The sequence below is a fragment of the Chenopodium quinoa genome, unplaced genomic scaffold (assembly GCF_001683475.1).
Source record: "Chenopodium quinoa cultivar QQ74 unplaced genomic scaffold, ASM168347v1, whole genome shotgun sequence".
NCBI classification, from domain to species: domain Eukaryota; kingdom Viridiplantae; phylum Streptophyta; class Magnoliopsida; order Caryophyllales; family Amaranthaceae; genus Chenopodium; species Chenopodium quinoa.
In genome coordinates this window covers 7,497,602-7,641,780 of record NW_018745684.1, presented here as the reverse complement: position 1 = coordinate 7,641,780, position 144,179 = coordinate 7,497,602, and the positions used below count along the sequence as shown (strand labels likewise).

At 34.3% G+C, this 144,179-nt stretch overlaps 11 protein-coding genes and 3 long non-coding RNA genes across 17 annotated transcripts; 7 read left to right on the top strand and 7 right to left on the bottom strand.

Annotated features, from left to right (window-relative positions):
* Positions 1–154: 154 nt before the first annotated feature.
* Positions 155–9,288, top strand: LOC110718164 (ankyrin repeat protein SKIP35-like). Its single transcript, XM_021896966.1, has 5 exons — positions 155–336; positions 590–666; positions 915–1,795; positions 2,220–2,652; positions 7,927–9,288. The coding sequence occupies exons 3-5, from the start codon at positions 1,167–1,169 to the stop codon at positions 8,731–8,733; spliced, it is 1,869 nt and encodes a 622-aa protein (XP_021752658.1). The 5' UTR covers positions 155–336; positions 590–666; positions 915–1,166; the 3' UTR covers positions 8,734–9,288.
* An 8,923-nt stretch (positions 9,289–18,211) lies between these two features.
* On the bottom strand, positions 18,212–20,010 carry LOC110717908. Its single transcript, XR_002510820.1, has 2 exons — positions 19,454–20,010; positions 18,212–19,132 (listed from the first exon to the last, which is right to left on the bottom strand). It is a non-coding gene; the product is annotated as an uncharacterized LOC110717908 (long non-coding RNA).
* Positions 20,011–29,453: 9,443 nt separating this feature from the next.
* On the bottom strand, positions 29,454–33,684 carry LOC110717847. Its single transcript, XM_021896631.1, has 3 exons — positions 33,533–33,684; positions 30,105–31,093; positions 29,454–29,719 (listed from the first exon to the last, which is right to left on the bottom strand). Exons 2-3 carry the CDS (start codon positions 31,068–31,070, stop codon positions 29,714–29,716), a joined length of 972 nt encoding a protein of 323 aa, XP_021752323.1. The 5' UTR covers positions 31,071–31,093; positions 33,533–33,684; the 3' UTR covers positions 29,454–29,713.
* Positions 33,685–34,290: 606 nt separating this feature from the next.
* Positions 34,291–38,161, bottom strand: LOC110717846 (RAP domain-containing protein, chloroplastic-like). Its single transcript, XM_021896630.1, has 3 exons — positions 36,022–38,161; positions 35,824–35,906; positions 34,291–34,621 (listed from the first exon to the last, which is right to left on the bottom strand). The coding sequence occupies exons 1-3, from the start codon at positions 37,793–37,795 to the stop codon at positions 34,550–34,552; spliced, it is 1,929 nt and encodes a 642-aa protein (XP_021752322.1). The 5' UTR covers positions 37,796–38,161; the 3' UTR covers positions 34,291–34,549.
* An 8,096-nt stretch (positions 38,162–46,257) lies between these two features.
* LOC110717905 lies at positions 46,258–46,556 on the top strand. Its single transcript, XR_002510819.1, has 3 exons — positions 46,258–46,285; positions 46,383–46,421; positions 46,516–46,556. It is a non-coding gene; the product is annotated as an uncharacterized LOC110717905 (long non-coding RNA).
* A 126-nt stretch (positions 46,557–46,682) lies between these two features.
* Positions 46,683–47,742, top strand: LOC110718205. Its single transcript, XR_002510859.1, has 2 exons — positions 46,683–46,770; positions 47,533–47,742. It is a non-coding gene; the product is annotated as an uncharacterized LOC110718205 (long non-coding RNA).
* A 29,990-nt stretch (positions 47,743–77,732) lies between these two features.
* LOC110718016 lies at positions 77,733–78,326 on the bottom strand. Its single transcript, XM_021896818.1, has 3 exons — positions 78,104–78,326; positions 77,869–78,006; positions 77,733–77,792 (listed from the first exon to the last, which is right to left on the bottom strand). The coding sequence occupies exons 1-3, from the start codon at positions 78,320–78,322 to the stop codon at positions 77,733–77,735; spliced, it is 417 nt and encodes a 138-aa protein (XP_021752510.1). The 5' UTR covers positions 78,323–78,326.
* A 6,856-nt stretch (positions 78,327–85,182) lies between these two features.
* Positions 85,183–90,155, top strand: LOC110717956 (cytochrome P450 84A1-like). Its single transcript, XM_021896756.1, has 2 exons — positions 85,183–87,171; positions 89,202–90,155. The coding sequence occupies exons 1-2, from the start codon at positions 86,242–86,244 to the stop codon at positions 89,823–89,825; spliced, it is 1,554 nt and encodes a 517-aa protein (XP_021752448.1). The 5' UTR covers positions 85,183–86,241; the 3' UTR covers positions 89,826–90,155.
* A 76-nt stretch (positions 90,156–90,231) lies between these two features.
* LOC110717957 (inactive glucose-1-phosphate adenylyltransferase small subunit 2, chloroplastic-like) lies at positions 90,232–94,413 on the bottom strand. The gene is made up of 9 exons (XM_021896757.1): positions 94,109–94,413; positions 93,704–93,994; positions 93,153–93,410; positions 92,904–93,071; positions 92,122–92,225; positions 91,718–91,829; positions 91,368–91,466; positions 90,723–90,845; positions 90,232–90,561 (listed from the first exon to the last, which is right to left on the bottom strand). Exons 1-9 carry the CDS (start codon positions 94,286–94,288, stop codon positions 90,445–90,447), a joined length of 1,452 nt encoding a protein of 483 aa, XP_021752449.1. The 5' UTR covers positions 94,289–94,413; the 3' UTR covers positions 90,232–90,444.
* Positions 94,414–95,476: 1,063 nt separating this feature from the next.
* Positions 95,477–100,811, bottom strand: LOC110717752 (6,7-dimethyl-8-ribityllumazine synthase, chloroplastic). The gene is made up of 8 exons (XM_021896516.1): positions 100,470–100,811; positions 100,266–100,384; positions 98,143–98,235; positions 97,639–97,734; positions 97,087–97,165; positions 96,837–96,883; positions 96,355–96,414; positions 95,477–96,032 (listed from the first exon to the last, which is right to left on the bottom strand). The coding sequence occupies exons 1-8, from the start codon at positions 100,606–100,608 to the stop codon at positions 95,991–95,993; spliced, it is 675 nt and encodes a 224-aa protein (XP_021752208.1). The 5' UTR covers positions 100,609–100,811; the 3' UTR covers positions 95,477–95,990.
* Positions 100,812–102,749: 1,938 nt separating this feature from the next.
* On the top strand, positions 102,750–120,536 carry LOC110717507 (poly(ADP-ribose) glycohydrolase 1-like). 3 transcript variants are annotated; one of them, XM_021896224.1, is made up of 11 exons: positions 102,750–103,138; positions 103,567–103,752; positions 104,720–104,823; positions 109,658–109,862; positions 109,971–110,075; positions 117,008–117,126; positions 117,429–117,572; positions 118,379–118,520; positions 118,722–118,901; positions 119,837–119,899; positions 120,113–120,536. In XM_021896224.1, the coding sequence occupies exons 1-11, from the start codon at positions 102,890–102,892 to the stop codon at positions 120,242–120,244; spliced, it is 1,629 nt and encodes a 542-aa protein (XP_021751916.1). In that variant the 5' UTR covers positions 102,750–102,889; the 3' UTR covers positions 120,245–120,536. The 3 variants fall into 3 exon arrangements, with proteins under 3 accessions (XP_021751916.1, XP_021751915.1, XP_021751917.1); XM_021896223.1 differs by having other exon boundaries at positions 118,722–118,973; XM_021896225.1 differs by lacking the exon at positions 103,567–103,752 and having other exon boundaries at positions 118,722–118,973.
* Positions 120,537–129,028: 8,492 nt separating this feature from the next.
* On the top strand, positions 129,029–133,286 carry LOC110717825 (wall-associated receptor kinase 2-like). Its single transcript, XM_021896609.1, has 3 exons — positions 129,029–130,246; positions 130,513–130,707; positions 131,877–133,286. The coding sequence occupies exons 1-3, from the start codon at positions 129,328–129,330 to the stop codon at positions 133,088–133,090; spliced, it is 2,328 nt and encodes a 775-aa protein (XP_021752301.1). The 5' UTR covers positions 129,029–129,327; the 3' UTR covers positions 133,091–133,286.
* A 492-nt stretch (positions 133,287–133,778) lies between these two features.
* LOC110717826 (thioredoxin-like fold domain-containing protein MRL7L, chloroplastic) lies at positions 133,779–136,905 on the top strand. Of its 2 annotated transcripts, XM_021896610.1 has the most exons (6): positions 133,779–134,061; positions 134,375–134,559; positions 134,646–135,130; positions 136,073–136,154; positions 136,241–136,352; positions 136,466–136,905. In XM_021896610.1, exons 2-6 carry the CDS (start codon positions 134,380–134,382, stop codon positions 136,597–136,599), a joined length of 993 nt encoding a protein of 330 aa, XP_021752302.1. In that variant the 5' UTR covers positions 133,779–134,061; positions 134,375–134,379; the 3' UTR covers positions 136,600–136,905. The 2 variants fall into 2 exon arrangements, with proteins under 2 accessions (XP_021752302.1, XP_021752303.1); XM_021896611.1 differs by lacking the exon at positions 133,779–134,061 and having other exon boundaries at positions 134,426–134,559; positions 134,660–135,130; positions 136,466–136,904.
* Positions 136,906–141,489: 4,584 nt separating this feature from the next.
* On the bottom strand, positions 141,490–142,320 carry LOC110717827. Its single transcript, XM_021896612.1, has one exon. The coding sequence runs from the start codon at positions 142,106–142,108 to the stop codon at positions 141,734–141,736; it is 375 nt and encodes a 124-aa protein (XP_021752304.1). The 5' UTR covers positions 142,109–142,320; the 3' UTR covers positions 141,490–141,733.
* Between the last annotated feature and the right edge of the window lie 1,859 nt (positions 142,321–144,179).

Sequence of the window (144,179 nt, the reverse complement as noted above, 5' to 3'; positions counted from 1 at the left end):
ATAAATAGTGTAACTACTATATAAAAAACCGGTGGAAGTATTAATATTAATAAATTACAAAACAATTTTGGCGTCTGACTTCACTAACAGTTCGTCTGCAAATGTAAACAAAGAATCAATAATTAAAGAATGCCCACCCAAATAAAATCAAACAAGAGGCGCAAAATTAATTTAATTATAAAAATAAAACCCCCCTTTTTTTTCAATATTTTATTTACTTTTTTTTATTATCGAAAGAATAAAGGAAAGATTACCCATTTTAGTTTGTTTTTCTGGGTTTTTTTTCTAAGCCAACCTCTCATTCTCTCTCCTCTTCTTTGCCAAGCAAATTTCCAGGTTTGCAAGAACAAACCCATTTCCCTTTTTTTAATTTTTTTTTGATAAAAATCATAATTTCATGCATTTTAATTTTATGCCCTTGTTCAAATTTCACAATTTTGAACTGATTGATTGCGTTTTGAATCGATTGATTGCGTTAGCAAATGGGTTTTTTTTGTTGAGTTCATCAGATTTCTTTATTTATTTATTTTGATTCTTTTTTAATGTTTTTTATTATTTCCTGATGAGATTCTCGTTTTGGGTATTTCAGGGTGATGCTGGATCTTTGAGAATTTGCTGTACAATCAGATAATTGAAGAGATGATGCTCTAGGGTTTTGCTTATATGGTACTGTTCAGTTGAGATCCTCTGGTGCAATTTGATTTTGGGTTTGCTCAATTTTTCATTTGGTTTGATGGATTTTTATTGTTTTTACGGTGTGATGTTGCTACTGTCCAAGTTTTTTCTGATTATCTGAAGTAAAGGGTGTTTGAGGATTTGCATCTTTTTTCATTTGATTGCGTTAATCTTAGTGATCTTCAATAGGGATGTCATAGTTCTGAGTATTCGTTTTTCGATTCCGGTTTCTATTTCAGTTGGTTGTAACTCGGAGTATTCGTTTTCGACTTCAATTGGTTCAAGTGAAGGGAAAGTAGAAGCTGATAAATTAGATTGCTTTAACAAAGTGTTGGGAATTTGGGATTCAGGAAGATAATTTCCGGGTGTTTTTGTGATTGCTGAATGTTTTGTTATAGTTTTGATATGGTGGCTCTGTTTCATTGTTAACAACAGACTGTAGTTGATCAGTCTTTTGGGTGGTCTCAAAGGTTAGTTTTTTCCCGTATAAGATGGAAAGTGACATGGGAAGGGAAGAGTTGAGATTGAAGGTTGAAATTAAAGAGGAGGAGCAGATGCCTTCTGAGATGGAAATTGATTACGGTGGAACTGAGAGTCCCAAGTTTGAAATTGAAAGCAAAATTTCTGAGCTAGGTGAGGGAAGTAATGTTGTGTTTGCGAGGGAAGGGCCGCTATATATGGAGGACACTGGAATGTCCAAGGTTGGATGCTATGGTTCTAAGAAGCAGAAATCGAAGGCGGTGACGACAAGTTCTCAGGTGGGAAAGAAAGGTAATGTAGGAAATGAGAAGAAGCTCAGTAGACAAGATAGGATTGAGCTGGGAAAACTTTTTCAAAGTGCTGTGAGTTCTCATGATTGGGACTTGGCAGAAAGTTTGATTCTGTTTGCTGATCCACTAACTCTTAATGATTTCCTTTGCATCTCATTGGATTCGATATGGTTTCTTACTACACATGAGGAGTTACATGGTATAACGGGACTAGTGAAGAAGATAATAGCTAATGGAGCTTATGACTTCACAAGAGCAGCTCTTCGAACTTCGTTTCTCGCATCTTGTGTCTCTGCATGTCAGAGCCGAACAATGGACCTAGCAGATACAGTGACTGTGATGGCCCAAAGGTAGTTTCATTTGATTGATATTATTGTTTATAAGGTGTAGAATAGACTTGTAGTTGTTGTAGACAATAGGAGCTACACGTTTTTGTCATTTGGTGAAAAGGAAAGGATTCATGGTGTTTTTGTCTATCCACTTATTGAGCATAACACTTCATTTCTTATTGTTGAGGTGATATCTGGTACAGTAATAGTTATGCACTTAAAGAATTAAGCTCTTGCAATTGTGGTCTTGTAATATGAATTATTATTATATAACCAAAGTGTTCATTCTCTCCCCTCCCATAGCTTGGTATTATGAGGTCCTTCCAGGTATTAGATAAGATGATATCTCTCTTTTGCCACCTTAGCATCTGATTTTGCATCTTATTGCTACACCTCAGTAGGCATCTAATTTATTTCCTCAATCTGTGCAATAAAACTTGGTTAGGTTGCATGAGCGACTTCAGGAATGCAATGGTGATGATGTTTTGAAGGCAGAGGCTGGTGCTAAGGTCCAAAAGTTCACTGAATGGGCTTTGAAATGCATTGGTTTTCATTCTCGGTGTCATGAGAACAAAGAGAAAATGCATCGTGATTCTGCTGCTGAGATACAGCTTCAATTATCTGCCTTTAAGATATTTCTTGATCTTGCTGGAAGCAATCTCACTGGAAAGGACTTCACTGAGGCCTTTGATGCTGCTTGCTTCCCTCTTACTTTGTTTAGTAGTTCATTTGATCCTGGATGGTCTTGTGGAGCATCAGCTACTGCTATACAAGGGCTCCTTGGTATGCTGGTCGAGGGTGGTGCTGATAATGTAAACCAGTGTTTTCTTGAAGCCTCACGTTTTGGCAGCACTGAGTTAGTGCGCATTTTGTTGCAGGTATTGCCTTTTGTCTTTTGTTTACAGTAATATATCTTTTGTTGCCTGAATGCCATTTGTTGTTTGTTGTGCACAAAATTAAACCTAAGTAGGTTTTTTTTTTTTTTTTTTTTTTTTTTTTTTTTTTGTGGGTGGGGGAACATAGCTATCGTGTGACTTCCTCCTTTATTTGAAATGTATACCGTTATTAATTTGATTTCTGAAGTCTTACATGGCCAGTATTGAAGTTTTTAAGAGATCCACTAGTGTTGAAAGAAAAGTCCTATCTTGTCTAGATGAGCACTCAAACATTAGGCTTGCCTAAAACAGCATCTTTATCCGAAGTTGGACAAAGAATTAAGTTAAATATCAAGTCATCAAACTATTTTCTTGAATTAGTATTTCATGTGCTGTTTTCAAAGGTCACAAGGGCAAAGGTGGATCTTGTTATATGCTTATTTTCTACGCTTAAATGAACAAATACTGACCACTAAATCCTTTTAAGTTAGGGAGTAATTTTAGCTTGAGGGGGGGAAAAAAAAACAACTAAGCTTGAACTACAGTTTAGTGGTGGCGTGGTGCCTAGGATTTTACTATATATTCCTTGTGTTTGTATCCAATTATCCATCAGTAGCTTGATTCTAGCTGTGTAACAATTGTAATGCACTTGCAGCATTGCCAAATGCTAACTTTTACTATCCAATGTGTTACATCTGATTATACAGTGCACTTGCAGCATTGCCAAATGCTAATAACTATCCAATGTGTTCTGATCATTGGATCTCTGTCACTTTCTCACTGCCATTAAGAACTATGTATTGTCACCTTAGCTGTACACCTTTTGTAGCTCTGAAGCAAATCACTATCTTCAATGTAGTAATTGTTATTCATGGCTTAAGGCTTCTTAGATGTAACAATCTTTGCTGTCCTAGTGCTACACTGGACATGTGGCAGTGTAAATTCTCAAAATAATATGTGCTTGCTGTGGTGTTGCTATCATTAACTTTCCACATTGCTAACCCCCCCTGCTGTGGCCCTTTCCTTTTAGATTCAATTTACAACGGTTCTTTTACTAGAACTGATTGATCACCACAGCTGTGACAGCACTACCAAGATACCATATTACACTCGCTGATTGCACCATTGTTGGTTTGTTTGTTTGTTTGGCATGACAAAAATTGACACCATGACTTTTATTTTTTTTTAATTCTTCTCTCTAGAAGGCTTTGTTTCTTTCCATGCCTCTTTATTAGATTGAATTTTGGTTTTCTGATATCTCTGTGGCTTTGTGCTAAAGTCACAGAGAGATTGTACATATTATGAGTGCCACAACTTGTCCTCCTTAATGTGCTCTTCACACTTTTGCCGTTCAGTTTCTTGTTGTTTTAATCATTGATACACGGAATGTGGGACGACGGCGCGTTCTGCGAACCGGGACGCGTGTCCCGAAACGCGGAACTTACTCGTTCCGGTTTGTGGTGGTTCGTGATCTGGTTCGTGTTTGATAGAGTACCCATTTATAGGCGAAAGAATCTTCTATTTTCTTGAGTTTTTTAGATTTAATTAAAGCTTCAAGTTCCATTAATGGAGGAAAATGAAGACAGAAGTGAGTAGAAGGAAGGTCATTGGCGGCAGTAAATGAGTAATATAGCCTTAACCTATTTTTAAAACAAAATGGTGGACCCCTCCCTTTTTATCTTTTCTTTTTATTATTACTCCAAGTTTTTACTCCATGTACAGCTGTTTATCTTTTCTTTTTATTATTATTATTTTATTTTTAGTGCCTAGTTGTTAGTTAATTACTAATAGCAGTGTACAGTAACTTTTTATTTATTTTTTGGCTAATAGCCGATTACGGAGTACTTTCTAATTTAAGTCTAAGAAACTTAAATGTAATAAAAAAAAGAAAATTCTAATTAAATTTTTTTTCGAGAACTAGAGTCATACGTTCCGGGAACACTTTAGCCTACGTTCCCCGTTCCCGTTACCATCCCACATTCCAAAACGTCCCACGTACCGTGTAACGTTGGTTTTAATCCTAGGCTGAGCTAGGAGGGATTATGATTTGTGAGTAACAATGCTTGAGTAGGCATATACGGTTAAAAGATTTTTGAGTAGACAGCAAGTAGTTTGAGGCGGAAGGTTAATCGCTATTGGAAGTAGGCGGATTTTGAAGGGATGATCTATGAGGAGCAAGGCTTGAGTACAGAAATTTGGTATGAAGGATATTAGAGCAGAGAGCAAGAAGTTTATATGGGGCATGGAAGGTTATTACTATCAGCACCAGAATTTTCTAGAAGGGTTAGTGATCAGGTAGAAGGCTCATGGTACGAAAGAGATCAATGAGTTTGGTTAAGGCGGGGAAAGGTTATCTTTGTGAGAGATCAGACCAATGGAGGAAAAATGTAGAAATTAAAGAAAAGTGTATGATATTCTATCAGGGTGCGCAGGATATCAACTTGAAATATGTATCTGTTTTTTCAAGTTAGTTCTTAGAAAAATTCCCTAGTATGTTAATGCCTCTTACTCAAAGTGCCATAACCTAAGCTTTAGTGCTTTACTCCTGTTATTTTGTTGGACCTTCACTGTTTAAGGGGATTTTATGTACTACTGCTGTAGGGAACTTTCAAAATGATACTTGCATTTCTAAGCTATTGTCTGCACAACACTGATTTAAGTTGAATCTGCTGTCAAAATGTAATCCAAAAGATTTCAAATCTGTGTTCAATTCATAGGTTGACTAAGGCTCAAAAAATAATTTTCAGTATAAACCAATCCTAATAAGTCATAACTAGTCTTCTATTAGTTAAGATTAGTTTTAATTAGTATAAGTAAGTTTCAATTAGTAAAAATCAGTTTAATAGAAGAAAAGTTATAGTTCAGTTAGTATCAGGTGGTAAAAATCAGTTTAAATGAGCGAAGATTAAAAATTAGTAAAACTATTAATTTCATTGTATAAAAACACTAAACAGGAAAATCTAAATCAGTAATAATTTTGGCTTAATACATAAAATAATTGTGCCCTGTTGAACTTACTTTCTCGAGAAACATGTTAATAATTTCTTTCTCATGATGATAAAGTTCCATGTATATGATCGCGTTTTACTGATGAAACTTTTTTTTTTTGTTATAGCAATGGATCTAAGTTGAAACATCCATTCTATGGTTTTAGTTATTTGTTTTTTAAGGGTAAAAGGGAGTTATGGTATGGGTGCAGTTTGGTTTATTTTAACACGTGTCTAAAGCTAGTCCCGGACCCTAAATGTCTCATTGTTGAGTTTATAATTTTAAGTGATTTTCATATCCTGAATTTCTGTATCTTTTCCTGGTGACTATATTATAAATGTTGCAATCTGTGATTTTTTTATTCTTTCTTAAATTTATTACTTTCTGAATGTTTTGCGGGAGATTTAAGAACATCTTCATAGGTTTTGGGAATCTCAGAAACATGTGGATTATTATGGATAAAATGTGGACCATCTGCTCTTAAATAGATCTACAATTATAAAGCTCCATCAAAGGACAGTTTTGATCATTCTCACGATTGTTAACTTGCACAGGAAATTTGTACATGCGCAGACAATCTATATATTTGGATCTGTTATCCATATATGAGGATCTATATGCTGTTGAATAAAAACTCGAGTCAAAATTCTTGGATGAAAAGCTTACCTGTTACTGTTAGTGGCTTGATTCCTGAAATCTGCAAGACAGGAGTATATTAGTACTGTTTGTCTAAATGCTATGTTTCTGTGATGCCGAATCTGGGACTTCAATGCTATAGTCCATACCGGAATCATGTTGCCTAGTAATTAATCACAGATATTAAATCTATTAATTATGGAAAAAAAAGAGGAACAAAAACCTGTGAAGTGTGGGCTGGCGTCCGGCAAGGATGAGGTGTGAAGGGTGGAAGCTATCTGATATGGTATCTGTGTATATATATCTTGATAAGGAGAAGAGGGATACAGACTTGTGAAGTGAGGGCCGGCGGAGATGAGGGGATAAGGGTTGATTAAATTTATACTGAAGCCCTATTGCGTGGTGATTTATTACCTTATAAGAGTGTTAATTGGGATTCCACGTGAAATCCACCAATAGCTTTTTCTCTCAACTTTAATGCATAGAGAAAATCAGAAGTATTGAGTAGATTAGAAGGGTGATAAATGTCGTTATGCAAGTGTTGATTGGGCATGTTATTGTGAACTTGTTGGCTAGGGATGGACTGCCTCTGGCTTGCTTAGGCTTTTAGGCAGTGTTATGAGTATATATTTGGGCTTAATGTCAATGGGCTGCAAGGCAATTTTGGGGTCTTAATTTTTATTGCCTCCCACATGTAAGAGCCAAGTTGCAATCTCTTGTTGGATTTTCATGCCCAGATGAGGAAGAAAATTAGAAAGCTGAAATCTTATGAAGGCTGGTGCAATTTGTGTGTTTTTATGTACTTTCTGTTTCCGCTAGGCAGGCTTAGGTTTTAACTCCTTGCCCATCTTTATTCCATATCCTTCTGAGATTGTTCATATGTAAAATGTAATATAAAGTTCCTTCCCTACCCCCCTTTTGCCTGTTTCTCTTTGTCAGCTAAAACTCAGTATTTTAGGTCTTTTGTTGGGGAGAGTTTATACTTTTATATCATGTCAGTCATAGGGCTATGTATTCTGGTCCAATTGTCTGCTACACCTTAAAAAAAAAACTGTCTGCTACAATAGAATGTTTACAAGTCTCTTAGTCAACATTAAATCATATATTTGGTGACTAGATAAGCTTATTCTGTCCAGTCTCTTTCAGAGTCTGGGTGCTTAGAATTAATTTCTCTTACAGTGGTAGTTGCTTCATTTTAGTAGTTTTTTTAGGTTAGGCAGTTAGGGTCTTTCATTGGATGCTGTATTGGAATCCCACTGTTCAAAGGCTCTTTTATTTCACTTACAGACTTTATTTTGTTGACTATTGGTCTATTACTTGACAGAAGCTGTGGCAATGGCTTAATTACTTTAAATGACGTATTGGGAGTTAATGGCTTTCCTTTTCCGGTTAATGGGTATCATGTATTGAATTTGTAATTCTCATTCACAGTTTTTTGGCATGAGATAGATCACATTTTGGTTTATACTAACGATTAGCGAAAGCTTGAATCTTGCTTATTGTCCCATATATGCAGTTTCGTCAACTAACTACATGGAATTACTTGTCAAATTAATCAAAATGTCATAATATATGATTTTTTTAAATAAATATTGCTCTTTAGTTATGTATTTTAAATACGTAGTAACATGTGGCTTATTTTTGTCCTCCTAGATTGCCCAGCGTAACAGCTTGGATGTGGACGTTGATCTGGCCTTGGGTTTTGCTTCTCATTATGGCAAGATCAACACAATGGAGTGTTTGGTAGAAGAAGGTAATGCCATGGCGTTTTTGGGACCTCTAATGCGAGCAGCCGAGAGGGGGTGTTTGCCAGTTGTCCAGTGGTTTGTTGGTAGAGGTTGCCAAGACATGGAACTATGTCTTGCACTGACCGCTGCCACCTCAAGCAGCCAAGTCGAGGTTGCTTCTTACCTTCTACCCCAAGTACCACAGCATGTTCTTACCGCACTCAGCATTGAAATCCTCAAAGCAGCTGGAGAGAGAAGTGGTGGGTCCCTTGAGGGAGTCGCTTTTCTTCTCCGCTCAGACTTTTTAGGAGATCCAACAGGCACGTACGCTGTTGCAGATAGCATTGCTCGGTCAGAGGACGATTCAGTTGCTCCTGAGCTTCGTACATTTCTCCGGGAGCAGTGGTCGGAGGATGCCTTCACGGATGGCTTGTTACAAGGCCAAGAACATTTTGTTAACATGGTTAGGATTTTAAACCGAGGAGAATCTCCTCTTTGCCTTGGAGATCTTCCTCCACCGTTGAGGGTGGCAATCGCCTACTTGCCAGTGTATAGAGAGAGTGTGAAGGCAGGTGGGTGTTTGTTATCTCAAAAGCTGAGAGGTCAACTTGTGGAAGCCGTCAGGAGGCTTGGAGGTGGGGTACTTGGAGATGCAAGCCAATGTCATGAGCTTTTAGCCGTCTTAGAGCACCATCTTCGACCATTTTTGCCCAGCATGTATTCAACAACCTAAGCATAAAATGCCATCAGCAACCGCAACTTGCAGGTTCGCAGATGCTGCCTTTCTTTTCTCCTTTTTAACTTCATACCATAGGAAAAATAATTAAGATCACATTGTTAGCAAGGGTTTTGAGGCTGCTGCCGCTGACATATAGCTAGCTTCCAAGAGTCTCTCTCCCTCACTCATTCGCACTTCCTCTCGGTATGTCAACTTATCATAATGTTGGTCCATGTGCATTCTAAGATGTACAATGTAAAATAGAAGAAAATCACATGTACTGTAGAAAGAGACAGAACGGGTCGGTCTCGACATCTGGGGGTGGTGGTATCCATGTATATTTTAGCTGCTATGCTTTTGTGAGGGATTGAGGGTCCATTTAATGGCTGTACTAGTCTGTTTCACTTCAACTTGGTTATAAGTCAGGTGCCTGGAATTGTCACCTTGCTTTTTCAATGAGCTTCAATTTTTAGTCTGAAATTATTATTCTTGTTGCACATGCTTATGCCTGGACTTATTTGTTTTTTATTTAGAAATTGGAATAATTATTGGTAAATAATTTGATGATTATTGATGCATAATACTCGTGATATGGGCCATATTCTTGTCTCTTTCTTTTTGTTGGTGGGCCGGTGGGGGTGCCGTGGTGTGGCCGTGTGGGGTCTTTATGTTACACACTTACCTAAATTTTTTTCAGGTTTCTTCTTATTTTTCTATGTTGTTTTGATTTATGCCTTTAACAACTCTAAAGTTAAGATTTTAAAAGTCCTACAATATACAAGTAAAAATTCGGGTGTTCGGGTCGGGTTTGATGAGTTTGGGTCGCGGGTCTGGTTTAAATTTAGTTCATGCTAATTATCATTTCCATACGAGTCAAAATTAGAATTGGGTTGGTTTCGGGTTGTGTCGAGTTGACACCTCTATATACAAGTACTTCGCAACAAGTTGTATAATGAACTTAAAATTATGTGTTTATACACAATTGTAATATAGTTATGTTTCGTCAAAAAAAATACTCATTATGTTTATTTTAAACCTAATGATAGAGATATTGAAACTATTTTCGGTCTTTAAAATGTGTATTATTATCCATTTAATTCAAACCCTACTAATCCCTCTTAGAGATGTCAATTCGGATAACCGGATGGAGTTTGGGTCAATCTATTCGGGTCGGGTCTATTCAAGTCAGATATGTTCGGGTTAAAATTATTCCTTTAACTCGGATCGGGTCGGGTCAAATTCGGGTCATGGTCTATCGAGTCCGGGTCGGAAATGGGTCGGGTCAACTCCAGATCGGTTCATATTTGGTTCGGATAAATTCGAATTGGGTTCAAAACTAGTTTGATCGGGTTAATTTCGGGTCGGATGAATTTGGGTCGTGTTGATTTCGGTTTGGATGATTTTGGTTTGGTCAAGTTCAGTTTGATTAAGATAAAGTTGATTCAGTATTTGGTCAATTTCGATTCAAATCCTTTCCGTGTTTGTCTAGATTTTGGTCGAGTTGACCAAATTCAATATACAAATAAGGTCATTTTTAAACTAGAATAATTATTGAATTTTTACCTTATTATTGGGCCGATATCAAGCCATTCATGTGTCATTTCTAATATTGCGTGGTTAATTATTACGAAATGCGAAGAATTAGTTTTCTCATTCAATCAATTTTTGTGCAATATTTATCTTGGAGCCAAATTTAAATTGAATAATGATCGATGACTTATCATACCTACGTACATAAGTGAGACGATTAGTAACGAACTAGTGATAGACTGATAGATTGGTAGATGATAGTCACATATGGTGATATACAAAAAAGAATGTCCTCTTTTTAAGGTACTACTCTTCAATTGTTTAATCTCATGAGGCTACGAGTACTATTAGTTTGCTTTATTACTAATTCAATTTGTATAAGATATTTGTTAGAGTTTTAGACTTTCTAACTTAATAATTACTCCCTATGTCCCATAATACAAGACACAGTCAACATTGCACACATGTCAGTGCACTAGTTTGACTTTATTTTTATATAATTAAATATTAATGAAAATTATTTTAAAATATATATATTTAGACTTTATATTATAACCTATCTAACAACATATTTTATGATAAAACATGTTTTTATTATGTTAGTAAAATATTATGGTCAAAGTTAATGCATGAATAGTGAAAAAAGTCCAACGTCTCATGTATTATGGGATGGAGGAAGTATTTGTAAATATATATTAGTATAAGAGCTTGAAAAAAAAAGGTTAATAATAAGTTAGGTTTAAAATTATGGCCGGGTTAAAATCGAATCGGGTTATAATCGGATCGGTTTAAAATCGGGTCGGGTTAATATCAGTTCAGGTTAAATCGGTTATTTGTTGGGTCATTTTCGGATCGGGTTGAGTTCAAGTCTGGTCAAATCAGTTCGGTTTGAGTTCAAGTCGGGTCATATCGAGTTCGGGTTGAGTTCAAGTCGGTCAAATCGGTGCCGGAGTTAAGTTCAGATCGGGTTAAATTCGGATTCGGGTTAAGTTCAGGTCTGTTACAGATCGGATTTGGGTCCTGAATTTCTCGGGTCAAATCGAATCGGTTACAGTTCGAAACGGATGGTTTTTCCGGATCGGTTCGATTTTGACACCTCTACTCCCTCTTGTCCGGATTAGTTGCTCAAAATTCAATATTCGTATAATAATACTTGCAAATATATATTTTAGATCCATTACTGTGCTGATGATGGTGTATATATTATGTCTAGTGGTGGGTAATTCCTATTCGGTTGACTCGATTTGATTTGAACAACACATTTATGTTTCGGGTACTTCAGGTTGGATTTAAATCATTTTAACTAGTGAATATCTCGGGCGATGTATCGAGTAACTTTTTATAATCTATGTCGGTAGTAATTGTTTGATAATTTCAACAAATACATACCTTTACAAATATGGAATGAAATAATAGCTTATATTAATATGCTCTTTATAATAAATTATGATGATAGAAGTTGTTTATAATACTCGTTTCTTATTAATAAAAATGTGTTGAATGTCTAACCATTTGCCTAAATATGTTAATATATAAAGAAATAATTTTAAGAATTTATTATTATTATTATTATTATTATTATTATTATTTATTTTGAACTATTAATATTGATGTTATGTTGGAATAATGGAATGGTGGTTAAATAAGCATTTTTCATTTCAAATATTGCGTGTTCAATACCTTTGACCATCCCTAATTTAGAAGATTAAATTATAATAAATAACCTCTAGAGTTTCTTAGAAACCCTAAAGTTTAGATTCATAATCACAATAATCCATTTGAATCAATGGCTCACACCTTTCATCTAATCTATATAATCTTGTCCTTAAAGCAACCCTCCCCTTCACATGATCACTAGCTACCTACCTCTTTCCACCCCCACCGTCCCAACATGGCAACACCCCATTCCCTTCCTTCCCTCACACTACTACTTGCCCACTCCTTCCCACCACCCCTCCCCCTCTAACCAATGATCCCCCTTGTCCCAAGTAGTTCCTCCCTAACCATAACCACTCGATGTGACGTAATTATTCTAACGACAAACCTCGAACCTCCCGTAATAGTCGACCGTGCTATTGGGCGGTTAAGTTTAGCATAACATAATGTCAAGTTCATCAGTTCATGTCAATTGTTTTTGTAATATTTGTTTCTTAATATATGATTGCAGTATTTTGACTAGACATGTTTTTCGATTCACATTTTCAAATATAGTCACTTTGTATTTGAAAAATTAAACGTTTCGAATTTTTGCAATATTGATCTAATTTGCTTTGTCTAATGTTTATGATTTATACTTAAGAACAAATATAGTCTTGTGGGTAGTTGTTGGAATCGTCTCAATGTATAGTTTATTAATATTCAATTTATTATATATATTTGTAATAAACCTTGGTCAAAGTGTTGAGGAACAATGTAAAAACTCAAAGTTATGCTTCACATACGAGTAGTTATATAATAAGAGTCATTGATGGTTGAAGCACAGGATCGGTTGATATACTTTATCACGCCCCCTCACATGAAAACCCATTGGGCTTGAAATATGGATGTAGTATGGGCCCCACCATACCCAGCATTTAATATTTCACTTTGAAAGGATGGGTGAATGACATTTAAACCCGTGACCTTTGTGTCACGCTAGCTCTTATACTACATTAGTGAACCAACTCAGCCAAAAGTTTAAACTGATGGTTGAAGCACAGGATCGGTTTATATACTCTATCAAAGCATTCTCCTAAAAGTATAAAACTAAGTCGTTTGTTATTATACTCGCATTAGCTTAACAATAATGTCATCGTATTATATTAGCTTAAGGATAATGTCATACTTGTAGTAGATATTTGGTAAATCTCATAGCCACCGGAAATCCCTCTACACTTACAACACCACCAACCAAGTGATGTTTGTTAGATCGAGGCCTAGCTAAGTCAAACATAACGCACAATGACGAGATTACGTAAATCATAGAGGGATTTGTTAAATCATTAAGTTTAATTAAAATGTTTAGGGATAATGATACATTTAAAATACCATAAAGATTTGATTGATTCGGATCAATCATGATTCGGATCAATCAAGATTTGGTTAAGCCAAAATATAATCAACCAATAACATGTACTTTTCCTTTAGAGTAGGGTAATATTCCCAATGCATGAAAGGATACAACATCATATATGATAGGATATCACCTACGATCTGATTCGATTTGATCTACCCACTTGTCAATGCGCCAATTTTCTCAAACAAATCATTTTTTTTTTTTTTTTTTTTTTTTTATTTTATGATTGACTCACTACTTTATTTTTATTTTTCATACTACATTCATCACCAAATGTCCATACTCCTGGGTTCCAAAAAAAAAAAAAATGTCCATACTCCTACTTCTAGGCTCATGGCTTCCGTCCCTTCAGATCTGCAACCCTTGTATTTGCAGACTTTTAAGGGTAGGCATTTATAGTTATGTAAGAATGACACTGGGTCGAGTTGGCCTGTGACATGGGAAGTTGGACACAGGTGTGCATGCATAGCATATTAGCATAACATGTTATCGTGTTAGGTTATAATTTTATTTTTTTTACTTTGGAAAAAGTAAATATTGACACATCAAAGTTCGACACAAAAAGATACATTATAATATGTCATTTTGTATGGAGTATTTGGTTTGTGCATGTAAGTACACAACATTTGTGTGAGGTGGTGAGGGTTTAAGTCGTGCCTAGACCGTCCTTTTAAAAATTTAAGCACGACACGTAAATAGTAGGCTCGCCTATGGGTTGCGAAGCACAAGAGTTGGCACAAGCTTGTCACAACCCACACCTATATTTATCATACATTATAATCCTTAGATCATGATACATACTCATCTAAATTACTACCTCCATTTCACATTATGTAAAACAATTGGGTATTTTTTTGAGATGTAAAAAATTCAATTATTGCACATAATGTGAAACGGAGGTAGTAAGGTCTTGTTCACTTCATCTTATTTTTGCTGAATTTAAATTATTTTTATTGAATTATAATTATTATTGCTGAACTTATGTTATTTTAACTAAATTGAAAATAATTTTAATGAATTGGAATTATTTTTGCTGAATTGAAATTATTTTTACTTGTTTCCTGTTATATTTCTTCCTTAAAGTTACTGACTTTTACATATTGAAATGAAATAATTTTTACTGAATTGAACTTATTTTAATTAAACTAAAATTATTTTTGCTGAACAGAAATCATTTTTATTGAATATTATTTTTTTAAGATGAAGTGAACATGGCCTAATTTGAATAAAAATGTAGTTTAAAACTTAATTTTTTTTTTTTTTTTTATAGAAGCTCAAACATGAGGACATACGGTTCATAATCTTTGAATTATAAACTTTAATTTCAGGGATAAAAGAGGTTAACGTCATAAACAACGATGTTGATGGAGGATTCGAAGAGCTTCAATGGAGAAATTGAAGAGCTTCAACGGAGGAGGGACACCCCTATCATTTTTGGGGTTAACCATACCCTTTACTTCTCCATTTTTACCTAGTGTTTTCGTTAAATTCAGTAACAAAAGCCGTCAAAATATGGTTGTGGACATGTTGGTTCAAATGTAGCTTCAATGGAGGAGGAAAGCACAAGCAGGTACAATGGAGGAGGGAAGCAACTTCATGGTTAACGAAGTTTGACAGCGGACTTGTTTGATAAACAACTTTTTCTATAGCTCTTGACTTTTGGATGTGGTCAAACAGCCAGAATATATGTTTTGTTCTTTGGCTTTTTGTTGGCTAAAAAGCCAGTTTTTTTCGCAAAAAAACAAAAGCTAGTAAGACTAGCTTTTCGCGTAGGCGGTTGGCTTTTAATGTTTACAATTATATTTCTATCACAACAGCTAACTTTCCAAATATATAAATTTAAAAGGCAACAATTAAATAACCAATATAAAAAAACTAATACAAATAACTGATACTTACAACAACAAAATTGCCCAACAAGACCAGCGTGAGAGTACAAAATAGAAGAAAATAATATAATATTCCGTTTACATTTCTATCTAATGGAAAATTTTACATGTCGTTTGATAAATTCTAGACGGTACAGTAGAAAGCAAAAAGTTTCCATTGCCTATTGTGACCATATGATACTTACATTACATGCCCATAAATTACCTTTCTTGTAGTTTCTCAAAATCAAATGGTTTGACTTTATGTTTTCTATAAGAACATTGCACTAATGTCTATATCCATAGCTTTTGACCAAATCTTATGAATATGAAGAATAATACAAATCTTAAACCATGGTTCCTTTTCCATCTTTAGAAGCAAACAGGCTGGTTACTTCCATTTATGACGATAGTTAGATTGCATAACTTTTAATTATTTCAAGTAATGCATAGATTCCATTAATTAGAGGGGGTGCCCTCATAATGTACAACAATTATGAAGCATGGTCGGTTCCTTTTCCTTGTTTAGAAGAAACAAACCAGGTTGCTAATTATTTTTTAATTTCCACTTGCTATTTTAAGGCTAATAACATAACATTATTAACACCATGTTGGATCTATGCCACTATTATTCTACAAGTGAATGTGGTAGTGGATGCTACAAACAAAATAATGTTAAGAGGGGTCAAACATTAATGTTATGTTCTTAAATAAAAAAATGTGGACCGAAAAAGAAAAAAAAAAAAAAAAAACTAAAGCGTAATGTCCTTATCTTGCAGAGCACTTGGCCAATTATTAATCTAACTAGATGGAAGCCCGTGCGATGATTTCATCTAAAATTTTAAATTATTTGATTTATTGCATTTAATAATTTCAGACAAAATTACAAAAGTTTAATATTTTATTTATTTTTTACTATAATTTTAATGAATTTATTAAATATAAATAAATTGTAAATATGATATTTTTTTCATTATATAAGATCTTTAATGTGAAATGATAAATTTTTAATAATTTAAATCTTAAATCATTATTCATTGTTTTACCATATCTTTTATTTCGATAGAATCGCTGACCTCGTCCACAACCAACATACTACATAAATGGATAAATTGAACCGTGTCGCGATATAAAATCAAATCTATGGATTGGAATTTTTTCATCGTCTCCAAAAATAACCAAAGCCATCCATATATTAAGTATACAACATCTAATCGTATGTCATTACATAAACAAATAATCGTTAAGTATCCTAAATAAATACAATGTAACTAATAATTACAGATCTAAATTTAAACATAAGATTTTAAAAATTACCCGCACATTGATGACCTAAAACTAACACAAAATTACTAACACAAAATTCACTTGATGGGGTTTTGTATTGATACAAAATTTTATTTGTGTCGTATTTTGTGTTAGATTTGCATGTAAAAAAACGTTTAGTAAATAAAACATAAACATATAATCGTTGAGTATCCTAAATAAATACAATGTAAGTAATAATTAGAAATACTATTTTAAACATAGGATTTTAAAAATTAAACTAAAAATTACCCGGCTATTGATGACCAAAAATTAATACAAAATTACTAACACATAATTCACTTAATGGGGTTTTTTATTGATACGAAATTTTGTTTGTGTCGTATGATGTGTCAATTTATAATGGTAGGTATCACAAATTTTAATTTAATTATAATTAACGAACAATTTGTATTTCTTATCATAAATACTATTAAAATTTATCTTATAATGATAGGTATCAAACTTTATTATAAGCGTTTATCATTTGAATATTTTTTTAGCATATTTTTTTTAGATTCCTTATACTCGTAGTATTGAATTAATAAATTTATCTTTTTCAATATTTTTACTTTTTTTTTCATTAAAATAATTTAATTTAATTTGTGGATTATAATCTACGTGGCATTAAAATTTTAGATATATCAAATCTAATTCGTTACTTTTATCTAGGTGGGGATATAATTTTTTAATTCAAAAATAAAATACAAATCTTTCTTCTTATTGGTCGAAATAAGTATATTTCTTACGTGGCGCTCCGAATGCTCTCCAAAAATGCCTACTTTATATATATAATATATATATATATATATTAGATTTTTGCGTTAATTATCTTGTTCTACTATGGAGTACATTGAGGATCACATTTCACACATCCACACCCTTACAAACCAACCCTAAAATATGGGTAATGCACTTGTTTATGAGGATGCCCAGATTTATCTCTGGACATTGCATTTTGTAAATAAATCAATAACTTTATTCAGTCATCATTAACTGTGAGAGCCCGCTTTTAATAAAAAAGTTGTTAATTTATTTATAAAAATATCATTTAATAACAAAAATAGTTTATCTCATAGATAAATAAACTTGTTTTTTCTTGCTTGTTTATTTTAGCCTATTTCTTGCTTGTTTATTGCTTGATTAGACATGGACCAGGCTGACATGAAATGACCCCCTCGTAACATTGTAACTACCTTGACACGACAAGTACGGTGGATAGGTCATACATGAACATCATTTTGAAAACTTGGTATGAACCCAACATGAGTAAGATGAGTCAATTAACATTTCAATTCGCTTATTTTCCACCGATTCGAAAGAAAAATCTAAAGATAGTTAAAGGGGCTCGATGGTTTAGCACAAAACAACACATTGACCAGGTCATGCATCAAGCATTGTTTATGAAACATGACCTCAATGGCGCAATGGCACAACTTTAATTGCTACATTTTAAACGTGATCCAATAGAGCACCAGGCCCGCTGACACAACATGTAGGCTAGCATGGGCCGAGGCCGGGGCCGCCTGGTGCCTACCTCTACCCGCAATTGCCGTGTTTATGTCCGAGAAATCCAACTTCTCAAATGTTATGTAAAAACGAAAATCAAAAACACGAAAATCAAAAACCTATAGTATTTCTTTCTAGGTGTTATAAACATCAATTGTGTAATTTGAACATTTACCAAATCAATCAAGTAATTTTCAACTATATATTGTATGCCGTATCACATTAATCATAATGCAACTAATATTAAGCACATTCAGTAATTCACCATATAAAATGGTTGATATGAAAGGCCTTTATATGATAAATTCTTCTTACATGTATCTTTACACCAAATTCTCAAGTGAAAATTGAATTTGCAACCTATCTCTCCTCCCTCCAACGATTAGCAAGGCGAAAAAGAGATACAAAGTTAAACTATAGAGACAAGGACTAACAAGGATCAAGCTAAACACAACTCTAAATTTACATATAAGTCAAGTTTTTAATATTAGAAGGCATAAATGCTAAGATCATAATAAGCAGTCCAAGAATGCCAATAGGTACTAGTAGTAGCAAGAACGGCGGTGGAGGCAATGGTGGTAGTATCAACGGAAGAATCAACAACGAGGCGGTGAGGCAGACGAGTAGAAACATTGATTCTAACCCGAAATAGCCCCCTCGCAATGCCTTCTTCCCGGTCCCTTGCGAAAACGACCGATGATAATCTCTATCCCTCCCCATCATTCCTGCATTCATAGGAGTACTATATGTGTTCCTCATGTTTGCGTTACTTGTTTCCCTCATTGTAGAAGTTACATTTTTTCTAACTCTAGCTTCCATTACTACTGATTCGGTACAATGATTTCGCAATGCAAACAATTTTTTTTGGCAATTTCCAATCTGTTTCTCCAAGTTCTCTAATCATTTAATCTAAACCCTGAATTATTTCTCACAATATATGCCAGATTTGATCAAGAACCAATTTGTAATGCTGAGAACACACCAAACAGATCAAATTCCCAAATTTTAGTTCTGAACTTTCAATTGCAAATGTGAACCAGATTTTTGATCAAGAACTCAATAGAATATCTGACTGATTCTCTTCAATTTGAGAAGATATCAATGTTGAACCAAGAACTCAAATATTGATGATTTTGCAAATGTACCTCTGCAATTCCAAATGGTAGATAAAGTTAGCTACGAATACCCAGAATCATACAAAGAACAGTAGAATTAACATTCATACACCAGCATTTTCAAACAAATTAATCTGTCTTAATCAGACATTAACAGCTTATCATATACTTGTAATTATATAAAGATTAAGAGCAATCACACCAAATGTTTCAATATCAATCAAATCTTAATAAAAATTCACAAACCCATCACTGAAAATACTAACAAAAACAAACCCATACAACAAAATCATCCAAATCACCTTAATATTCAAAAGAATCCAAGAAATTGAAAATAGGGTTTAATTAAGTACCTGTGATTAAGTAGAAACAGAATTTCCTGAGATTGAACAAGGCAACTATAGCATCACAACCCAGAAACCCTTTTTTTTTCCTCCCAAAATTAAATTTGATAAATTCAATAAAAATCCAAATCAAAATCCCAAACAAAGAAGAAAAGAACCAATTTAATCAACCCCAGAAACAAAAGGGGTTAAAGTTTGAATCTTTGATGAATTAATGAAGTGGGTATTTGAGAAATTTGAAGAAAGAATGAAAAGAATAAGAGAAAAATGAAAGCATAAAAGAGTTGTATATATATACAAAGTATATAATTATAGAAATATAAATGAAAGAGTAAAAATGGTGGGTTTGTTTAAGAAAAAGGGAAGGTTGGATACTTGGATGCAGTGAACTTCCCCAAAAAAGTGGGGTTGCTGACAAAAATTGAAATCACAACTTGATTATTTTGGAAATTTGAAAGGGGTGATGTTTTCAAAGGTTCTTCACCCCTAGACAAAAACTTACCACCTTCATGTTTTCTTTTTTGATTAAATCTTTTTAATATTAATAATACTTGTAGTAGCAGTATTATTAGACTATTTATGATTTTTTTGTTACTCGGTTTTATAGAGAAGAGGATAAGTCAATTCAAATTCCACTTTTATTCCGACAACTGATAATAATATACTACTCCACTGTTATAATTCTATGGGCTGCTAATTCAATTCAACATCAAAGTATGATGAGGAGTAAACTATTGGAATTTGACTAGTTGTGCCAAAATAGTTGTTTTGGTTCAAGTCATTCGTAGATCGGGTTAAATTTTAATTTGGGTTGATAAGTTCTTATATTATAATCCAAGATTTTTGTTAAAGGGTGATTTCTTGAGTCAAGGTAATAGTTAATTTGTCATGTCAATTTCATGTTTCAAGTCTCGTTTTTGTGAGTGATTTCCATGACAATTACTAAAAGAAGTCAAATTTCCACAATTACGCTATTATTTATCAAAATTTCCTACATAACGTCCACGTCATTTTTTTTTCAGTCCAGAACAAAACCGCTATTTCATAAAATTGCTAATTGAAATAGCGGTTTTACTTTATATAAAAACCACAACTTTTCATATGGTGGATTTTACTTAGATAAACCGCTAATTGATCTAGTGAAAAGGGAAAAAATATCTTTTAACTATGAGGATGAAAGTTTAATACATCATTAGGGGCAATTTGGGGGAGGAGATTCCCCTACCATTCCCCTCGCTCTTTCAACTTATCAAGCCTCTATGTCCAATTTTTTTATTAGTTAAGTGTATATAATTAAACTGATGTATGTACGTAACATACAAAAAGACTCAAAAGCGAGTTAGCTAAGTTGGTTTTTTTATTGTTAAAAAAAAAAGTTGATTTTATTTTTTTTTATTTTTTTATTTTTTATTTTTTATGAATACTTATTGTGGTGAGGGTTCAAGTCCAATGTCTAGCTTGTTTTACATTTTTTTTAACAAGAGATTTCAACGCACGCGATGCGCGCGGTATGTTTAGACCTTTGAGAAGAATTATTTCTGATGACTTTTTAAGCCCTCACTACAAGAAAATTATCTTTTTGTAGCGATTATTTTAACATTTGGTATTAATTGTAATTGCTACGTATTGTGTGCGGTATGGTTAGCCATTTGAGAAGAATTATTACCAATGACCTTTTAAGCCCTCACTACAAGAAAATTACTTTTTCGTAGGGATTATTTTAACATTTGGTATCGATTATAATTGCTATATAAAAAAATCCCAACGAATGGTCATTCGATATAACATCCGCCGTTACCATAGCCTTTAGTAGTGTTTTTCACTTTTGCTGGGGTTGTCCTCATTAATCGAAACAGAAAACTAGATCTAATCATAGTGATTATAATCGCTACAAATGTTGAACTCATTTTCTACAAAAATAAAAAAAATAAAAATTAAAAAATAAAATAAAAATCCCTACATATGATCTAGACAAGATGTGAACATGCAACCTCAAGTTCTAATACTAAATGTTTTTCCAATAAGCTATGACATATTTTATATTATCTTTGTCAAACGAAATTTTAAATTTTAGTGTAAAAAAGGCTTTTCGTATCGATTTTTGGGTTTTAGTGGCGATTGTAAACGATACAATTTTCCATAATTTTATAAATGTACAGAAAAGATGAGTATATATTATTATGTTTTTTGTATCAATTTCATATGTTTACTATGTCGATTGTAAAATGATATGGATTCCTATACTATTTCACAAACATATGTGCATATTGTAGCGAATGTACAATTGCTACGAATTGAAATAATCGCTACGAAAATACAATTTTCTTAGCTTGTAGTGCCTATGCATTTTATTTTATTATAATTCTTTGCATATATACACAATAAATGTGTTGGATGTTATGGGCTATGCAAGGTTTGAAACACTAGTAGAGCTAATTAGATTTAGCTAGGAAAAGTTAAAAAAAAACTTAAGTTCTAGAAATATAAATTTCTAATAAATTTAAGTACTTATTGAGATAAATTGAATAAATTAAACAAGATATCACACAATTATTGTAATTCTTGTACTCCATGTATATTAAAATTAATTTAGAATACTTTGTATTAAATAGTGTTTAAATTTCAAATAGGAAAAAATCAAAAAAATGGAGAGTAAAAGATGGATTTTTTATAGGAAAAATTTTCATGATTAATTCCAAGTTTGCCTCATCCGCCAAAATTAATCCCAACTTTATACTCCTTCCGCTCATAACACTCCCACCACATTTTTAGAGATATAAATGTTCATGCACTATTTATAAGAGTTTTGTTAAATTTTTTATAAGGTAGAGATAGAGATAGAGATTACCTTTTTTTTTTCCTCTTCGTATTGTTTAATTTTAAGACTGTTTTTGTTCTCTATAATTATACGACCCATCCTATGCAAAATTTCTTGATCCGTGCTTGCCGCTAATTCGGATCGGTTTGTCTCGTGAGGGGATTTTGGTCTAGTAGGCCCCTCATTTTACCAGTCCAAAAAAATTAAAATATTGAACACAATCACACTTAGCTATTCTAAGAGCATCTTTATTCATGAACAAAAAAAAAAATTTGTTCATGTTACTATTCACAAAAAAAAAAATACTTTTTCTCTCATGTACCTAAATCAAACAAATAATTTCCAACATCCTCCTCTTAACCATGAACCAAAAAAAAATTGTTCATGTAACTTTTTATCCACCCCACCTCAATTTATCTTTTATTAAAAATTAAAATAGATACATAATTAATAATATATTAATCTCATGTGTCAGACAAACAATTTTCATTTCCAAACCATTCATACTTGTTCATCCCACTATTTACCATCACCTAATTTTTTTAACATTATTTTATTCAAATAGTAACTCAAACAATTTTATTTATTCATGGTTAAGGTTACTCTAAGTAAGATTGGGGAAGACGGACACAAGTTTGAGATTCACGATATACAAAGTATTAGTGCTTAAGTGTGGGCAAATTCCTTACTTTCCCCTCCTATTATTATATTTATCATTGGCCTATTTAGATGAGTTGATTGATATATGAGAGGAATGGATTCAGTAAAATTATGATCTAACTTTCAGTTTATCAATCGAGCATTTTAAATGACACAAATAAAAAGAACGTTAGGATTAAGATCTAACTAGGGGAGACAAATGATTGAATTTCAATTTAAAATTGTAAAGTTCAAACAAAACTATATTGTTTTGACAGAGAAAACAAGTAAGAGCAAAGTTGTTCATTGAATTTGAAGAGGGCCATCTTTGTGAACGGATGGTTTATGGAAAAAGATGGGCGTGAACAGTGGCGGACCTAGGAATTTTCGTCCGGTGAGTCAAAATTGATAATAAAACATATAATAAATTTTTTTTACCAAACAATCAAATAATAATACTAAAAATACAACCAAATATTCAAAAAGTATAAAATACAACCAAATGTTCAAATAAAGTTATTTTTGGGTAGACTAGTGAGTGATATGACTCACCAGGACAACATCCAAATTCGCCCGTGGGTGTGTATTAGCCCGTAAGCTATGAACCAAAATTTATTAAATAAGCCGTGAAATTTAAATGAAAACTATGAACTTACATTTATTAATATATAATCCATGAAAATTAAAAAGAAAAAAAAAACACATGGTGAAGACACTTCACGTTGAAAAGCCTGAACTTCCAATGACTAGTCCTTTCCAAATGTGAAAGCTTTCTAAATCTAAATTTTAAGCTTTTCCTCCCATACTTGAAGCATTATCCTGCTTCCCTCCCTTATAACCAACCAAACCCTTATTATCTTTTCCAAAGCTGGCCGTGTATCCACATCAAGGCCATCAACCTTCCTATTCCAACGCTTCTATAATTCCCCATCAAGGTTATGACACTAGACCTCACCTACATCCGGGGCTCAATGGCAGCCATCCTTTTGAGTCCTCCAAGACTCAACTTGCCCCCAAAACATCTACTTCCATTTCCGTCAGTTTCGTAACCCGGTCTAACGCCGATAGGGTTCTTCTCTTTACAGAAGCACGAGAGGAAAGCTTTCATGACTGTCTTCCTCTTTTTCTTTCATTGTGACTACTGACATCTTGGACCGTCCGAAAGGGTGATGGTTTTTTTTTAAAAATAAATTGATTTTTTTTTTTTTGCCTCACTGGGGAGTCATATGACTCACCATGACATTAACTAGGTCCGCCAATGGGCGTGAATACGACGCATTTTAAAAAAACTCGATCTCTTTACCCCTTTTGTCTTAACATTCTTTCTTTGCGTTTGTTTTAAATGCATGTACGCTTTTTTTATTTATTGAATGTTGCTTAGACTTTTTTTTTGAAGAATGACAATCTTGTACTGCTATCTCCATTTTTCTACTACGTATATCGGACTATGACAATTTATGTTAGCCAACTTCTAATTTTTTTGGGATTAATACTTTGTTGTTGTTTTAAAATTTCGTGTTTTTGGATCAAGATTTCGCATTAAATATAATAGGAGATGGAACCAATAAAGATTTATTTTTTGATTTATCTATATTGGCTGCATGTTAGGTTAAATGATGTAGCTACTTCCTCCATTTTACATAGTATAAAAAGAAAGATAGTGGCACTAATAATTTATTGAAAAGTTTTTTTGTTTTTTTGACAAGTATAATTTATTGAAAAGTAAAGGACGTGAGAAGAGAGAAATAATACAAGTGACAAGATAAATTGTAGTTGTACTGTATGTGTGACGATCGTGAGAGGAAAAAAGATGTACCTCGTATGTATTAGGTCAGATACAATTATTGACACCATTGACACTAATCAAGGTGCGAGAAGGTGACAAAGCTGCATCAATTTTAAGGAATTTTTATCGTAGTTTTTTCTTTGCAACTCTATTCCTTTTATAAGCCTTAATCCTTTCCCATATTTTTAAGTCCGAACTTTTTAATCATAAACTTAACTGATTTAAATTATCTAGAATTTTTTAAAAGCTACTTCGTATATAATTGTGAACTGAACTTGAATAATATAACTTATGTGAACTTTTACTAAACTATGGTTCTATATTCTCTTTACACTATTTTCATATATTTCGTGTGAAATTAGTTCAATTAGAACTAAACATTTCAATTAATTATATTCTGCACCAATAAAGGATATTTAAGTTCAATATATGACTACTACAACAAATTCTCTAATATATTCTATATTAAGTTAAACACAATTTTAGATGATACTAAAACCAAAATTTCATATTGCATATCAATTAAAAATTTAATGATCTCCATATTATTTTACACTTTTACATCAACAAATTAGATCGCGATTAAACAAATCCACTATTTGCTAACTTTTTTTTTTTAGACACCGGAAAAAGCAACATTAGCTAACTCTTGCATCATACATACATGCATTTCTGAACATAGAAATGGTATTGATCTATAATTCCTTGAGACGATCCATCTCTTGATTACTCCGTAGTAGACTTATATTTTGCAAAGTACACGTAACACATGCGAAATGGTCCTCATATCCCATTATTGGACACCCAACAACGTACCAAGAAAGGAAATAAACATGGATGGAGATGTATCAAAAATGATGCATTTGATCAATTGAAAAATAAGGTGAAGAAACTTCCTAGTTGTTGTTACTTGCTAACATAGGTCACTTTAGAATTTTCGACGTTAGAAAAAGAATTAGGAAAGATTGAGAGCACTCGTACAATTTTGGTACACCACTTTGGAATCTTCCTTTGTAATTTGGACTGCATGCACCTTTATCTATTACCTAATCGTGTTGGTACAGTTTAATGCATGCTTAAATCATGATAAAGGAGTTTCTTTCTTTTTATAAAAGAACAAAAACTATGCATAGAAATTATTTTGTAAACGTATGTTAGGTTCATTCCTAGAATTCCTTCCTAACAAAAATCTCTTTTGTTGGTGTATGATGAATTCAACTCATGTTGGTCTTACTATAAAAGTTCTCACCTTTGAATAATTTTCTAATAGTTTTTTATAGTCAAGGTAGCTTTTAGATTAGTCCCACAATCAATATGATTACGTGAGACTAGAATATTTTAATTTGAAAATAAGATATTGTTCTAGGTGTGGAATAAAGAACTTGTGTTTAAAGGTCGATAAATATCTCTAATCTGATATCAAATTTGCAAATAAAGTCAATATTTGTTAAATATTTTTGAGGTTTGTTTGATGAAACCCGCTCCGATAAAATATAGTTTAAGTGATTGTAAAGAGTATTAAAATTGTACGCTATTTGAAATGTGATGTAGTGGTATTTATAGATAGATGAGGTATTTTGAAATAAAAAATTGTTCCAACGGAACCTTTTTTTTACTACCGCTTAGGAAGAACTAACGTCCACCTAGGGGTGGGCTCTGGTACTTGTCAATTAAGTTGATGAATGAATTTTTTATGGTAGAGCCGAATGTACCATGCATAGTAGATGAAGATTGTGTTCTATGTAAATAAAGGTAATTGTCCAAGCGTCAAGAAAGATGCGCTAGTAAGGAATAGGATCGTATACTCACATGCTTTTAGGGACTGTTTGGTTGGGGGTATTCATCAAAGGGAATCAACTGCCCTAATTCCCTTTGTTGTTGTTTGTTAGGCTTTTTTTTTTTCCATTCCCTTTACCCTCTCCATTCCCCTAAATCCTTCTAAGTTGAATTGATTCTCCACTCCCCAGGTATTTCTATTCTCATTCCCTAGCCACCACCACACCGCCACCCTCCTACCTACCCACACCACCGGAGAACTCAGCCACCGCAATCCCCAACCACTCGCCGCGCTTCGTCGCCTCTCCCCCCCGCCCCCCCGCAAAACTCTCCCCTCCCCCAAAAAACTTCCCTCAGCCTCGTAGAACCCTAGAAACCCCTCCCCATCCCCGTAAAACCATCGTCCGTCCCACCCCACCCTCGAAACTCTCGCGCTAGGGTTTTGAGTAGGGATGTCAGTGGGGCAGGGATGGGTCTTGGTTTGGCGAGTGGTGGGGCGGGGATGGGGATAAAAACCATACTCGCCATGGGTGATGGGGCGGGGGTAGATTTTGGGCTGTACCCGCCCCATCCCCACCCCATACCCACATCAATATATTTTGAAAAACAAAATTATATACTTTTATAATATTTATAACAAAATTATGTAAAATAAAATAGTAGATATAATAATTTGTACTACACTAATATTATAAACAAAAAAGTGTGTAATATTAACAATTTTTTTTTTTTTTAATCTTAATTATGTAAGATTGTGTATTGAGAGGCGGGGATTAGGTGGGTTTTGGGTGGGGATTAGGTGGGGGTGGATATCCAAGTGGAGGGTGGGATGGGGATGGTTTTGGAATTGTACCCGCTGGAGCGGGGATGGGGATGCAAATTTTTGGTGGGAATGGGGATGGAAAGGCCAACATCCGCCCCGTCCCGTCCCGCCCCATTGACATCCCTAGTTTCGAGGGTGGGGAGAGGGGCAGATGATGATTTTACGAGGGTGGATAGGGGTTTCTAGGGTTTTACGGGGTTGGGGGAGTTTTTCGGGGCAGGGGGGAGTTTTGCGGAGGGAGGGGAGGGGCAAGGGAGAGGTGGCGAAGCGCGACGAGTGGTGGGGGAAGTGCGGTGAATGGTGGGTGGCTGGAAATGTAGGAAGTGAAGGAGATAGGTTATTGTCTAGTGGTGGGACTGGTGGCTTGATTCTCTTTGTTTTTTAGAACAAACAACATAGTAAATTAAAGGGATTTTCATTATTCCTTTATCTTTCTTTTCCTTTATTCATACCATTTCGTTTACCCCATGCAAACCAAACGACCCCTTTGTCTTATTGGTTTGAGCTAGATTAATTGTAATGCCAGTAATGAAAATGTTTTGTTAGACACAATCTTACTAGACATTGAAAATTTTATATTGAAAAAGTATATTAAATGGGCAATAATTAATATTGTAATTAAAATATTAAATGTGTAAGACCTTAACTTTGTAGTAGTGGGGAAAAAAATTAAAGCCTTTTTCAAAATAAGAATTGTAAAATTGTATTGATACAAGAAAAAAAAAAACAAATGAGGTATTAATGTATTATTGGACTATTGGTTAAAAACCAAATGCACACGGGTTCAAATCTCTCATTCCTAATTGTAATTTATATTGTCCTTGTGGCTCATCTAGATAAATGTTAAAGGGGAAAAAAAACTAATTTGGTAAGGAATATCATTTGGTAGTAACTAGTAAGTCCGAAATGATTTAATCACATCAAAAATTGATTTTTGGCACACTGTTATGTGAGAAAAGCATTGAAAATTGTGCTCTCATAATGGATGTGTCAAAACTAATTTTTAATGTGTCTAAATCAGTTTTCCTTATTTTACATACCGATATGTCACTAATATGTTACAGGGTTGTGACTTGTGAGGCTAAGATTTGGCAAACGATCCTTTACATAACTTTGGCCTTTGGGCTAGGGTGCCTAAGGCCTTTTGATGGACATTGTCGACTAAAAGCTTCTTAAATTATACGTAGTAAGTAGTTTGATTGCGATTGTTTCCATCCATGTGGTTATGTACGGTCATACTCGTATTATGTTCATCTCCAAGGTTCTTGAGAATCCTGACTATTTGATAGATTGACTAGTTCCTTAGGTTTGTGTGGATGTTACTTCACATTGACTTCCATACACTGAGATTTTATTGTGAGATTGAGGAATCCTCGGACCATCCATTCTGCCAGTCGGACATGGATGGGATCGCCTTATCTGTGGAATGACTTGCAGTTTGGCCAGCACCAGTGAGGCAGTGATCAACTCTGTCTCTTCCCTAAACTTGATTCCTGGGTTTGCAGGGATACACAGATTAGCTATCTGACCATTGCACAGTTTTCAAGTTCACTTCTTTACTTTCATCAGCTCTTCTAGGAAAGGATACGTTGTAGTTCAGTTATCAAGTTCTCATGCACAGCATCAGCCCCAACTCAGGCCTTCTTGCATAAGTTGCTTATAGATGGCTTTGGTTCGGGAATACATCAAGAGATGAGAAGGGAGAGGAGAAGAGAGGAAGAGGGGGGGGGGGGGGGGGGGGGGGGGGGGGGGGGGGGGGGGGGGGGGGGGGGGAGGGGGGAGGGGAGTAAAGGACTAAAGGTTCTTTCGCAGGGTCTTTCTGAGGTTTCGTATTTTACAGGTTCCGTTATCCAGGTTTTGGTTACTTAAGGAGCTCTGTGAATTGGCTGGCATACATAGATATGTTTCTACTTAATCCAGGGATAGGCTGTGCCCAACATCAAAAGGCCTCAAATGAGATTCAGCCTTTGTTTTTTCGGGTGGGGGAAGGTTTTCCACAAGGACTCACGATATTGCAATGAGCCATATGTTTGGAACAGATTTAATGCCTAGATTTTGATATTACCCTCTAAAAACTTCACCAGTCGAATGCTAGATATGAATTTGCATATTTTGCTGTCATATCAATATGCAAGGAAACGGTGCTTTAAAACGACTAGAGGAACAATTGCACACAAAAAAATTCAAGCACTCAACTATCCGATGTACGGAGCAGTTCATTTCATTCTCATTATAGAAATTGTTTTAAGTTTCGCAAGAAGAGAAGTCTAAGAAGAACACAGCTCTCCATTATGAATGCGATCTTAACAACAAACACGTCAAACAGACATTACCGCAAGAGTACTCAGCTCTCCCAGGTTCCTACAAGTTGCAATTCATGTATATGTAAAACACAGCATAGCACCTTTGCATTCCAAAAGATCTGGTCTAGTCCTGCACATATGGAAAACAGATATTGTAAGTATCAATCAAACGACACAAGAATGCCAACTTACTAAACACATTGATCCTTGGGTTGACCTAGATAATGAACTACACATAGTGATAAAGCTATGTTAAAGATTGAATGAAAGTATACATGTATGAGTTCTTGTTGCATGGAAGCTAACTTACAGTTGTACCCCATCAAAATGAGGGGTTTTCATATAATCCTAAATTGGGAAACAATTAGATACTATGAGCAACAATATATACCACTGAAATGTGACGAGCAAGGTCAAGCATTATAAATAAATGAGGCAACAAACCTGATATGCTACAGAGAAGAATTGAGCAAAGCCAAACAATCAGTAGATCAAATTGAAAAACTTCAACATACCTCATCATCATCATCGTCACTGCCTCCATCTTTCTTTTTCTTCGTAAGGCGAGTTGTACCACCCTCCTTGCTGATGGGCAGTTTCATTTCACCAAAAGGTGTGTCAACATTAATATTTCCTTTCATGCTATAACCAGTTCCTTTCCCTCTAATCATATCCCACAGTGCAGATCCAAATTCCTTGGGCCTGAATGAGACTGGAAGATCCATATAGCTGATACCATTTTGAGGCAAATTTTTAGATTTTTCGAGGTCAGCACCTCCAATGTTGACATGACCTAGCCAAACCTCATAGTCCAGATCCTTAAGACCCAAGTCAAAGTCATTCTTATTCTCTATCTTGAGATGAATGGTTGCAACAGTTTCTTCAAAAGAGAACCTCTTAAACTTTATCTTTTCCACATCTATATCAGGCTTGTAAGGTATTGGGATCTTTCCATGTTTCTCAAGGGGGATAGTGATCCTTCCCAAAACAGGAACATCTATGATGAGATCAACCTTGAGCCTGTAAGGAATAATGCTTCCAGGCTTAATATCTTTATAAGTTTGCTTAATGTCATCATAAATCAGACAGACCGGTATCTTGATAGTCTCAGAGCCATGAGCATGAATGGTCCCAGCATCAGGAATCAGCCCAGAAATCAGCTTCCTTCCCTCACTGTCAATGCAGTAATTTATGTCAACAAGGGGAATCGGAACGGGGTTGGGATTTTTCACAAGAACATCAAGAACAAGCTCTGCCTTGTGAAGGCTGATGTGAGGAATATGAATCCCACTAACATCTGCAGTAGGCTTGCCAAATCCGATTGCTCCCTCTATCTTCTCACCAATATCCTGAATAAAATCCTTCACCTTCTCTATGAATCCACCCTTTTCTTCCTCTTGTTCTTCCTTCTCAGGAGCCTTCTCAGGAGCCTTCTCTCTATACACCCTTTCAGCTATATCCGGCTTATCATCTGATGCCATATCCAAAGAGCAAGAAACTTAACCTGGAAGTCAAAATATTAAATCATCAAAGTCTAAATTTGTAACAATCATCATTCAATAAAACAGATAGAAGTGCTAGTAAGCATCAGACGATAGTACTTATAAAGTATAACTGTCTTACACTACTAAAAGGGTGCAACAACACAACATGGTTTCAACCTTTTGACTGAAGAAAACATCTTTTTTAATAGCCGTGATACATTCTATTATAAAACAGCTTGCACTATGCATTTGATTTTTAAATTTATGAGCAAGGGAACATATACTATCCTGAGATAGTAGTAAGTCACTAGTGCATATCCAATGGGTTAACTTCCCTGAGATAGTAGTAACTCATTAGTCAATATTACTAAGTTGAGATGCCTACAAAAATTAGTCAACTTCCCAGAAATAATAGTAAGTCATTAGTACATATCCAATGGGTTAACTTCTAGAAAACGCTCTTTCTTTGAAAGCGTTATGGATCTAAATTATCATCTCATCTATGTGAATATATCAAGAACAAATAAAGCAGAATTAGCCCGATGCCTGATTAATGCAGGTCTATTTGTTTGATTGTTCACAAGTCAATCTGGGGTGAGAAAAAAAGAGATTACAAGCGTGTGAAATTAATGAAAACATGGGCAATAAACATTAGACATTTACCTCAACTCAAGTCCTTCAACACAATCACACCTAGAACCCCTGAAGTCTGAACCTTATCTAAGGTTTAAACTGATTGGTCTTATGACTACCATATATAAGAGGCGATAGGTATCAGTTCAATTTATATTTTGATGTTATGTTCCATCTAACTTCTACATTCAGACGGGTAGGTGTAATAGAACAAGAAGTCACAAATGACTTACAAGAACTAGACAGCACACTCCCTGCAATCACACTTCCAAAGAATATAGTACAGCTCATTCTGTTTTTCCTCTATATTCAGCGGGTTATGGAGAAAATGTGTTATGTGATGCAACTAGAATTTTGTAAAAGTCCAGAAGATGGCCATAATATTCATCATTGTTACAACAATGTATCATACTGCATGATCTATTTTATAAAGCAAACTTTAAGCTAGGAACAAAACTCTAAATATTTTTAATTATGACAGATGCTTATTCCAATCTCACTAAACAGATATCATTACGTGCTGTACTACATATAACAGCATCGCTGTGCATCCAACATATACACAACCAGAAACAGGATAACAAGAATAAGAGTTTGCAGTACTACACAAAATAATTTACTAGCAGAAAATTTTGGAAAATATCAAATAAAAAATGAATATTCATTTATCATTAGCAGTGGAAAACAATCAAATGTCATTCTAATTTATCTTTATGTAGTAAACGCATCTTTGCCTGAAAATTGACCAATTAGAGCAAATTGAAATTGACCAAAGCAACACATTCGTTTAACAATAACTAAGTTATCAAGATGTAGATGCTAACTAACTTAAGTGGCAAAGTCGTGGGTGTGTATTACTCAAAAACTGGGGTTGAATCCTTATGCATTCATTGGCCTTTTCGGCATCCAATACAACAACTAAAGGGAAGCTCTCTGAGGTTTTCTAGACTTTCAAAAAGGTACTTAGTTTCGCAACTAAGATAAAACATGCTACGATTGATTTCCATAGTTCAATTCTCCACAAGACATCACACAAAAATGTTATTTGAGTTTTTTCAGTCAATATTAAGCTAGCGTTATGTTACTATACATATGAATTACGATTAATGCATAAGTACCACAGTTGTACCTTAACACAGACATTAAGACAATTTATTCCAGACTACAATCATCAAAGTCTACAAAATTATTGCATAAGACTAAATCTAAAAAATCTGATCAAAGGAGAAAATAATTTGCTAAACTACTGGAAATTTACATTAGATCAAGGTTAAATTCAACAATCAAATTGAATCAGTAATTATATGTAAGGAGTCACTTAATTGCAACAAAATGCAGTACACATTCTACACAAAATCAAAATAACACAACTCATTTCAATGGAAATCAAACTAATCATGATTAATATAAACTCAACTTTATTTGTTTAGATTGTATGTATATAATTTTTTCTTATTTAACAAAAAAATTCGTCTGATCAAAAAACAGCAACGACCAAGTTTTGCCTATAAAATCCCATTGTACTGACAAAATTGTAGAACTTTTTATGGGTTTTTCAAATTACAAGATTGCCAGCAAACTTTATTAAAAAGATGATCTAAATAAATATTGAAATTTTCATACATAGAAAACATCGCACGTAGCTTAATTAAGTGTCATAATAGCATGATAAAATGCAGATAATTACAGATCTGATTGAATTATGTAATATCAAATCACATCAAAAATGATCACACCCCAAATAAAATAAAAATAAAAAATCAAATTAATGGGTATATATAAATTTGATTAAATTTACATCACAAATCAGAAAAAATGGAACTTACCCAGAAAAATAGAACTTGAGCAAAATGAATCCTCACTTCTTTTTTTTTCCTTTTTTTTTTAATAATTGTTTTGAATGAAAAACAGAGGACTAAAAATTCTCTCTATAAAAATGACAAAAAGGCTCACCCAAAAAATATAAAATTAAATAAAAGCACACGTAGTATCTGAGATATTATTTAATTTAATTTAATTTAATTGAAAGAATTATCTGAAATTATTTATTACTAAAATGATTGTCCAAATTTCACACATTCGTATTTATTTCTTTGATTTGATATACTGTGAGATGTGGTTAGCCGAGATTTGGTGATTGACGTGCCATGCTCTTGTTTGTTTGCCAAAGACTAAGGAAGAATTTAATTATGGACTTTATTTGTGTATACTTTTATACGTTGTACATATGTTGAAATCATTTAGAAGCCGTATGCATTACACTGATGATTACAAATTACTACTTGAATTTATTTTTCAAAGTATATTTAATGATTGAATGATTTTTTTCATTGAAGAATTATTATGTGAATTTATTTTTCGAAGTGTTGAATGAAATTTATTTTTTCAGTATAAAGTTATTTTAGAAATGAGCTTCTTTTTTTTTTTTCTTGGGGTGGGGGGGGGGGGGGGGGGGGGGAGGGGAGGGGAGGAAGTTAAGTTAGGATTGTTGCTAATTGCATATGGCAATAAGAAAAAATAAACAAAATATTGTTTTTTTAGAGGGGCATGTACCACCACGAGTTCACTTTATCATAAAAAAGGGTTTAGGACTAATCAAGGTTGATATGTCTAATCAAGTGTAAACATTGGTGGAATTCAAAGCTAATGAGTAGATAAAGATCCTATAAAATATAATCAATTTTACAAGTAGTAAACCATAATTACAAATGTTATGAGCATTAATATACAAAAATTGACTTGATTAAAATTGACTAATTTTCAAACGAGTAAATCATGTAATGTTATCCCAGATTGCTTGGTACTTGACAATTGCTGCTTTGACCCCAGGATCAAGTACAATCTCAACCAACATAATCCTTCAAAATTTGTCTCAAGTATTCTTCTTGCTCAACACTTCCTTCGAGTTCTTCCCACTGCAAAGAAACATCACTTGCATCAATAATTCATAAACAGGAAAATCAAGCAGATGATGACCAACAAATCTACTTTGTGCAAGTAATTAGTGAGTAAAATGGCTTCAGTTCAATGATCAAAACAAAAAATTGACTACATCTTGTCATTTGCTGAATGCTAGGTTTATGTGGGAATCTACAGGAAAATTCCAACAGAGATGTTGGTTCAAAAAGACACCGGCTCACCCTCTGTCAATTAGAGATAATCCACTATCTGTAAAACTAAAGTCAGTTCATGATCTATGCAGAGAAGACAGGAGAATGGAAGGGAGGAGATGAACGCAGGACTAAAGCAGTTATGTCTAGCAATGGCGTCTCCATGAAGTATAAAAGAGGTCCAAATGTTTTGGCAGAAATATTAAAAAGCACTCAAGAGATTAGACAATTTTAAATGTTGATTTATGTCAAACTAGTCTCTTTACACATGAAGAAAGAAAAAACAGAGATAGAGTCAGGGACATCACAGTGCTTTCAGTGTTTCAGGAAAAATGGCACAGCTTTTTTCAACTACATTTCACAACAGGCCTCGATACCTAGCAGCTTTTGAGATTACATAGTAGACACTAGGTTCGGTGATACAAGATGGCCACCTATCTTGATCTAGCATCTTAGAAGAGCTTGGTTACCTCATTTGTTAATCAATCAACAATCTTGGATTGCAAGATGAGTTTTGAAAATAAATTGTGTTTCAAACAATTCAAAGACAAAGCAGTGTTTACCTACTGATGGTTTTTCAGATTAACTGACCGAAAATGACTAACAAACCAACACTTGTCAATAGCACATAGTCATATAAGTACAGTAGTCTACTTTGAGTGATTATATCTTTCTCATTACTTAACTGACCTTCCATTCTGAACTCTGAAGACTAATTTATTTCTTATTAAGGATTTAAGGTCAACATGAAGATGACTAAGTTTATTTTCACGATCAGCTATTCAGCAGGTGATGTGGCTTAGGACACAGGATAGCCATATTCAACTTGTTTGCCAAATATTCGTTACAGAGAAATACTTCCCAAGTCATAAAACGGTGAGGCACATAGGCCTGTTCTGTTGGACTGATTTTCAGTTCAATTCAAAAACTGAGATCACAGTAAGGAAGAATTATTAGGTCATTCGAACCAAATAGAACATGTCATAGAAATATTTCAGGAGACTCACTTCTTGATGAGGAACTGACACAGGATTCCAACCAGAAGCAGCAACATATCGCCGTTTCAACACAGTATTTCCAAGAGGGACTCCTGCAAACTCAAGTATGTTAAGAATCATACAGACAAATATACAGAATTACAGACAAAAAAAATTACTCGGAAGAAAACATGCATGGAATTTTGTATGGAGAACGAGAATCTTAACCTGAATTTCTGGAGAAATGAGTAGGTCCATCAATTTCAAGAGCCACTTTCTTGTCAATTAAGGCTGCATCTAATGTGTACACATCCAATTCATATTCTCTCACCCATTCAAGCCCAGTGCTGAAAAGTAAACGAGCAACCTCTTTTTGGAATGATGACGTAACCTTTTGATTAAATCTCCTAGTTCTCCCAGCACGAGCAATCTTCTCCTCGACATCACTCCTTAAAGAGAGCTGAAGATGAGAGTACTCAACTTTCAAGCACTGATTTGCCAAATAGACTTGAGATGCAAACATAACATCCTCCCTGTACTGATCTGTAATTCTTTCTTCCTCAAAATTTTGCAGAGTTTTCCACACATTAAAAAAGAAATTGCGGTTCATCTCACCAAGAACAGCATAAGACCAAGCTATATTTCCAAGCTGGTCCCTATTAAATCTAAGGATAAGAGGATTCGAACCTACAGAATTAGCAATTTCAGCTTCATCATGACTTAATGAACCCCTAATTGATCTGCATTGAAACTGATCTTGATCCTTATACATATTGTCTAAAGCTTCAAGCAAATGATCAGCTGGTTCATTTAAGAAAGCGAAAGCCCACAGCAATTGAGCAAGCTCTTGCGGATGAAAAGTATGAATTATCTCAGAAGCTCTCTTAGACAACTCTACAAAGAGATCTGGTGCAGAGTGTCTCATTGAGGCAAATGCACCAGCAACATTAGCCACATTTTGGGAATTAAACTCGCCAACTTTGGCCATGGAAATCTCTGCAACTCTATCCATTTCCGTCATATACAGAAGGTCACCTCCAATCTTGGACAACGCCCATGCAATATTCGAAATACCTTGTGCTGAGCACTCTGGCAATGCAGTCATCGCAATACCAATAAGCATAGACATCTCCCTTTGACGGGCAAAGGCCAACCTTCGAGTTTCCATCATCGACACTTTCTCCATGTTCTTAGCAATCCTATGAATAGCAGTAGCTAAATTCAACGGAGAGAGCGGGGAAGGACTCAAGCCTTTTCCAACAGAAACAATCATCTCAGAAACCACCTCCAACACCTCTTGTGCTGTTTGGGCATCTACAACCATTCTATTTAAATTAACCTCTTTTTTCCGGTCAGACGGCTGACCACTAAACTGTGACAACCTCTGAATAAATGTCTCCATTGTTTCCTTCTTTTTCTCCTCAAACATCCCATCCCCAAGCATACCAACCGCACTGCGTAGGTGATCCACATTATCTACAGGGCTCACATCATCCTCATCATCAGAATCAAAATCAAAGTCCTCCTCATCTACCTTAACTTTCTTGTCTATTATCTTCTTATTTTTCTTATTCTTTTTCTTCTTTTTCACCTTTCGACTAACCATATTCTCCATTACTCGCGCCATCCCTCTATCCTCAATCGATTTCAATGCAACTTTCCTTGCCCTCACACACCAATCCATACTATCTGAATCCCCCAACAACCTCGATTTCCCCGGTTTCTTCTTTTCGAGGGGTTTGGAACCTAAAGGGCGGCGTTTCCCTAAAAATTCAAGTTTCCAATCATCTACTTCAGGCTCTTGTTGCTTCTCATCTATAGCCTTAACAGCAAAAACACCAATTTTCCTAAAACCCTCATAATTTCTACCAAAACACCCAATTTCCACCTTTCTATCCAAAACTCCATTTCTTATTCTACCCAACTTTGAACTAGATTTCTCATTCAAAAACAAGGGTTTTAAACATGTTTCACCATAAAATCCACTTGATAATACATCCATTTCTACCTTATCTATATTACAAAATTGGAACTTTTGGCAGAAAAAGTCACTCTTATGATTATAATTGAACAGTTCTATAATGGAATATATCAAAATTTGAATAAAACTGGTTCTTGATTATAGAAGAAAGATAAAAGAGATAGATAAGAATAAGAAATGGGGACTTACACAATATTTTCAAATTTGTCAGTCTGAAAGATATTTGAAATTTGGGCAACAGAATTTCAGTTTCACCCGCGAACAGGATAGAGGAGAACTGGACTACTGGAGAGAGTGGAACTACTGTAGAAGATAGGACTGCAGGCACACAGGCAGGTTGGGTGATAATACGGAGTACCTCATAAATTATTCCAGCCGTTTCATAATTTTCACGACATTTTTCTTTTTCATCCGTTTTATAATAATTACAACACTTCCTTATTTCATAAGGACCCACAACTATTTTATTATTTCTCTCCTACCTATCCCACTTACAGTCTTACACTATTTTTTTTTTGTTATTTCTCTTTCCTAACAGTAAATATATCTTCATTAACTATACTTTATATTAACTAGGGTGGCCTACGCGATCGCGCGCGGAAGGGTTACCTCTTGCAGAGAAGTTGTATTGGCGTTTGTTTACACATTTGGTTTAGGTAGTAGTTTTAATACGTACTATTTGGTTTATGTGCCTATGTGCTGGCTTTTGTAGAAGGGATTGAAAGTTACCAAAATCTTTTATGATGATTATTTTTAAAAACCCTTGAAAGCTTGACAGTATTATTCCAAAATTATTATTAAATATCATTTAATTGATTTGCATCCCTTCATATCATATTATTATCCCTTCATATCTTAAGTGGCATTTGTTAGTTTTCTTAATTAATTTGTATGTTTCAATAATACTTAGTATAATATTTCCAGCGTGGTTTTCATCAAATGAATTTTTTGGGAGCTTAGGTTATACGGAGTAATAATATGTGAAATGTTGCAGCTAAAAACTAAATAATGTAAGTTCTTTAATGTTCTACGACCATCTAACATCTATATTTAATACTAAAGCAACAACCACTTAGTTATATTTTCCCTCTTAAATCTCTTCATTTTCTCTCCCATAATTAATACTAGCCTTTTTTTTTTCTATAATCGATTTTCCTTGATTTTAGGATTTATAAATTCTTTATACCTCTTGATAACATCCGCTCAAATATCACTATTTAATATGAATCCCATTCACAATTCCATAACGTTGTTTATGTGGCATGAAACAATGTACATTTCAAAAAAGCTAATAAACCTTAACAATAGTTAAAGTTAAAGGACGACAAGATTGTAAATAAGAAGAGCAATCACAAAGAAATAAACAGTCTCTTGGTAATAAAAACAGTCTCTTCGAACATACATTTCTTTTTCTTTTTCATAATATTAATAATATCATATGAAGTATAAGATGAATTAAAAAAAATAGAGCATTACAAGTTTTTTGTTATAAAAAAAATATTTGAATTAATTGATGATATGTATAATGACAAAACATTAAATATATTAATGAGGGTAAAAATGTCTAAACACATTTTTGTACATATTTTTATACACATTTTTTAGGGTATAGTATATAGCACACTATTTCTAAGAGTTATCTTATACTTTTTATAAGATAGGGAAGAATTCTCTTTTCAGTCCCCACCCTATACTTTTCCTAGAACTTAGTGTCAACCCTACTATAGCGATTATTACAAAATAGAGGGAGTACCTTAAAGCGATATTGCAGCTAGGGTGTCAATTAAGGTAACAGGATGAAGTTTGGGTTGACCCACAACGAGTCAGGTCTATTCGGGTCAGGATTAACCTTTTAACCCACCTCATTTTGGGTCAGGTCAAGATCTGTCGAGTCAGGATCGGGTTTGGGCCGGATCATATTTATATCGATTGGGATAAAATTGTATCGGGTTCAAAAATGAGTTTAACCAGGTTAATTTCGGGTTGATGACTTTGGATCGGGTTGATTTTGGTTTAATTGATTTCAGTTTAGTTAAGTTCAATTCAATTTGATTAGAATAAGATTGATTCAATATTGCATGGATTTGGGTCTAGTTAAATTCAATATTCAAATAAAGTAATTTTTAAACTAGAGTAATTATTGATTTATTACCTTATTATTGGGTCACTATCAGGTCATTCATGTGTCATTTTTCATATTGTGTCATTAACAATCAAGGAGTATTGGTTTTCTCATTAGACCAGTTCTTGTGTCATTATCTTTAAGCCAAATTAAAATCAAATTGTCGATTACTTATATTACTTACCTAAGTGAGACGATAAGTAATAAACTAATGACATATTGATTGATGAAAGCCACAGGTTAATAAAATTGAACTTGAGTATAGTAAAATATCAAATTGATAAAATTGAAATAATATATATTTTATTTTTTTGCATTACGCCATTAAAAATTAAAATTGTTACTCCTTCCGTGATTTAGTAAGTGTTACAGTTTGACCGACACATAATTTTAGCAAATTAATTGACTTAAATAAAATAAGAGGTAAGTGGGGGTAGTAGTAGTATTAAAAATTGAAAAAAGAAAGATAATGGGGTTAATAATTTATTAAAAAGTAATGAATGTGAGAGGAAAGAAATAATAATAATAAAAAAAAGTAGTAGTGAGTTTGGATGGGAACCATAAAAGGAGAAATATATAATATTAAAATGTAGCTTTTTGTCAAAAAAGAAAGTGTAATACTTATTAAAACACAGCCGCGTTTAGGGTTGTTCATTGGTCCAATTAAGCTAGGACCGAACCCAGATCGTACTGAAAAAATGGTCCAAAACCCGGACCGAACCGGTTTGGACCGATTTTAGAATTTTTATAAAAAAATTTCCTACTCCCTCCGTTTTTAAATACTTGTTCCATTTATTTTTTGCACTATTTATTTGTCCTACTTTGACTAATGTTTGTGATTTATACATAAGAAAAAATATAGTACTGTGGGTACTTGTTGGAATCGTCTCAACAAATAGATTATTAATTTTCAATTGTTAGAATTTATAATTATTGATAATTAAAGATATTATTGAACAAAGATTAGCATCGGCATACATTCCCACGAAAAATGGAGCAAATATTTAAAAACGGAGGGAGTAAATTTTAAATAAATTATGGAAAACTTGAAAATAAATAAAGGAAAAACAATATTTTAACGTCTTTTTTTGTACGTTTATTACAAAAAACTCATACGACTAAAGTTTTCCAATTAAGCTTGTTAAAGATAGTCTTAATTATTATTAAGGGTTTTATGTATAATTTTAAGAAAAAAATTGATCCGGTCCAAGACCAATTTCTATAGGGTTTTTGACCGGAGCGGACCGAAGACCTTAAAAATAAATTTCTTGACCCGGAGACCGAACCAATTAATTTGGTCTGGTCCGGTCCGGACCAATTTTTGAACACCCCTAGCCACATTTGGTAATTGTAACACATATTAAAACACGGGTATCACTACTCAATACTCACCCTTCAAAAAAATGTTCTTACACAATTAATGAAACATACAATTACATGAATTGAAGTAATTATGAGTACTTCAAGTATTAAAGACGAAAATAAATGAGGTTATTTTGGTCATTTCATGACATCAATAAATAGTAAAAAAAGAAATTGTTAGTATCATTTAGGAACACTACCTAAAAAGGAATATCATAACTATATTTAGGGACGGAGGAGTATTATATCTTCCTCTTTTCATAGTTCCCTCACATACTATCATCATCCTCATTATTATTATTATTATTATTATTATTATTATTGTTATTGTTATTATTATTATTATTATTATTATTATTATTATTATAGAAAAATAACAAAAACCTACAAAGTCAATCGATTTATAAGAAATTAGTGGGGAGCCGAGATACAATCTGAGCCCCCACCCCTCTAGCTATAGAGAACCCGATCCTGTTGAAAATGTGAGCAGCTGCACGAGCACCATTATCCTGAATCCTAGCGAACGCCTGAACCCACTTCAACAACGCAACAACATCCTTCTCTAATTCCCCCAATGAAGAAAAGGATCGGAGAAAGGAAGAAACCATAGCTAATAGCCTTGCAACGCGCCCCATACTTGTCCCGCTTTCGCTGAGCCGCAGCCGACATAACACGACCAGGAACGAAGTTAGACAGCCTAAATTGAGTCAAAGGAGAAGACCCCATCAAGTCAACACATACATCAAGGCCTCTATCCCAGGAATAAAGCAACACATCTGCAGGTCGAAGAGCCCCGTCGTTCCCTCTTGTCAACCCAACGTTACCCTCCTTTCTTGTAGAAATCCCAGGGCGGAAACAAATATCAACAAGGGTATCACGAACAACGTTGTGCCGATGTTTAATACCCACCATCCCAGCACAAGACACTGCATGATCCCATAAAGATCCCCGTCAAAAACCACTGCATGATCCCCATAAGCTTGATAAGAATTATTCGTGTTCAAATTATCTCGAGCTTGAATGAGCTTAAGAAATCTTGTTCGAGCTGGGCTCGTTAAAAATTTGGCTTGTTCGAGCTTTGTTCACAAACGTACTCGTTTACATTTCGGGTTTAAGTTCAAGCTTGAACGGATATAAATCGAGCTTGATTAAATAAACGAGCCCTAATTTATCATTAAAAAAATGGTTTCTTTCAAATTTTAACACATCTATTTAATTTTATATAAGATGTTTTTATTCTTTCTATAGAAAAAGGTAATGACGGAGTTTTCATGCCTTAACATAATGAAATAATTAATACTTCTTACAAAAATATGTATGAATAAAAGATATACTCCCTCCGTCCCATAATACATGAGACGTTGGACTTTTTTTTTCACTATTTATGCTTTAGGTTTGACCATAATTTTTTACTAACATAATAAAAATATATTTTATCATAAAATATGTTGTTAGATAGGTTTTAATATAAAGTTTCATAATATAATTTTAAAAATAATTTTCATTAATATCAATCAATCAATAACTATATACTAAAAGACACACCAACAATGACACGTGTCATCTCCTGGTGTGTCTTTAGATTTTTTTTTTTTTTTTTTTGAAAAAAAATTTATTTAAGAAACAAATCTTTTTTTACCTGTATAAAGTAATAATTACATAAAATTATACAAAGTATAATTGAAGATAAGATTTGATGTATCTTTCCAAAAAAAATATTGACAAGTGACAGCTATAAACTTAAGCAGAATAAATAAATAAATAAATATTCTTAACATAATTTGTGATTTATGGACTATTTTTTTTAGGAAAGACATATTATATATGTCTACATATGTTTACTACAACAAGATTATATATTTTTTTTTCTTGATTGAATTTTTTTAATTATGTAATAGAAGCTACAAGCATAAACAATGAAATGCAAATATCAAATCAACAAGTGATACTTTTGTTATTTCTTTGAATAATTTATGATTAGAATTTCAATCAATTAATAATTTATGGATACTTCAATAATACTTAGCTTGCCAAGGATGACACATGTTGATTATTCTTAGTGTGATTATTTCTAACCATTTTTGTTGTTCTTCAGCATTCAATTGATATGAATATAACACACGGAAAAGTCAAAAAATTAAACATATTGTTAATTATAAATATAGTTATTGAAAATAATCGTGCATGACATGAGACCTAACCTAGTTTAATTATATAAAAATAGAGTCAAACTAGTGCATTGGCATGTGTGCAATGTTTGACTGTGTCATGTATTATGGGACAGAGAGAGTATTAATTGTCTGAGTTTTAATTGGCGGTGAAAAACTTATAAATAGACTTAAACGAGCTGTTCATGAACGTTACCAAGTCAAACATGATGTTGTTCGAGTTTTGTTCATCTATTTGACGAGCTTAAGATTTTTGTTCAAGCTTGTTCGTTAGCTTAACAAAGGAGTTTTGACCAAGTTTATTTGCGAATAGTTCACGAACATATCTTCTCATTTATACCCCTAGATTTGGTTTATTAAAAGGGGAAGAAAAATGGATCCTTCCAATTCCCTTCCCTTCCCTTCTCTCCTTACATTAGGTATCCAATTAAAGTATAAGACATCCTTTCTTTTCTCTTCTCCTCCTTTTCTTCCATTTCTCTCTATCCAAACGTAGTGTTAACAACTTAACATGGAAAATCATGTTGGTTGGGACGAGCTTGTATAAGTAGAAAGAACGCGAACAAACGTGCGCCTATCTAAATTGCAAAAATAACGGGCACATTATTCCCAGGAACTTTATTGAATTGGTTTTGTAAGAACAATAATAAGCAAACTCAATTATTTTCATTCCGTAAGTGAGTATTAGGTAGACTAATTTTGTTTATTTGAAATATACATGGTCGATCCTTTTCATCAATTTTCACTAGCTTTTTGATAATGTATGATATTCTGTTTGTCAATAATGTATAGTGTTTAAAGAGTATAATAGTACTCACGTGAATACATGCATGATGATTTGAAAATAATTGAGTTTATTGCGTTAAAAAAGGTGAGGGATGATGACTAATAATACAAGAGTCTATTGTGCTATTTTATTGACTAATAGTAGCCATTATTGATTTTAATAATTGTACATAATCTTACTAGAATTATTATATACGTCATATTTATTTGGCATATTAAAGAGCTACAAATTAAAGAGAAATGATCAGGTGATGAAACTCAATTCCTACTACCTACCTTTAAGAATTTAACCTACTAATAAGATAATTGACATTCTCATTATATCATCTTGTTACACTATTGTAGAAGATAAACACGGTAGTAATTTAAGTGTAAGTGTAATTAAAGAAATTCTCTCACTTTTATATAATATTATGGGAACACGAGGGTAGCTTTTTTTTTTTTTTTTTTTTTTTTTTTAGAGAGCCACTAATGCGAGGATGAGAATCGATCCCATGATCTCCTAAAATCGGGTGAGAAGCTTAAACTACTTGAGCTACCCCTCACTCTCAACGCCAAGGTAGTTTTGCTCTCAAGATATTTATACAAAGGACATAAGCGTAATCTCTATATTATAAGATAAGTTAGGTTAACTTAAGGAGCAATCCAACTAACCCTAAAACACCCTATGGCCGACGACAGTATATCTTTAATGGGCTAGTGTGAGATTAATGATGTTTGCGATCAAAAGATCTACATCGATATACATAAATAAGACTAATATCATGAAACGGGGGAGAATAGTTTTGTATAATTTTTAATTTTTTAAATAATAAGATAATTATTAGATTTTTATATAATTTAAATTTTAATTGATCACTATCCGTTGTTTTTATGCAAAATTCTTAAATCTCATTAATCACTTTTACTTAGGTGCCGAGTGAAACTTTTTAATTCTAAAATAAAATACAAATCTAATTTTTAATTGGCCTAAATAATGCCATTGCTTATGTGGCGCGCCGAATACTTTAAAAAAATGCCTACTTTATATATATATATATATATATATATATATATATATATATATATATATATAAATGTGGTACTAATTTGGCATTGCATGTCAAAATCACTCATCGATCGGTGTAATTAATGTTTATTTTAATTTAATTTTTCTACTTTTAGTTATCCTATCTAACGCCCACGGTGCGTTCATTAGCTTTTGCCTATTTATGATTTGTACTTAGTAATTGCTCAACTTGATCGAAAGAGATTTACTCCTAAATTAATTTCATCGGCCTAGCTAGTTTGTTTCTTTAATACATGTGTTGAGCCATATTGAAGGTTATTATAAATAATTACGAAGTAATTAATTGGAATTAATTATTGAGCACCTTAATAATTGTATTTATCTATCTATGGTGGAAGACACCTTTATAGTGAAGGCAGTGGAATCCTCGTCGAGGGGATGTTAGGATTAATTCCTACTAGATACTTTAATCTTCATATCAAATTAATTGGTAAATCTTAATTGAGGAAGCGTACCTGATTTCATGACAATTGATTGAGCCCCTTCTTGATTATGCGCCTTCTAGTAGATACACACTATAGGATTTTCTCCCTATTGATATTGTATGTACTACTAGGGACCATAACCCTAGATGTCTATTTATATAGACCCCCTTCCCTAATCTGCCCATCATGCATTAGAAAAGGTTCAACGGTCTCTATACTAATTATTTATGGCTAGACTCTAGTCTAGGCATCATCCCCTACACCCCTCTCTAAACACATCGTTTAACACCCCTTCCCCCATCTACCTACTTTCATAGTTTCTGCAGTACTATACCCTCACAAAATGCAGCATACTATTACTCCCTAAAATCCTAAAAAAATTTCAGCAACTTCCTCTACCCCACAAATATATATACCCAAAAAAAAAAAAAAAAAAAAAAACATCTTGTTCTCTCTTTATTTTCCCTCTCCATTATCTCTCTCATCTAAGCTTTAAAACTTCAACCATGGCGGACATTAGAGACGAAGTCAAACAGCCGAAGCAAATTTCACCGAAAAAAAGTAGCGAAAATCAAAAGAGTAAGTATAAATGTTCATATAAATTTATTTTTTTTAAAAAAAAAAAAAAAAAAAAAAAAACTAATTTTTTGAGAATTTATTTGTGATTGTGTTTCAGGAAACAAATTGATAGTTTAATAACTGAAAATGTATATATGTAAGTATTTATGTTAATAATTCATCAATTTCAAAGTGATTATTTCGAATAATTAGTAAAATTAACATCTACTTGCTTCAATTTCATTTTTCAGTTTGGAGAAATCTATTTCAGAGAACAGAAACAACGATTCTTAAAAAATGTAAGTATATTACTCAAACTTCTTAAATTTACAAGAATTTATTAAAAAAAATTTATTAAATGGTTTATAATGTAAAATTTGAGATGATGGTGAAACACCTCTACAAAAAAAACCGGCGAACAAAAATCTCCTATTGTAGATCCAACACTTTCAAAGATATACAAGCGTTAAGGCTGCAGATGTAAAAATAGTGTCTCGGATGCTTAGGTAAAATGAACAATTATAAAGCACTATATGTTCATTTTCATATCATATTATGAAAATATTCACATGTTTACCTATAATTACATGTTAATATGTATTTATTAACATATTCAGATTTGATTTTTTTTTTTTAAATATGTGTTATTGATTTGTATAAAACATTATGAACGCATGCATACAAAACTTGGTAATACATTCAAATGTTTTTTTAATAGTTTATATATGTGCATTTACATTTATTAATATGTTCATTATTTTTAAATATTATGAGCATTTTTACATACATATATGAACATTTTTAAATGCATAATAAACAAAGCTAGATTATAGTTTTATACCATTTTAAGTGAAACATTTGATGGAATTTAGAGATGGATATGTTATTCATATTTTATAATTCATATATGAGCATCTACCTGTAAAAAAATATGCCATTTATATTAAAAAATAATGTTCATTTGTAGATACATATATGAACATATATGAAATACATACTGAACCTTTTTTTTTTCTTCATATAAATTGATATAATCTATATTGTAGTGATGTGTCATTTAAAGTGGCAATGAGGATTACACAAATTGTGAAGTTTACATTATGAAACACATGGAAACATTCACTGGTGATCAAAATAAAAAATGGATTTGTGACTTAAACCCAAACAATGTAAGTCCATCAAATGATCATTTACTTAAAATATATCGTTCATTTATATATTATTAAATAACAATTAATATTATATTATATATTCATTTTTATCAACAGGTAGACCAAATCAGGAAGCTGAGGATGCAATACACAACTCAACTAATGCTTTTGAAGAAAACACTGAATGTAGGATCAACAAAAGATTATCAAGAAAAATTACAAAAGAGTAGTATTACATGTTCATTTATAAATTTATATATGTTCATTTATACAAAGATATATGTTCTTATATGTGTTCAATAGAACTTATAGATTTTACTCGCTTAAGAGTCTTTATTTGGTATTTCTATTTTTTTTAATAGAATTTGATATTTCTTTTTTTAATATTGTATGTTAAATAGCTAGTATTTCTTTTTTTAACATATTTAACAACTCGGTGTTTTGTATCTATGAAATGTTCATTTGCAAATAATTTACATCACTAACAATATTAAGGTTGAAAGAAAACATTGCTTAATAGAAACAAAACCTTAGATCCATTACATGATAAAAATATAAAATGCAGTCTCATGAAAGTAGTAATTTAAAAGCTATGGTTTCCTAATGTACTCCCTCATTTACCATTACTAGTGAACCTCTTAGCTACATTTGTATCAAAAAAGACTAAGAACTTATCATACTTAATAGAAGTATGTCCTAAACCACCTCGAACACTTCTTAGAACTAACACTAGTAGTAGCTTGAACAGTTCTTGAAACACTTGTAGTAGCTTGAACATTTGTTGAAGCACTAGCTAGAAGCAGCGTGAACATTCCTTGAAACAATAAGAGTATCTTGAGCATTTCTACTATCGGCTGCAATAATTATAATAAACAAATATAATATCAATAATGTTCAATTATATTATTATTATATTAAAAAACATATATATCTACATAAATGATTATTTATCATTACATAACTGAACATCTTTATAACTCTACACATTAACATATAATAAAATTTGTTCACTATTTAAAAGGCATATGAACAAATACAAACCAATGATTATCATTAAAATAGACATATACACATATATATTGAAAATACAACAAAATTAACATAAAATTGATTACTGAACATAAATATATAACATAAATGATCATTTACTATTACAAAAGTGTACAACATTATAATTAATTATAAATGTACCAATACAACACAGAAAAATGATTAAAACAATCCAATAACAAAAATTATGAAACTATCAATGTTCATGTAATGCACATAACAGGAATTAAAAAAATAGAAATTAAAATAGAAACTAGACAAGATCAATAACAAGAAAATAAAATTAAATAATAAAGTTCGGTTCCAAAGTATAAAATAAGATCAATAAAACGATATAAGAAATAACAAGGCAAAAGCTAATGAGCGCCCCCGGGGCGTTAGATAAGAGAATTAAAGTGCAAATATTAGAGTAAAATTAACATTAATTGCACCGAACGACGCATGATTTTGTCATGAATTCCTAACTTAATACTATTTCAACCAATATAATTTAACCTTATCTAACGCCCCGGGGCGCTCGTTAGCAAGATCCTAATAACAAAAGGTTAAAGATATTCTTATAAATATTAGAGCCATTTGAGCATTTATAGGAATTTTTACATTTTTGGAAGATAATGGGAGGAAGTTGAGCACTCGATCTTTTGAACACTAGTAGCAACTTGATTATTTGCTTGACCATATAATTGGAATTTGAACACATTTCATAAACTTCATCAGCAGTTTTAAATTGTTTCGTTCCCCACTAACTCAGACTTACTTGCTTCTTCAAAAATAATAATATCCTTTTTTCCCACTGCAATAATGTAACATGTAATAAATTACATTAGCAATAATGTTCAATTATAATGATGCATTTGGTCAATTACAGTTGAATTACCAAATGTAAAACATAAATGATCATCTATCGTCATATAACTGAACATTATTTCTGAAACTACAAAATAGTGATAATCATTAAAAAAAGTCACATGTACAACATATAATTCCATAAACACAAGTATATATATAAATGAACATTTATAATTACATAAATGAACATTATTACAACAGAACAAATATAAAATATATTCACTAGTTAAAATGTATATGAGCATTTATAAAACAATGAAAATAATTGAAATTCACATGTACAACATAAGTATTCAAATACAACTACAATAAACATATACAAGTATTTTAATACATAAAAAATACATTAAATATAAATGAACATTTACTGTTACAGAAGTGATCATTATTTTAACTAAGATTATTTTTTTACGACGCACAAAACTGGTAAAAATAATCGAATAGCAAAATTAAAACAACAATATATACTCATACGAAACGCACAAAACTGGAATAAACAACAATCAAAAATACAAAAAAAAAACCCCGAATTAGATGAACAATACAAACTAAATTATTAATCAACTAATAACAACAATAACAAAACCAAAGCATTATCAAAATTAAAGTCAATACAACAAAAACTATGAAATCAGATCATTATAATCATCCAATTACAATTGTAAAACAAAGCATTATCAAAACAATTGACTAATTATCATTAAAAGTAAGAATTACTTATATTGATCTCCATGAAAGAAGAGAGAGAAAATTGAAAAACAATAAATCAAAAAAAAAACCAGGAGAGAGAAAATGAAATTGGTGAAAAAGAGGAGAGAGAAAATGAAATTGGTGAAAGAAATGAGAGAGAAAATGAAGTCTATAAAAATGTTTATATACAGTACTTATTTGAATGGAAGGTAAAGAAGGGAAGGAAAAAAAATTATGCAAAAGTAGCTGCTTGATAAAACGACGTAGTATAGAAAGGGGGTGTAGGGAAAGCTACATACACTAGAGTCTAGTTAAAAATTTGTAGTCTCTATACATAAAACTAAACCCATACTCTATAAAAAAAGCCCAACAATAATAATTACTTAAATGGATCACTTTAATTTTGGGCTAAATTATATGATAGCGTATAAATACAATCATAACTGTATAATCCACATACATTATTATATTTAGGTCCATAAATTTATTACAGGGGATGGAGTAGGATTTACTTAATCATTTGTTGATTTCATGGTTCACCACTTTTATTAATAAAATGATATCTTTCAATTTTCAATATAGGATATATTTTAAAATCTAATGTTAATTATTAGAGCAGTTGAGCGAATCAATTATACCAAAAAATAAAGATTGCATAACAGTACTCTATTCGGCCCTTTTTGTTTTCTCGCATATTCCACTATTCCTATATGGGTGTCTCATTGTGATTGTTTCAATGTCATTTATGTCGATTTCTCTCTCAATCTCATCGTCAACCTGGTCTAGACTATTTGCAATCTCATGTGCAAAATTTTGTCACACTTTTTAATTAATTAAATCAAAGTAAATTTAGTTCTATGGAGCCATATAAAAGGAATAGAGGAAGTATACATTTGGAAATATTTCCTCCGTTTTTTTAACAATTGCAAGTCACACTTTTAACGGTATTTAAGTAAAGTGGGACTCACATGACTTAATACGAGTACAATTTAAATGAGGTTGAAATAGTGTTAGGAGTGTTAAAGAACCAACCCAACCAAAAGCTTAACCAGATGGTTGAGGCCAAGCAATTTGTTTTATATTTTATCACGCCCCTTCACACAAGAGTTTTTTGGGCTTGAAGTGTGGATGCGGCATGGGCCCTCCTCATACCCAGTGCGAAATATTCCACGGGGTGGATGAGATTTGAACTCGTGATCTTTTGTGTCACGCAGGCTCCGATACCAAGTTAAAGGACTAACTCAACCAAAAGTTTAAACTGATGAATGAGGCCCAGGAATATGTTTTATAATCTATCAAGTAGTGTAATAACTAGTATAATACCCACGCAATTACACGAATTAAAAATCTCACGAAATTAATCTCTCCCGAAATTTAAAATTCCATTTTATTTAATGAGTATTAATGTATTCTTTAATGTTAATTGATTGTTTATTAGTATGTTACAATAACATATCAACCCTATAAAGTAATATAAGTATAATATTCTTGTTCTAACCAATCACTCCTCAACTATCTATATATCAATACAACATTACTGCTACGTAAATAGTAGTTCAATACAAATTAAAGTAAACTACAAAGTTTCGATATGTTAGGTAATTACAAAGTAACTCCCACTAATCTTTGAAGTTCTACCCATTCTCTGTTTTGGTCCATTCTACAGTAAATCACACTCTTTCTCTTTTCCACAATATATAAATTTATTACTTCGAAATTTATCAATGTATTAAAAAAATAAAGTGTTTCAATCTATATTCTCCCAAGAGTAATTGATATACTAGTATAAATCATCTCCTCATCAAGTCGGTTATATATATTTTAATTATAATTTTTATGTTTGTAGGTACATACAATAATCTTAAACCCATGCTCGTAACCCACCCCATGTCCCAATCGCCAATGCAAGTACAATTTCAATAGCCCAAATATATGTGTGTGCGCTTGCGCATGTGTCTTAAACAATCTAATGATATATGCTATTGAAACTAGTGTTATATAATCTATAAAAGGGGTAAATAAAGAGGAATAGCTCAATTGTTTTCCATAATTTATTAAGCATGTTACAACATTAATTTTGTTTAGTCGTTTTATCAATTCAGTGTGTTTTGTGTGCGGCCCGCTTGTAAAATAACCAAAGTAATTCCGATAACACTAATCGAGTAAAACCCCTGTAATACTAACCGAGTAACCCCTAACCCTTATAACACTGACAAAGTAACCCTTGTAACACTGATCAAGCAACCCTTATAACACTAACAAAATAATTCCTATGATGGCTGGCTGCACGGTGTGGCCACCCACATATGAAAGTTTGTGTTATCCATTAGTAATCAATTTAATAGTAATTCAATACATAGTATATATCTGATGAAGAGAACGGAGCCTAACAGAAAAAAGAACCACAAAAAATCATTGAAAATAAAAGTAATGCAAATAATTTAATTTACAATCTTAGTATTGTAGTATTATTCTTTTATTTATAATCATTTAGAAATTTTAAATAATTACATGATGGCCTAAAATTTTTTTTTGACAACTTTGTACTTCAAATTATTTTAGTATCTTAATAATGTAGTATATTACGGTATTGGTTTAAATAATTTAATTTACTATCTTAGTAATGTAGTATATTATTGGTTTAAATAAGAGTATTATATTATATATGATTATATATTGTTGTCAAATATGATCGTAATTTATTTAGGTAAATATCATTTCTTGAACCAAAATAAATATATTCCTAAGATTTTATAGGAAATAAAAAAATGTCAAATACATATACTATTGAAATTGCTTTATTTAGGATTGCGAAAATGAGCCGGAAAATTTTCAATGAGATAGTGTCATGTGTCAAGTTTGCTTCTAGTGCCCTTTGTTTTACTATATATATAAAAGTGGGGTGATAAATTAAATAATGAAAATAGTGTAACTTTTACCAAAAAGTTTTTCATTTATAGTGTTGCAAGTATTGTGACATTTTCATTTTAGGAAAATATTACAAGTATTAAAAAACGGATAAAATATATGACAAAATACTCGTCAAAGCCGTTAAATCAATATAGTAATAAAAAATACTTTTTTTCGAACAAAAAAATTTAGGAATAAATAATACTTATTATTATTGATAAACTTCTTATATGTACCTAGCCTTATGGCTACATTTGCAGTTTTTCTTTTTATATTTGATATAATTTCCATAATTAGTGAGCTTAAATTATTATTAGATAAATATAATAGTAGTATAGTACGGAGTAATACCTAGGTATGACTTTTGTTGGTAGAAACTGGTAGAATCTATACTAATATATTAAAAGACGTTTCTAAGAACGTCCACGTCTCACGTAAACCCCCCTCACTACGCCACGTCATTTATTGAACTACTCATTACGCCATATGGCTCTCCCTTTCATTTGTTTTTCATTGCATGTCATGCAACTTCTAGTAGTATAACTAATTGTCTTACCACCAAGCTATGTAATTTTGTATGCAATCCTTTGAATACAAAATATTAATATGCAACAAATGATAACAACAAATTTAATTACAAGAAAATTGAATCATAAATTACAACGTATATTAACGATCAGTTCCATGTAATAATCCGAGGCATTGCCCGGGCCCAAAAACTAGTCAAAATTTTTTGCATGCCCCCGATTTACAATAAAATATTGTAAATCCGGCGGCGCGGCACATGCGAGCATTTTTTTTATTTATTTATTTTTTTTAATTTCGAAAACAAAACACGCAAAATCATACCTCAAAGTTAGAAAACGTAGAACAAAAATGGAGGAGAGAGAAAGTGAGAACATGTAGAGAGAAAACGTTGAAATTCATATCTTAAGGCTTCGATCATCAATGGAAAATTCATCAGCAAACTTCAATACCTCAAATTGTAGTAATCTGATCCACGAATTTCTACAAAATTAGAGGCAAATTGAAACTCCATTGTTAGGTGATTTTGAGAACTCAAATTCTTTTGTTGAAATCAATTTAAATCAATAGATTATAGAAGAAGAAACAAAGAGTTTTGGAGATGAATTTGTTCTAATTTTTGAAGATAATAACAATCCTGACACTGAATTTGGAGGGAATCAATTTTTTGGAGATAATAGCAATCCTAACACTGAGTTTGGAGGTAATCAAATTTTTTGGCGAAAATAGAAATCCAGAAGAAGTAGACAATGCAGAAGAGATAGAAAATCATGTTGTACCTCATAAATCAATTTACTCAAATTCTGCAAAAGCATCCAAATCAAATGCAACTGAAGGTAATTTCTATACAATCAACCTTCTAATTAATCAAAATTCATATTGTTTTATTTTAATTGTTGAATAACCAAATTAGTTGAATAAGTGATCCATAATTGTTATTTTTGATATATGTTACGTGTATGAATGCAACATTGATAAAAGTTATCCTTTGTATGCACAAATGTTACCCTTTTTGTGCATAAAAGTGACCCTTTGTATGCACAAATATTGCCCTTTTGTATGCAAAAACGTTACCCTTTTTATGCACAAATGTAACCCTTTTTATGCATAAAAGTGACCCATATAAAACATAGTATTACTCCACTTCACTTTGATTTCTAAACAGAATGACATGCTGCCTCTGGTTGTCTGATATGTCTGTACTAAATCACATATGCAAATCCAATTGATGCTTCTAGTTTAGATCTTTGAGGATCATTTGTTGGTTTGGTAAGAGAAACTTTTGCAGAAATTTTGGAATTGTATGAAAAACATGCTGCTATACTGGGGTTTTCAATAAGAAAGCATACAACAAGATACTTCACACACACAAAGACAGTCCAAGAGAAAAATTATGTGTGTTCTGCAGAAGGAAAGAGAAATTAAGGTGACAAGAAAACAAAATTAGTTGAAATGGTTGATGAAGAGAATGTAAATGTGAAAACAAGAAAGCCAAGACAAGTAGCCATTACACAATTTGATTGCAAGGCATGCATAAGAGCGAAAGTAAATAAAGAAGAACAGTTTGAGGTGGTGGCACATGTATTACAACATAACCACAAGCTAACAAGGTCACAGTGGCATTATTTGCATCGTTCTGAAAGAAAAATGACAGAAGAAAAAGCTGAAGCAATCAAAATAATGAAATCTTCAGGTCTAACTACAATGGACACTTATAATTACATGGCGACAGAATCTGGAGGATAATAGAATGTAGGGCATAGTGTTGTAGATCACCTGAATTTCTGCGCAAGGTTAAGAATAGAGCAAATTGAGGTTGGAGATGCTCAAACTTTAGTGAACATTTTAAATCAGGAACAATCAGAGGATCCAAACTTCTTTTTTAGAGTGAAATTTGACAATAAAAGGAAGAATTTCCAATATCTTTTGGAGAGATTCAATGATGCTAGAAGACTATAGGATATATGGAGATGTTCTTGTCTTTGATACAACATACAGAACCAACCGATATAATCTTATATGTGCTCCTTTTGTTGGCATAAATAATCACTGGCATAATTGTATGTTTGCATGTGCTTTATTAGGGATGAAAAAACAGAATCGTTTGTGTGGTTACTAGAACCTTCAAGAAATCTATGGAGGATAAAACACCAACATCAATATTCACTGACCAGGACCAAGCAATGGAAAATGCAATTGAGCAGGTAAAAAATTCATATTTAGATATTACCCTAACTAATAAGTTCTGACAACGTACAATATTTGACCATCAAAGCACAAGTTACCCTTTTTAGTGCATAAAGTAACCCTTTTAACTGCATAAAGTGACCCTTTTTAGTGCATGAAGTGACCCTTTTATTTTGAATGTAGGTGCTTCCTAATACAAGGCATAGACTTTGTATCTGGCATTTAGAACAAAATTCCATAACCAGATTTAGGGCTCTTAAAAAAGATAAAGAGTTCAAGCATGCATTCAACCAATGCTTAAAGTGGTGTGTCACAGAACAAGAATTTGAAGAAAAGTGGCAGGCAATGATGGAGAAATATGACTTGACAGCACACTCTTGGTACAAAAGAGTTTATGAATTGAAAGAGAAATGGTGCCCTGCCCTTAGTAGAGATTTTTTTTTCAGCAGGAATTTTGTCGTCACAAAGGAGTGAAAGCACTAATCACGATATAGGGTTTAGAGCAAGTAAAGCAACTACCTTGACTGAATTTTATACCATATTTAAGAAGACAACCAATCGTTGAAGAAGCACAGAGAAATATGATGAGTTCACCTATAGCAAGTCAATAACATTCACTTCATTGCCACTGTCCGGAATGCTAAAGCATGCTACACAGGTAAAAAGTTATACTCAAAAGTGCATAACTTACACAAAACATATAGCAACTTAACTATAGCTACATGATTTTGGTGCACAGGTTTTCACTTTGTCACTCTTCAGAGATTTTGAAGAGGAGTTTGGATACTCTATGGCAACAGCTGTTTAAATGATAGGGAGAACTGAAGAATGTGTACTTTATCAAGTATCCCTAAAAGACAAGCCATAGTCTGCACATCAAGTAAACTATATACATGAGAGCCAAAGTGTATGGTGTACTTGCAAAAATTTTGAAGCATCTAGATGGCTATGTTATCATTGCATCAGAATTCTACATCTACATTCAGTAACTAGAATACCAGACAAGTATGTTACAAAAAGATGGACAAAGTTTGCAAAACCAGAGGCATGGAATAGGCTAAAGAATCAAGATCCTACACAGCCATATATACCATGGAGGCAAACAATGATGAGGAAATACTACAATTTAATCTTAAAAAGTCAAGAAATGAAGAGACAAGAGCATTTATGGAAGAAAGCTTCAGAAATAGTCTAAAAATGGTGGAAGACTTACTTGCTACTACTGCTTAGAGAGAAGAAGGTGCTGAAGCTGCTTCCGACATTCCTGATGTGCCAGACAACACTCAAAGCAATAATGATGTTTCTTTAGCATCCAGTACAAGCACAAGTGTACCAACTATACTTGATCCTAAAAGAGTTGTAACAAAAGGAAGAAGAAAGAGAGAAAAAGGAGGGCTTTAAAAAGGGAAGAGAAAAAAGAAACCAGCACTACCACCTCCAAATTCAGAATTTGGATCAAAAACACCTAATATACGACTGTTTTAAGAATTTTTTACTACCAAAGTTAGAACATTTTTTTTATCATTTTTATTATACTTTATATTGTTATACTATTTTTTCTTTTTTAACTCTATGAATAGTTTGGTTAAAATGTAAGTACTTATTTCAAGCTTTTAATGAATATAGTTTGCATTGTTGTTATAGTGGAAACATGAACAAAGTAAATACATACCCTTTTGTGCACAAAGGTTACACTTTTTTGAACATAAGTCACCTTTTTTATGCACAAAATTTACTCTTTTTATCCACAAAATTTACTCTTTCTATGCACAAAAGTTACCCTTCATGTTCACATAAAGTTACCCTTTATGTGCACAAAAGTTACCCTAATGCACAAAGTGACCCCATAAAAAAAAACTGAAATTACCCTATTTATTGCATAAAGTGACCCTTTTAATTGCATGAGGTGACCCTTTTATATGCATGAAGTGACCCTTTTAAATGCATCAAGTGACCATTTTAACTGCATGAAGTAACCCTTTTAGTGCATGAAGTGACCCTATTTCGTGCACAATTAAGAAAAAAAGATATATACCAATAACATTTTGAAATTACTTAATGTATGCACATACATTCAGTTTTAAAAACAAAACCACCAAAAACTACATTCAGCTTTAAAAAAAAAACCACCAAAAACTACACCATAGAAAATTTAATTACATCATTAAACTTGATGTATGCACATACATTGAGTTTTCAAAATATACTACTCCACCTAATAACTAACAAGTCAGTTCACTCTTTAGAAGGAGTGTTGATGCGGAATCTAAGGTAGGGTTAGGTGTTTCGGGTTATGGATTAAGTGTTTAGGCTAGGTGTTTACGTGGAAAAAGGTAAGGAACAGGAACGAGTTCCTTAGGGTGAGGAACTGAAGGTTTGATTAGCAAGGAACACTCGCAATACTAATCAAGGATAGGTATGGTTAGAGTTGAAGACTCACTCTACTAACCATAAGACAAGCTAACCCCGAACACTCCGAGTTAAGCTCACAAACCGAGTCCACGAGTTCAAGTAACTTGAATCCACAAGTTAAAATAAGAAATAACACAAGGTATATTTCAAAGTTAAATATTTCATTCATAATAGTCTCCTTACAAAAGCTAGACTAGACTTCCTTTTATAGACTAAGGAAGTAGTTACATTAATTAACTGACTTAGCTAATTTAATAAAAGGAACTTAAAAGTTGCAAGCAAAAGGGAACTTAACAGTCACCACAATGAGCAGTCCCTCAATGTAACAGTTCCATGCAAACCGTCAAACATTGAAGACTAATAATTGCTGCTGTTCCTTAACGAGTTCCTTAATCAGTTCCTTGGGGAACTCACCGTAGATGCGCCCAGCTTTCTTCCTTGTAACGGCTGACAGTTACAACTTTTATCACAGCAACTTAAGCTAAGCTAATTACTACTATAAACTTAAAATAAAACATACAAATAAGTAGTAATAAAAAGCAATTAAACTAAGGAGGTTATACTCCATGAATAGCGCCCAAACAACTGAATAAAAACCCACTTGAATGCTTACTTAACGTGTCTAACCCCCTCTTTATTTCCCTTGTCTTGGCTGCCTTCAAATCAGAAAGGAACAAGGAATATTCCTCCCCAATGCTCATGAAAATATCTAAGGCATCCAAGGAAAATTAATTCCATGCTTACTCATCCATCCAAGTCACGCATGACTTGTACAAAGACGAGGATATGTCAAAACCCATGCGTGGAACATGGTCAAGTTTGGACCCTTGAATGAACAGCCCATGGACAATAGGAACTTGATTCTTTTGGACCCTTGAACGTGTGTTTGGACCAATTGGACCACTTGACTAATTGGCTTGCACGAACTCTTGATCAAGGACCAATTCTGGATCAAGTGTACTTCTTTGCTTGCTTTTTTGCCCTTTTTACTTTGGGATTTTCTTCTGCCTTTGCCTTTTCCTTTGCTTCTTTCCGTTCCTCTGCTTCTTGCCTTTTCTTTTCAGCTATTATAGCCTTTCTTTTTTCTTCAATTACCTTGACATAATCAACATTTTTCTTCCTCTCATTGAACTTGGGTAATTCTGCTAATACGTCTGCCTTTGATTCATTCATATCACACAAAACAAGTGTGGTACATATATGTCCACGCAGATATTTTCTTCCAGCAACCTCACAACAGAAGGAAAAAAAAACTTATCAATATGAAAGAACTTTCGGAAAGGGAAAAAAATAAGACAAATAGATGAATACTTACTGTTTTGAGTTCATTTAATATGAACGATTCACCAACAAAATGGAGCATGTGATACATGATAAACACTCCACAGTTAGTGTTGCCAATCTTAGTCTTTCTCCATTCCAAATCAACAATTGTAAACTTGTAGAAAGGTAGCTGAGTACTCTTTGGATGATCTCTTTTGCCAAGAAAATCACCCAATTGATCCAACTGGTAAAAATTATAAAAGTAAAGAATCCATTGAATACAAAAAAAAAAAAAAAAAAAAAATGGAAATTGAAACAATAAACTTGTATATACAAAAAGCATATCACTTTTCAATAACAGGAACATACCAAATGAAAAGACAACTTTCTAAAGTAGTCGACAGTAATCACACCAAATAATATTGTCAAGATAGTAAATCAATTACTTTGCATGATCAACAACAAATAGAACGTAGTGATCCTTAACAAGAATAGAAACATAGATCTAAAACAGTAAAATTAAAAGTGCTTTAATGAGCATTTCACAGACATAACTCTTTTAAGGGTATGATATTAGTTTGGCATGAAAAATACCAGTTTAAAATCCATTATATCACATTCAGGATTCTCGTAGCTGACCCACCCTTCCCATATACCGTGCAAATCGTTAACAACATTAGAATTGTCACCTGTCTCATTCTCACAGACATGCAACAATGCAAACTATTAAAGTATAAGGTCAATGTATAAATATAAAGTCAATGTGTTTAAATATAAAAATATCAAGTTACTAACACTTTGCCTCACACCAAAAAAGAATCTTCGAGGACCAAAAGACTCAAAACATGTTACCTCATTCAAATACAGAGCATAGCAATTAACAATGCACCATCGAATCTTAAGTGGAGCGGCAATGGACACCATATCTTCTCTTGGAACTAGAAAATTCAACCCAAAAGTCACAAGTTTCTCACTGCAACGATAAAAAATAAGATAAGCATTAATAAAATCAAGGGAAAAAAACGGATAAAAGAATATTTATGACTGAAAATGACACTTAACTTCTTATGCATTGATTCATCCTTCAGCAAACAATAATCAAGAACTTCCAAATGTAACTGAGGCAAACGCTCGAAAATCCGAGTGTTACCCCTCATAAAAAGAGTCACAAAAGGCACATTCTGACCTACTGACCCACAGTCCAGTGAACATAAAGATTTATAAGATCTGATAGGAGGTCCAGGAACATCTTCATTATGTCTAGGAACATCTTCATTATAACCATAGTAAGGAACATCTTCATTATTACGACGTTCAAGACCATATTCTTCACGAAACTGAAAAAACTCATGTGCAGACTTCATCTTCATACTTTCCTCATTTATACCATCTAAAAGCTTATGATAATGAGGATCAAAGAGTAATTGTTGAGTTTGAGAAACTGCTACAGGATCCTCAGAAGAAAACGAAGTAGTTCTTTCAGAAAGAACATTAGTGTAGGGAATATTTCAAACATTAACATTGAGCCCCACTGTGATCATGCTTTTAAGCATGGTGGCGTCCAAAGGGAAGGAAGCTAGAGATAAAAGAGTCTCCAACAAGTTTTAGGAACTTGTAAACCGTTCACGGGTGTGAAGGTTACACCCCACTCACGATCACGGAGATCGCTAACTCCATAGTGGTCCGAAACCACGACTGGATATTCGAGGATGATGGTACGAATCCAACCTAAAAGAGATTGAACCCATCCTAAATTGGCCTCTAATTAATTCTTATGACATTCATGTGTGCTTTCCGATCAACATACATACATCAAGTTAATCCTAAGCATATCTAATCTATGTTGGTTGATTATTAATGCACAAATAAATCTATTATAGGTGATCACTTTAATTAAAATCATATTAGCCTAAATCAAATTATTAATTATCTTATTAGGCGTGATTTCAAGTACAAATTCCCTTTAAACCTGCAAAAAAGGGTGTGATCAAGCAATAAAAATGAATCAAGCAACATAATAATTATTAATTAACACAACAAATCATCATCATAATAATATCATCAAAACATGATTAGCAAGATACTAAACGGATTAATAACAAACCCTAGCATGTCACTAATAAAAAAGATCAAAGCTCAGCCTAAACATGATACTAGGAACATGATATTAAGAATATTAATTAATACCCTAAACATGATACTAGGAAGCAAAATAAACATCCTATTATGATACTAGAAATTACAAAAGCATCCTAACATGAGACTAGAAATTAAAATAATATTCTAAGCATGATTTATATATCAAAAGCGAGAAATAAGGATAGTAGATCTACTCACTTTGATGCCTCATACCTCTTTCTATCAAAACAATACACACGTTAGTAACTTCAAGAAATATTAAATCAAATAAACCAAATAAATCAAATATGAATTGAAATATAGATTTGGGACCAAACCCTCAGAAATATCAATCTTTCACGTCGAGGTAGAAGGAAACTTTGAGATTGGCTTGGAGTATTCTAGGCTCGTGAAGGAAGTATAATGTAGGGATGTGTTTAGGCTAGGCTAAGAAAGAGAGAGAGAGAGAGAGAGAGAGAGAGAGAGAGAGAGAGAGAGAGAGAGAAAGAAAAGCTTTTAGCTTAGAAAGAGGGATTAGATGATGATTGTTAGCGAATTAAAACGGGGTAAAACGACCTCTATTTATAAGATAAAAGAGGGTCGAAAGATCATAAAAGAGTCAAAATCTGACTCGGAGTAAAACGGGTTCCATCGCGGCACGATAGCCTTATCGCGATGCAATACATCTATCGCTGTGTGATATTTATATCGCTCAGCGATACTTTTTGGAAGATAGGATTCGTACGGAATCCGACTTCCAATCAACTTGGATTAGTCGAATTTCCGTACGTATTAGAATTTTATCATAATTAAAATCTTTGAAAAACAAGTGTTTTATTTGAAGTAAAATTCTTAAATCTTTATCTTTTCAAAAATAAGATAAATTAAAACCTTCTAGAGAATTCTAGAAGCTAATAATAAATCCTGAGGGATTTAGGAATGATGTTTAAGGTTAATGGACCCTCCACATGGTCATTGGGTCGTAGGTAAGGCTCGGTTTAGGCCCAGTTTAGTATTTTGGCCAAAACTTCTTCGTTATACGGCAGATTTGGGCTTATAATATATCGTTGAAAAGATTTTTCAAGCCCCATCCAACTACACAATAATTGGACAGGGATTATGGACCAAAATAAATTGGTTTGGACGTTTTTATAAATTGGGCACGAAATAAACAATTTTAAGGACACGAAATAAATGATTTTGGCTTTAAAGGCACGAAATAAATGATTTTAGATTAAAACATTTAAGAAAAGGTTTGAAATGGTCAAGGCTAAAGGAAATTCAAGAGACTCTTCAACTCTTCACCTAACTCGATAATCAAAGACGTGAAAGGTACTCATCACTGGGTTTGGTTTTTGGGGAGACACAATCAGGTGTCTACAATTGGTAACCAAATCACTCAAAGTTTTAAAACCCTTTGAATGAACGCTTGAAAAAACATCCATACTTCTTTTAAGCAAAATAAATGATTCATGAACAACATACAAATAGAGAAACAAAGAAAAAACTGAACAAATGTAACAAAGAAAAAAAATGAAAAAGTTACTTAAGCTGAAAATTTAGGGTAACTTTAGTGCATATAAAGAGTAACTTTTGTGTACATAAAAGGTAACTTTTATTAGAATAAAGGGTAACTACTAAACCAAAAAAAAAAAAAAAAAAAAAATAAAAAAATAAATAAATTAACACACTTACATCAGTTGAAATTTGTTTGATTTCATCATCAGTCATGACACCATCTGGAAGCTCAAATTGAACAAAGCGGCCAATTGTACCACTTGAACAAGCACCACCAACATTTAAACCACCATGATCAGATCCCAAAGTAAGAGGTTGCTTAACAACAGTTTGGCTAATTGCATACTGTGACAAAGGATATGTAGATGTATCCAATGGTCCCTGCCCAAAACCACCAGCTTTAACCTCTAAATTAATCTGACTCTTAACCTTAGCATCTGTCCAATGTTGAATCAAAGGAAGGCTACAACTTTCCTTTTCTCCTTGAAAGTTTAAACGGTGAAAATACAGAATTTGCAAAACCAGTAAACATCCACTTACACTTTGAATAGTTAGATCCTTTTTATACTTATTAACAGACTTTTTTAACTTCCTTAAAACATAAGAACACCAATCAAAAGTTTTTATTTCATCAACTTCTTCAACATCCTTTAGCAACTTCAAAGAAACTGTCCTATTAGGAGTAGGAGCTAAAAAGCTAGACATAACATGAACCACAAAAAACCTCTTAAATGCTTCCCCTCCATCAACCAACTCCTGTATTCGAGACTCTAATTTTGACAAAGGAATAGATTGCTTATCAGAAACATCAAAATCAGATCTCCATGCCTGAAGAATACAGTTGTCTACACTTGCAACTTTAGGATTTTTCTTGAGTTCAGGAACAGGAATATCACCCATAGGCAAGCAAAACACATCACATACATTATTCCTAGTAACTACAAATTCTTTACCACTAGCAAGGTAAACATGCAGCTACCAGCATTAAAGTTTTCAACAAGCCAAGGTAGTATTTTATAACAGAGAGTTTTTAATTTTAAATGTAACAAACCGCCAAAACCAACTTCAACAACTGCTTGTTTTTGTTTATCACTAAAGTTCTTCACCAAATTCCCAAGGTATGTGGTCTACACTTTGTCATCAAAGGTCTCTGGTCCCTAAATAATTTTTTTTTGTTAAAAAAAAAACAAAAAAGGGTAACTAAAACAATATAGACTACAAACAAAATATAATATAAAAAATGCAAATCAAGAATAATTGAAAACATGTTCTCTTACGCTGAAGTATCAGAATCAGAATCAGAAACCAATTCCAATTGAGAACTCCTCTTTCTCTTCTTTACATCAGGTACTGGTTTGACATTCTTAGGTACTGTTTTGATCATAGCAGACTCTTCAGGCACTCTTTTGGCCTTCTTAGGTACTATTTTACCCTTAGCAGACTCTTTAGGCACTGTTTTGGCCTTCTTAGGTACTACATTAACCTTAGAAGACTCTAAGGCATTGCTTTTCCCTTTGAAGACACTTTATAACGATATCCACCTATAGAACCACCAATATCATTTATGCATAATGATTAATACAGATATAAAAATTCCTACAAATTACTCTTTGAAAAATTCAGGTTGTATGCTTAAAAGTTATCCTTTGTATGCACAAATGTGACCCTTTTTATGCATATTAGTGACCCATATACCACATAGTATTACTCCCCTTTACTTTGATTTCTAAATACAATGACATGCTGCCTATAAATTCTCATACTCTACATAAAAAACACATTAACTTTAAAATTGAATTCCAATAATTATCATAATCTCCCTAAAAAAAAAAAAAATCAAAAAGCAAATTCAGAAAATTAACATGCAAAAGTTGTTTGACATATAACAACACATGTACAAGCAATTTTTAAGCAATTAAATACAATAAACAAAAAATTAAAGCAAAATTAAACACATTAACTTCAAAATTCAATTTCAATTATCATAATCTGCATAAACAATAAGCAAAAAATTCAAGTGCAAACTCTAAAAATAACATGGATGTTATGAAATATATATTAATTTATGTCCATTACACCTATGTAACCTATTTAGCTTTATTACTGTTGAGTCCCTTAGGTTTTGATTGATAGTTTTGAATGATGACAAACAGCTAAGGGAAACAGGTCTTTGAAAGTGTTCAATACAGTTGGGGGAACCAGCTAAAATAGAACACTGTTTCCCTAGAGAAGTTATTACTTATATGAGATATTTGTTGAACTAACTTATCTTTATACAGGGAACAATTAGATGATGAATGAGCTATGCACTGGTAGGAAACCAGTATAAACTGTTTTCTCAAACTGCTTTTATGAAAGGCAGTTACTTATTTAGGATTGTACATTAACTTTGTTGAATGTGCAGTATCTAAGTTGATTTCTAAGACTGGAAGCTTGAAAGGATTTTCGATCAACTTAAAGGAAGGTCCTTTGGTCAATAATTGAGTTCATTCATGGAAGCTTTCAAGACTTAACGAATGCATGAAGGAAGACTACACTCAAAGAGTTATTTAGGAACTTCATGTAAATGCTCCGTAGTATAACTTATATAATTGAGTATATAAAGTGCTTTTAGTATATTAAATATCGTTATGAAATTTGGTACAAGGTTTGGAACAAATTTCATAACATATTCAGTTCAGGGAACCAGGCCAGGGAACCAGGTTAACTGAACAGATTATTCAAGCTGCCGTTTTTACAAAGATTTTATAAAAAGATATTTTCCGAAAAATATTGATTTAAAATATATCCAAGCAGCTAAGAATAAGATGATATTTTTGGTTAGCTAAAAACTAGGAAGTATTTTATCTTAAATTGATTTTATCTTGTGATCAAATCAATTAAGATAAATACTTACCATAAATCGTATATATCTTATATGCATGATTTAAGGTAACTAGGGTTTAGCTAACTAACCTATAAAAACACATCTTATTCTGAATAATCAGACACGGCTCTCACGCATTTTAATAGAGTTTTATTTTTGAGAGCTAAAAGCACTAATTCAATTATTAAGTGATACACAAGAGCATAATAGTGTTTTAACGTTTTTCTCTATTTGACTTTTGAGAGTTAGATCATTAGAGAGTTCTTGATCTTGTATTAAGTCTTTGACAGAGGGGTTGAAGACTTGGTGAGTGTTTGTGAGTTCAAACACACTAGGAACTTACGAGGGTAAGTTTAGAGCACATTCGGAGTAGAGTGTGGGGTTTACTGGTTCCCGGAGTAGGGAAACAGTAGAGTGTTCTTTGTCTTTATTTTTCGGAGTAGATTAATAAAGGACTTAGGATAGGAGGACGTAGGCCAGAGTTGGCTGAACCTCGTTAAATCTGTGGTGTTCTTTATTGCTTTGTTTTATTCCGCTGCATAAGGGAACCAGCACAACTGGTTCCTTACACATAATCCGAAAAGAAGCAAAAATCGCTAACGATTACTTAACACTCAATTCACCCCCCCCCCTCTTGAGTGACCATTGAACCTTCAATTACTTTCCTTTGTAACCCCCCTTGTAACTCCCTTAACCTTATTACATCCCTTTGTAACTCTTCTCATAATGGTGGCTTCTTATTATCATTAGGAAGTTACAATTTCAATGTGTATATATACGTTATATGGAAAATGGAATGGATACTGGATATTCGCACTATATCTTCATCTTTCATTCTTTCTTTTCCTCTATTTTATAACACGTTATCAGCACCAACCCTAGCCGATTAAGCAAGACCATATCCCATCAATCCATATATATGAATATCTCGTTAGAATATGATGTGGAAGCTAGTCTATGGAGGAACTACCATTGAAAATTCTAACATCAATCTTGATCGAATAAGCATACAAGCACGCATCAAGAGGTATATTTATGCTTATTATTATTAAAATTCATTGTTAAAACAATAAAACATGTGTGTGATTTGACAATGATGTTTGTTTTTTTCGCAAACTATTGAATTTGTCAAAACTATGTGTCCTTGTACCAAGAATCTTTTACCTTTGATCTTAACTTTTCGCAGGCTAATCATTTTATTGACTATGATATTTGGATGAATTAAATTACTATTAGTCTGTATTAATTTATTTTAGATAAGCAGATTGTTTGTTATGGGATCCCTTACATTTTCAAACCTATAAAAAAATATATATATACTACGTATATTTTATTTCATGTTTTTAAGCCTAATCATTTTTGTTTTGGGGGCTTGTTTACTTTATTCACCTAATATTATGTCGACATGATGATTTGCCCATCTTCTTGTTTTTCCTTTAACTTAATGATGATAATTTTTACGATAACTTTGCCGATTTCATTTGAACTATTTAAGCATTATGTATTAGGGAAGTATTTCCTCAACTCACTCCATCTAGGTGGATACATCCTTGGTTTGATTGACTCTTAAAATAATCCTAGTTTTATCTTGGTTAAGTTTTCTTGCTTTTTAGTGTTTACTCCGTATTTGGCTTTATATAAGGGTATACTAAATGAGTGTCAGTTATGCCATTTGTTAAGATATATTTGTAAATAAGATATTATTCCTTGTATTTAGTGTGTAATTGGTTACTGAAATTGTAGCCTAGAAAAGCTTGGTCTAGTTGTATATTTAGTTACTTTATTTGTAGCTAATTTATTAGGGGCTTTTGATAAATCTTGTATACTATGTATATATATTGCTAAGAAAAGCAATGATAATTCTCTCGGTAAATATTTCTATTATGGTATCACACATAGAGGTGGGCAACGTGCCGTGCTGGGCCGCCGCGGGCCGTGCCTGGTGGTGGCTCGTGTCGTGCCGTGCCGTGCCTGCATCTTGGCGTGCCAGGCCATGCCGGGCCACCATTTAGCACACCCCAGCCCACGACACGGCACGGCCCACATGCCTGGTGTGCCGTGCCGTATCGTGCTGGGCACCGGGCCGCCCATAATTTTTTTAATTTTTTTTGAACAACTTTTAAAATGGATATACTATTTAAATAATTTTATTAATTTATGTTTATGTTTTTTATATTATTATATTATTATTGTTCTTTTTATTATTCTTATTATTATTATTATTATTATTATAGTTCTTTATTTTTATTTATGTTATTTAATGGCCGTGCCTAGCGGGCCAAACTATTGTGCTGCCCGCGGGTTCGTGTCGTGCTCGTGCCGAATTCTTGAAATCGTGTTCAAGGCACGGCTCATGGCCAACTCCTCGGTCATCGTGCCGTGCCACTGGCGGGCTCGTGCTGGGCCCGTGCCGCCCGCGGGCCGACACGACCCATGCCCACCTCTAATCACATATGATTAGATTTATGGCATGATTTCGATATTTGTATGTGTAAGGTTTACTATTAATAATATAAGATTATAGATTAATCATGATAGTATTTGTTTAACAAAATTTTTTTTTTTAGGAAAATCATTTATTTTTGTTAGTTAGATGTGAAAGAAATTGATGAATTACAATTTGTAATGATAATGAATATTACATGATATATATGTATGTGGTTTCCTATTAACTAGGGAAGACAAATAGTGTAATACTAGTAATTTGCAAGACAATTTTATAATCGCATATTCTTCTCCACTTTTGGACTAGTTAGTTTCTGATTTTATTCATGCATGTACACGCATTATAATTGACCTAAAATTGGTACCATGATCATATTAAGTTTATATTATTATGAAACATATTTTCTTGATTTCTATATTAAAATTAGATTGTGTGATTTCATTCAATTATATATATGTGATATTATACATACTCCTACATGAAGATAGATTATTGGAATGATGTGTAAATTGAACAATAGAATATTCGTACATATAGACCTAAAGTTTCTTATATTTATAATGGGTTAGAAACCTTCCTGAACAATTTGGAAATATCTAATAGTTTCAAAAGTATGTTGACTAGATTATCCTATGTTCTCAAAACTAATGTGTTCTTAAATATATATATCATGTAGTGATCATATACAATGTTTTTGATAAATATTGTTGATACCAAATTTTGGGTGAGCATTGATGATTCATATATAGCTAACTAGACTTAGCTTAGTAGCTCATTCTCATAAATGAATGAGGAATTGCATGATTGAAAGAATAACAAGTATTTGTTACATGGTGTATGTTTTCTTAATTATATACTACGTATAATTTATGGAATATTTCATTACATATATATATTGAGCACGAAATAGTATTATGAGTTTAAGAAGTTAAACATGTCATTGTGAGCAACTTACTTGAAAAATATTTTATTATGCCCAAAGTTTTGAGAATTTTCAATATAAATATTAATATAATTGGGCAAGAGGAACAAGTATAGGAATAATTTCAAATGTCTTGATACATGACATTGTCAAAAGAACTTATGGCTTAAAAGGTGCAAGGGATTTTAAAGTTTGTTGGATTAATTTCATACCCATATGCAAGGATTAGGGGGAGATAGTATTCATTCCATAAATTTATGTAATCCTTGCACACGAATAATAAATATTAAAACACATTGATGGTCAATTTAGTACATACATTTTCTTAAACATCAATGATTTATTTAACAGAGGTGGTCGCGCGCATAATTAATATAAAATACTCCAGAAGAAAATAAAATTAAATGTCCAACAAGATTAGCATGTACCAAGATTTTAATTCATGCTCTAGCTGATATGAGTCATTATTTTATTGTCTTGCCAATTGTGAATAGAAACACATGTTGATGTTCATATCACATCATATTCATGGCCATGCATAAAGTATGTTTAATAAAGTGATCACTGGTGTTAGAAAACTCACCATAATTTATATTCGAAAAGTGATTGGATGTGACATTTAAATTAGGTCATCTATGTTTTGTAAATTCCCATGGTGGGAACTAGAAATGTCATTTGACATGAAAGAAATAATGTGTTCACGCTCTCTCATGTTAGATATATATATGAAATGAATTGAATGGCAAGACATAACATTGAGATTGAACTATATTTGGATTGTAATTTTAATAGTATGTTTTTAAGGAAATTCCAAGAGATTATATACAAGTTTTGAAAAAAAAATTATGTGGACATGTAGTAAGTGAACAGAAGTTCATAGGTAACCAGAAGTTCACCAAAATAGCTTACATGTTGTTCACTATAAGGTGACTGGAAACTCACTAAAGTAATTTTTATATGAAAATTTTTAGGTAACTCTCAATATTAAAGTATTTGGGAATCCAGAAGATTTCCATCTAATGGACTTACGTTAAAGTTATTTACGTCTATATAAAATCTCTTGATGGGGCTATTATCAGTCAGCACAAGAATAAGGAATAGAAATGATAAATAACTACACAATATACTCCTTCCCATGGATAATACTCTATAGAAGAGATAAATTGTGTTGAATATGATCCTCCCAAAGAATTTGTTGCACAACCGTATACTAAGTTGGTTAAGAATTTTGATGCCCCTATAGGTGCATTTAGTTGATTTGAATTTTCTGGTTTGAATTGATTATTCCTGGAAAAGCACTAGAGTGCTTAAATAGATTGAATCAAACGCTACCTATATTTGAGATGTTTTACCAACTTAGGGGGAAAAAAACTGGAGTAAGTTGGCAAATTTTTTTATAGATAGTTTATCCCTATAATAATAATGTGTAAAGTTACATACATGCCACTTTTGTATCAAGATATGTTGCACATCTATATATATTTTGATTTGTATACCATTATGACCCATCAAAAAGGCATAGAGAAGATACACATTTTGGTCATATTGATGTGCATACATTGTAATAGATCTTGTCATTTTATTATTTTTTTTTGTTTGAATCACTACACCTGAAGTGTAGATTGTATGATCGGTTCCAATATAAATATGTGATATATGGCAAGATAGTGCAGTTGAAACTTTTAAGGTGTAATAATAATATATGAATACCATAGTGAATGAAATAGCCAAGAAGTAGTATAGATATCTAAATTATATATAAAAGATCAGATGACCTATGATATGAGTTAATATGATGCTACCAATTGCAAAAGCATTCCGATATCATTATAAATAGCATACGAAATTGTATATTAAAGAAGTTCATGATACCGGTATATTATGGAACTGAAGAATAATATGCATATGCGTGAAAGAATGGACTAATAATAAGGGATTTAAAAGATATGTCCATTTTGATGTCGACATAATGATATTGATAAAATATTTATCATGGACCAGAAGTCCAATGAAATATGGATTTTTAAATCCACATTGTACAGTGTCTTACATTATTATTAAGTCTTATGTTCATGTGCATGTATGAGTTGTAGGTAGATGCATGGATTACTCATTTCATGTGTAGGCAGTTGTTAGATGCATTACTTGTATATTTATGCTCAACATTATCTTATCATAATTTCTATATCTCATATTGCATGCACTAGTTTTTATACAATAATAATTGTGGTATATACATATATGCATGTGGATGGTCGTATTAAGGGAAATTTACAATTTTGACGGAAGCTTACAAAACGATATTGTATATATATATCCCAATGGGCTTATAGTTGTGATGAAATGATGTATGATGTATGATGTTGATTTAATAGAATGTTATGAAATAAGTTGAAGATTCCTAACTTATTCACGACTTATTTAAGTATTAAGCCTTACAAATTTTATATTTTGAATATTGAGTATTAAGCCCTATAAATTTTATATTTTGAATATTGAAATTATTATCAAAATCCTGAAACGTCTATGTGACTACATCATTGACATCTCAACCAGAAGTTTGAGGTATGAAATATTCATTGGAGAACTCTCATAATAAAATTGTGAAGGATAGCAATTAAGATGTCTTTCAGCTAGAATAATTTTCTTATGGTCCAGAAGAACCATGAGTGATGTATGTGATTAGATATTTTATCACTAATTCATATAAGATTAGATAATGATATCACATGTTGCGTGTTGGCATAAAATATGATCAATTATTGATCATCACTTTCTACTAATTTAACCTCTATAAGAAAGTATAAGTTTAATGGTCAAGATATCAAATGAGATTGAGATAAACACATGTATTATTTGATTAGTACGGTGAAAATGAAGACATTTTACTTATTCACACGAAGATTTGAACATTCAAATCCAATTTGGGAGGATCAACTATCAAGATATGTTATTATGCTACAAATGAAAAGTTGCCCGCCAGCATTGGATTCATTACACTAAAGATGACCTCATGTTATGTATTCATCGGGGGGAGAAAATACGCGCTGCACTCTTTTTCCCTTAACCATGGTTTTGTCCCATTGGGTTTTCCTGGTAAAGTTTTTAATGAGGCGGCATCATAAGCGTATTATGAAGAATGGTGTACTCTTTTTCCTTCACTAAGTTTTCATCCCACGGAATTTTTCCTAGTAAGGTTTTAGGAGACACAATCTTCAATATGGACATCTAAGGCAGCATATATGATTATATGCTCATTAACATCAAACTATTTTGGATAATGGACATCCAAGGGGGAGTGTTATGAAATATATATTAATGTATGTCCATTATACCTATGTAACCTATTTAGCTTTATTACTTCCCTTTGTAACCCCCCTTGTAACTCCCTTAACCTTATTACATCCCTTTGTAACTCTTCTCATAATGGTGGTTTCTTATTGTCATTAGGAAGTTACAATTTCAATGTGTATATATATGTTATATGGAAAATGGAATGGATACTAGATATTCGCACTACATCTTCATCTTTCATTCTTTCTTTTCCTCTATTTTATAACAATGCACTAGTAATTCGACATATAACAACACATTCATAAGTGAAAATTGAGTTGAAAATTATGAAAAAAAAATCATGAAAAAATTAAGAAAAAGAACCTTCATAATCTGACGACTTCTTTTTACTCTTCTTCTTCACCATTGCAAAATCAAACACTACAAAAAAGCAAAACCAAAGAAAAAAAATCAAAAAACCTAAAAATCGAAGAATCAAAACAACTAAAACTAGCAGAAATGCTCAAAAAATTAAGTAAACCACTACACGAAAAGAGCAAATTGGCAACGGTTTTGAACCATTGAGTATTTGAGGGTTGCCAAATCCCAAAAAAATTGGCAACGGTTCAAAACCGTTGCCAACTCAAGAAATTGGCAACGATTAACCGTTGCCATTGACCATGGCACCTTTTTTTTTTTTTTTTTTTTTGTTTTTAAAAGTAATTGGCAACGGTTAACCGTTGCCAAAGACAATGGCGCGCCTTTTTTTGTTTTTTTTTAAATATTGGCAACGGTTAACCGTTGCCATTGACCTGTATTCTTTTTTTTTTTTTTTATTGGCTGCACTAATATTGACCTGTTTTTTTTTTTTTGGCTGCAATATTATTAATATTAATATTAATAATAATAATAATTATTATTATTATTATAATATTAATATTAATAATAATAATTATTAATATTATAATAGTAATAATAATAATACTAATTATTATGATAATAGTAACAATAATTAGTATTATTAATAACAAAACATAAATAATTAATAATAACAATCGCAAGAGATGATATAAATTAGAAAAATGTTTCATGTATAGTACATAATTAATAAGCTAAGGCTAGGATTGATGAAGAGATGATATAGTACAAAAATGTATGACGATATTTACAAATTAAATGTGATGTAGGTCGCCAACATCTCCCGAATTACATGGAGTTCCTCGCTCGTGTATGGATGTCCCGTTTGCCCCTTGCAAAATTTAGAATACACAAAACGTGAGTTAGTAGAAGTGAATTAATAATAATTGGGGTTAGTTATAGGTGACTAATGCTTGAGATTACAAGAAAAGAGCAAGTAAGTGGTTTTGGGACGCAATTTCAACCAAAATGGCTCAAGTAAGGCCATTTTGGCTACTAGGATGCCTATTTTCTATAATTCTTGTCTATTGAACTCATAACTAGTTAAAACATGTCATTATCACTTAGTTATAAGTGACTAATGCTTGAGATTACAAGAAAAGAGCAAGTAAGAGGTTTTTGGATGCAATTTCAACCAAAATGGCTCAAGTAAGGCCATTTTGGCTACTAGGATGCCTATTTTCTATAATTCTTGTCTATTGAACTCATAACTAGTTAAAAAATGTCATTATCACTTAGTTAAATGTGACTAATACTTTATATTACAAGAAAAGAGCAAGTAAGTGGTTTTGGGACGCAATTTCAACCAAAATGGCTCAAGTAAGGCCATTTTGGCTACTAGGATGCCTATTTTCTATATTTCTTGTCTATTGAACTCATAACTAGTTAAAACATGTCATTATCACTTAGTTATAGGTGCCTAATGCTTGAGATTACAAGAAAAGAGCAAGTAAGTGGTTTTGGGACGCAATTTCAACCAAAATGGCTCAAGTAAGGCCATTTTGGCTACTAGGATGCCTACTATCTATAATTCTTGTCTATTGAAATCATAACTAGTTAAAACATGTCATTATCACTTAGTTATAGGTGACTAATGCTTGAGATTACAAGAAAAGAGCAAGTAAGAGGTTTTTGGACGCAATTTCAACCAAAATGGCTCAAGTAAGGCCATTTTGGCTACTAGGATGCCTATTTTCTATATTTCTTGTCTATTGAACTCATAACTAGTTAAAACATGTCATTATCACTTAGTTATAGGTGTCTAATGCTTGAGATTACAAGAAAAGATCAAGTAAGTGGTTTTGGGACGCAATTTCAACCAAAATGGCTCAAGTAAGGCAATTTTGGCTACTAGGATGCCTATTTTCTATAATTCTTGTCTATTAAACTCATAACTAGTTAAAAAATGTCATTATCACTTAGTTAAATGTGACTAATGCTTGATATTACAAGAAAAGAGCAAGTAAGTGGTTTTGGGACGCAATTTCAACCAAAATGGCTCAAGTAAGGCCATTTTGGCTACTAGGATGCCTTTTTTCTATATTTCTTGTCTATTGATATTATAACTAGTTAAAACATGTCATAATCACTTAGTTATAGGTGCCTAATGCTTGAGATTACAAGAAAAGAGCAAGTAAGTGGTTTTGGGACGCAATTTCAACCAAAATGGCATACCTCTTCAAGCTGACGTGTGTCTATACAATGACTCATCGCTATGTCATACATGAATCTCATCACGTATAGGCCACAGTCAACTCCGTTTTCCTGTTGTGCGCACTAGCATGAGGAACAAAGCACATGAATCAAAATGCATAGCAAATAAGCAACATCTTAAGCATTGTAAAGTAAGAAAATCACAACATCATGGGTGAATTACCTTGGGTGCTTTCCATGTAGGACCTCGAGGAGATCGAGGATTTATCTTCTTCATGGTACTACAAAAAATCAAAGTAATAAGTTCAAATTTGACTAGTATAATCAATACATATGAGTTAAGATATGAAAATGAATAACAAGAAGTGAAACAAACTAGATGCTTACTTTTGCAGTATGGACCTCACGAGGCGCTTTCTTACTTGAGGTAACCAAGCAGAATCAAAGTAGAAGATTGTGTTACTGGAAACACAAATCACAAGTAGGGTCCAATGATAACTACACACGAGACAAACAAATCAATAGTTAGCCTATTACAACAAATAAACTGGGAAAACAAATGAACTTGACTAGCATAATCAGACATACTCCTCATAGTATGGGACAAATATAAACTTGTCTCCCGCACTGACTGATTGCCTGATACCCCGTTCACCATAGTACAATACGTCAGCGGAGTTGCCTAAGATTCTAGCAGTGGACATCTTCTCAAGGCACAACCACCCAACTTGACAAGGAGATTCAAGCTCCCATATTTGCTCCTGGAGTGCTCTGCATGCATGATAACAAAATGTTAATCGAAAACCAAACGACAAACACCACTAAACTGAATAACATAAATTGAGTACCAGTTGAATTACCTCATCGATATTTGAATGAGGGAAATTTTAAGCATTGCACCACTTAGAAATTCCTTCACATCTTCTTTGAATAGCCATGCCGTTACATCATCATCGTAGTGGAACATTTCCTTAGGAAGTTGGATCTGGATGGGGCTGTCATTAGGCAACACGCAAACACAGTTGTGCAAATAAGCTAACTCCTGAGATAGCGATTGAAGCACCGTGTCTTCAACTAATGGAGTAGCTTGCGTAGTTGAACCTCGTGAAGGGCTCTTCATCGACGCTTTTCCACTCACCGAGCCATGTTCACTCCTGTTCTTTGGCCCCTCCACCCTCTTCTTTGGAGTTTGGCTTTTCCTCGATGGCTAATAAGACAAATCCACACAAATGGTTAGAAAAGATTTCCATCCAACTCTTGGGAAGAAAAGATTAAAGCGTGAAATCTAAATCTTAATTACCTGGTTCATCAACCGTGTCCAAGCAGATGGCCATTGCACAAAACTACCTTTTGCTGCCCAGAGTGTAGTGAACTCATCCTCCTCCACGGGCACAGGTATTAAGATCTCCTCGAACCCGGGAACCACAGAATGGATCCCGACAGAATAATGCTCATGCAGAAGAGGTCGAAGATGGACCATACCTTGTTCGGCCGGTTGTGCACTACTATAGGCAACAACATGCAAAGGTCCATCATATGATTCGCCCGGGTGAAGAAGTTCACAACGGGTCTCTTCCTGCACCAATTACGAAGATACTTCATTTACATATTCATAACTAAGTATCTTAGGTGTAATATAGGAGTTAATTCAAACATTGAGCTGAAATCATGAAAAATGGGCAAGTTAGAACTCATTTTGCCCATTTTGAACCGTAAATACTCTAAATGATCCTAAAACGTGTAAAGTTGCTTTTTTTATGTTGTTTCAAGCCATAAATATTCATAACTAAGTATCTTAGGTGTAATATAGGAGTTAATTCAAGCATTGAGCTAAAATCATGAAAAATGGGCAAGTTAGAACTCATTTTGGCCATTTTGAACCGTAAACACTTTAAATGAACCTAAAACTTGTGAAATTGCTTTTCTTATGTTGTTTCAAGCCATAAATATTCATAACTAAGTATCTTAGGCGCAAAAAAAAAGGAAAAAAAAAAACAAAACGAGTGCAAAAAAAAAAAAAAAACGGAAACCGGGCGGGAAGGGCAGCGTGTGCACAGCGAGGAGGCTGTACAGCTGCTGCAGTGCTGCACAGCTGCAGCCTCCTCGCTGTGCTGCAGCCTCCTCGAGAAGAAAGAGAAGGAGGAGGAGGAGAAGGAGATGGAGGAGGAGGAGAAGGAGAAGAGAAGAGAAGGAGAAGAAAGAAGAGAAGGAGAAGAAAGAGAAGGAGAAGGAGAAGAAAGAGAAGGAGAAGGAGAAGGAGAAAGAAGGAGAAGGAGAAGGAGAAGGAGAAAGAGAAGGAGGAGAAGGAGAAGGAGAAAGAGAAGGAGGAGGAGAAGGAGAAGGAGAAGCAAACAACAACAACACATCACATCAACAAAGCAACACCAACAACACAACACAATCCAAAAACAAATATCATTATCACAAACAAGTAAGTAAAAAATCACCTGTAGAATAGGAAAGTCATGAGGTGTCAGAGTATCAAGCCCCCTTGAGTTCGCATGTGAAGGAGTACCAATCTGCAATAGTGTATTGATAGTGAAACATTAATTAGAACCGTACCCCCGTAACTCAACATATCAAAACTTATAGAGTTGAATTCTAATCACGTACCTCCTCGCGTGCATTTATCTCCTGTTCTCCTTCTCTTCGTGGGTGGCTACTTGAGTCGGCCGGTGTTGTCGAGGAAAAGGGCAAGGTCGGCAAATTCATTTGCTTCACCCATGCATTGAACTCTTCACGCATCTCATTGCGCACTTGTTCTTTAATTGATGCCACTGTGGCATCGAAGTTCTGTGGCGAGTTCACACTTGCTCGGGATCTTCCAGATTTGGTATATTCGGGACCCATTACCTTCTCCCATCCTAGCAAGCTCCCCCCAGCACCTAATACCCATCCCGGATGGTAGGGCTTTCCCATAGCCAAGGTGAAGGGATCCTTCTCTACCGTCGGGACGAGCTTGCCTTCAACAAGCTCTCCAGTGTACTCAAGCTGTAGCAAAAACAAAATGGCAACATGAAGTAAGTGTTTATATAAAGTGATATACATGCAAATGAATAAAGTAGTTCACTAGTTCATAGTTGCTTACTAGCTTATCTGTCATTTCTTTGGTTTCCGGAGCCTTGATGGACCATTTTCCGGTCTTCTTGTCCCGCGAATGCATAGAGCAAAAGAAATCCCCAGCACGACTCACCAAAGTACTGGTCGTGGAGTCAGACGGCGCTGTGGAGGACCCTAGAAGCGCAGTGGGGTATACTCCTTCACTCACCCACGTATCCCTCCATTCATCATACGTCATTGCTCCCATATGATGGTGGTATTACTTTTGCAATGCATTCCTGGAATTCTGCTCCCTCATTTCCTACATAAAAAGATATATATGTTAGTTTCATTACTAATAAAAAAGACGATAAATTACAACACAATTTTCATCAGAGTTCTTTAAACTTACAATTTCTTCTTTTTTACATTTTTGCTGAACGAAAGCTTCCCAATCATCCTTCGATATGCTAGGCCATATTTGCCAAGGGAGTTTCTCTTCATCGATGACATCATCATCACTGCCACCTCCTTTCTTGTTCTTTGGTTTCCTCACAAGTTTCTTTGTGATAAACCGACGAACTAAGTTACACTTGAAGCTTCTGAATCTTATCGCAAGTAAGGATTCAAACACCCTTCGCTTGGCGTACTCATTTGGAATGTTAAATAGACTCTGCAAGCACAAATAACAAACATTATTAGTTTGCCAATAACATAACAATAAATTGAAATTGTTTATAAATAATCACATCAAATCAAACTTACTCTGGTATCATTCCAAAACGTGTCAATCAAGCCTGTAGGTACGTCTCTCATACGAAGCGTAATGGGGATTTTGCGCGCACAAATCCCAACTTGACCAGCATACTGACGACGTCATTTACCTGAGGGTTGCCCTACCCTGTCATACTCCAAGACCATAGGACCGACAGGTTTCTTGAAAGCTGTCGTCGGACCCCTCTGCTTTTTCTTCGCTGGTGCCTGCACCCCCCCTCCACTTTGATCCTCACGAAACGACTCCATCATGTCATTATCGATTGAAGGCGCTTGCTCAGCTACAATTTCAAAGTCATATATCATTCTCTCCAATACATCTTGCGCCTGATCTTCTGGCTCACCCAAATCAGTTTCCTTGTTCACATCATACGGCTGGTCCCCATCATTAGATGAATCATCTGAGTTAGATTCAACATCCTCAACTCGAACACGGAATCGATCGTCCGCCATTAGATGTTAAAACCTGTCATTACAAACATAACACGTTATTAGCTGCTGAATTGTAAGGTAAACTTATAATCATATATAAATTGCTGAATTATAATACAAATAAACATAGAAAATGGTGATGCAAGTTACTTTATTCAATTAAAAGAATATAAGAAAAATGGGCAAGTAATTCAACAATTTCATTCATTTTCACCTAAAATGTGATTTTTTAATTCTTTCTACGCCTGCAATTCAAACTAACAAAAAATATACAGTACCTCAATCTAATATTCCTTCATCGTGGTCTGATCTCATGTAATTGGCTTGGTCGTCTATCTCATTTGGCACAGCAGGTCTAGGAACAGTGAAAGGTGCTGAGTCATCAAAGGCATCATATTCTTCCTCATCCTCGACATCTCCAACGCCAAGGATTCTTCTTTTGCCGGCTAGCACAATAGACCATTTTGAGTCGGCAGGGTCAGATACGTAAAACATCTGCTTAGCTTGAGATGCAAGGATGAATGGTTCCGCACTATCATTCAGGTTGCCAAGATCTACAAGAGTAAAGTCATCAAATTTGACGTTACGCCTGATATTATCAACCCACTTACACCGGAAAAGAGCAATCGTAAAGTCACAATAATCAAGCTCCCATATTTCTTGAATTCGACCGTAGTATGACAACTCTGCATCAACAGGTGATTTATCCTTAGCACTTGCAAACTCCCTTGACGATGCCACAACCGTTACACCACTGTTTTGGGTCGAGGACGATTTCAAATCTTGACGCTCAGTCCAAAATGTGTACCCATTTATGTCATATCCCTCAAATGAGCGAACATCATCCCTAGGACCATAAGCAAGCCACCTTACTGTAGCTGTGACACTCTCATCCATTCCACCCATCACTCGATCACGAAACCAACTCACAAACTTCTTATTGTGCAACTACATCAGTGCCCTTTCACCTTTCGACGGAAACTCATCACGCAAACTAGCCATGTGCTCGTCTAAATATGGGTGAACATCTGCAACATGGTGCAAGACATAAAGGTGTGCTTGTAAGAACTTCTCTCGATCAGGTGACATTAGTTTCGACCCGATTGTGCCATGACCATCAAGTCTACCTTCATGTCGAGAAGTAGGAATACCAATAGGTTCAGCAACGGCTACATAGTCGGCCATAAAGTTCCCAATCTCCTCGGCCACGGTCCCTTGAATCATACTTCCTTCCGGGTGAGCCCGATTCCTAACTTTATCTTGCAATGTACCCATGTGTCTTTCAAAAGGATAGCACCACCTCAAGAACACTGGACCGCACAACTTAATCTCACGCACCAAATGAAGAATCAAATGCACCATTATGTCGAAAAACGAGGGCGAGAAGTACATCTCAAATTTGCACAAAGTCACAACCACATCCGCTTGTAAAGCATCAAGGGTACAAGGATCAAGCACTTTGCTACATATTGTATTGAAAAACGAACAGAGGCTTGTAATAGCTTCCCTTACGTGCTTTGGCAAAATACCACGTATTGCAATTGGTAGAAAAACTTGCATCAGAACATGACAATCATGGGATTTCATACTTGTCAGCTTCAATTCTCCATTTAAGGATACAAATCTTTTCATGTTAGATGCGTACCCTGATGGAACCTTAATGCCATACAAACATTCACAAAACCTCCGTTTTTCTACCCTTGACAATGTGTAGCAAGCCGGAGGTAAATAGGCCTTCCCCTCTTTGGCTTTTCCCTCATTTTTCTTCTTCGACGCATCCGCGGCCTTTCCCTTTCCCTTGCTCTTCCCCTTTCCCTTTTTCGAACCCATTTCTTTTTCCTTTTCATGTTCCTTTCCCTTACTAACCCTTTGCTGAACCCACAATTCTGGACGCACCCCCATCTTTTCCAAATCTAAACGTGCACCCTTTCCGTCCTTTGTCTTGTTTTGAATATTCATCAGCGTTCCCACAAGAGCGTCACACACATTCTTCTCTATATGCATTACATCAAGAAAGTGCCTAACGTCATGTTCTTTCCAGTACGGGAGCAACCAAAAGATTGATTCTTTTTTAAAGAGAGCAACTGATTCCGCCGCTTTTTCAGATTTCCCAAATACTGTTCGTACACCCTTAACCCGAGCGTAAACCTCCTCACCAGTCAGTGGCCTAGGAGCAGTCCCCTCTTCCACCGTCCCATCGAAAGCCTTTTTCTGCCGACGGTACGGGTGATCGCGCCTGAGCAGCCTTCTTGTCCTCAAATGCACCTGTTTGAAAGAATGATCAAGGCGTCTGCTTGGCGTATCATCAATACAAATGGGACATGCCTTTTTCCCTTTATTCTTATACCCAGACAAGTTGCCATATGCAGGAAAATCATTAACGGTCCACATAAGAGCTGCACGCAATGTGAACATCTCATTCTTATGAGCATCAAACACGGAAACCCCTTCGTCCCACATCTTTCTCAAATCATCAACCAATGGCGCAAGATACACATCTATGTCGTTTCCAGGTTGCCTTGGCCCTGATATCAAGAGTGAAAGCATTACATATTTCCGTTTCATGCACAACCAAAGAGGAAAATTGTAGATCACTAAAAGTACCGGCCATGTGCTGTGCTGGGTACTAAGAGTGCCAAATGGATTCATCCCGTTCGTGCACAAACCAAGCCTTAAATTTCTGACTTCATCACCAAATTCCCCAAACTTCATATCAAGGTTCTTCCATTGCGGGGAGTCGGCTAGGTGCTTCAGCATTCTGTTTTTCTTTCTTCCCTCTGCATGCCACCTCAAGTTTTTAGCGTCTTTTGGTAAAGAGAACAGACGCTTAAACCTTGGAATTATGGGAAGATACCACAACACCTTAGCAGGAGGTCCCTTCGTACCAGCATTGCAACTCTTGCGCTTGTAGCGCGACTTCTTGCATCTTGGACACTCCTCCAATTGTTCATATTCATTTCGGTAAAGAATACAATCATTAGGACATGCATGTATCTTCTTATACTCAAAACCAAATGGACACATGAGCTTCTTAGCGTAATAGTAAGACTTAGGAATTTCATTCCCATCGGGTAACATCTCACTTAACACGCTCAACAAGGAAGTAAAACTACTGTCCGTCCACCCATGCTTCGACTTAATGTTAAAAAGAGTAAGCACGGCTGATAGTTTGGAGTATTTTTTGCACCCAGGATACAAAGGCTTTTTAGAAGCCTCCGATAATGACTCAAACACGTCACCTTCAAAACCACGCATCATCTCATCCACACCTTCATCCTCAACCTCATCCACAACATCATCCTCAAATCCCTCCTCAGCACCATCATCAACAATATGTTCATCATTCTTGTATTCCTCGTCCACATGGATATCATTGCTTCTATCATCATGCACATCATACCCAATAACATCCCCACTGTACTCTCCTTCTTCACCATGCCAAATCCACACATGATATTTAACCCTAAACCCACGACAAACTACATGATCTCTAATGATATCAACACTATTGACCACCTTCACATTATTACAATCAACACAAGGACAATAGAGGCACTCGAAACCCATTCTGCGCTGATAAGATGAAGCCGTCTCGCAAAACTCTTGAACCCCATTAAAGAATTCCAATGTATCACGTCTACCATACATCCATCCATGATCCTTCTCCATTAAGTAAATTGTCTCTAAACATGGCAACATATTACGAATAATGTATAATTGCTACATCTACTATATATATAAATCAAATTCAAACACACACCACGCATATAACTTTCATATACATACACAAATGAATATATGCTTCCAAAGGGTCCTTATCACTCCAACCTAACCCATCCTTGAACGTTTACTCTCACTAGTGAATGTATGTCAACTTTCCAATTTTAAGGAAAATCCGGCAGCATTTCCCCCCCAGTTCTCCAAGTACACGACGTAGGTAATTACTTACCCACATATGTACCCAGAGAGCATGGTGATCGAGGAAATGGTAAGCCAGGATGTTCCTTAAAATCGAAAAAAAAAGACATACATTCACCACCTAAGTGAGAGTAAACGTTCAAGAACAGTCCCAACCGGGGACTATTCAAGACTTTCTCCTAATGAGAAAGCCTTGAATGGGTATCTAGGCATATGATGATGCAATGCAAACATTTCATATATTTATTGTTGTATTTAGTTTGTCATTATATAATACACAAATCTAATATCTAGCATGAAAAAACTTTTATTAAAACAATAATAGAGAGAAAGAAATATTTATAGCTTAGAGAAGTTTATAATTCATACCAACACAATGGATGTATTCTTTCTAACTTCCCACTTGAGCTAAATTAATGTGTAGTCTTCAAACTTAACTAGCTTGAACTTCAATTCACATATGAACCTATAAAAACGCAAAAAGAAAAAACAAATTAAAAGTTAGTATGTATGAGAAATGGATAATAAATACAAATAGGGACATATGATTAAAGAGAACGAGAAAATGGTAAGTAAGTAGATATAGGTAAGTAAGTAGTTAACAATCAATGAACTCCCAACATACAAGTGCCTTAGATGCTTAAATGTTTGAAAAAACCTCCCTGCGCACACCACCAGAAACATCCCCAACATACTTCTTAAACTCTTTAACCAACTTTAAAAAACCAAGCACCCCAATTAGCACAAACTCAAAGATTTTATATTTAGCATTCAATTGAGCTTTTACTTTTAAATTGAATTAGTTTACTTTAAAGAGATTTGTATCTTTTTTTTTATATTTTTTTTTTTGGGTAAATAAGAAAAATTTATTACCAAACGAAAACAGTTACAAGAATACAAAAACCTGTAACCGCTAAACTACACAAGCCCTTCGGGCAAACAACCACCCAATCAAAACCAACCTTGTAAAAAAAACAACACCAAAACCCGAGACTAACTATACACAACCAAACAAAACAACCAAACACCAAAACAAACAAGAAAAAATAAAACAAAAACACCAAGGCTAAAACAAGCCCAAGCTATACATCAAGAAACCAAAAAAAACACAGGCAGCAGAAACAGAAGCACAGAGCACAGGGCAGAACTTATTTGAGAAGCTGCAATACAACAGGAGCACAGACCACAGGGCTCTAACATTGCCCAAACCCGGCTTCACCCAACAGTTATGAGAAGGGAATCTCTCTCCACTAGCCTTACTCCCCACTGCCCCCTTATACTTACTCCCCACTGCCCCCTTATGCCCCCTTATACATGCATCTCTCTCCACCAGCCTTACTCCCCACTGCCCCCTATTTTTTTTCACAATCAACAACACAACCAACAACTAAATTGTAAAGCAAATATTCTTTGTAATTGTATGTCATGAATAATGGGTTTCGAACAAGTACCTGAAATGGCGCCTTAGACCAACCGTGAGAGCGAGAAGAATGTTGTTGTACGTGGAGGGGGGGCAATGCGCGTCTATATTGACAAACCTAGATTACAGGAACTAATAATTACTAAATTGTAAATCAAAACCACCAAAAACTCGAAGGAGTTCATCAATTGTAAAACCTAATTGCTACGAACTTACCTTAATTAGGTTGAAGCTGTTTCAATGGAGGGAGTTTGGACATAGGTACGACGCGAGTGTTGTCTTCAACGGAGGTGAGAAAGCTGCAGCACTTCAATGGAGGAACAAAGAGGGGAGTTGAATGAAGAAGGGAGGAGGGAAACACAATTTGGCAGAACGTTTTTTTTTTTTTTTTTTTGCAATTGAATGAATGAAGACGTTGATGAACAGTGAGAGTAAGGAACCAAAACCCGCAATTTTTTTTAAAATTTAGCAACGGTTAACCGTTGCCAAACCTTTACCTTTTATTTTTTATTTTTTTTTTAAAAAAAACGCAGTTGGCAACGGTTAACCGTTGCCAACGTTAATCAATTTTTTATTTTATTTTTTTTTTAAAAAAAAAAAATTGGCAACGGTTAACCGTTGCCAACTCTGATATTTAAAATGGCGCTCACTTAAGTTGGCAACGGTTTTCATGAACCGTTGCCATAGGGGGGTTGCCTATTTCTTTTTTTCTACTAGTGAACAAACCTTAAGAGAGAGAAAATTGCCGGTTGAAGAGTGAAAATCGCCAAAAAGTCGCCGGTTGAGGAGAGAGAAAATCGCCGGTTGAAGAGAGAGAAAATCGCAAGAGAAAATGAGGAAGAGAGATAAAGTGGTTGTCTGAATAAATGAGGAAGAGAGAGAAAATTATTGTTTCTTTTGGCAATTAAGAAATGGCACGTGTGAGGGAAGTAAATGCTTTCCCAAAAATTCCGCCACACACAAAGTTATTGTAAATCCGCCTTTATTAAACATTTGTGAAAACTAGTTGAATATCAAATGTCATTTTCGCCTTGCGTTGATGCGTGTGTGTGAGTGGATTTAAAATCATACTCAAATTAAGTTATTTTTGCCATGTGTAAGAGTTAATATAGCTTAATATATTGAATAATAAAATATAGTTTGGAGACTAAACTCTAGTGACAAGTGACCTTTTAAGATTCATCGCAATATATAGTCTAAAAAATCAGCTTTTTATACATATACTTTTTTTTTTTTTTTCTTTTTTTTTTTTTTTTAATACGTAGTTGAAGAAATTGATATTTAAGTATGAGCATTGAAATAAATGCATAAAGACAAATATATATGAACAGGAAGAGTCATAAAACAAAAGGATTATTAATGGAATACATCCATTATTTTTTAATGTTAAACATGAAACATGCCCTAGTTGTTTGTCAAGTTTAACCGATTCGTATTATTGGATTTAGTTGGTAGAACAAGTTGTTTTTTTTTCTTTTTTTTTTTTATTTTATTTCTTTTCCAAACAAACCAACACCTAGTAGTATATAATTGAACACCATTAATATCTCCTATCATAATAACAAGAGAGAAAATACAGTTAATTATTTAAGGCAAAATAAAGCTAGCTATAATAATTCTAACTATAGGGAAAAAGAATAAAAATGCATGAGCAACTATTTCTAGTGTTGAAATCAACGTTGTTGGTTATAGCACTACCCATGTTTATACTAGGCATCATTTCAAGGGTAAGGCGGAAGCCATACCCGCCAGGCCCAACGGGCCTGCCCATCATTGGCAACATAGCGATGATGGGCCAGCTGACCCACCACGGGCTAGCCAAGATGGCCAAACGTTATGGCGGGCTGTTCCACCTCAAGATGGGCATGGTACACATAATGGTGGTCTCCAGCCCGGATGAGGCCCGAGAAGTTCTACAAGTCCAAGACAGCGTCTTCTCCAACCGGCCCGCCAGCATTGCCATCAGCTACCTCACCTATGAAAGGGCCGACATGGTTTTCGCACACTACAGCCCTTTTTGGCGTAAGATGCGCAAGCTATGCGTCATGCACCTCTTTAGCCGGAAACGGGCCGAGTCATGGCAGTCCGTCCGCGACGAGGTAGACCACATCGTCTGGGCCCTTTCGGGCCGGACTGGGTGTCCCGTTAATATCGTGGATCACGTGTTTAATCTTACTAAGAATGTTATATACCGGGCCGCCTTTGGGTCCAAATTCTCCGAGGGGCAGGATGAGTTCATTGCCATCCTGCAGGAGTTTTCGGAGCTTTTTGGAGCGTTTAATATTGCGGACTTTATCATGTTTCTCACTTGGGTTGACCCGAATGGGCTTAATGACCGGCTAGTTAAGGCCCGGACTGCATTGGACCGATTCATAGATCCGATTATTGATGATCATGCCAAGAAGAAGGCAACTAATAATGAACATGTAAAACAAGACAATAAAGTTGAAGAAGATCTTGATGTGGTGGATGAGTTGTTGAACTTTTACAGTGAGGATGCCAAACTTAATAAAGCAGGAAGTTCCACAGAACCTATCAAGCTTACTAAGGAAAACATCAAAGGTATTATCATGGTAAGCATACATTTGTTACGTATATTAATATAGATCGTCAAAAGATAATATATTTTGTAGGTAGAAAAGTAACAAAATTTCACATAATCATTATTTTTTGAAAAATTTGTCAATTACAGCTATTTAAATTTATTTTTTTTGCAAATTGTAGTCATTTTCAAAAAAAATAATTGCAGCCTAAAAGTACTAAAAAATTGTAAATTACAACCCAATTCAATATTTTCATAAATTTGCGTGCCAAAAAATATTCCGTTAAGGTTTTAGGGACCATTTTAAATCCAAATTGAGCTCGGAATTGGCAAAAACTAATGTAAGTGTCTCGTTTTGCGTATAAAAAATGTATCGATTTGTGTGCAACTATTTTTTGCTGTGAAAACGAGGCACTTATGTTAATTTTTTGCCAATTCCAAGCTCAATTTGGACCCTTAAGAACTAAAATGGCCTCTAAAATCTAAATCGAACAATTTTTGGAACGCAAATCGATGAAAAAATTAAATTGAGTTGCAATTTACAATTTATTAGTATTTTGGCTGCAATTTGCAATTTTTTATTTTAAATGGCTGCAATTTGCAAAATACAAACTTTAAATGGCTGCAATTGGCAAATTTTCCATATTTTTTACATGATAACATTTGCTTTTAATAATTTATAATTTTGATATCATCAAAGCACTTGTCAATACGTAAATACTAGATTAGTGCCCGTGCTATGCACGGTTGTAATAATCTTTTTCCCATAATTAATTGCGATATAATACAAAAATGAGGCAACTTATGTGGAATAAACAAATGCAACACATATTGAAAAATAAAATAATAAGACAAAAATTATTAAAACTACGATTGAGAAAAACGAAATATTGTTGATTAGTTGTGTTGAAAATATTTAAAAGTCGTATACAATATATTGCATTAATGGTGCATATTATTTCCCAATAAAACTATACAATTTAGTGTATATGACTAAAGATTTATTAATAAATGCTTTTTAATAAATATGAAAATATTACTCAAACAACAGAAAAATCTACAATAATACTATTAGCACAAGATATATGTAAATATATAAATTACAAATAATATATCACATGCAAAGTATGATTGTTAATTTAATCTTACAAAATTTAATCTATACTTCATAATAGAAATATCTTCACTTTATCTTACAAAAAAATTTCAATTCAATTAATACTTTAAATTAGAAATATGTTAACTTAATCTTACAAAATAACATTACACATACAAAGTATAATTGTTATCGCTCACTCCACTTTTTTAAAGTGTTGCACCATTTTTTGTTTTCATTTTTATTTAAGCGCTACGCTTCCTTATCTTTGTTAATTTGATTATCATTGAATTAAAGAGTATAATATATTATTATTGTAGTAAAGTTGCTTATTTATTTAAAAACTAATTTAATTTTAATAATTTACAACTTTACGAAATATTTTTTGGTTAAATCCGTGCATCGCACGGGAATTAATCTAGTACTCCATCTAAAACATGTCTAGGCGGTAATAATAGTATATTGTACCTAAACTAGTGGCTCACTTTTTCTATAATTAAGAAATGGAATAATATTTTAGGTAAATGTGTATGGAAGAAATAAGAATACGAAATAAAAAGAAATACATTTTATGTAAAGATAATATATAAGATTTAGAATAATATCATTATAGTTATATTATACAAATATTCCGAATATAAATTTTTGTATAATATAACTATAATAATATTATTCTATAAAGGATTAATTAAATACAACTTACCCCTGTTTTAGTGATGCCGAAGAGAGGTAGAAAAGACAGTAAGCTAGCTACTCATGAAAAAGATTGTGATGAGGGATGCATAATCGACTTAGAAATGTTGAATACTTGATTAATAATGTTAATATTGATGTATCATGTAGCAAAATATCAGTGGGTATATAGTCAATATAGATGCATTATCAAATATCAATAGTAGTATAAATAATTAAATATGGATGGGTGTAAGTAGTCTAATATAGGCCGATTTACAATAATTATACAGGACATGATGTTTGGAGGAACGGAAACAATAACATGGGCAGTAGAATGGGTAATGACAGAATTATTACGCAACCCCGAATACATGAAACGGGTCCAACAAGAGCTTTTTAACGTTGTTGGTTTAACACGACGGGTCAACGAATCGGATCTTGATAAGCTCCCATTTTTTCGATGTTGCATAAAAGAGACACTACGTATGCACCCACCAATCCCGCTCTTGCTCCACGAGACTGCTAAGGATGCGGTCATAGGAAAATACTACATTCCTAAACGATCACGAGTCGTGATCAATACATGGGTTATAGGAAGAGACCCGAACTCATGGTCTGATCCAGACACGTTCAAACCCGAAAGGTTCCTTAAAGAGGGTGCACCCGATTTTAAAGGGGCTAATTTTGAATTTATACCTTTTGGATCGGGTAGACGGTCTTGCCCGGGTATGGGGTTAGCGTTATACACGCTTGAGTTGTGCGCGGCAAACTTACTCCATTGTTTTACGTGGGAGTTGCCTGATGGGATGAAGCCGAGTGAACTAAATATGGATGAAACATTTGGACTCACTGTTTCGAAGGTGAGTCGACTCATTGCGGTGCCTAGTCCCCGCCTGTTGTGCCCGCTCAGCTGAATACATCATGAAGCAGAAGCTGCAGGATTGGTGATTGCAACAACGAAGGTGGTGATATCAAATTTGTTCACCCCTCCTTTCAAGTGGGATATTTAGCACTAGCCCAACGGGCTCGCATGTGAGCAAGCGTGACAGAGGCTCCTCGACCATTAGCTTTAGTTTTTGGTTGAGTTACGTCATTTAACATTATTACTAGTATATGCAATATATAATTTTGTACATTGTATAATAAAATTTCACTGCAACTTGTCATGCTACTTTTTATTATTTTATTTTTTTTATATATCTGTTGTTCTTTGAATATTTGTTGATACACCAACTAAATTCATGAATGTTTTACACATTATGATCGAAAATGTCTTTCAAGTAAGAATTTCCATCATGTATAGTTCTTCTCAATCAGATGAACAAAAAAATGTTATTTATTTGTACTCTGTAGTATAATTGTTGGTATACTATCTCACTTTCATAGCACTATTAAAATTTTCATGGTGCTACAGAGTGATACCAAAAGACATAGTTCTTGGCCTTACTGTGTTACAAATGCATTGATGTGTCTGTTTTTCCTTGTTCTGTTGAAAGAATGGTGTTGAAGTTCTTATAAATAGCTTCTGCATCACTATAAGATGGTGTCATCAGGGACTATTGCGTTCCTAGTTATGATCACTATCCCTTCACGAATAACTATCCCTTCATCTTCTCTGCTTCCCTCCTGAATATTATCATTGTTTATAATCTGCAAACGTTCAAGTAAACTTAGTTCATGATATCATTTATAAACTTACGGGAATTCTTTGCTTTCATGAGTTTCAGACAATGATAGACACTAATTGTTGATGTTAACATAAAGATTTCAGGCCTAATGTGTTGATATGAGAAAACTTCAGCTTCTTTTACCTTGACTCTTTTGCCAATTCTTGCATTCTTGTCTATTATAGCTTTCCTTATGAATGATCCTTGCCCAATTCCAATCGGAATTTTCGATGATGTCTTTGTTTCCATGTTCTGCAGAAAATTTTCCTGTTTGTTTACAGAATAAGTTGAAGATGAGTAATGAACAATTGAAGGTAATGTATGAGAATACTAATGATAACACTCTTTTCATCTAGGATTTTGTGAGATTCGAGTACAAATTAATATCTAAGTAATGAAGTTGTATATAGCTTTTCAAAATCACAGGTAATGCTAGATAGCTTAGTCAAATTAAGCATAAAGTGGGTATTTCATATTGAAAAGAGGAAAAGAAAAGTAAGCAAGTTGATCTTTGAGGCTATTTTATTGCAAACCTATGTTAACCGAGTACTTTATTTCCCCTCAAGTACTTATGTGAGATCATTGACACTCTAAAAAGGGTTGGGAGTTTTGGGACACTAGATACTTTTCTTTGTACCAATAGTTAATAGTATGAAATTTTTCATAAATTAGCCGAGTTTAACTATCCATGCTGGAACACATAGAACCCAAGTCTAAGACATGCAAATCATTATCACATTCGACACATAAGGGGTAGTTAATAGTTTTACTATTAGCCTTAGCGCTTACTTGGTAGATATCAGATCCCATTAAAATTGAATCTTCTATCGCAGCTGCATCATCAATTTTTGTTCCAAGACCTATCACTGAGCCTTTGATTCTGCACCTCTGCTCTTATAAGAATTAAAATAAAGGGGTTACCAACAAGAAATGATCCACTAATAAGTAAAATTAGTAAAACTTTTAACCTTCAGTAAATTTTATTATAGTTCAGTAAATGGAAAACTTTTTTAAAAGTCATGGTAATTTAGGTGCCGTTTTTATAAATAGGCTTTTGTAAACCTCAGAACTGTGCTTATTCAGATGAGAAATATAACAAGTTAAAATGACTAGTTTTTGCTAGGATGTGGGATTCTTACATGGAGGAGACAGCCATCTCCTATGGCACTGTCAATAATTACTGCATCGGTTACTCTTGTTGGAGGCAGACGCCGAGGCAAAGTATAGAGAGGAAAGTCGCTATCACAGAAGCTGTGAACAAAAGGGTTAAATGTGTATATATTAGACTTAAGAAGACTTATATCAATGATTTTTAGTAGATGTACTGACCATTTGACAGTTGAAGTTTAATATACTCCCTCAGTCCCTTGAAGAAATATGCATTGACTTCTGCGCAGAGAAGTAGGAGAGTGAAAAGGTAGAGAGAAAAAAGGGGAGAATGAATGCAATATACTTCTCCAAGGGACATTCAAACAAGGTATATGTATTTTTATTTTTAAGGGAGAAGAGAACATCTTTTTTTCATCAAGTGATTTATACTGACTCGAATCTTATGTCTGTTGTCTTTGTGCTTTCCATGTTGGCGTCATAGAATCCCTTTATACTTTGCATGTTTTCCCAATATCCGTCAAATAGATATGCTTGAACCTAGATTTGGCCAATAGAACGAAAGGAAAACTTTTTCAGCAAACTGTGAATTCAAACCATCTTTTTCGACATGACATTTTGAAAAATTGAAATCTACAATTAATCAGAATCAGTCACCTAGATACAGAACTAGCTGCCGTGCAGATGGATTCACGTGAAATTTATGAAATCATATGAAAATTAAACTGTGTAATGACTTTTGCTTGAAGAATTAATATGCTTACAGTTAGAATTCAGTTTAACAGAGAATGTAGTATGATGTATTTTCCTTCAAGTGAACAATGAATTTATCCTCAAACTTTATATAAAAATGAGCTATCTTGGTTAAAGAGTTTATATATATTGGTTTATATATATATATATAGAGTTTATATATATTGGTTTATATATATATATATATTAAAATGAATTTATGCCTCAAACTTTATACTTCGACCATATTACAATATATATAGACAATAGGAATATCTAACCATAATATTCCTAATTATCTTAACTTCCTAAAGCTATCACAATATATCACATATATTTTTTCACAATAATATCTCATATGATATTATTCTCATAATATCATATCACAATATATGTTCCTATCTCAATAATATATAAGAGCACAACATGACAATTCTTCCCTTTGAATGATTTAGTTGATTTAATCAAAGCAATATTTCTCCATACCTTCATTCCTAATGATACAGCACCAGGAATCACTTCACTCTTGAAGTCATTTGCCCATGAAAGGTCTTCTTTGAGAATATTTACCATCACATCTTTGCTAATGACGTAGATGCCCATGCTTGCATAAGTAGTATGGTTGTTATCTTCGGAATTTCTGACATTTCCTACCTGATTGTGTTTCGAGAAAATTTAGTCAGAAGAACTTTATAGCTTCTTAGTGATGAAATTATTACAGTCCAAGCAACTCACCAAAGGAAACGCAGTCTCTTTTTCAAATATTTCAAGTACTTTATTATCTGAATCTACTTTCAAAATACCAAAGCCTTTGTCATGCCTTTCCTCTAATCTTAGAGCTGAAATAGTTATATCAGCTCTTGTTTCGTGGTGGAGCTGAAGAATGTCCTGGTAATCCATTCTATAAAGATGATAGCCAGGGAGGATAAGAAACTCTGTGGCAGGGCACTCTTCTAGCATCCACAAAAATCTCCTAACAGCATCAGCATTTCCCTGCCATTTACAAATAAGAAAAATAAGTATATTACATGGAAGGACTATAAGAACCCGAAAAAAAACCATAAACATGTTCACAGACTCTTCCTTTCTCCTTAGGTGCTGTGTTGCTATTTTGTTGAATCTCAGACAATCCGACATGTGTATGGACACTGACTTCATTAGGATTTAAAGCATGGATTTTGCTTAAAAAAATTAGCCAAATCAGATGTAGTACCCAAGTCTGAGTAACATAGAACATCTCCAACAATTTGCTAAGAGACTTCTAACAAAAAAAAAATGTTCTTGACCTGAAACCAGCTCTGATTTTCTGGGCTTTGACATGCAGCAATAACTTGAAGAAACTCCTCTTTCCCAAGACCCACATTCGAATAAGTTCTTGTAAGGTGGGAATTGAGAGAAGTGGAATTAAATTGTGTTAGAGCATACAACTTGGTTATGTTGCTGTTAATGCAGTTGCTTACAACAGCATCTATCAGTCTGTATTTTGCTCCAAGTGGAATAGCGCCTGCTGACCGTCTTCTCATCAATGGGCATAACTTGCAGTCTGAACCATTTCCAAATAATATTGCTGCAACACTCTTACATGCACAATCCCCCTAACATAAGTCAAAAACCACCCCTGACATTATAAAATATAGTAAAGCCTAAAATCTATAAAATGAACATTATATGTAAAGGATTAAGTCAAAAACCTGATTTTCCTGAGGTGAAACTGAAAGAAGTTGATCTGCATGCTGAAAATTTGGCATGGCCATACTTGAACAAACTGATAATAGAAACTTTTTACGAGTTCTGACTTCATTATGGGGCGACCTTAGAAGTGTATGTTTGATATTGGTAGGAACTATTGAGGCTAAATGCAAAATCACCATTACAAAATATGAATATTATTGCCTTTAATTTGTTACAAAATAATGTATGATTTCGATTTTACGAGCAATGTATTATATTTGACAGTTGCATTAAACCAAGGAAGAAGGCATAGACAGGGGGAATATTAAGGTTTCTTCCTCATGGCCGCTGCAGCATGGTTTATTACAACATGAATCATACTGTTTTTTTGAAATATTATTATGGTACAAAACAACAGCTGACATTCCTTAATTGTAGAGAATTTGTTAATTTGTTTTAAGGAACTTCATCTGACTTTGATTCGAAGTTTCTTATTATCACTAATCACTTTCTTCGTCCCTTCTTTTGTTTGCTTTATTCTTGTTGATCCAAAATGGTTTTGTTTATTGAATATCTTAAGCAAAATTTTGTCTAGGAATCTCAAAGGACCAATGGAGATAGCTTGGTCCAATATTTCTGTTGTACTAGGACAATAAAATATGGTTATTGCTTAAAATAATGTTCTTATTGATTAGTATATGTTTCAATCTTAGATGTCTCATGTGCTCCCATTGATATAATATAAGCATCATTTTAGCACGTTGCACACAAGTTCAAATGTTTCTTGCTTAATACTCCAACACCTTTGATAAAGATTTGCACTTAACTATAGTAATGATTCCATTCTAGGTTTACCTCCCATCTTATCAACAACCTTAGTAAAGTCGCAGGATGGTACACGAGATCTTGGGTATCAAATTTTGTCTACATCACTTTTCACTATCCACTCCAATTATGAATTGATAAAGCACCAACTTTAAAACCATAGTTATTTAATTGGAGTTAGTAATAAGAAAAAATAATAATTTGTTCCTCTTGGAGTCTTGGATTACTTTTTTCTAGGAAATTAGTTCCCTCTTAGTATACTATAAATCTTCCACTATAACACTAAAAATTTACTGTAGTATGGACCTCAAAAGGAAGGATCTTTGAAGAAACAAGGACAATACTCAAAGTTAAGCTTGAAATATTTTGGCTATTTTTTTAGAAATTCAAGCTAGAGTGGTAATGAAGATAGGCATACTCAGCTTTTCAATATGAAATTCAGCATTTTCTAATTTTTTTTTTTTTTTTTAAGGTCAAAGAATTCAGCATTTTCGGATATTGTATTGCATAAGTAGCCACAGAAAAATACACAGAATTACCCATATCAGAACTTTAAAAGGGTATAAAGAGAAGGATAACATTTGGCCGTCTGTTCATCGGTATAATGATATCTTACTTTCAAGAATGTCAAAAATACAAACGACTCGAAAAAGAAAACTGTTAAAAAGGTTACATTTGGAACGCTGTCTTGGTTGACATTGACAAGCAAATCACTTACAGAATGATAGTTAAAAGACATAAGTTTGAACTATTCTCAGGCAACAACGCTCCTTGTTCATAACAAGAATTTATTCCAACAAAAACGATCAAAACACCAAACAAATGAAATGAAAAAAAAAAAAAAAAAAAAAAAAAAAAAAAAAAAAAAAAGAAAGAAAGAAAAGAAAAGGCCCAAGATTTTATCTTTGCTCAAGAGGGGTGGTAAGTTTCATCTTACGTCCAATGTAACGTAATACTCTCAGTTTCTGAATCCCCTCCTTCCCCGTGCTCATTTGTTTATAGCAGCTCAGGGAATTAGGAAACCTTGAAGTGGCTCAATGAACAGGGGAAATACCTTTTACATCAACCATATTAAATTTAGGCCTTCAAATGATGTTCAAAGAGCGAAGCCATTTCAATCTGCCAAAATAAGTCAGATGGTCATGATACGAGCATTTATTTTGCGGATCCAAAAATACAGCATATGCGCCCCTTACACCTAGACATTTTATCCCATTGAATCGGGGTGGTGCAATGGCATCGCACCAAGATTCCAACCCTATGATACTGGATCTATAATTATATGACACTAGCAAATGCGCCCGCCGCCACCCCACCCCCCCCCCCCCTTTTTCTAGAGAAAATATAGACCATATTCCAAAGTCTACATCAGATTAGAGAATATAAAAATAATGTCAAAATTAATGGTCAGCAATTAAATAGGCTAAGGTAAAAAACTTACAGCTGTTAGTGCTGACTCGGCACCTTTATTACCCGCTTTTCCACCAGCTCTATTTATGGCCTGCAATTATAATGAACAAGAGAAACGCATCACATAAGAAAGAAAGCTAAACACAAATGCAGTTGAATAAATCTTCATCAGTGGGTTAAGGCAGAAATCATAAGGGGCTTATGGTTAAAACAAAATGATTTAGCATCAACAGCACATTACTCCGTAGTAATTTAGTATCTAAGGGACAAACTGATCAGTTGGCAGTATCATGGGTCCTATTATAATTCATTCAGGCAACAAAGAGGTTTAGATGTTATCAGTGAGCATACAACTTTTTGCAGGTGACAAAAGACAGATGATATTACATTCGTTATATTTGGATAGTATGCTAAAAAAGTTTCCTCAAAAAAAAAAAAAAAAAAAAAAAAAAAAAAAAAAAAAAAAAAGCTAAAATTTTGAAGTGAGGAAAAAAGGGGGTCAGAATAAATTACCTGATCCATGTCATCACAAGTAAGGACACCAAAGATACAAGGTACTCCTGCGAAGAACAACAAAATTACAATTATCCTTATCAGTAACATGCAATGAACAAGGACAAAATTTTCAGAGTTATGATTTGCACTTCAGGAACAATTACTTTTGACTGACATCTAAATGGAGAAATGCATTAGAGAAATATGCATCTGCAAGTAAACTGTCTTTCTGGCAAATGCCAATATCATGTGGACTAAGAAGTTCTACCTGAATTTAATCCAGCTGAGAGTACTCCAGAGGAAGCAGAATTAACGACAGCATCATAGTGTGAAGTATCACCTCTTACCTAAAGTTGCCAACAAGGATGGAACATAATCAGCTCAAGAACAATTCAGATATGGTTCCAATAAGAGACAAAATGTACATAAACATACTATGAGAAATAATAGCCATTGACATTGGATTTCTTTCCACATACAATGATGAAGCATGCACATGATATTGCACATAAAGAAGAAAGACCCACAATACCCCATAATAGCCACTTTTCGGATATTAACATTGAGAAAAAGAAGCATTAGGAAGATTGAGAAAGTTGGTACGTGAGTCCAATGCGTGCTGGGAATCAAGTGTATCAAACATATTCAACATCGGAAATAAAGTAATTGTGACAGCCCTAAATTACAATTCTCATGACTAAATGGCCATGCTAAACCTAGGTCACATTCTAACTGGTAAAGGAGCAGGAAGGATAATTTAGAATGGATTTGATTAAATAAAAACAATGCAATGAAATTCTAGCACAAGCCAGGGACCTACCACAGCTCCAAGACAAACAATAGCATGATATTTTCCAGATTGTCCAAGTGCCTGTGCAGTTACACCTAGCTCATAAGCACCAGGAACCCAAACAACCTATCATAAAAGAAAAGTTTGGTTACATATTGATATTAATAAAGGACTACTTGAAACAATTAAAAAGATGAGAACTTGAACATGTTTCTTTCTGAAATTATTAGGGCATGTGCTATGGGGATTGGGGAATAAACACAGAGATCTTCAAGTAGCTCCACCATATAGAGAGAGAGAATAGGTCATTAAAATTCAAACAGAAAACACAAGTACTCAACAGAAAAGGTCTTCCATTAAGCACTTAATGCACCATCTTCCATCAGTTTATCCAGTTATAAATAGAAAAAGGCACTTTCATTTTCTACCCCTTTCTATCTGTGCAAAGTGCTGATGGCATAAACACATTGCACAGATTGGGAAAACCTGGTCACAAATATACATAGCCAACATAGGCGTAGAGCAGCCACATACATCTATATCTTCGTTGACAGAATATTTCTTGAAAGTGTCAAGAGCTCCTTCCATTAGCCGCCTTGTCACAAATTCGTTGAACCTAGCCACAACCTTAAATAAAAGAAGAAAACATAGAAAAATTAGAGATACAAACAGACACCTATCAGGTTCTATAATGCCCCATAAAACTAAGACTTAATTATGTACAACAATTCTCAAAACCAATGATATTTTTCAGCAATTATGGTCACGTAATGCCTAATCATGTATAACAATTCCCAGAACATGAAAAAAGTATGAGTAAAATTAATGTTGAGGCACCTATACACAGGGAACTAATATCCAAATTTCTCCCTTATTCTGGTAAAGCTTTCGTTCTGCAGATTAAACAGCCACATCTACAAGTTTCAGTATCGTTATAATCTTATTATCTTACAATTAGCCTGTAGATCACTAGCTCATTAAGTCACTGCTGCAGCTTCCAAGAAGCCAGTGTCAATCTAATAGCATTTGAAAGGAGAACTAGACCAATAAGCCATGCTCTACAGAATTGTTCAAATTCAAGACTGCAGAGAATATGTCAGATTATATTATCACATGACTTCTTTCTTCGTCAGTCACAAATATCTGGGAAAGCATGCCTTCTCTCTTCCCTACCTAATTTTAAATACTTGCATATACCCTTCTCCCGCACTAGACGCTCACATTTCATTTTTGGCTCCCCTTTTGCTTGCATAATTTTCAATTAAGTTGTATTATTTCTTTATTTTAATACTCTGTGATGCAGATACACATTTTCCTTCCTTTTCACCCAAGTAATTGAGAATATTCTTTGGCCCAATCTAAACAGCAGGAAATAGATGGGCAAAATTGAAGACTATTTTAATTTAGACATGATATATATAGGCCTTAAGTGCTTTAAATACTGCCACTTGGGTCTTGTTTAGTTCACCCTTTTAACATATACATAGTTAATAGAAGTCCATATCAAATCAAATAAGAAACTTTTAAAATAGGTCGTAAAATTTACACTAGAAATAATCTTCACAATTTAGAAAAGTTTGGATTAGCTCATATCATCTCATATTATATGTATCACATTACATCAGAAGAATTTACATTTGATCAGGTATGTCAGGCAAATCAAACAGGGCCAGAGTCCTTTCTATACAAAAGTTTCCAGCTGCTAGTATGTCTATCATGGTTTACTCATCAAAGAAATTCAGTCACAAAACAAAAAACTTTAATTGCATTTGTTCCCAGTGTAAAGCCTGTTTTTTAGGAGTATTATTATCATCTTATCAGAGACAGCATGCAACACAAATAGAGTACACACATGCTTGATGCTTTGACTTCTGCCAAGTATCCTTGAACTCTAGTTGGCAGAAAGAGCATAAACATCATAAGCCACAATTTGCAATCTCTTTATCATTCTTTAGATCCATCAGATAGAGTTCAATCAGTAATCGATTTTCAAAATCCCTCTAAAGCCTCGAAACTAATCAAGACTTTTCCTTTATCTGCCTTTAAATCTATCAACTGCATTACTTCAGTATAACCATACCCAAACCACCTACCACCTACCCCCTACCCTCAACCCCCAAACGCCTCATCCCGGTAATGTTATTTGCTGAGTAATCCCTATTTCCCTATCTAATTACCACCCATTTCTCTGTATTAAAAAAGAGAAAAAGGAAGCCAAGGTCTGAAATGTTGGTATCTCCAAATTTTCATTCTCATCAGTATAATAATTCCATCATTGCATATCACAATCCTTGTAATAATATTGCATCAATATCAACAAAATTTTATAATGTAACTAAAACATTTGCCACCATTTCATCATCAATAACAAATTAAATGGATTTATTCAAAATTCCCCCTAACTCCTATAAGTCAAACTAAATTCCAATACTTTTCAATCTAATATCAATAGATGCAAATCAATATACATTGCCAACACTGGTATATATATAGGCAATATAGCAATCTCACAACATGTCAACCTCAATGTGAAAATACCCACTTACTACCTAATCTAACAAATTACACTAAACATAATCAAAATTCTGCCAAAAAAATTAATCAAAAAAAAAAAAAAAAAAAAAAACAGCATAAAAAGAGGGAGAGAAAAAACTGACAATGGCAAATCGGAAATTCTGGGCTTTAGTGACATAACCTTCAAGCTCCCTAACAGCATTGGTCACAACAAATGATGCCCGATTTTTCTTTTCTGATGCAACATGAACCAACCCAGTACCTGAAATCAAAAAAATTGCAATTTCTAAAACTACCCTTTAAAATTTATCAAAATTTTGACCAAAAATTCAGTGAAAATTACAAACCAGGAAAAGAGGAAGAAGAGGAAAGAGGAGCAGAAAATCGAAGAAAGGCAGAAGATTGTTGAAGGGAGGTGGGTTTGAGAGGTAAAAAAGTGGGGTTTGTAGTTAGGAAACAAGATTGAGAAGCTACAAATGAAGCCATTGTTGGTTAATTTGGTTTGCTGAGTTTTTCTTTTTGTGTGTGTTTGAGTGAGTTGATTGATGTGTTGGGGTGAGTGCGTTGGAGTGAAACAAATCAATGCGAGATTTTATAGCAGGCTGCGCAACTTCAGCGGCATGCTTCGAGCCTTGGTGTGCTGTGTGTGCGCGGATGATTCATGCCTTTGTTTGTTCTCACCTAATCAAATGATTTGTTCTTGATTTCTTTTAACTTTTGGGGTATATGAAGTCAACACTATGGTGAGAAATTGAGAATTGAGATGCACTAATCTTGGCCTCTCCGGGGGTCAATTGTAATTGTTGGATTGTTTGGGTGGCGGTTTATTATATTGTTGAGAGGTGACTTGTTATATTGTTGAAAGGTGACTTGTTGCGTTTTACACTCGTACATACACTCGTACATAAGATGAGGTGATTTATGTTTTTGCTTCTCAGCAAATGGCATGATATGCTCTAGAAGATGGTTTATGTGTTTGTTTTTTTTAGTTTGGTGTGTATTAAGTCAACACTATGGAAATACACTTTGGTTCAGAGGGTGGATTTGCGATTCTTGTATCGCTTAAATAATGACTTGTTATATTATTGAGAAGTGACTTATTATATTGTTGAGATGTAACTTGTGATATTTTCACTCTTACATAATATGAGGTGTAATTATATGTCTAATACTAGTTGTTGGATAAACAATAGCATAAAACGTTAGTATACTAAGTGCACACTAGCATCCTCTGCACATTAGAGCATGACATTGTAGATGTTGGCTCATTAGTCATGGAGTGGAGAAAAAAGAGTACAAAGGACTATTAGGCCAATACCACCTAATAACCATACATGCCAACAACTTATTATGGTACAAAATATTATCTTTATATTCACCTCGTTACTTGCCAAACTCTAACTTATACTTTGTGTAACTTTTACTTTAAATGATGTCATATAGTATTCAACCAAAAATTGCTAAGGCTTATAGTACACTAAAGTAAGAGTTTGCACATTAGAGATTACATACATATGTATTGAGAGATGTTAATGGGGATTTTATTAAAATTTTAACATTCTTTTACATTGTTGGTATTGAGAATAGATTGAGAGTAAATAACAAATTTCAACTATTCTATCCTTATTGATACCCGTTCTTTTATTCTTTCCCTTTTCCATAGATCCATTGATACAAATGGTGTTTTAACTTATCACAATTTCTACCCAATCACCCCCTAAAACTTGAAGGATTGATAATCCAAGCACAATGTGTATGTGCTGATAAGGAAAATCCTTCAAATGAGTCTTATGAGGTTTAATCCCTACTAGACATTTGGGGTACGAGTTGGGGAGTGATGTAACTATTCCACCTATTTAACCTCATTTGCAAGGATAATATGATGTAGTAATACAATTGAAGTAATGAATCATAAATGTACTATATCAGTTGATACCTTCATTTCCATTCTTCAATACTAGAATACTACCATAGTTTTTCTAAGTAATTAAAGATTATGAATGCTAAATGAATATTATATATATATATATATATAATGGAGACTTTTGGGAATGCCTCTGGGTGGGCACAGGTGTGGTCATGTAGATTCACATTCCACATATCGTGCAACGCATGCCTCATGCTCAAGTGAGTCGTGTCTAGAATGAGCAAAAAAAAAAGAAGAAAAAAATCATACCATGTTGAGTTTGTGTTGAACGATAAAAAAAATGAAGTTCATGCAATGCTTAACCCACTTGCCACGCTAATGGGCCTCCTTTGTACGAAGTAGTATTTATATATTTGGTTAATTAGTTAAAGAAAAAGTGGGCTAACCTATTGCGTTTGTGCCTTTGCTCATGCCAACTTTTGAAATTGATGTCCATACATAGAATCGTCGTCCTCACTAGCATGCCTCTTATATGGTTATCCCATGTCAAATTTATGGCAAACACGTATCGGGTGCGGCCATTTTGTGTTGTGCTTGATCGGCTTGACTCATGTCCATAAAGGACATTTGATTCACAAAGTAATACCCTAGTACTTTGTACTACGTATATCGTATGAGTTTGAAATAAAAAATGAAACCGTAAGAGGTTGTAATTGATTTAATACTCCTTAATTCCTTATGAAGTTATGATGCCAAACGTTCTCTAGGTAGCCGAGGCACGTTCATAAACATCACTTAACCAAGCCAGCAAAATTTAAGAACAACCAATTCTTCATAACTTCATATACTGAAATGAACTTGAATTAAAGTCAATTACAAAGAAATTTGCTGGAAACAATAATGGAAAATCGGGAAGATTTGAAATCAATTCTACCATATCTTCCATTGAAGCTTGAATCATCTCATCTAGTATGGCCAAACCCAGTAATTGAAGCTCTGAAGTCGCTTTCTAAAGGCCCGAGTCATAGCCAAGTTGACTCAGGAGAAGTCCTCTTCCTCGCCATTTCTGATCTTAGGAACTCTCTTTCTCTCTCTCCTCACATTTTGGCTTCCTCCGCTGCTGATGGATATGCCCTTTTCTTTGATGAGGTTACTTCTTTGTTTTTTCTCTTCTATTTTTGGTGCAATTTTGTAGCATGCATTTAATTGATTTGAATGTTGCATTGACATGAATATTTGTTTATGATATTGAAAATTTAATGTGGGTTTATTGAGATTTGAGGGTTTAGATAGAAGGAGGTAGATGATTTCTTGTTTGGTTGGATTATTGAGTTACAGAACACATAGTTGAAAATTCTTGTAATTTTGATTTGATATTTACTTAAAGATTGTTGATTTTCATAGTTTGATGAAAGTGGAATTATAATGTGATGTTTGATGTATAAACTTTCCCTGAGTATCCCCATGGAAACGCGCTTGTGGTGGTGTTAGCTAAATCATTTTGTATCAAAGATAAACTAGATGGTGTTTGGTTGAATGTAGAAACTAAAATGTTAGGGTGTAACCTTTTTTTGCAGTTTTTGTCAAGGGCTGAAGCAGCAAAATGGTTTGGGGAGGTAGTCCCTGTGATGGCTGATTTGTTACTAAGATTTCCTACTCTTTTAGAATCTCATTATCAGTATGCAGACATTATTATGGTTGGACTTGAAACAGGCCTTCGCTTACTGGATTCACAACAACCAGGCATTGTTTTCCTTAGTCAGGTAACCTACAATTTTTTGTTATCTTTATTTAAATGTAAAAATGGTTAAAATGGTTCACACAACAGAAGCATTGATTTAGACAACATGACCTTCACTATTTTTATAAATGTTCACCTGCTGTTTTCATTGATGACAGTGAAACCATTAGTTGCTAGTAACATTCATTTTGTGTGTAGTCTAATTTTATATAGTAGTATTAATTATTATTTTTTTCAGGTTTTTTTTTTTTTTTTTTTTTTTGTGTGTGTGTGTGTGTGTGTGTGTGTGTGTGTGTGTGTAGCTACATTGCATTAATGCTCATTATATATCAAAATGACTGTATTGATGAGAGAAAAAGAGGGTGATAGGTGCAGATCTCAATTTTTGAGAATAGTTAGAGCTCTTACTAAAAACGATTTTAGGACAGAGGGAGTAGCCGAGTAGGTTTTTCTTATACCTAAAACATTTCCTCTCTTTGCCAAGAAAATATCAAGAAGTATGTATTGCTGCTGCATCTGACTTTAAGTTCATGTATCTCTGTTGCATCATAACTTTTGACTTTTAAATTCATACCAATCCTAAGAAGAAAACATAGGGAGCAGCGATGCTCTAAGTTAAGGACTGAAGAAAATATCTACTTGATGTCATTCATGTCTCTATGTAATTCATCATCCCTGAAATTTGTTCAGGATATTAGAAGGAATTTACCAAGAAAATTAGAGAATGTACAGCTAGAGCATTTCTATAGGGATAAAAAGTGAAATTTACATGTGCTCTTACAGTGTAATGTTGTGCAGTTGGTGTTGGATTTCATGGTGAAGAGTGAGTGATGTTTGTTGTGAGTATCAGCCATATGTATAATATTATAGTTTGTAGATTATTGTTTGCATTGGCACTTGTAAGAGTAGTGTTTTGTTTTCACTCCTGCATGTCATAATCTGTAATGTGAAGAGCTCTTTTAACAGTAAGCTTCTATGTTTCTGTGCAGGAGCTTATTGCTGCCCTGCTATCATGCTCCTTCTTTTGCTTGTTTCCAAGTGCCAATAGAGGTGCCAACCATTTACCAGTGATCAACTTTGATAGACTATTTGCGTATGTTATCACTTTTCTTTCTTGATGGATGTGCAAGTGTGTATGTATGTGAGCAGTATTTCTGAACTTTTTGTGTAACCCAATGCTTTAAAAAGTTGACTGCATACAAAATATCATGTTGAAGTATTTAATATTAGATTTTTTTTAGCTCTTGTTCAGAGAGGTTAGGGGAGGGGGGGGGGGGGCAGGGGGATAAAATGGCTACAAAGAACCTCGTTAATGGCATTTTCAGAATGGTCTATATGATTCCCATGTCAATAATGGAATTTTCATAATTTTGCAACTCGTCCACCTCGTTCGCGATTTTTATTACTTTTAATGCGACTTCATTTACTATTTTGACTATTTTTAATTTACTTTACTAGTTTTTTCTTTATTTTAAGTTAAATCAACATAAATTCATCTAAAACATTTTTTTATCAAAGAAAATAACAAAAATGATTATTAATTCTTTCCTTCATTAAAAGCATTAAAAAAATGTGATTAAGAGTTGCACTATTGAATTAATATGATTTACTATAATGTTATATTGTCTGACTTTTAATGCAATGATTTGGTTCTTAGTTCTCATTTTAGAGTTGGTTCTTATTTCTCATTTTAGAGTTGGTTCTTTATATATGTATTTGCTTTGTGGAGCTATCACAAATAATTTTGTATTTCACTTTTTCATGATTAAAACTTCTATTGAAGTGAAAAGCCTTTTTATCAAAACTCCTCGTAATATGTTGGTGGATGAGTTGCTTGGAGAGTTATTTAGAGCTTGATATCTTATGATGTAAATTTAGATGAAATTGCCTTCACTAGTTCCTTTGCTTGATCTAAACTTTTATGGGTATATTTTATTTGATTGTGTCATCTTTCATTGATAGGGCTTGAAGGCCAAGGGTTGCATTAACTTGCATATGGTCTTCATAGATATGTCAAAGAAGGTGCATGATAAGATACTTAAGGAAGTACTTTGATGGGTTGTTACAAAATAGGTTATCCATGCTAGTATAGGAGTAAATCCGTAAAGTGATATTATCTAGGATACATTTTGTGAAGTGATAAAAGAGAACAAACAAGAATGGGGACTTGAATAAAAGCCAAGGCAGGCCAAATATGACATGGATTGAGGGTTTAAAAAAGGACATAAAGGCTTTAGGGCTCCATGAGCACTTAAAGCTTGATTAAAGAAATGAAGAAAAGTTGATGCAAGTGTTTCTGGGTTAGCTGGTATGGTTTATTATACGGAGTATTGTGATTCAATCCCCACATTCTTATTTTGATGGAGCCCACCATATTATCACTCAAGGATAACAAGCATAAAAGAGTCGGTATCCAAAGGGGATTTAGGCTATTGCCTTTAGTATGTAGAGGATTAAAAGATCCATGGTAGCATTGTTTAAAGCTATGGTGCCTAATGATGGTGATGTTAGGACTTCCAACACTCAAAGTAGTTTGAGATAAAATCTAAAGAATAACCGGATTCTAGTAGGCCAAGATAATGAGTAGGATGAACTTGATCATAAGGAGATCTAATAAGAAAATGCATATTGATTACAACAACAGTAAGAATCTTTGGCAACTAATAGGCCAAACTGGCACAAAGGATTAAAAGTTTAGTTCTCTGAGGCAATATAGTAAGATAAAATTGGTGGGATATGCACTCTTTTGGAGGATGTTGAGCTTGTCACCTTCAAACAAGCTATTAAAGACAAAGATAAAGAAAGTTGATTGGTTGCTGTGTTCTCCCCCCATGTTGCAATATTAGGGGAACAGAGGAAGTACTGCAAGTGGGTGTATTAAAAAAAATGAGGGTTATACCAAGTCTGATAAAATGAGGTATAAGGCTAGGCTAGTGGCCAAGGGTTTTGCACCGAAAGAAGGTTTTGATTGCAAAAAAAATAAAAAATCAATGGTGGTATCATAATTCTTTACGGGTGCTATTGAGTCTTGTTGCCCATGGAGAGCTTGAGTTGCAACAACTTGATGTAAAGGCAACCTTTTGTACATGGTGACTTCGGTGAGGAACCTATATGTATAAATTGGTGGAGGGTAAGGAAAAAAAATCACATTATAGACCGAATCTCCTTACAAAGTGGTCTAAGCTATTTGACTTCTTTATGTCAAAGTAAGGTTTTTCCAAAGGTAATTACGATTGTTGTTTATACATTCGTAAGCTTTGTGGAGATGATTATTGTCTTCTTTGTATGAGGATGACGTGCTTATTGCTAAAAACTCTTAACTTTGGGGAAGATTTGAAGATTAGTATGGATAGTGTAAACCGAAAATTATTCTATTTTAGAATTTTTAAATGAAACAAGTTATTAAAGGTTTGAGATGAATGGTTCTAAGTCGGTGATGACTTCCACTGGCTTTACATGTTAGGATCTTTGCAAACCTCTTCCCACTATAGATAAGGCATGCATAAAAATGTACATTATGCTAGTGTAATTGGCAAATTTTATGTATGACATAGTTTGTACAAGTCCAAAGTCTCTAAACATTTAACAAACGATTAGTGTTTGTTACAAGGCTCATGCAAACCTAGGTAAGGCATTAGTGGATTTTAAGATACTTGAAAAGGTACAATTGACACAGGTGTGTGCTTTGGTGGAGACATATGTCAAATAAGTGGCTTCGTTGATTTATATGTTTTAGATAACAATGATTAACTACTAATTAGTGCTTAGAGTACACCATACTTTACACCGTGCGGCAAGCTGATACACACCAAACACCGACCACCGACTGAGTAACCCCTAACAGAATAAACCGAGTAACCCTTGGTCGACCGAGTAACCCCGGCTGCACCGTATGACCAACCATATATGAAAATTTGTGTACTCTAATTAGTTAAATGTTTAGATTGGCAAAGTGGCCGCATACATGGCTATTGCATAGGAGTTAAGGAGGCATTGTGATTGTTAGGTCTTCTAAAGCAAGATTATGTGGATTTGAGTTATAGCCAATATGAGATTTATTTGGCTAAGAATCAGGTCCACCATGCTTGTACGAAGCACAAATGCATGAAATATCATGTTGTATGAGATGTCATGCGGAATGTAAGATTTTTCTTATGTAGGCATGCATAAATGATAACCCTAAATGCATCTTAAACCAAAGTTGATATCTTCCCATATCCATACTAATATTTTTAAATAGGAACATTTCCAATTATGCGCCACGCGTCCTCTGTTCCTTGTATTTCTATGTTTTTTTTATTAACCATCATATATTTTTGTACCCTTATATTTCTGTTTTAATCCATATTAACCATCATCTCTTTTCATCTATACTTCTATTTAAAAACAGGAAAATATCTTTACAAGCTGCCATGTGTCCTTTCAAACTTTTGTATTCCACTTTTTAAATAACCAAGTAACCAACATGCCATTTTTTTTATCCTTAAATTAAAACCGTCATGCCTTTTTGTTGTTATTTTTATTAATTTCATCCTTTGGTTTTAACAAACTCAAACGCATTCTCTCTGATTGTTTCAAAATTTTCATTTTACAAACCATGGTGGAAATTTTTAGTTTCACCCTTCATATTCTACTTCGCTTTTGTATTTATTTCTATTTTTTGCACAAATCAATTTTTTTTTTATTTATTTATTTATTTATTTTTTAAATGGAAGGGTCACATTAACCCTATAAGGCTATAACTTCTATTTAAGGATTAATTTCACAAATTATTTAACCTTTCAAATCATTATTATTTTTATGTTAGCTTTATATTCTTTTACTCCTTTTAAATTAAATGAAAAATATATAATATTTTATTAAGTGATTTAAACTTTTTGAAGAAACAAAAAATATTTAAAATATAATAAATGTTATAGAAATTATAAGAAATACAACTTATAGTGTAATCTATACCTAGTATATAAAACCGAAACCTTTAACAACACATGTCTCCTCCTTTAATCTTTTCCCTTTTCCTTTTTTTTTTGTTAAAAAAAAAAAAAACATACTCCTAATACAATAAAAATATTTGATGATGTTCTTTTCATATTACCCTATTACTTAATATAAAGAATAATTTAATTTTCTTTTACATTATACTAGTTACGAACTACAAGGAGAGACAATGGAACTATAATTGGTTTGATTGTGGTAAAAGGTTTGTAGGTAGTCATTTTCAAAATGGTGTAACCGCATTAAGATAAAGCAATTCATTTGTCCAAAAATTGAATATTTTCAAATTATGTATAAAGTGGAAAATTGTGGAAATATGGTTAGGAGATTAGTTCTGTCTATTTTGTAGAGAAGAATTTTTATGATAAACAAAGAGGAAATATAAGATATGTTTATTTATTTTTTTAATTTTCAGAACTGTTTATAGTACAATTCTCTCGTTATATAGCAAGTAGGATGTAATATTAATATATCCCTCATTTGAAGTAACAGAATTAAGGGAGAGATTTTGCCACTTCAAAATTATCTTGGAAATTTGAAAAATGGCTCTGAGTATTGAGTTGCCATCTTACCTACTTATGAAAAAAGAATGTTCAAAGGTTCTCCCATCCAACTCGATAATAAATTATCAAGTTGTTTACGAGCTCTTCAATACAAGTTGATGCTTTTACCAAGTATGACTCAAGTGTGAATTGGAGTCGAGTTCACTGGAAACTGGGTTAAATGTAAGTAGTCTGCAACTTTGTGAGCTGACTTAGCTCAATATTTTCCAATTCACGCCTATTCCTAAACTTCATTTTTTTAATTTTTTTTTTCCTTTTTTTTTTTGGGTTGTCTATATCTTCTATCATTGCTTCTCTTTAATTTAACTCTTCTGATTCTATGAATGCTACACATTTGTTAATTTTTTTTAAAAAAATATATATTTTCAGGATTTTGTATGAAAAATACAGCAAAAGTCAAGAGCACAAAATCAAATGCATTGTTCATTATTTTGAGAGGATACATTCATGTATACCGACGGGCTTTGTTTCATTTGAAAGGAAAGTTCTTCCTCTGGAGCATAATTTACCTCTTGTTTCTTATCCCACTGCTGATTTCTGGGCCAACTCTGTAGTTCCCCTCTGCTTGTTTGAGGTAACAATTAGTTGTACTAGAGTATCTACTGCAGGATTTGGTTACAATTACTTCTGACAATGTATTAAACAATGTAACACTTTTCGAACTCATACATTCCTGTGAAAGATCTTCCCTTCAGGCTTGATAGAAGACCAGTCGAGGGGGGCTCTGGAAGTTGATTTTGCAAACAAGAAGCTTGGTGGTGGTGCTTTATCCAAGGGTTGTGTTCAGGTAGGCTAGACTACACCTTTTGAAGATATGGATGCTCAATATGCTTTTAACCAAATGACATTAATTTGTCTAATCTGTATCATACAATTTAATTTATAATTCTCTGGTTAGGTGTTTGTCTCTAGTGTATGTTTTGAAGCCTTCACCTTAAAAAATTTCTGGATTTTGTTACAAAGGTTTTCTTTCTGATTGCTCTTCTCAAACCTTTTTTTTTTTGGTTAATCAGATGTGAAGTTATTTGAATTTTTGATGTAATGGGTCTTGAAATACTTTATGCATAGAGACACAGGACGACAGGCTGGAGTGGCGGGGAAACTTCCCTCTGCTATGAATCGGGTCGACCCACTCCAGCAACAACCAATTCGGATCTATGAGAGATGACGCAAGCACAAGACTACAAGACAAGAGCAGTGGCAGCAGCAATTGGTAGCAACAAGAAGACAAAAAGAGTTAATGATCCACTAAGAAGTGTGGCAACTGATTTTGTGTGTGAAGGCCACCTTGGCAGTACATGACAAGTTAATTGTTAGGGTACCTTGTGGGAGGGGAAGCTTAGTATATAAGAGGAAGCAATGCAATAGTAATGTTCATGTTGTTATTGGAGAAAGTAGTAGTAGAGTAGCAGTAGTTGTAGTTGTAGTATTTTTCAAGTGTCAAGCTTTAGCTAGACCATAGTTCTTATAGCCGTTATTTTCAGATTTCAATCAAAAGTATCTAAGCCTTCCTCTATTTCTTATCTTATTGTTATATTCAAGCAAACCGATTTATCTAGTCCATAGCAAGTGGTATCAGAGCGGTCGATCATGGTGACCTCGCTCACAGTGAGGGTGGAGGCAGTCGAGGAGAGACTCTTGGAGACTCAGCTCACGGCCATGGATGGGAGGTTCGATTCTCAGGAAGCGCAACTCAAAGCCATTGAAGGGCGGTTTGACTCACAAGAAGCTGTCATCGGAAGGGTGGTGCAGGCGGCCGTGGCTTAGGCGTTGGAGACGGAGAGGAAGCGGTCGGAGGAAGCTCTAGCCAACACCACCACTCGGTTGGAGGCTAGAATCGACCGTTTTCGAACAGACCATGAGAGGCTAGCAGCGATTGAGAAGGAAAATAACCAGAAATTTCGGGAAGAGATGAGGAAAACAGCGGCTGGTGCTCAGGGTAATCGACCACCACCAATAGTCCAACCGGTTCTCCACCTTGACGGAGAAAATAGCCAAGCCCAAGGAGAGAATGAAGTCCGAACTGCAGTGAAAGGGTTAAGAGGTTGGCGGGGAGAAGGGCATGGCGAGGAGGACCAGTTCGAGCCTAGGAACTGGCTGGTGGTGGCGGCGGCCACTGGAAGCACCGGAAATTGGAGATGCCTTTTTTTCGAAGGAACCGGATAATTGGATAGTGCGAGCATAGATGTTCTTTGAGTTTTACCACTTAACGGAGAGAGAGAAGTTGGAGGCATTGATGGTAGCGATGGACGGAACGACGCTCAAGTGCTATCAATGGGAGAAGAAAAGGAGGCCAATGTGGGGTGGTTGGATCTCAAGCAACGACTATAATACGAGTTCAGGCCGTCTCACGCGGGGTCGTTGTATGGACAGTGGTTGGCCGTGGAACAAGTGGGAACGGTGGAGGAGTACAGGAGGAAGTACATCGAGTTGGCAGCCTCATTGGAGGGTATACCTGAAACCCTCATGTTGGGCCAATTCATCAACGGGCTCAAAGGAGAAATTAAAACCGGATTGAGGATGTTGAATCCTTTTAATTTGGAAGGGGTTATGGAATTGGTGGGCCGTATTGAAGAGAAAAATCGGGTTAGCTAGTCCAAGAAGGCAAGCTTTGGAGTGCCTAAGTTTGGGCGGCCCAGAACACATATCAACCTTGTAGCTTAAACAAAGTTGGTGGGTTTGGGCTCATCCAAATCTATAGGATACCAAACCATATGGGGTTAACTAAGCCTTGGACCAAACCATCAGAATCACAGCCTCAGTAAATATGGCAAACACAACAGGATCCACGAAAAACAAGAGCACCACCTAACCCGACGGTTGACAGAGGCCGAGTTGCAAGAACGAAGAGCGAAAAACCTCTGTTTCATGTGTGATGAGAAGTGGAGTGTGGGTCATAGATGCAAACGGAAGGAGATGAGTGTATTGATGGTGGCAGAAGGAGATGAGACACAGAAGTAGTGGAGGAAACTGAGATAGAAGTTTCCCTTTGTTCTGTGATTGGGATTTCCAACCCAAAAACCATGAAGTTGAGAGGAACAATAGGGGGACGATCGGCGGTGGTGATGATCGATCCCGGAGCTACTCACAATTTTATTGCGCTTAAATTGGTGGCCGAGGTGGTAGTGCCGGCGTCAAATTGGAAGGGGGAGTGTCGGTTGTGGAAGATTTTTTGCCTCTTGAATTGGGTAACGCAGACATAATTCTTGGTGTACAGTGATTAGAGAAGCTAGGTTCAGTGACGACTAATTGGAAGACACATGTAATGAAATTTTGGGTGAAGGGAATGCCGGTGACTATCACGGGAGATCCATCACTTGAGAAAACTAAAATTTCGCTAAAGGTCATGGTCCGTATTTTGTGCAGGGAGAAGAATGGGATATTGTTGGAGCTAAGTAGGCTGGAGGGTGAGAAAACAGAGGAGCAGGAAGGACGTAAAGAAGGGGAGCAGCCCCCTTCATTTCTGGCAGTAGTGTAGATTATCAGCAAGTGTTCGAAATGCCAGTAGGCTTACCTCCCAAACGAGACCATGAGCATTCGATTGTGTTAAAAGGGGGGAGCGATCCGGTTAGTGTAAGGCCGTATCGTTACCCTCAAATCCAAAAGGATGAAATTGAGAAGTTAATTCATGAGATGCTTCAAGCCGGAATCATTCGGCCTTCTACAAGTCCCTTTTCTAGCCCGGTGATTCTCGCGAAGAAGAAGGATGGGAGTTGGCGATTTTGTGTTGATTATAGGGCATTGAACAAAGAGACCGTGCCGGATAAATTCCCAATTCCGGTCATCGATGAGTTGCTTGACGAGTTGCATGGAGCTAGGTGGTTCTCTAAGTTGGACTTGAAGTCTGGGTATCACCAAATAAGGGTGAAACCGGAAGATGTGCACAAAACGGCATTTCGCACACATGAGAGACAACCCTTCGGATTGACTAATGCCCCGACCACTTTTTAATCTCTAATGAATGAGATATTTAATCCTTACTTGCGGAAATTTGTTTTGGTGTTCTTCGATGATATCCTTGTTTATAGTAGAGAGGAGGAAGAACATAAGGAACATGTGAGAGTAGTGTTGGAGACCTTGGCTAATCATAGTTTGTATGCTAATTGGAAGAAGTGTGAGTTTGGTAGAGAGGAGGTGGCGTATTTGGGTGACGTGATTTCGGAGAGAGGGGTGGCTATGGATATGGAGAAGGTGAGGGCCATTGTTGAGTGGGAGGAACCGAAGAACTTAAAAGAGTCGAGGGGATTCTTGGGTCTCACCGGTTATTACTGGAAATTTGTGGCACACTATGCCCAAATTGCTGCCTTGTTGACATCTCAGCTTAAGAAGGACAGTTTCGGGTGGAATTGGGAGGCTACTCAAGCCTTCAAAGAGCTCAAGGCTGCTATGACAACAGCCCCTGTTTTGGCAATGCCAAATTTTCAGCTTGAATTTGTGATTGAGACCGATGCGTTGGGTTATGGCTTAGGTGCGGTGATGATGCTACAAGGAAGACCAATTGCCTACTTTAGCAAGCTTCTTGGGGTTAGAAATCAGGCAAAGTCCATTTACGTAAAAGAACTAATGGCTATAAGTTTAGCCGTGATGAAGTGGAGGCACTACCTCCTTGGTAGGCACTTTGTGATTCGCACGGATCAGCAGAGCTTGAAGTTTTTAACACAGCAGAGAGAGGTTGGAGGGGAGTACCAGAAGTGGATGCACAAGCTGATGGGTATGGATTTCGAAATCCAGTACAAACCGGGCCCTTCAAACAGAGTTGCTGATGCTCTGTCGCGCAAAGGAGGAGGCCCAGCCCAGCTTGGGGCCTTAATTTCATCGCAGGAGGTTGATTGGGCTGACCTTGAGCAAGATACAGCCCAAGATCAGTGGCTCAGTGAGCTTAAGAAGCAACTGGAAGATCCAGTGAGTGCAAAGGGTTTTCTTTGGCTGGAGGCAGAGTTCTGTACAAGGGTCAGTAGTGGTGCCCAAAAATTTGAAATTCATTCTGAAATTATTGAAGGAGTATCATGACACTCCTATGGCTGGGCATGATGGCGAGGTAAAAACTTACCTTCGGCTCGCGGCGGACTGGTTTTGGCCCGGCATGAGGAAGAGAGTAGGTGAGTATGTGCGTGGGTGTGAGGTATGTCAAAGAAGTAAAACATCTCATCAAGGGGCAGCGGGGTTGTTGCAACCCCTGCTGGTGTCGGAAGTAATGTGGGATGACCTCTCTATGGACTTTATAGAGGGTCTACCACTCTCTAAGGGAGTGAATGTGGTGATGGTGGTAGTAGACAGATAGGCTGTCTAAATATAGCCACTTCTTTTGGCTGACATCTTTGTAAGGGAGGTGGTGCGCTTACATGGGTTTCCCGCATCGATCGTTTCTGATCGTGACAAGGTGTTTATGAGTATTTTTTGGAAGAAGTTGTTTAGACTACAAGGCACGCACCTCAAACGCAGCACCTCATACCACCCGCAAACTGACGGTCAGACGGAGGTAGTCAATAAGTGCCTTGAGACTTACTTACGGTGCTTTGTGGCTAGCCAACCCAAGACTTGGGCACAATGGCTTCCTTGGGCTGAGTATTCTTATAATACTTCACCCCACACGTTTACCAAGATGACACCATTCAAGGTGGTTTATGGGAGGGATCCGCCCAAAATTTGGAAGATGAAAGATGATTCGACTATGGTCAAGAGCTTAGAGGATGGGTTGAAGGAGAGGGATTTGGTGTTGGATGAGTTGCGCATGAATATCAATCGCGCACAACAGTTAATGAGAGAGAACAAGGATGGCAAGAGAAGAGATGTGGAGTTCGATGTGGGTGATTGGGTGTATCTCAAGTTACAGCCATATAGGCAGCAGTCCATTGCAAAGCGCCCCTATGAGAAGCTAGCTGCTCGTTATTATGGACCTTTTGAAGTCTTACAGTGCATTGGAAGGGTTGCATAACGTTTGAAACTGCCTGAGGGAAGCAAGGTGCATTCGGTCTTCCATGTGTCTCAATTAAAGAAAAAGGTAGGGGATGCACCAGTCAATCCTACGCTCCCTGATCAGATTACAGCAGACTTGGAGTTAGTAGTCGAGCTGGAAGAGGTCTTCGGAGTGCGTCGGAAAGAAGACAAGGGCAAGCTTTGTACTGAGGTCTTGCTCAAATGGCAAGGACTGCCGGATTTTGAAGCCACCTGGGAGGACTTTGAAGCCATTAATTTTTGGTTTCCATCTTTCCACCTTGAGGACAAGGTGAATGTCCGAGAGGGGAGTAATGCTATGAATCGGGTCGACCCACTCCAGCAACAACCAATTCGGGTCTATGAGAGAAGACACAAGCACAAGACTACAAGACAAGAGCAGTAGCAGCAGCAATTGGTAGCAGCAAGAAGACAAAAAGAGTTCATGATCCACTAAGAAGTGTGGCAACTGATTTTGTGTGTGAAGGCCACCTTGGCAGTACATGACAAGTTCCTTAATTGTTAGGGTACCTTGTGGGAGGGGAAGCTGAAGCAACGCAATAGTAATGTTCATGTTGTTATTGGAGAAAGTAGTAGTAGAGTAGCAGTAGTTGTAGTATTCTTCAAGTGTCAAGCTTTAGCTAGACCAAAGTTCTTGTAGCCGTTATTTTCAGATTTCAATCAAAAGTATCTAAGCCTTCCTCTATTTCTTATCTTACTGTTACATTCAAGCAAACCGATTTATCTAGTCCATAGCACCCTCTCACTGCTATAATCCTTCACCTTACATGCTTTATCACACCCTTTGTCTTAGATTATGCATTTAAGGTCATACTCAATTTTAAGATGGTATTGAGTCTATGAACAATCAACAGAGCAAGTGGGCATCATTTACGTGTGGTCTGATTGAAACACTCGCCTAATTTTATTTCATTTTTTTTCCTTTTTTTAGTAAGGATTCATTTCCTGCAAATATAAATTGATAGATTTATAACCTGATGCCACAACTTTGTCTAATTTCCAATAGTAGATCTATGAGTCATATATAGTGTTTTAAAAGGCACCTCATGCACAAGGTCAGATCATGACACCTTTGTGGCTGTAGGTGAGCTGATATTCCTGAGACGGTTCTTCATAGGAAAAGGCACGAATCGTGCTGCTTTTTTTAGATGGTATGTATTATAATGGACTAGTGCACTACTATAAGTAATGAGTGATATGTAGCCTATCTGCTTGTATACTGGACTACTGGTGTGATTCTGCTATCAAATTATAAATGACTATCATGTTTCTACGGTTTTTATTTTACAATGCCTAGGTGCAAGGTAAAAATTACTTGTTCATCTGTCGAAGCATATTCCTTGTCTTTGGTCAGTTGTGTGCAGTGTTTGAAAAGGCACGCCTAGTCGCTGAGGCACAAGGCATTAGGGTTCATGCGCTTTTTATGGTCTAGGTGAAGCTATTTTGATGAGGCGCACAACAGTTTTTCAGATTTTTTTTTTTTTTTTTATTGTTTATCATATGCGCCTCACTTCAACGAGGCGCAGGAAACTCTGAAACGCCTTGGTGCGCCTTGAGCTTTTTTATGCATTTGTTTTGTAAACTATATATGACTCATAGATCTACTAGTCATCTTGTTTGGAAATTAGCCAAAGTTGTAGAATTATCCGCCACTGGGAACTTGTAATTTTCTTGTTGGATGACCTTTGATCATTAATCCTAAACTGCATTGATTTAAGTCTCTTGTCTGAGAGCCTGTTTCGCCGGTGATTAATCTTATTGTAGGAAGAGATTCGTTTCATGATCAATCCTGAATTGATTGCCGGCATACTTTTTTTGCCTTCCATGTCAGACAATGAGGCGATAGAGATTGTGGGTGCAGAACGTTTCTCAAACTACTCAGGGTTAGTGCTGATAAAATCTAATTTTGAACCTTTTTGCCGTAAAATACGTGTATCTTCGTAACTTCAATTTTGAGAATAAATTCATATAATCTTTTTTCTTTAAGGTTGAAGTATTAAGGTATGATAATGAAAATGATTAAAGTTGAAGTTGTTTAATTCACTGAAGTCATGCACTCATGCTTGATTTAATTTATAGCTCTTCTACAATTTTACTAGCATAAATTTCTATACACATTATTTTACTTGTTAGGTGGCATCATAAATTGGCATCATTTTATTATGACACTTTTTATATTTGCTAGATACGCCTCTACATTTCGTTATGCTGGCAACCATGTGGACTTGAGAGAAGTAGATTCATTGGGAAGACGTACAACAAAAATTGTTGCAATAGATGCATTGTCTCGCCCTGGATTGAGACAATACAGAGCTAACTGCCTTTTGAGGTTTGGCTTCTTTATTTGTAACTTGTTCATGAGTAAAGAGTTGACGAGCTTACATTAAATTATTGCTTCTTATGTCCTGTCAAATTTGAAACGATTGTAAGTACGCTAAAAGGAGCTTAATAAAATAAAATTGTTCACTAGAATTATCCGCCACTGGAATGGATGTCAGATACTTAGCTAAAGAGCTTATAGAGAAGGATGTGATGACTGTTGCTTCTACACGAATATTCCCTATGAAAGCTACTTCCATTACATGAATTTTTATTTTTATTTTTGTAGAAAATTATCTAGTCTGGACTGAGATGTTTGGTCAAGGTTGTTAGAGTGTTCTATTTGTGTTTGATTGCTTTCTTTACCAGTTAGGATGGACATTAACTAATAGATAGTTGTATTTAGGCTTTGTCTAGCTAAGGTTTTTGAGTAAGGAAGGCTTCCATCTATCAAGTGTCAGTTGCACTGGTTCCTGCAAATGCAAGCTTACCTTTCACTTTTCCTTCCCTTTACAATCTTCTTTGGGATGGTCTGGTTTGTTTGATATTTTTCAAGTAAGCTGCACTGAAAAAAGTCCAAATCTGATGGATGTTTCTTCTACATTTATTTTTGGGCTCTTGGGGAAATTGTGTATGCAGTCAACTGGGGATCGTTAATAAAGAAATGTACAGTTTGTAAACAATCATGGAGAGCAATGGGTTGGTGTCATAGGTTCTTGGACATTTTTAAGATGTACAGATACCCTTCCTTTGTAAGTTGCTGAAATTCATTTTCTGTTATTAAGGTGACACGGCTAACTTTTTGAATTTTGACAGAGAGGTTAACAAGGCATTCTGTGGCTTTCTGGATCAACCTAAAGATCAGGAGTATCAGACCCTATTGCAATATTATGACTCTTGTGAAGCTCATCCTGCTAATGATTTTATGGACGCCAACATGTCTAAAATTCAAGCAACCGTAAGGAGTCAACTTTCTTGAACCTATCATGCTTTGCTATTTTACTCTCTTCATTTTTCTCTATTTCTTTTATTTTTGGACCCCTCCAATTCATAACTGCTTTTGCTAGACTATGATGGAGTAGATTGTGTTTTGGCTATCAAGTAGCATAGGCTAAATATTCAGATTGACCTGGTTCAAGATCAATTTGTCCATCTACAGTTAATTGAAGGCTGTGGGACCTCAGTGGACACTGATGAAGCAGAAGCCACTCAGTGTATGGACAGTAAGCTGCAAGTGCATCATAGCGATGTTGGGATTGCTACTGGAAACTGGGGCTGTGGTGCTTTTGGTGGAGATCCTGAAGTTAAGACTGTAATACAGTGGCTAGCTGCATCTCAGGTGACTCTTCTGTCCAGCACTGTTAATTTCAGCTTTTCTAGATTGTTGGAAGTTGGATACTTCTGGAGAAAGGTAATTTACATGATTACTGTAACAAGACTCTATATATTAGACAATTATCAGCTGTAATACTTCACTTATTCCACATCGAACAATGTTTCCTTACTGTTAGTAGTTATAGAGGTTTTTTATCTGGTTTGCTGTGTATGCATCTGTTCCCTCTGTTGTATATCGCCATTTAATTTTCTAATCATAGTTCTGCTAGTTCAATCAATATAAAATGACTGGTTTTAGTTTCTTTCTTTGGCTGTTTTAAATTTTTAATCTCTCTATCTTCACTGCTCTTTTATCAAAATTCTAGTATATGCAACTTATAGAAACCTATATTACAGGTTAAGTTTAGTTTTCTTCTGATTAAATTTAATTATTTAGATATGTTCTGTTAAGCTAAACTTCACATAAAAAATACAGTACTGAGTACTTGTAAATTTCAATCAAAAAGTAAAATAGGCATTCTATTATTTGAACACCAAATCCAACTTATATGTATAATGATGTATTCAAAATATCTTGACACATGCTTAGAACCTTGAAGTATATGCTGATTTTTACTTGTCACAATCTTTTCACAAGCCTAGCTAATGTTGAAGTTGCATGAAGCCTATGATGTTAATATGAAATGTACGTTTTACATAGTGAAATTCACTAAGTGCCGGGAGACCTAAATGTATGAAGGCTTTATGCTAGTGTTTCTTTCAATAACTTGAAAGAGTTGCTAGAGAAAGCAGCCCTGTATTTTTTTTTTTCCTCCTGCATTAGTTTCTTAGAGCAGTGTTGGAGAACCATGCTATTGTGTTTTCCTTCTTATCAATGAGGTTCTCTCCATTTTCAACCAAACCTAATGTTTTGCTCCTGATGTTTTTTGACCGTATCAGGCCTTGAGACCTTTCATTTTATATTACACATTTGAATTGGAGGCATTGCAAAATGTGGATCAGGTATGTCCTTGGTTACATACATTGTGAAGGAAATGATTCAAGCGTCTTCACAGTGTCTCTACTTTTAAAACTCGCTTGCTCTTGTAATCAATTGCTTTCCTCATAAAAACCCCTGGTTCATATCTTTGGAAACTTGTTTTGGCATTTGCAGAATTGCATTATTACTTGATAGTTTACATGCTTATATTCTACTCTCTTGGGAATGTATTGCAGGTGTGTAATTGGATTCTGTCCCATAATTGGACTGTTGGAGACCTATGGAACATGTTGGCCGATTATGCTTCTAAACGTGCAAAGGGAGAAACTAAGCTAGGTTTCTTTTCTTGGCTGCTTCCATCAATGTAGGCTATGTAGCTGTATTCATGGCAGATAAGTTTCATGTCATGTAACATACTTGGTCATTTGTTTATTTCGCCCATGTAAAGAGAACCACAGTTTGAGTTTGCTGAGCATTTGAGCTCTTGATTCAGCTACTGGATATAAACAGACTTTCTAAAGCATTTAATCATATCAGGATAGTGTATAATCATCAGTGGATCTTGCCGATTGTAGATTGAGAAGAAGTATATAATGCTTTGCTGCCCAGTAATAACAGCAAGATGTTGCTGAGATATGGCTCGTCTTACATTTTATATTACACGTTTGTCATTACTTAGGTATAAAATCAAGGTTTTTTTTTTTTTTTTTTTTTTAATATATATATATATATATATATATATATATATATATATATATAAATTATTTTAAAACTAACTAAAGGTTGCAATTCATTATAAAAGTTTTGGCAAAGATCGTGTATTATACGGGATCTTTTTCTTTTAGCGTATTTCTAATTTTTGGTTAATCACTGCCTGTTCTATGATCTTCAAAACTATGAATACAATTTTTTTATACAGCTCGTCATGTATAAAATTGGATGATCACACGAATACACGATGCGTAATTGGATTTAATCACTAAACAAAGAGAGTAATTTAGGACCCGTGATGCGTATACGAAGTATATTACTTGATTTATCATTCATCTATTTCATTTCAAGTTTTCAACAATAACTTACAAAGACAGATTATCTAGCTATATATAATGTTAAATTTAGACAGGTGAGATTGAATAAACATAAAAAATGATGAAAACATAAAAATGAGATACTGAATATTAATTACTCGGTAGCATGAAACTAAAATTCATGAGTAAAATATCATTCAAGCTTACTAAAGTTACATAATCAACTTAGATAACTCAAAGCAAAACTGATTGACGAGCTGAACCGACATACCATGATACCAACCAAATCAAAAATTAAGACCAAAATTTAATGGAACCAATCTAATCCATACCTAAACCAAAAGCCTACAAATTCTTAATAAAATGTAAGAATTTGAATCCTACCCCACATTTATATCTTGGATTTTTTAAAAAAAAAAAATTCAATTTGTAAAATGCTGTCTAGGAGCGTTTTACATGTTGACTTTTTTTTTTTTTTTTTTAAATTTCGTAATTTCTGATTTAAAATTTTCTTAAAAAATAAATATTGAATATGTAAAACGCTGTATGGGACATATTGACTTTCTACATATTGACTTTTTTTTTTTAAAAAAAAAAATCCAAATTTCAGATTTTAAAAAAAAAAATAATAAGTTAGTGAAACGCTGCGTCAGACAGCGTTCCACTAACTTATTTTTATTTTATTAGACAGCGTTCCACTAACTTATTTTTATTTTATTTTTTTAAAAAAAAAATTCAGATACTCTTATGGGTTGGAGCAGTGGTGAGCGTTGCTTATAGTTTTCTAGACATCACAGGTTCGATTCTCTTTCTCAACACTTATTATTTTTTATTTTTTTTAAAAACTTGATAGCTATGCGTCCAGATTCATTTACCTCAAACTCTCCGTCTAAACTTGGGCACAGGCCGAGGTGGCCCGCGTGCCGCCCGGCACGGCGCGCCGTTCGACGCAGCCCGGCACGGCCTGGCACGCCAATCGAACTTCGTGCAACGGGTCGTGCCACGGACAACCTTCTGGGTTTCCAGGCACGAGCACGGCCGTGGCCTGCCGTGCTGGCACGTTGGCCCGGCACGTGGCACGGTGTTGGGCACGGCACGCAGGCACGGCTCGCCAGGCACGAGGCACGGCCCAGCACGGCACGGCCCGCGTGCCTGCCGTTTAAAACAGTAATATTACCGTTTTTCAACAGCCATTAACGGCTAGTTAACGGATATATTTTAGCCAAATTGCTCCCCAAAATTTCTATAAATACCCACCTCCATTCACTTCCCAAATCACAAAATCACAATCTCTTCTTCTAATCTCTTATATTCTCTAATAATCCTTAATCTCTTATTCTCTTATATTCTCTAATAATTCCCTTAAATTCTCTAATTATTTTCTTAATATCGGAAAAAATTAAAAAGTTCGTAATCGTAATTAGTGGAGCGTTGAAGCACGGTTGTAAGATCTAAACTAATCTTTAATTTATTATTGTTTTTATTGTTATTATTAGAATAATCTTGTTTAATTATTATTGTTGTTAATTGTTATTGTTATTGTTATAATTGTTGTTATTAATTATTATTATTGTTACAATTATTGTTATTATTTATTATTGTTGTTATTGTTATTGTTATAATTGTTGTTATTAATTATTATTATTGTTATTTTTATTGTTAAAATTGTTGTTATTACTTATTATTATTGTTAATCAGTTTTTATTAAAAATCTAATTGTTAATTATGGCATCGAACAACCCGTCATCTAGGGGGAAAGGCCGACTTGGCCGTAGTAGTAGTTCTAGGGAACCACCTAATACAACGAGCCCCCAAATTCCGAGTCCAACCAATGACCCCGATTACTTCCCCCTGGGCTATGAGCCATTTAGGCACGATGGTAGTTCCGGTTTTCAACCCTATAATATGTCGGGATTTCCACCACCACCACCAAACCAATTTCCACCACCACCACCAAACCAATTTTCACCATCAAACCAATTTCAAAATCCACAACAATTCCTACAATTCGGTCAATTCCCACCTAATTATTTTGGTGTTCAACAAAACTATTATTCTAGCCAAAGTAGCCAAGAAAGTACCAAAATTCCCTCCGGTTCTACCTCTTCTACTACTACTAACCAAAACACACATCATGAATGGTTAACCGAAACTGAGATGCTACTTTTGAAAAACCGAAAGAGTGATGTATGGCGTTGTTTCCTCCTAAATAAACCCCAAACACATGCAAAATGTAAAACATGTAATGGTGTATTCTCGGCAGTATCCAAATCCGGGACGGGACATTTAAGTAGACACATGAAAGCTTGTGCACAACCAGCTAGTGATCCAACCCAGCCAAAAATTTCCTAGTTCCATCCATACGGCTTTACCTACAACTATGAGAGGGATAGGGATGAACTAGGAAAAATGATAGTACACGCCGAACAACCTTTTCTTTTCTCGAAAAGTGACCCATTTAACACTTACATTAACAAAGCACTACAACCCCAACATAAAAGAATCTCTAGGAAAACTGTTCGTTCCGCCGCCATGAAAAACTTCCTAGAGTACAAATTGCGGTTACAAGCCAAATTGAGGGACCTTAATTGTAGAGTGTCTTTGACAGCCGATGCTTGGGATAGTGGTTATAAATATCACTATTTATGTGTGACTTTCCATTGGGTAGATGATCAATGGTTGTTACAAAAAAAAATAATACATTTCAAAATGCTTGAATACCCACACACCGGCATTAACATTGCTCACCATTTAATGCAAGCAATAGACGAATAAAACCTTCGAGATAAAATGATGTCTATGACTTTTGACAATGCAACCTCTATGACATACACAACTAATCTTGTCAAACAAAACTTAACCGATATAATATTAGACGGTGATGCTCTTCATACTAGATGTGTTTGCCATGTACTTAACTTATGTGTACAGGATGAAGTTCGGGCAATTGGCCCATACTACAACAAAATCAGAGATGCTATTATGTCTATTAATAGCTCAAACATGAGGTACCAAGAATGGAAGAGTTTTCTAAGACAACAAAAGATAAGGGCAATAAAAATCAAAACAGATTGCCCAACTAGGTGGAATTCCACCTATGACATGTTAACCAAGGCAATTGAGTACAAGGGCCCGTTAACACTATTTTACAACCAAAAATTTCCACAAACTGCTTTATATGATGATGATTGGTATAACTGTGAAAGATATATGCAATTTTTACAGTTATTATATAACATGACGTATTGTTTTTCTTCTGTTTACAATCCTTGTGCTCAAAACTTTCTTTCTAATGCATGTTTACTCGCCCAACTTTTCGCTGATCATCGCAACCAAAGTGATTATGATCAGTATCTTCCAGCAATGGAAACAAAGTGGCGTAAATATTATAGTGAAATTCCTTTGATTTATATTTTTGCATCCATATTAGATCCTAGGCAAAAGTATGAAAACACATTTATGTTAGTTGACATTTACTTTCAATGCATGCTTCTTGACGATGATGTAGAAAACTATAAGACTAATGTGAAGGATCAGTTTTTTTCTTTATATAAAGTCTATGAAGCCAAATATGGCACCGTTCCTCGCTCAGGGCCTTCCCAACCATCCAAAAACGTAAGTAAGAAGGCCAAACATTTATTTTCACAAGCTACTAACTTGATTTCAAGGGTTTCAGGTGATTCATCAATCAGGAGAACGCAAAGCGACGTCTCGGAGTTGCAGATGTACCTGAGTTACGACTTCACCAAAGGCATGGACGACGATGAGATAAACAGCCTCGACCTCCTTGCATGGTGGAAACAACAAAGCGGGAAGCATCCAACTTTGGCGGCAATGGCACGAGACATTCTTGGTATCCAAGTCTCCTCTGTTGCCTCCAAACGAGCTTTCAGCGCATCCGGAAGGGTTCTGGACGATAGAAGAACAAGTCTAAAACCCGAAACACTAGAAATGTGCGTGTGTTTCAAAGATTGGCTGGATGTGGAAAATCGCTCACAAGACCGTTCTTATGAGGACAACGACAACGATGAAGGAACCTCCGCTTCCGACCGTTCGGATTCGGCTAGTTCCCAATCTATCCAACTAGCCGATGAAGCCGAAGCCGACGACGAAGACGAGCAAGAAGTAGAAGAAGAATAGACAATTTTTGTATATTGTACGATTTTAATCATTATCAATATTATCATTTTCCAATTTTTGTTTAATACCATCATTGTACGATTTTTATCATTGTACAATTTTCTCAACTCAAGTAATAATAATATGAAGTACGCATTATTCACATCCAAAGTCCAATTTGCCTTTTTTTCCCATTTTGTTATAATTTATAAATTCATATTAAAAAAAAAAATTATACCAATTACTAATACAAAATTATATTTAATAAATCATAAACATTAAATTTTAAAGTAATAGTATAAAGTAAATATATAAATATAAATATTGAATATACAAAATTATAAAACATAAATATTCAACTTAATTTATTTTATACCTTATAATTTTATAACTTATAACTTATAAAACTTATAATTATAATTTTATAACTTATAAGTTATAATTATAATTTAAGTTATAAATTTTTATAACTTATAAATTATATAAATTATAATATAAGTTATAATTTTATAACTTATTAAAAAAAATAAAAAAAATAAAAAAAAATTCTGGAAACTGCCCAGCGCGCCAGGCCAGCACGCAGGCCGGTTGGGCACGGCGGCACGAACGGTACGGCACGCCGTTGACCGTGGCCGGCCAGGCACGGCCCGCGGCGGCATGACACGGCACGATGCCCACCTTTAGTCTCCGCCCACAATTTCGGTAATCAGCTACATCATAATCACCTTTCCCATTCTTAAACCTTTCATATTCAATTCCAATTTTATTTCCTCCTTCAATTATTCTTTCTAATTTCTACAAAATCTTTCTATTACCAAGATTAATTTCCCTATCTACAGTAAAAACAAAATAAAAAATAAAAAAATTATTTTTATAGTTTTTATCTTTAATTTTTCAATTATTATCAATTAATCTACACAAATCCTTTATTATCTTCCAAATTCATTTCACCCATATCAATTTTTATTTCTAATAGAAAAATATTCAGTTTGTTTTACGAGTATTACAAGGGCCTTATTTTTGAGAAGTTGCATAGGGCCCCTTTTGCATTACGCCATTGTAGCCCCGACCCTGTGCTTCAATGGAGGATGTTGTAATGTTGTAATGGTTGCTGATTCAATGGAGAACGTGGAGTATCTGATTTTTTTTTTTAAAAAAAATAAAATAAAAAAAAAATAAGTTAGTGAAACGCTATATGAGACAGCGTTTCACAAACTTATTTATTTTTATTTTTTTTAAATCAGAAATTTGGTTTTTTTTTAGAAAATTTTAAATCAAAAATTACGAAATAAAAAAAAAAAAAAAAAAAGTCAATATGTAAAACGTTATCCTGAGATAGCGTTTTACTCAGCGATTTACCAGACAGCGTTTTACAAATTGAATTTTTTTAAAAAAAAAACCGGATATAAAACGCTGTCCGAGACAGCGTTTTACCCTGAAACCTTAGTTTGGTAAATAATTTTGCCACGCGTCTACTTTACAAAATTGTTTGTGAATTAAGCTTACTTTGGTAAATCGTCCCTATTTGCCACTTCTAACGTTATGTTTGTACTAAAACACATCTATAATTATACTTCCTCTGCCTTTTTTTTTTTTTAATTAATCTATATGGACTCTTTTTGCACTATTTACTTGATTCACTTCGACCAATGTTTGTGAATTATACCTTAAAAAAAATTGTGGGTACTTGTTGGAATCATCTCAACGAATAGATTATTAATATTCAATTGTTATAATTTATACTTATTAATAATACTACCTCCGGATCATATTATGTGTAACTTTGGAGCTCTCACGGTACCTAAGACAAAATTTTATAATAGTTAATTAATAAATTAAAGAGTATGTAATTAAGGGTAGGAGAGAGAATGGAGATAATTAACCACCACCACCAACAACAACAATCACCCCACTAGGCTACCACCATAGCCTAACCGCAGCCTCATCAGCACCACCTCCACTCACCCTGAACCACCGCAAAACCAATCCGAACCACCTCCACTCACCCTGAACCATCGCAAAACCAACCCGAACCACTCTAAACCACCCCTGAAACAACCAGAAACCACCCCCCACTCACCCCAAAACATTGGAAATCATCTCCACTCACCTCGATCCACCTCGAACCCACCCTTACTCACCCCAAAACATCCTGAACACCTGAACCATGACCACCACTCACCCGACCAATCACCGTCGAACCCACCCCAAAAACCCCCTAAACCACTCGAAACCTTCCACCACTCACCCTGATCCACTCGAATCTACCCCAAAAATCTCCTAAAACACCCAGTACAAGCCCAGCCACCCCCTAAACTATCAGATCTAAACATTTTATTACAGGAAGGAGAGAGAAGATCTGATAGAGAGAGAGAGAGCGCGCGAGAACGCTAGAGAGAGAAATAGAGCGCGCGAGAGAGAGGGAGAGAGATGGAGCACGCGAGAGAGAGAGAGAGAGGGGCACGCTGGAGGCAAAGGTGGCTAGTGGTCGGTGACGTTGACGGTGGTGATCGGAGGAGTTATGAAAGATGAACATGGCTGGAAGTTGAATGGATTTCTTGAGTTTAGGTTGATTGTTGATTGGATTTTGTTTTGGGTAATTATGTTAATTAAGTTAAATTATTATTATTCTAATGAATTCTGATTTAGTTGTTTAATTGTGTTTATGATATCTTGAGTAAGGGTATTTGAGTAATTTCATTAAAAAAATTTATTAAAAAAAGAAGAGAATGGGAAAGTTGTATCTAATGTGAAATTTCCGTTTTTGGCAAAAGTTGCATATAATATGTTACGGAGGTAGTAAAAGATATTATTAGTAGTCAAAGTTCTGCGTCGGCATGTGTGCTAAGCTCTAACGAGACACTTAAAAAATAGAGGAATTAGTTATCATCCCTTCGGTTGTTTTGTTTAAATACATCACTTAGGATTTTACACTATTTATATATCACAATTTTTTGTATGCGGCCTGCTGTACCGTGCGACAGGGTTACTCGAGTTATTCGGTCAGGGGTTACTCGAGTTGTCGAGGTTACTCGACTTTCTCAGTCAAGTGTTACTCGAGTTGCCGGGGTTACTCGAGTTACTCGGTCAAGGGTTACTCGAGTTACCGGGGTTACTCGAGTTATTCGGTCAAGGGTTACTCAAGTTGTCGGGTTTACTCAAGTTACTTGGTCAGGGCCCGGGTTACTTGATCGAGTTACTCCTAACCGTGTAACCCCTCAAGTAACCCCTGACCGAGTAACCCCTCGAGTGATCCATGACCGAACCCCTCGAGTAACCCCTGATTGAGTAACCCCTCAAGTAGCAACCTCTTACTAAACCCTCAAGTAACCCATGACCGAGTAACCCCTGACTGAATTACTTGAGTAACCCTTGACCGAACTCCTCAAATAACTCTTAACCGAGTAATTCGAGTAACCCCTGACCGAGTACCTCGAGTAACCCATGACCGAGTAATCCCTAACCGAGTAACTCGAGTAACCGTTAACCGAGTGAACCCCTCGAGAAACCCCTGTCCGAACCTCTCAAGTAACCCTTGACCGAGTAACTCGAGTAACCCCTGACCGAGTAACTCGAGTAACCCCTAACTGAATAACTCGGGTAACCCCTGCCACACGGTATGGCTTGTTGCACCAAAAAGTTGATGTTTATACATTAGATTTAACTTCTTTTTTTTTTTTTTTTTTTTTGGCAAGTTATTGAAAAATTAGGTCAATGCAAAGAAAAAATGGCCATAATAATAAATGTAAAGCAGTTGTGCATAAACTTGTACTAACTAGACAAAGACCTAGTTATTTACTATTTTGTCAAGTCTTTTAAAAGGGCATGCCATACTCTTGTTCTTGTTATATACTCCGTACTTTGTTTCTGAAAAGTGAAAACCCACTTTCAAGAATAAGATAACTTTGTCAACAAACAAATTAAAATGTGGAGAGTAAAATTTGATTTGGCTCATACTTTATTAATTGTAGTTATCAATATCATCACCACACTACGCAAACACTGTGGGTGAAAATGTTGCTGCTAACGACCACAAAAAAATAGCTATTCCGGACAAATGCGGCAACGTCACGATATAGGAAATAAGTGCCACTACCATCACCCCGAAGACATCAATCGTAATCTCATACTTTTTCTTTTTCTTTTTCTTTTTCTTTTTTGTCTACTTGTATTACTTTTCACTAGTTTTCAGAGAAGACCTTGACTTAGTAATTTAAACACATACAATTCATTGCTCCTGTAGTCTTGTTATTCATAAATTATTACACTTTCACATAATTTCTTAACCAAAAATAATCGCAAAAATGTTGAAAGGAGACTTTGGTTGGCGTCAACACACTTTGCTAATTATTTTTGCTACCATAGTTTTAGCAATATTGCCTCTAACAAACTCCCAAATAGCCCTTCCTGGTTGTCCTGAAAAATGCGGCAACGTTACCATCCCCTATCCTTTCGGTATAGGTGATAAGTGCCACTACGATCATCCTAAAGACGGCTTTTACTACAGTATCACTTGCAACACCAGTAATACCCCGGTGGTTCCGACTTATGGTGATTATGTAGAGATAGAGAAGATCTCTGTAGATGGTGAATTTCGAGTACGTAACTATATTTCATCCATTTGTTATGATAAAAAGGGTGTAGAAACTTATAGTTCTACATCCTGGATTAGAATAACAAGATTTTCTCTTTCAACAACCCGGAACATTGCTGGGGCCATTGGTTGTGACACATTTTCACTCTTCTCTGGTACACGGATGGAAAGTACCAATATGTTTCAAACCGGGTGTGTGACCGTGTGCAGAAATCAAACAGATGTAAGTAATGAGTGTTCCGGGATTGGTTGTTGCCTAGCATCTATTCCAAATGGGATAACCAACATAACGCTAGGCGTTGCGAGTATTTATAAACATAGGGATGTGCAAAACTTCAACCCTTGCAGTATTGCATTTGTGGTGGCTAAAGATTATGTAGAAGAGAAGGGAACACCCTTCTCTATTGACTCTATACTAGCACAAGATGCCGTGTATTTAGGTACTTTACGTACACCCATGGTATATAATTGGTCTATTGGAACAAAAGATTGCAAAAGCGCGCTAGCAGCAAAGAATTGCCTATGCAAAGGAAATAGTACCTGCTTCGATGCCCCTGCAGATCAATGGGGATACCACTGCAAGTGTAACCTTGGTTTCGAGGGTAACCCCTACCTTCATGATTGTCAAGGTAATCCAACTAATCACACTCTCACTTTTGGTAACTGATAGAATATACAAATCGATTGTGGGCTTCAACCATCAGCTTATAATAAGCTTTTAGTTGAGTTGGTCTTTAAACATATTATCAGTTTATATACTCTTTCAGTAACACTCAATTTTGTTTGTATATTTACGGTATTTGTTTGACAATAATAGACTTAAATATGATCCGGTTGCCACCGGCCTTTGTATACATAGAAAATCATATTCTTTGACGGTTTCGTTTACATCCAGATATCGATGAATGCGCGAATAATAGCTCGAATTCATGTGAAAAACGAGAGTATTGTGTGAATGTCCCTGGAAGTTATAATTGTACATGTCCAGAGGGCTACTATGGCAAGGGTACAAAGGAGAATCCGTGTACTGTCATTGATAGCAATTCAGCAAGCAGGAAGAAACTATTACTGGCAATTAGAATAATCATTGGTGAGTAAATTTTCTAAGTCTTCTTTGTTCACCTATTATTTTTCTTTACTATTATCAAAGTATATAGCCAAGTTGAACACCAATTAACAAAATGTTAACATTGACCATTATACTAATACGTAGTATCACAGATTAATTATGTTTTTAGTAGAGTATATAAATTGAATCAAGGCTTCAACCAAAAACTTAATTTGGTGGTTGAAGTCCGAAATTAATTTATATATTCTATCAATTTTGTTTAATAATCACTTCGATTGACTAATTAAAAAGTGAAAGATAGAGTTTATGTAAATAATACTGAGTAAATTTTATTTGCTTAGGAAGATTAAAATGTACAAAAGTAATTTTAGACAAAAAATATCTTTTCCATCTTTATGGTATTGGTCCCTACTTTCACTGTTGATGTTACGCAGCTTCCCTTTATAAATGGGTTGATGTATACTCCATACTTACTCTTTCCAATTTTTTTAAATGCATTATTTTGATTTTTGCATTATTCATATGTCATGTTTGACTTAATTTTTTTGCTATTATAAAATAAATAAATATTATTATATAATATACATATCATAATATACATAGATTCATCACAATGTCTACTATCATAATATAATTTTGTAACAATTTTTATAAATAGACAATTAAAAATATTAATAGTCAAAGTTACATCTCGGCAAATATATCGGTAAAACTGATGCATTTAATAAAAATAAAAAAAAAATAAAAAAAATGAGAGAGAGAGAGAGTATATACAATTATAGACCCATTCAACCATAAAGGAAGGGCCAGACAAAGGCGATGTTAATTATTGTCTTATATACAGAGTAATTTTCTTTGTTATTAATTTTTTTGAAAGCTATTAATTTCAATATATTCCAAAACAATAGTTGTATATATGAGTCTCTACAACGATGTATAAAAGAATATTCTACAGATTTTTTTTTTTCCTTATGATTTAAAATTCATCACCAATTGCCAAGTTGCCGTTAAATTAGTTGACAAAACAAACAGGCTTACCAAGGTCAAGTTACGTTTTTTCATAGCAATATTTATGATGCTTTACTACAGAAAAGAGGGATTAATTAATTACCAACTAGGAACATAAAACAAAATTTCAAGTTGTATACATTAATTAACTCTTGGCCTTAATCATTGTTAACATTGTTTAGGTGTTGCTGGTGGCATCATTTTTTCTTTGCTGGTTATCTTTTGGTTTCATTGGCAACATGGAAACAAGAAGATTCAAAAACTAAGGGAGAAATGCTTTCATCAAAATGGTGGTCATATTTTACAACAAAAGCTTTCAGGACGAGACGTGTCAATTGGCAATGCGGTGAATATGTTCACGGATGAAGAACTGAAGAAGGCTACTGATAATTATAGTGAAGATAGCATAATTGGTCGCGGAGGTTTTGGCATGGTTTTCAAGGGAATACTACCTAATAAACAAGTAGTCGCCATCAAAAAGTCCCTCAAGGTAGATTCCACACAGGTTGAGCAATTTATAAACGAGGTTGTTGCCTTGTCACAAATCAACAACAAGAATGTGGTAAAGCTCTTAGGTTGTTGCTTGGAGACAGAGGTACCGTTGCTCGTTTATGAATTTATAAGTAATGGTACATTGCATGATCATTTGCATGATGAAGGAAAAATGTATTCTTTTACTTGGGATGTTCGCTTAAGAATTGCAGCAGAAGTTGCTGAGGTCTTGGCTTATTTGCATACTACAATTTCTACACCAATAATTCACAGGGATATTAAGTCTGCAAACATACTCTTAGATGATAAGTGCGTAGCAAAAGTTGCTGATTTTGGAGCTTCAAAGCTTGCACCGGCAGATCAAGAGCAGTTAGGAACTATGGTTCAAGGAACATGTGGTTATCTTGATCCAGAGTACATGCAAACTGGTGAGCTCACTGCCAAGAGCGATGTATATAGCTTTGGTGTTGTTCTTGTCGAGCTACTAACAAGAGAGAAGGCGATTTCTTATGCTAAGCCGGAAAATGAGAGAAGTCTTGCTGTATGCTTTCTTAGGAAATTTAAGGAAGATCGTTTGTCAGAGATTTTTGATGAAAAGATTGCAAGTGATGATGCAATCGAGCAGCTTAAGGAAGTTGCTAATCTTGCAAGAAGATGCCTGAAACTTAAAGGAGAGGATCGCCCAACAATGAAGGAGGTTGCAAGAGAGTTAGAAAGGATTAGATGTATGACTACTCATCCATGGTTGTCAAACGATAAAAGTGTGCAACTCCAAGAAGAGAGTGAATATCTGCTTGGTGAGGCGCATGATTTCAACAATGGCTATGGCAACGACAACATGAACTACTCATCAAGCAGTCAAAGTAGAGTTGTGCAGTTGGTGCCTTTGGATGATGGGAGATGAATACTTATGCTTGACCTCCCTACAATGGAATACTTGTTGGAGTTTATATATGTTTCCTTAAGTTTTGGAGGTTTGTTATTATCATATTGAATGTTAAATATGTTGTATAAATACTTCAAGCTTGTAATATTTTGAAATGACATATTATTGATTTCCTAATTTAATGAAACCTGCTACAATCTAAACAGCTTACAAACTTGTTAGCATAACACATGAGTTTGTTTAAATAGTCATCATAACTTAGAGGTCAACAAATCTTTTCAGGTGTATCATACGCATGGTACATATACATTTCCTTGAACTACAACTTTACACGTCCATTGATAGTATTTTTTTATATATAAATAATTTTTTTTTTCTAAAATTTAAGGAGATGATGGGCTAAAAAAAGTAGGGATTTTAGGAGGAAAATTGAAGGGTTTTAGGAGGGAATTATAAATTAGTGGCTATTATTTTAGTATAAGTTATTGTTTATTCAAGTTGGGTATGTTAAAAGAAGAAATAAATATGAGTAAAAAATATTTAATTGTGGTGTCGACTTCGAAACACCCAATAGTTATATTCTTACAAGCACGACAGTTTTAAACTAGTTTTGGTATAATTTCATCCCAAGTATATGCACAATTAATAATCCCTCCATTCCCCTTCATTTGCTTTAGAGGGTGTTGTCCCTACTTTAATTTTTGTTGAAAGGAGTTGATGAGAGAGAAAATGATGAAGCTAAATGGAATGACGGTGAGAGTAATTTGTGGTCATTCAAACCAAAAATAATATGGGACAAACTCAAAATAAGGCAAAGATTTAGAGACGAAGGGAGTAGCCGAGTAAGGCCAATAGGCAATAGCTAGTAGGCATTTGCGCTCGTGTTATTAAACCTTATCTTGAGCTCACTAACAAGCTCTACTTTCCCAGTCTCAGGGGGTTTAGGCAACAGATAATTCCAGCAAAACAGAGGAACTACCCAAAGCCAGGTTAATTTCATTGCTCTAATATAATTCGCATTCTATTATTTTAGTGTTAGATTCTCAATTTACAGTTTAATGTTGAGCTATTAATTGAATAAGCGAATTGGGGAAAAATTGTGGGAAAATTAGATAGGGTTTATGAATGCATATGCTGTAATTTAAATTAAATTTTTTTTTTAGGGAAACTATAATTTAGTTATGATATTTCAGTTTGGATTATTACGGAAGAAGTTTAAAAGAGTATAAATTTGTAATTTGTTTAATAATTATTATTTTAATTTTGATGGGGTTTGCTTAAATTGCCATAATATGGCTGCAGGGTAAATGGGTTTACAATATGCTGCTAGATTTCAGTACTCACCCTTGGCACTAGAAAGTAGCTTAAAGGTGTGCTCGATTTCGGGTGGTGATTTATCGCTATCAAAGAGACCCTTTGTTCAATTTGTGAGGAGGGAGGGGAGGTTTTGCCTTTCGTCGTCGAAACATCTAGCAATCTCTTTACCGGTTTGTTTCCTTACTGTGTTTATATAATCATAATGTTGTTAAATTTGAATATTGTATTGTTGTTATCAAGCTAATGAGAAAATCAGCGTTGTGATTTTAGAAGATGGAGATGTGGAATTGGTAGAAATGAGGACCAAGTGAAGTCTGGTGATGGGGATGGTCTCATGGATGAAGATGAGAGGCGCGAGTGGAGAAAAAAGATTTGGGATGTGATTGATAAGTATCCTAATGTTCAAGAAGAGCTTGATCCCGAGGAGAAGAGGAGGAAGATGGAGAAGCTTTTAGCTGAGTACCCCCTTGTTGTGGAGGAGGAAGATCCTGATTGGCCTGAGGATGCTGATGGAAGGGGTTTTGGTTTGGATCAATTCTTTAATAAGATTAGCATCAAGAATGTGAAGAAAAATGATGATGATGATGAGGATTATGATAGTGATAAGGAGATTGTGTGGCAGGACGATGATTATATTCGTCCTATTAAAGATGTTAGTCATGTTACCTTGGCAGAATGGGAGGAGATGGTGTTCAAGGATATCAGTCCTCTAATTATTTTGGTGCACAACCGCTATAAAAGGTTACCTTTCCATCTTTTTTCTTATATACCGTGGAATGCAGTTTTATGTCTTAATTTTGGTCAGATTAGAGGGTGCTATTTGCTTCTCAAGAATAATAATTTTATTAGATTTCCTCTCGACTACTTGGTGAAACTACATGAGGAAGTTCCTTACCATTGCATGCACTAAAAAATTTATCCTTCATTATTAATTGTATTGAGAGATGAACATAGAGATGCTTAGTTAGTTTAGACTTTAATTGATGTTGAAGCTAGCATGTTGTTTAAATTTTGTTGTACCATCTGCAATGACTAACCATCAGTGCTATCAGTATATAGAAGTGTGCTTTGTGACTGCTGAGTAATTTTAGTACTCAATCATCAAATAAATTTCTTGTCCTTTGTCCTTAACCTTGGTAATGGTAATTTGTTGCTTGCTCTTTTATATATTTTTTTCTCAGTAACTGAATCAGTGTCTTTATTTTTTTATGTTCGAGTAAAGAATCGAAAGTTTCAGCCTTGTATTATTATGCTCTGTGTTTTGCCTGTTTTTGTGGTAGTGGTTTTGAAAGGTTTAGTTGTTGTTGCCTATCAGTCATGATCTCATGAATATAGGCCACTGTAAGTGCACATATACGATTATGGTACTCATATTGTAAAGACAAATTGATATAACCTTTTTTATCATGAAAAAATGATTAAACTTCCAAACCTTTTGTTCATGGGATAATAATTTGGTCATTTGCTAGCTATGTTGCATGATTTTTCAGACCTAGAACGAGAAATGTAATATTGCTTTTAGTGCTCTTCTCTTTTTATGTAACAGCAGTAATTTAAACATCAACCTTCTATATCCTCATTTTTTGTCTGAATGCCTGCTTCACCTCAAAATTATCGTAGCAAACTGGCTAAACTTAAACACTCTCTTGCCTGTCCTGTATCTGAATATAAACATGTTTGCAGACCAAAAGCAAATGAACTATGTCGAGACGAGTTGGAGAGAGCTGTGAATATAATATGGAACTGCAGGTTACCATCGCCTAGGGTCAGTCTTCTGCTTCTTATGCTCTTCTTCTTTTATATGGATTTATCCACTTGAGCAAATCTGACAACTTACTTTACAAATTCCAGTGTGTTGCAATAGATGCAGTTGTAGATTGTGATCTGGTCTCTGCTTTAAAGGTGTCCAATTTCCCTGAGCTCATCTTCACAAAATCTGGGAAGATATTATATCGTGAGAAAGGTTATCATTCTTTTCTTTTTTGTTTATTCCCAAAAGAGTTTCCTTTCATTGCAATATTGCATTTTCCACTCTCCCATGACAGTGACTGTTATAACTTCTTTTCGGTTTTACAGCTATAAGACCAGCTGATGAATTGTCAAAGATCATGGCATATTTTTACTACGGTGCAGCAAAACCACCTTTTTTCAACGTTATGGAAAACATTGATGAAGCTGTTCCATCAGCTCCTATTAGCAATGAATCTTAGTAACACCGTCATGAAGGTAAAGATAGAAGTTTCTCTAGTTTCTCAGTCCTGTTGTATACAATGATGTGAAGCATGTTAGTTAGGATCAAGATACATTGTTACATGTAGTTAAATCTGTACTCTAGCACATGTGGTACCTCATCTCTCTTTGAAGTTGAAAATTAAAAGCAACAACTTTTCCAATATTTTCTCTCATTAATATTTTATTATTCTTATCTTCTATGCTTGCTGTATCTGGATTCTATTGTCTCTGGTATGAGGAAATTACATGCATTATCAGTGTTTTCCTTCTTTCTGCTATGAGTTATTAGTGGATGAATCAACTGTGTGATTTGTGCTATAATCAAAAGAATACAATATGAAAATCCGCAGAGGGAGTTATTGAATTCTAAGGTTGGCACACCTGGAGGTGGACCCCTTTGGTCTTCTGTGATTCTTCACCCATACTATATGTCATGATTGACTTTCATGAATTAATTCTAACAAATCTTGGAATTGACCTTTCCAGCTTTTCTTAGCGGGACTCTTGTGTTAGGCACCTGGTTGGGGGTGTGATAGACTTTGGTTTCCTCTAAATCCCCTGTTATTCTGTTATTGCATCATTGTTGGGGGGAGAGGCTGTCATGAATAATACTTGTATGAGTTATGTAGATTAGTGTGAATCTTACTGTAATTCATGCAAATAATGCCACATGTGATTAGCAATGGAGAGTGATGCATATTAGATGGTTGGTCAACTAACATTGATCAAGAAAAACCACCTCCCTGATTAAATTACCATGCTTAATGATTATCTTGAGTTGGCCCGAGCGGCACACTGTACTTGTTTCGGAAGAAAATGATGGATTCAACTGCTATATTTGGCAGATTGGTAGGTACCAATTAGCATATTTTAGGATCTCTAGATTCCTAGTAGGTGAAAGCTGTAAAATATTATCACCTAGCTACAATAGGTAACTGGTAGAAGCTCGAGAAGTAACAAAGACTTGGGATCAAATGTTGTCCGTACTGTCAGTCTTTGTATCTTGCACGGAAAAAAGTCCACGTGTTTTTCTGATTGAAACAATATCCTTCACATTAATTTAGTCACTTTCAAGACTACTTGATAGTTTGAATTGATGCAGGAAGGAATTATTCCTTAGAATATGCTTTTGTTTTTTCCTATGTTAGCTTACCAATAACCATATATACAGACTCATAACTCATGCTAAAAGGCCATTTTCTTTTCTCTGTTATATTGTCTGAAACCTTGTATTATGCAAATGGCGAATTACTTTTTTTCGCAGGAGATGAATATGTTTTGTTTATGGTCCTCTAACCATGAAGTCATTTTCTATATATGTTGGGTATATTAGAATATGGTTAAAGTGATTAGATGACCATCAACAAACATGTTCATATCATTGCACTTGCCTACAAATTATATCACTCTCAAGATCCATAAAGCAAGATGCTGCATATTACATCGCTCTCAAATTTTACAAGCAAGTGGCACTGATTTCCAAAATCCAATGATCCTATACAAGGAATTTTCTTTCCTTCTCTTTCAATAATACACCTAGGGCCTATGTGATTGTTCTATGTGATCGATGGATCAGTCCAATTTGGTTTTTGTGTCGGGCTAGGTAGGGCAGAGGAACCAGAACCGACCTACGAAGTTAACGGGATGAGAGGTAGGCCGGTCCAGGTGGGCTGCTTTATTTCTGGAAAATAGGGTTATAATTATAAATGACCACGAGCCACCTACTTGATTTTTTACTGAACAAGGATGAAGCTTGTTAAATTTTACAAGTTGGAACTAATAAAACCCTAAGATTGAGTGGTTGAACCGTAAAAAAAAAAAAAATTAAAAAAAAAATGGAGAAGCCTTACTCCTATAATTTTTTTGGCAATTATTGTATACACGATTGATTCGACCAGACTATGAAAAGTTAGTCGATTTAACCCTATTCATTTTTCACAAATACCAAAACCACAAATAAACATCTAAACTTCTGGATGGCATTTTATACATCCTTTCCTCATTTTTTTTTTTTCCTTTTTGAAAGGCTTCCCTCATCTTTTAAGAAGGTTGGAAATGGGATTTAAATCTTGCTTTGCAAAATAAAATAAAAGGGAAACATAAAACAAGGGTACTAATCCTCTTTCCCTTTCTTGTAGACCCCTAATTAACTAAGTGGCCCCTAAAAATACCACAAAGCAACACCTTAAGCAAACCAAAGCAGAAAGGAAGATAACCAACCGCCAACAATTGAAAAGACTTCAAACTTAAAAGCGATCACTCATTCACTTTTTGCTGGTAGACTAACATCTTCAAAGTTGGCACAAACTATAGCCACGATGAAATTTTTAACACAGTTGAAGCAAATCATGCAAAATACGAGTGAAATGTAGAAACTTTCATCATCACAACATACAATTCAATAAGACACTTAGGAATCTTGTTAATGGACCAACTCAATCAAAAGCTTAAGTTGATGGATAAAGTTTAGGAATATCCGAATATGTTTTATACTCTATCACGCCCCTCACATGAGAGCCTTTTGGGATTGAAATGTGGATGCAGCATGAGCCCTCCGCATACCCTGCGCGAAATATTCCACTTAAAAGTGGGGGTGGATGAGATGACCTTTATTTCACGCTGCCTCTGATATTATATTAACGGACCAATTCAACCAAAAGCTTAAGGTGATGGTTGAAGCATAGGAATATGTTTTATATTCCATCAAATCTGCTCAACACGAAATCTGTACTAAAAAGAATCATTATTAACATCTAGCAGACAGATAGTCCATTTAGAGTATATAACAATAAATAACGAGAACACTAAGGGTTTAAAGAAATTAAATATGTACTTGCCCATATGATGGATGTACACAAGCACCCAACAAGTTAAGCCTATAACCGTTCGGAAATTCTGGTTATATTACTTCTTCTGTTTTTTTAATATTGCACCATTTGCCTTTTAAGGAAATTTCACAAATATTGCACCATATCCATTTTAGGAAAAGAAATATTTGTGTTCAAACTACAAATACTAATATGCCCTTACTTTTCAACACTTACTTTTTATTTTGTGTATACAATCACATGGGCAACTTTGTATTTCTACCTTTCTCTTTTTTCCTTTTTTCCACTTCCAAAATTTTTGCCAAACCCTTATGGTGTAAAAATAGGGATGGAAATCTAGTCCGAATCCGACCCTACTCCACCCCGATTCGAGGAAAATAATTTGCTTCGAGTTCGAGAAAAAAGTAATCGGAGTCCGACTTCGTTAATATAATCCGACTCCCAGTCGGAGGAGGATCGGAGTCGGATCCTACAAAAAATCCGAGAAAAAAATCCGAAAATGTTCAACTCTAACGGATTATCTGACTCTGACTCTGATGGATCGTGGATTTGGGGAGGGTAGCGGTGGCAATGGGTGTGGGCTGCAAAGGCCCAAATAGCCTAATTTCTCAAATTGTATTGAATAACTTAATAAAACTCGGAGTCGGAGTCGGAGGCTGGATTTTAAAGTCGAATCAGAGTCGGATTCGGAGTCAGATTTAGCCTCCGACTTCTTGTAGGGTCGAAGTCGAATTTAGCATAATCCGCTCCGAGTCCGACCCGTTACCATTCCTACTTACAACCACACAACTACGCTAGTTACATTTGTAACGTTGGAATATGTATTATTACCTATTCCAAATTGATTTCTTGTTTACTTTTGATAGTTTTTCTAAAAGACAATATACATTGAATTTGAATATCTCTAAAAAAAAAAAAAAAAATTGATTATTTTTCTATAAGACAATATCTGTAAGACGTTAACTATTCAAGAGAAAAGTAGATTATGGCAAGGACGAGTTCAGAAAAGTCAAGCATATGTGCTCAAATATAAAAAGACCAAAGTCGTCTCTAGTTAGAAATTTTAAAAACATATCTGGTTTGGAATAAATGTACATACATAACATCAACATAATAGATGTCAAAATAAAAAAAAAAAACAACATAATAATAAGGATTAATAACTAGATACAAGAAAACCTCGCTTGAACTAATTGTTACTAATCAATTATAGTTTAAGGCAAATTGCACATAAAGTTAATTCTGATGACATAGTTCTTTTGAGTGGCTGCTTTGAAAAAGTCTTCTTATGGTGATATCTTAGACCTATTATTGAGCGACTTCTGTTATTCTATAATTGTGATCAAGGGACGGGGGGACTCCTCCATAAATGTGTTTCATGCCCCCTAAAAAAAGACGACCTTATCCTTTTGATAGATTAATCTGCTAGTTTGCATGTTTGGTAAACTTAAAGGAGGCACGACCATCAAAACAAATCAATCAATCAATAACTTAATACTAAAAGCGAAATCAGTGATATTATGTTATCCACTGGTTGAAAATTTTTCCTCCACTTTACTTTGACAATTATATATTTTCCATACACACAACACACTCAAATGAAATATTTGTATACGTATGTATATATTTTACATTAAGTAATTTTGGTATAAAAATGAGCGTAAATAAAGAGTATATTAGGATACTATAGTTCTTTTTTATATACAGAATATACGGAGTAATTGTTAAATTAATGTTGTACTTCGCTATATAATTTAGTAGAACTCGTGCATTGCACAGAATTTTAACTAGTAAATCAATAAAATAAAACAAGAAACACAATAGCTATTGGCATCCATTGAAATATACTAAAAAACGCCAATAATCCAAACTTTTGAGAATGAGAGGTTTGTAATTGTGCATAATAACATGTGATGTTACTAGTTAGTCATTTGAAGTAGCTGACCAAAGACCAAAGTTTGTTTCTAGGTGAATTCTTCACCAAATAAAAATAAAACCGCCCAACCCATAAACAAATTGGAAAAAAAAAACAAACTAAAATTATTGCAAGCCAAGCAAACATGTCTTATTCAACTAATCTTAATCATTCTATATTACAATCATTTTCCCACTAATCAATTACATTAATTCATGATCATGACTTAATAATTGATGATATGTACAATTTTTTAACCCTCTTTTTTTCTTTAAAAAAAGGTTGAAATTTTAAATACAATTGTGGAACAAATCAAACCATTGCTTATAATTATTACACAATTCCAAAAAACAAAAAATAAAAATAAAATTACATACCACCTGTTAAGCAAGAAAACATTCTATGACTTCTATATCTCTTCATAATTTGCTTAGGAGGAGAGCTAGAATTCCTACCAACACCATACACTTCATTATCATGATCATAGTTGAAGTTATACCCATACTCGCCGGTAGACCCATACCGTCGATGCCCATGGCTTCTTCCATCGAACACGCCCCCGCTAGGCTCCGACCTAGTAACAACATCATACGTTGCACCTTGATCATGATCATGTTCATTACCATAATCATAAAAATCAGCTATGTTGTACGTTTGTGCAGCTCCTACAGAAAGACACCGGTATTGCCTACGAACCTTGTTTCGCTTAATGACCTTATACACCATAGGAATTAATCCCTCCATCTTTCGAAACGTCGATTTTGTGAATTTCTAAGGTAAGAAGAAGAAGGGAGGTTGTGCTTTGAGGCTAAGGAGTTTGAGGTTTCTTTTGCATTGTGTTTTGGTTTTGTTGGGAGGGTTTGGTGAGTATTCCATTATAAAGACGTTTATTTGACTTAGATGTTATGCTAAGAGATCAATATTGAATTTTTAAAATATATATATATTTGAATTGAAAGCGAACTCACAAATATATACAAGTATACAATAATTGATTGGAATAATATTATGCAAATTTTTTATTTTGGTTGGATTGATTATCAAATGAGCCAACTGGCTTGGACTAATATTTTGTTATGTTATGGTCAGATTTATGCAAGGTACATGGCTATTTTTTTATAATATTATGAGCATAAATGGTAACGAATATATTTTATGCTATGTATTTAAAATTTTATTAGTGGTGGAAGGCTTGTAACGAGTATATAAGGTCTTCAAATAAATAAATTGCATGTCCTATTAATAGTGGCATAAGAATCATTCAAATCAGGTATTGTGTGGTTTAATTTTGGTTTTTAATCATGTTCAGGTGATAATTACATTAGTCAAATTATAGTACTTCCTCCGTTTCTAAAAGTTCGATTTACTTTGCATTTGAGCATTCTCTAATGAACATCTTTGACCATGCATGAATATTTTCGGATATTCAACATATAAAATGTGCTTTGGAATGCGCAATTCCATGATTGTTGCAATGAACATAGGAAATAATAAAGCTAAAAAAGTGGTTTTAGAAATTTGGATATTAATTTAGTGAAATAAATAAAAACTAAAGTGACATGAAAATGTGGCATGTTTTGGATGATTTGCTACACGACCCAATAAAATTTACACGCTTGGAATTCAGTTGCTCCAAATATATGTTATTCATCGAGCAAGTCTTAGTTCATTTCAAGTGGTAAAATTGTGAATAAATCAACAATTTTGTCCAGTCAGCATGACAGTTTTGTAAATTAATCAACAACTGTGGACTACATATTTAATTAAAAGTTGTTGATTTATTTACATATTTGTCACTTAATAAACAAAATTTGTTCATCAAAGAGATAAAGTATTTTGTCTTATTCATCATTGACCAAGAATCATCACAGCACAGATGACAAAATAATATTGGATCATTCAATATATATACTCATTTTCTTCTTGGAACCTTCGGAAATTAAAAGTGTTGCTCTTGCTACAAGCTAAGGCACCTTTTTTCTTTCCATCCACACGCAAATGATGTGGGTTTGATTGCTCATCCTTACTAGAGCTAGAATGTTCATTAATTATACAGTCGGTTGTAAAATTATGCTCTTTTACATTATCTTTTCTACTATACGCCTTTATACTCTCCAGTATTAGATGGAAGTTATGCATCTTCACACAGTACTACAGTAGTATGATCCTCTCGCAATTCAATTTTTTCCATTCTGTCATTTGTGACAATTATTATAATTTGGAGAGTACATTAGAGACATGAGTCACTCTTAATTTTTTTTTTTTTTTTTTCTATTACTCTGACATTTTCATTTTGACAATCATACCTGTTATCAAATTTGGGGTTACATTTTTTTATATTATTCTTAGTACAAGGCATCTAAATATATGAGACAGCTCGATCCCTATCAATATGTAGGGAAATTTCCTGTTTCTCATAGTGAGAAACGAAATTTGTTTCTCATGGGGGTATTTTCGTGAATAAATCAACAACTTTTTTCATTATCGTGGACTCCGTATTACAAAATATTAAGATAAAGATAAAGATAAATACATTGGTAAGTAAGTAGGTTAAATGGGAAGTATTATGCTTAAATCAAAATTTCACTACATTGATCAATGTGTGATTTTGTCATCAAATCCTTATCCAATTCTTTTCCTAAATTAAGGACATGTTTTGTTGACCATATTTTCATTTATTTCAGGTTTAATAAGTTCAGATAAAATAAGTTTGAGAAAAACAAATTTTGATAAGATTTACTCAAGTTTACAACTAAACTAAGTTTTAATAAGTTATAGGAATTTCAAGTAAGTTCAAATAAGAAAAAAAATAAGT

Excerpts from the sequence above, each read along its gene's own strand:
- LOC110718164 (XM_021896966.1), top strand. The coding sequence starts at position 1,167 with ATGGAAAGTGACATGGGAAGGGAAGAGTTGAGATTGAAGGTTGAAATT. Across the intron at positions 1,796-2,219 it reads GTGACTGTGATGGCCCAAAG|GTTGCATGAGCGACTTCAGG; the intron begins GTAGTTTCATTT and ends AAACTTGGTTAG. Across the intron at positions 2,653-7,926 it reads TAGTGCGCATTTTGTTGCAG|ATTGCCCAGCGTAACAGCTT; the intron begins GTATTGCCTTTT and ends TTGTCCTCCTAG.
- LOC110717847 (XM_021896631.1), bottom strand. The coding sequence starts at position 31,070 with ATGGCATCAGATGATAAGCCGGATATAGCTGAAAGGGTGTATAGAGAG.
- LOC110717846 (XM_021896630.1), bottom strand. The coding sequence starts at position 37,795 with ATGGATGTATTATCAAGTGGATTTTATGGTGAAACATGTTTAAAACCC. Across the intron at positions 35,907-36,021 it reads TCATTTCTCCAGAAATTCAG|GAGTCCCTCTTGGAAATACT; the intron begins GTTAAGATTCTC and ends TTGAGTTTGCAG. Across the intron at positions 34,622-35,823 it reads TGTCAGTTCCTCATCAAGAA|TGGGAAGAACTCGAAGGAAG; the intron begins GTGAGTCTCCTG and ends GTTTCTTTGCAG.
- LOC110718016 (XM_021896818.1), bottom strand. The coding sequence starts at position 78,322 with ATGGGAGCAATGACGTATGATGAATGGAGGGATACGTGGGTGAGTGAA. Across the intron at positions 78,007-78,103 it reads AAGAAATGACAGATAAGCTA|CTTGAGTACACTGGAGAGCT; the intron begins GTAAGCAACTAT and ends TTTTTGCTACAG. Across the intron at positions 77,793-77,868 it reads GCTTGCTAGGATGGGAGAAG|TGGCATCAATTAAAGAACAA; the intron begins GTAATGGGTCCC and ends TCGATGCCACAG.
- LOC110717956 (XM_021896756.1), top strand. The coding sequence starts at position 86,242 with ATGCATGAGCAACTATTTCTAGTGTTGAAATCAACGTTGTTGGTTATA. Across the intron at positions 87,172-89,201 it reads ACATCAAAGGTATTATCATG|GACATGATGTTTGGAGGAAC; the intron begins GTAAGCATACAT and ends ATAATTATACAG.
- LOC110717957 (XM_021896757.1), bottom strand. The coding sequence starts at position 94,288 with ATGGTGATTTTGCATTTAGCCTCAATAGTTCCTACCAATATCAAACAT. Across the intron at positions 93,072-93,152 it reads AAGAGACTGCGTTTCCTTTG|GTAGGAAATGTCAGAAATTC; the intron begins GTGAGTTGCTTG and ends AAACACAATCAG. Across the intron at positions 90,562-90,722 it reads GAATTGGCAAAAGAGTCAAG|ATTATAAACAATGATAATAT; the intron begins GTAAAAGAAGCT and ends GAACGTTTGCAG.
- LOC110717752 (XM_021896516.1), bottom strand. The coding sequence starts at position 100,608 with ATGGCTTCATTTGTAGCTTCTCAATCTTGTTTCCTAACTACAAACCCC. Across the intron at positions 97,166-97,638 it reads TTGTTTGTCTTGGAGCTGTG|GTAAGAGGTGATACTTCACA; the intron begins GTAGGTCCCTGG and ends TGGCAACTTTAG. Across the intron at positions 96,033-96,354 it reads CCGAGTCAGCACTAACAGCT|ATTGAAATGGCTTCGCTCTT; the intron begins GTAAGTTTTTTA and ends TTATTTTGGCAG.
- LOC110717507 (XM_021896223.1), top strand. The coding sequence starts at position 102,890 with ATGGAAAATCGGGAAGATTTGAAATCAATTCTACCATATCTTCCATTG. Across the intron at positions 110,076-117,007 it reads TATCCAAGGGTTGTGTTCAG|GAAGAGATTCGTTTCATGAT; the intron begins GTAGGCTAGACT and ends ATCTTATTGTAG. Across the intron at positions 117,573-118,378 it reads AGAGCTAACTGCCTTTTGAG|AGAGGTTAACAAGGCATTCT; the intron begins GTTTGGCTTCTT and ends GAATTTTGACAG.
- LOC110717825 (XM_021896609.1), top strand. The coding sequence starts at position 129,328 with ATGTTGAAAGGAGACTTTGGTTGGCGTCAACACACTTTGCTAATTATT. Across the intron at positions 130,247-130,512 it reads CTACCTTCATGATTGTCAAG|ATATCGATGAATGCGCGAAT; the intron begins GTAATCCAACTA and ends GTTTACATCCAG. Across the intron at positions 130,708-131,876 it reads GGCAATTAGAATAATCATTG|GTGTTGCTGGTGGCATCATT; the intron begins GTGAGTAAATTT and ends AACATTGTTTAG.
- LOC110717826 (XM_021896610.1), top strand. The coding sequence starts at position 134,380 with ATGGGTTTACAATATGCTGCTAGATTTCAGTACTCACCCTTGGCACTA. Across the intron at positions 135,131-136,072 it reads GTGCACAACCGCTATAAAAG|ACCAAAAGCAAATGAACTAT; the intron begins GTTACCTTTCCA and ends ACATGTTTGCAG. Across the intron at positions 136,353-136,465 it reads GATATTATATCGTGAGAAAG|CTATAAGACCAGCTGATGAA; the intron begins GTTATCATTCTT and ends TCGGTTTTACAG.
- LOC110717827 (XM_021896612.1), bottom strand. The coding sequence starts at position 142,108 with ATGGAGGGATTAATTCCTATGGTGTATAAGGTCATTAAGCGAAACAAG.